We start from the raw sequence: 144,179 nt of genomic DNA, 5'->3' as shown, positions 1-144,179 counted from the left end.
AATTAGGAAGCGCCCCAGATTTTTATGTTCCGGATTACGGTATACAAATCCCCAAGCCTTGGCCATTTTCACTTTATAATAAAATCATTAGCGACATGCTCGCAAAAAAGACATGTTTTACAGTAAATCAGTACCTTGGATGTTGGTCACAATAGAAATACACAACAGCAAGTAGAAGTAATTTTCTGGGTTCAAACATCTTTGAATTGCCACAGTTGATTGAAGCTAGTTTGTCGTAAGACAATCTAAACCAAGCTTACGTTCCCTGTTGGTGGGTAAATTATCCAGTGTTTCAATAGAATACCTGGAGGTAAAAAAATACAAGAAACATTAAAAAGTGAACATGTGTCGAATAGATATTGTTTCACTAATTAGGTCAATCATAAATACTATTACTCACAACAATTAGTTACATATAAAGTATTCTCTTTGAATAAATGTCTGTATTTGTTATGTAGGGCCTGATTTGATGGATGTCACTGTAAAATATACGTATAGTTATACTTTTTAAATAACATATTTAGTGTTCTTTCATTACATTACTGTTATGAAAGAAATCAAGCGGTCGAAATAATAGATTCAGAGTCAGCTTGTAATGTATTTATCAAAGAACTACATCAAAGCTGTCAGTGTAATTGACATTAAAGCGCGGTGGTTGTCGCGCAGCGCGTGTTCGAATTTCATGTAAATAAACAATGTATTTTACGCGTGTTGTATACGTCGCTATGAGTCCCATATCGTACAGGACGCTGCACGACGACTACCGCCCTTTAAACTAAACATGATATGTGTACCGATACATGTCTGCGCGACGAAGACTCGAGGAGATGTCGTAGGAGGGACTGTGGTTTAACAAGTTTGAACTTCTAGCAACATGCTGGAAAGTCACTTCTTGGATTTATTCTTTTCGAAATCCCACCCACGACGTTCAATTATTTAAACAATGAACATTTCTGTTATATCACGTGTATTACTCTTTGGGTAATTGGTGAACCTGCACAGGAAATAATATGAAACGGAACTTGCTCATTATCTTCGAAAGCTTTATTTTATTTGATTATGAACTGGATTATCATTCCTCGGGTGTTAGTCACTTTAAAGCGGGAGGTCGTCACCTGCGCATGCGCGGGAATTGAGTCCCAAGCGACGATAACAATGGACGCTAGGAACGCAAAGGCTCATGGGTAAACGCTTGTTTGTGAACAATGACACGCTATGGCCATCTGACGCATGCGCAGGTGACAACTCCCCCGCTTTAACTTTTGAGCAAGTGGGTGATGGTCAATCCCGGCGTCAGTCAGGATACCGTAAGAAACTCTTATATCACTGGAAGGGTTTAAGGCCAGACTTTCATTATCCCTTGTTTCGCGTACCCGCCGAATGAACAGAAGCCGAAAATGAAATAAAAAATAAAATTTTATTTCAGTGTAATTTCTCGCGCCAGCCGACTTGTGATTGCAAAAAATTGCTAAAATTTTATTTTTTTTTCCGCCCGCCGCCTAACAAATCCAAGTTGCATTTTCATGGGATTATCATGATCAAAGTACCGAAGTTTCGCGCAGATCTATACTTTACGCGCGTTGGTTGACAGTGAATCTCGGGTATTGAACTCTCTGCGTGCTGCTTGAGACTACTAGGCGAACATGGCGGCGGCGTGGTTTGTGGTGACACGTCGTGAAACTCTGTCGTCAATAACCGAGAAATCCCTCATTAATGCTGAAAATTGTGCCACAATTGGCAACAATAAAATTTTATTTCATTTCTTCTCTCTGATCAATGATCTCACTTTGAATTCTTTGAGAATCACACAAATCTAATGAAAACAAAGAATTAATTAATTTTTTTTCCGCCCCCCTCAACAAAATTGACTTATAAAAACTCGAGAAACAAGGAATAAAAAAAGTCTGGCCTAATCGGTTTATTTTTTATTTTTGAAATTTTGTTTTCTGACCTGAATTGGAACGAGTTTAAAGCGGGGGAGTCGTCACCTGCGTATCCGTCAGATGGTCGTAGCGTGTCATTGTTTACTAACAACCGTCTACCCATGAGCCTTTGCGTTTTTGGCGTGTGTTGTTATCGTCGCTTGGAATTCAGTTCCCGCGCGTGCGCAGGTGACGACCCTCCCGCTTTAATAAATCAGAGTGGTTTACAAGTGATCTAAGGTGCCACAACCGTGTCGATAATAGAGTCGCCAAATGTTGTTTTGACTTTATTATCTTGAACGTATCTTTGACGAGCTTGTTGCAAATGAATTTTGCTAATCAGTAAACAGTTTTACAGGGTAACTTGTCCCAGTTTCACAGGTGCCGACTGTAAACATTCAGTCACACCTGACTCCCACGGTTTTTGTCTCTTCATAAGCGATGCTGACGTAGCTAGTGTAATCAAAGCGTGCGCATGAAACAAATTCTGTTTCACTATCGAAACTTCAAGAAAAGCCTTCTCATTCCAGTGAAAATACTATCCCCAACGCATTCTTCTTCTGCTTACCCGGTAAATGATTTAAAGCGGGAGGGTCGTCACCTGCGCACGCGCGGGCCCAATCGACGATAACAACACACACTAAAACGCAAATAGACGCTTGTTTGTAAACAATCACACGCTATGGCCACCTGACGCATGCGCAGGTGACGACTCTCCAGCTTTAAGACAATTCACCCTATTCGGTTTCGCATCTAACTGCGAATTGAAAATACTCTACTTCGCCTGTATTCATGACGAAAATATTCTCCTTCGTCCATATTTGTATTCTATCCTTCGCCCAGATTTGTATCGCGTTGATAATAAATCTCCTTCATCCAGATTTATACTGAAAATACTCTCCTACGTCCATAATCGTAGTATGTTCTCCTTCTCCTATAGTTGTATCGCAAAAACTCGAATTATATACAGTGAATATATGCACAGGAAATGTGTATCCTTCCACGATAATTCTACATTCGATCCAGGTCGTCACATTAAATATTTTTTTCACCGAAGTAACCTAGTTCTGCATTTTATCGTCACGCGTTCTATTTAAAACACATTCTTTCGTTCCCTCGCACTCTTTCGTTTTAGTAGCACCAAACAACTATGTTTGAATGGTTATCTCGGCCTCGGGTCAGCCCTATGATAACCTTTGCCCTGGCGGCATTAGTCTGCGTTGCATTACGTCCTGGCTTCTATATTCCTCTGGACTTTCCTGTTAAAGGCATGTTTTAGCACATTGGTTTAGTTAGTACGTGATTCAACATTGCGATGCAACTCATGAAGTTTACATATGGGAACTGTAGTATTAGTGTGGACTACTATTGGATTGGGATGGTATGTCGACTTAACCGTAAAGGGCGGTAGTCGTCGCGCCGCGCATGCACCGTGACAAAATATGGGTCTCACAAAAACAAAGATGGCGATTTTGACTGCAGCTCACGCAAACTAGTACACACTGAGAGGTTACCAAGCTTTAATTAGGTATTTAGTTGGTGTTTGGAAGGTGTCGAAAGGGTCGCTGGCGGTAATTAGTGCAAGTGGCGCCCAGGGCAAAACTGGTGATTTCATTACAAAAACGCATTGGACTGTGGGGAAAATCAATGTTTATCAAGACAAATGTCGCACATGCGCGGCTCGACGACTACCGACCTTTAAGCACGGTACTACTGGAGCAAGGCCGATCGTCATTTCTACCCGTTGCAATTATTTTATTCAAATGCAAGCAGACGTTTTTTAGAAAAAACAAAATTGACAAATAAGGTTTGTTTGTTGTTGTTGTTGTTGTTGTTTTTCGTTTCACCACGTTTGGTAATATTACTACTGTAGCACGCCGTGACTTCGATATCAAATCACATGAAGGATAGGAAACCCTACATCGTGACAAAATCAGGCTAGAAATTGACACCGAGTTACGTGAAAATACGACGATCGCATGGAATGTTAGACGTCGGTGTCAACACTGATAATATATATAGACAAAAACACGTATTTTTTATTTTAAAGCGGGGGAGTCGTCACCTACGCATGCGTCAGGTGGCTATAGCGTGCCATTGTTTACAAACAAGCGTCTACCCATGAACCTTTGCGTTCTTAGCGTCTGCTGTTATCATCGCTTGTGACTCAATACCCGTGCGTGCGCAGGTAACGACCCTCCCGCTTTAAAATGAGGAAGATAATATCTAATAAGAGCAGTTACAAATTTTATTGCAACTTGCCAACCACCGACCGATAATTGGAAGATAAATATTTGATAACCATGGTTACGAGAAAAACAAACATCACACCAGTCTGAAATTACTAACTTGGCAGTTCGCCAAGTCACTCTAGGTGTTGTAAATACAATATTACGCCCATGTCAGAACTGGAATAACGTTGGCAAATCAGAGTTTTGAACATTGGAGTTTTTTAGTAAATTGCAAATACTGTCATCTTACAATCGAAAGCACATTACATAATAATTTTGTAGAAATGTAAAACATTAAAACAGTCAGAATTTAAATAAATCTTGAAAAAAATCGGCACGCCTAAATAGTAGAGACAAAATATTTCAATTATTGGAAAAAATATAAACCAAATTCAACATGGAAAAAAATTAGCATAGTTTTTCTGCCATCATCACCGCAATGTTTCTACTGGTTCACCAATAATAAAACGTACACATGTGAAGTAATTCATTTTTTTAAATTTTGTAAATACGGATACTATGATATTCACGTCTTGTATTATTTAAATTTTATTATTAATATGTACAGATTTCAATCGAAACCTAATTAAACAAATGGTGCCGCCATGTTTAAACGCAATTAAACCAAATATTCGTCAATGGGAAACCCCCCTTTATTCATTTATTTTTATTGATCTTTTACATGTATATATAAAGAAACAAAAATGTCGCCCCCTCCATTCTTGATAAAAAGTCACTGCCCCCTCCCTTTGTGGTTTTGAAAATTATGCTGACCCCCCCCCGAATAATAAATGGTTATTCCCTTATTCAGATATCGACTTATGTTTATCTAACCCCAAATCACGCACAGGTACACCGCCTGTTTGGGAAACACAGGCCCATTTTTATGAATCGCATATTGGTATAACACTTCCAAAAACTTTAAGTTGATCTTACGTACGATAACTGAGTAACTGTCGAGGGTGTTTAAACGCAATTAAACCCCACGTATGTAATGGCGACGCTGATTTTGCGGCTATGGTGACCGCTTGTTTATGTCGACATATGTTTAGGTAACCCCACGTCACGCATGTAACAGACGCATTACCAGAGAAGTACGTTTCACATGGGTATGCTTGAAGGCAATAATTATCAATATTTGTATGATAACAAGAATCTAAACTCACCAATTACGTTAACTGAGGGAAGTAAAACATCGATTGCTGCGCAAGGTACGCCTTTGAGTCTGATTGAGCTGACAGGGTGCTTATGTAAAGAATTTATAGTATTATTTATAATGACTAAGAATGTTTTCATTGTTTCTATAACATTGGCACTTTTATGTATCATATAGTAAATTCAAATAAATATTCATTGTCTACCCTATCAGTTGAGTGTTGTTTACAATTGGCATGTACATTGAACTGATAACACTGTAGTGGTTACCCCAGGGGCTGGAGGTTGTAATGTTCCGCCCGGCCCGGTAGGATAATGTGGTGGAATGTGGATAATTATATAGTGAACCCCACTACGACGTTGTATAGAAAACCCGACTGATTTCCATAGCAGAGTGGTTAATATACAACTCGGACACAGACTACTGTAAAATACTTTATTTTAGCTGGAATTAATTTTTCGTGTGGAATTTATTTTCAATGACTGTTGACGAATTTTTGTGATTTTATTTTTACTGAATCCTTCCTTCAGCGAAAATAGCGAAAATTGTCGATACTTTGAGTTTGAAAACAAACTAAACTCGCTGATTACGTTAACTGTCTGCAAAGCAGGGTGTCATTCGTGACGTGTAACTGGGCTAGCAGGATGCTTATGTAAAGTACTTATGTTTTTACATTGTACTGATAACAATTGCAGCCAAATTGGTAAATTAGTAAATTCCTAGAAAAACCAAAAAAATACCAATCAGTTTCAATATTGTAATGAAAGACACTTTTTTTTAATGTTTTTGTGTCAGGCGACAGTGTCGGACATTGAATGTCATTGTTGTCTCTCCTAACTTCATTCTATTTTGTAAGTGCAAATTGCAAGTGCCAGTGCTGAAACATAATGCATTTTGACACAGAAGTCATTTCCTTCTCTCGCGTTTTGGGGTTGTGAGCTATTTAATTCACTGCAGAAAAACATTTGAATACCATCCATATACGTATTGAACATCCTTTAAAATGTAAAACAGCTTTTAAAAACTAATGACAGCCATTTTCTCGCAACAAAGAGCCAAGACGAATTGATTACTAAATAAATTCCAGTACAAACGTGTTCGGTTCGTAACAGCCGGCAGAGGGCGCAACACCCTACGTGCTCACAGAATGTAACCCGCTGCTCGCCAACCTGTGACGGGATACGGTATATACTGTATATCGTGACGGAAACGGTTAAATTGCGCTTTTGTTTCCTTTGACTGACTTAACACTGACAAATGTTTGCATACCGTGAAATAAAAAAGAGTATTTTGATAATACGGATGACTTAATTTTTGTTTTATTTTATTGAGAAACAGTCAACGGGTGAAAATCCAAGTATAAGCTTGTACAATAAAATATTTCACAAATAAAACAGCATTTAACAAATATTTAAAAAATCACAAATAGCAATTTGAAAATATACTTTCTGAAAAAATGCGACTTTAAATACCGCAAATTACAGTTACCATCAAATCTCTAAGCCATTGTAAGCAATTTCCTTAATAACAACGAACTCGGCGAACTGGGCTTCTTTTGTTTTCAAAATTGTCAAACTTAACCGTCTACTGCATCTAGTTCAGCTCAGATCAGCGGTAGACGTTTTAAAGTAGACGGCCGATAATATTCGTGTGCCGGGGGCAATACATAGAACTTGCCTAATGGCGACGTGCCCCTGAAATGGGTCTCGTTTTTTTTGGATTTTACTCGGTATAAGTATCAGTCTTATTTCTGGTCAAAATAGGTATAAATACCGGTAATATTTATTCGATTTGGTACAAATAACCTGAACATTGTGTTAATAATATGCTCTTGTGTAAGTGACAGAGGTGTTTCTATGGTCAAAATTCATATTTTAATAAATCAACATACAATGCAACTGTTGGCTTACATGTGCTTCTACCGGAGATGCTCTTCTAATAGAGCAAATACGGTAACTGTTTTAATTGGATAAACAGTGATGACAGAAATGGTACTTTGGTATAAATATAGGTATAGATTTTGGCACTATCCAGGTATAAAAATGGTCACACTTTTGGGCGCTCAGGGGCACCTTCCTACCCATCTATGTAAGAGTCAACTGCCTCCTCGGGGGGGGGGTGTACGCACCCTTTTCTTTGCTTCGTTTTGCTGTCAGACAGTTGGAAAATAACCAATTCTAGACAATATTATATTTATTTACCAACTGTTTTTTAGGGTAATGTGAGAGACCCCATGGACAGTGTGTGTAAGCGCCGCTTCCTGGATACCATCAGTTGCCGAAAGAGGGCGTGGTTTGCGACGATGGGATTTCGGGTCATTTAGAGGTCACAGACCTTGGTCAGGTGATGTTGACTTGTGCGCATGCTCAAAGTATAAAATAATAAAATGGCGGAAGCCGTTCGAGTGAAATCCTCTAAACAACGAGCAAAAAAGAAGGTAGGTCAGACAAGTTATGGGTTTTCAATACTCCGCGACTGGCAACTGATTTCAGTGATCGTTAATTCTCTCGTTATTATGTCGAAGTAGTCGACACATGGATTGGACGACAAATATGAAGTGGGCGATGGCGACTCTAAATAATACCAGCTGACGTACTCTTGTCAGCTGTTTTAATTTGTTTACTATTCATTTATTTGAATCTTGATAAATAAATGGCGTTAGCAAACGTCTACATGAACAATGGAAGATTGAAATATTTAGATTTGGTGAGATAATTATTAAATGCCAAATAGTTTATGCTTGACAAGTTGTAGTCAATACGATCTTTACTCGACGTCGCCACAGCGATCTCTTGCGGTGTTATTGAGAGGGGGTTGGGGTGTTACTGAGTGAATCGACCTGTCCAGGGTTTCGGGTTTGGTGACGTCCCTGATGAGGTATGTGCAGCGGTAGTATGCAGTGTAAAGCAGATTCAATATGTATTGTTGGAGCAGGAAATCATGGGGCAACAGGTCAGAAGAAACACAGGTCACCTGTGACAGTGTAAAATTTAGTAGGCTTGTGCGCTTTTCCTTTTTACCTGGGGTGGGAGTTTGTGCTTCAAAAATACTACCTTGGTAGTGGGAATGTGAGGCTTGCTTCCGAGATATTGGCACTGTGACTTTCATATCCTGGTCCGAGAGGTCAGGGGGTCTGGTTTCAATTGAAAACAAAAAATAAAAAAGGATTAGATTGAATGAGGATTCTTCAGATTCATTCATGGTGCTGTTAAGGAAATATTTGTTTGACTAGCCACAGTCCCTCTATCAGAGTGATAGAGGAACTGTGGACTAGCCATTGTCTTACAGTGACTATTATAGTGCTGTGATTCCCACAGTAGCCGCATCTTCAGAGATTTCACATTTGAACATAAGGCAGGCCTTAGGCTTAGTATCTAAATATTAGGCTTGACTAAATTTTGTGTGTGAACACACACCTAGGTCAGTCAGAATAAATTCTGTTGCACGTTTAGCAGACCTAAGTTTTGTATATAAAGTAACAAAATTAAAGCGAGAGGGTCGTCACCTTAGCCCACGACAATAACAGCACACGCTAAAAACGTAAAGGCTCATGGGTAGACGCTTGTTTGTAAACAATGACACGCTATGGCCTTCTGACGCATGCGCAGGAGACAACTCCTCTGCTTTAAAGTATGTCTGTCGCTATACATTGCACATTCATGTCGTGTTAAAATAAATAAACCCAATGCTCACACCTAACCCTAACACTCCAACCTCCCCCAATGTAATTCAATATGCCCCTCCAAATAATTATAATTTGCCCAAAAGAGGTATATACAATTGAAATTGAGGAGGGTACTGGAGGGCAGGATTAGGATTAGAGTTATGGATGAGGGGCCCGTGTAATATATATAACCCATATCATTCAAGACAATTTTGATCTTATTAAATAATTATGATTTTATTATTTACTAGTACCATATTTTCTCTGTTAAATAAATCCTAAAAAAGTGCATAAACATAAAATTGCCTTTATTGTAATAAACATATCTAATATTTATGTAAGTATATGAGCTACTGATGGAACAAATATGGTTATCAATCATTATTATATTATCATTATAATTTTTCATGTTTTGGTTCCATACATGTATTTTCTATCGTTGCTTTCCAAGAACTTGTTGAAATTTTCTACATGCATTTTTTTTTAAATAATGTTTTTGTGCTCGGCGACAGTTCTGGACATTGAATGTCACTGTTGTCTCTCCTGACTTTTTTTTTGTATGTGCAAATTGCAAGTGATAGTGCATTTTTGCCGCAGAAGTCATATTCATGTTTGGGACTACATGACAGGGCTGTGCGGCCATCTCTCTATCAAATGGCAATGTTAATGCGCTATCCTGGCGTCAACCAGGCTCGGTCAAACACAAGCACTTAATTAAGGTTCCCCCAATGTCGCATTCGTTAGTAAATGAATCTCGGCCAGTGTAATTGGCCTGTCCATTGAGTATGTGGCACACTCACCCAGTGTATGTCCCAACCTTTTTTGGTGTTCAGCCTAAGGTAGGATTTGAACTATGGTCTACTGATCATGAGTCTGATGCGACAACCACTATGCTAATAGTGACCGGTAACGCATTAAATATTCACTGTTATTTAATTTCGATATTTTCACTGAAAAGTAATATTCACTAAATTAAATCTACATGAATTTGTAAAATAAGAATAGAACTCAATGTTTTCTTGAGAAATTCTTGAACCTAAAACCCAGTGAATATGCTCAAAATATCAAAATAGCGAAAATAAATGGTTTTACAGAAAATGTTTTTTTGTTTTTGGTGTTAAATCATTTCAATTTGGGATTGTGATTTTTTTTCTTCAAAATTTACTAAATATCTCAAGATGATGAATTAGTAATAATTACATTATGATGTGTTTGAGTATATTTGCTGTTTCTTGTTTTTCTGTTCTTAATTTACAAATTTACTAACACTCAAAAAAATCCAGAAAGCACACAGAATTATTAAGTACCACATTTTGGAATCATATACATGTATTGTTTCAATTTGATATTTCACAAAAATCACAGTGATATTCTGTGTATAAAACAACTCTAGTGTAATTGTTAAAAAGGAAAGAGTGTACCCAGTCCCCTTCTCCCCTAATCCTGACTCTTACGCTTATCCCCAAGCTCCCTAATTCAATTTTATATAACCCCTCTAGATAACTATTATAGGTGTCCTTGGGAGGGGCATATCCAATTAAACTGTGGAAGGTAGGGTTAGTGTTAGGGGTGGGGTACAAAAAGAACTATTTTTGCTAAAATTATCATGTTTTTACCAACTCGTGGAATTTAAATGGGCCTAATTCTTGGGGGCAGACATACAGGCATTTTCATCGCTTGGCAACCATCACATCAAACAAAGGCAAAAAACTAACAGAAAACAGTACTTTGAGATGGTTGTTGAGACTCTCCTGAACAGTGTAACAAGATTACCCCTGCATGTGCAACCTATATAAATTTGGTTATTCAGTATTGCTTCAAATTTGAGTTTGTGTTGTGTTCCACATGGTACACTGGTGCACGTCTTAGCTTTGTGGAACATCTTGTGATGTAGCCTCGCCCCCGAGGATAACAAAATCATAATATTTTCTCCTGTCTTTTATTTTTTTTAGAATAAACATAAAGTAACTGAGGGAACCAGCGATGATTCATTACATTTACCTGAACCTCCGTCTAATATTCCTGGAAATGCGGATCAAGAACGAGTGGAATCCGAAGATGGGGAGAATATCAAGCAGGATTCTGAATTAAAAGAAGATGAAGAAGAGAAAATGGAAACAGGTGTTGAAAAGGAGGAGGGGGAAAATGATGAAAATATAGAAGAGAGGGTTGGTGAAGATGATCCAGGAGGATTAGAACAGGAACAGGGACAAGAGGAGGACGTAAAAACTGAGGTATATGAAGATGAACAATGTACGAAAAGTGACAAGACGGCTGAGATGAAAAGTCTGGAAAATAAACAATCTGAAATACCAGAATTTCCTGTTGAGGGGATCAGTGAGGGACAAGAGCCACCTGTACATGGGGGTAGTGAGGATCAAGGATCACCTGTAGAGGGAGCTAATGAGGGGGAAGAATTTTCTGGAGGTGGACAAGGTGAAATACCTGAATTGCGTCAAGCGGAGGATGAACTTGAACATGCCGAACATGATATTAATGACGTTAAAAGTACACGGGATGATGAAACTACCTTGGAGGTGTTGAATGCAAGTCAGGTATCAAGTGATTTCCAGAGCTGGGATCGGGTAAACGAACGTGGCAAGACGAATAGTATTAAGATACCTGATCAACCAACAGCACCCCCTATTTCGATGCCAGGAACGCTAACAGCAGTACATCAAAATACTACCACATTTGAGACATCACCGATAAAGACATTCCCAGAAGTAGGTAACGAGACCAGCCGTGATATGCGTGAGTGACTCTACCCAGAGATTAGCAGCTTAGCAGAAGATTTGGACAAATTGAAGCCATTTACAGCGGACGAGTTACGGTTGTATTATTACAATCCACAGTTACAAACGTTAGAAGATGAAGTTGACAGGTTTATACAGGTAAGCGAAATATCAAGTAAAGCAATTGCAGTATAAAGGGTTCAAAATCTGATGTAAGCTTAGGCCGGCGTGTTGTTATGATTGATGTGATGGGCTGTTGTTGTTGTCATCAGATATAATCCCAGAAGAGGGTACTATAACACCATTAGAGGAACCTGTTTCCATGTATCTTTACACTCACTAATACAATCCATACATGTTTCAGGATGGCTACCAAGAAAGACACGAGCTGGTATTCCACTACTACAGATCCAGACATAATACCAGTAGAGGGCGCTATAATACCACTAGAGGGCACTTTTTCATATATATCTTTACACCTACTAATACAATCCATTCTTATTTCAGAATAGCTACCAAGAAAGTTATGAGTTTTTTGAGTTGATATTCCACTACTACAGATCCAGACATAATTTAACAGCTATTGAGAAAGATAATAAAACATTACAAAGAGAATATAAACGACAACAAGATAATTTATGGATAATTACAGACCATGTGATCACTGCTCAGGTAAGTCATTACATCTTTCATGTTGAAATTAAGTAGATGTCTGTCTTCAGTAGTATTGTTGTTGTCGTTGTTAACGCCCTGTTGAAAACAAACTGAATTTCTAGATCAGACACAGAGCTAATGGTATTACTGATTGTTGAAATTATATAGGAGTCTGTCCTGAATTCTTAGCTCTGATGCAGAGCTGAATTAGACTGGAGTCTGTCCTCAGTGTTGTTGTTTTTGTTGTTGTTGTCATTGTTAACCGTGTGTTGACAACAAACTTAATTCTCAGTCCTGATATACAACTAATGGTATGACTGATTGCTTGGTGTCAACATTTCATAAATGACACTTCTTTATAAAAAATACTTGAGTGACCTAATAGGCAGTTTCTAGTTTTAACCGTGTTTTTACATTTTAAATACCTGTGTTTGTTTGCTTGTTTGTTTGTTTCTTTATAGGGTTTGTGTGCTGACAGAATGAAAGTCAGCCAATCACACGGTTACAAACTTATAGAATACAATCAGAAGACTGGAAATGATGTCAGTAGAACTCTTAAACACATTCGATCTAACATCCATGACACAATGTCACTGTGCGCCTACACCACTCAGCTATCAAGATTACAGGTGGAGTCCTATATATATGATATGTTTGATAAAAGTCCTGTCTTGAATGAATTAGACTCAGCCGCTCCAGTCACAGGTAATTATTAATCCAGGGAGTCCTATATACATAATATGTTTGATAAAAGTCCTGTCTTGAATGAATTAGACTCAGCCGCTCCGGTCACAGGTAATTATTAACCCAGAGATTCCTATATACATAATATGTTTGATAAAAGTCCTGTCTTGAATGAATTAGACTCAGCCACTCCAGTCACAGGTAATTATTAACCCAGGGACTCCTATATATATGATATGTTTGATAAAAGTCCTGTCTTGAATGAATTAGACTCAGCCGCTCCAGTCACAGGTAATTATTAACCCAGGGAGTCCTATATATATGATATGTTCAATAAAAGTCCTGTCTTGAATGAATTAGACTCAGCCGCTTCAGGCACAGGTAATTATTAACCCAGGGAGTCCTATATACATAATATGTTTGATAAAAGTCCTGTCTTGAATGAATTAGACTCAGCCGCTCCAGTCACAGGTAATTATTAACCCAGGGAGTCCTATATACATAATATGTTTGATAAAAGTCCTGTCTTGAATGAATTAGACTCAGCCACTCCAGGCACAGGTAATTATTAACCCAGGGAGTCCTATATACATAATATGTTCAATAAAAGTCCTGTCTTGAATGAATTAGACTCAGCCGCTTCAGGCACAGGTAATTATTAACCCAGGGAGTCCTATATACATAATATGTTTGATAAAAGTCCTGTCTTGAATGAATTAGACTCAGCCGCTCCAGTCACAGGTAATTATTAACCCAGGGAGTCCTATATACATAATATGTTTGATAAAAGTCCTGTCTTGAATGAATTAGACTCAGCCACTCCAGGCACAGGTAATTATTAACCCAGGGAGTCCTATATACATAATATCAGTGTTCTCCCCAGGCCTCTGAAGCGACACTCGGCCGTGATGCTTGCCCTTTGTCCGTGACGCTTGGTCACTGGCCCGTGATGCTTATTGCTTTGTTTACAAGTGTCAGTCTCGTCTTGCACGAATTTAAAACAATAACATGTATTGATCGAAAGGTAATCCCGCTTTTGTTAGCCATACAAAGACAGTGATAAAAACGGAAGTCTGCAATAAGTTGCGAAGTCTTTCAAGGATGCAGAGCCGGGGTGCAGAGCCTCCAAATCCAAACAAAAATACTAGAGTAGCAATAATTTGCCCAACGGCAACAATGTGACAAAACAAGTCACGGCGTACGTCGGGAAGATCAACCCCGATTTGCTGCACTCCGATTTGTTATCACTCAATCGCCGGTGACATTAATTACTCCAAAATTAAAAAAAAACAAGTGAAATTAAGTCGCATTGGAAAGAAAAGTGTGAATAATTCAACAGCAGACGAGACGGGTTAAGAAAAAACGAACCCTGACCTCTGGAAATACCCCATTCATAGGATGCCTTAGTAGCGAAGAACGCCGCCCTAAGGCGACATAATGCACGTTGCAACCTTGTGACCGATGCATGCTGGGTTACAGGGGGGCTCTGATCGAGGTAACAAAGATGGCGGCGCAGAGTGCATGTTTTTCCGCGATGTTTAAAAACAACATCTCGTTGGCGATTTTGATGTAATGCCTATGATAATAGTCAATGAACCGTTTTAATAAACAATTTGTGTATTTTACACCAAAAAGTCAGATACCGATGATCGCAATAGCAGCAATGAATACCTGTCCAACGCAATGCCGACAGCTGACAATGTTACGGTGATCGTAGCGTTACTCACAAGGTATATAGCAATGAAAAATCGCCGACTATTAGTGCCGAACTGCCATTGTAGAATTTTTTTCTAATTATTGATTTATTTCAACATATTTCGATATCTCGCCGACTTTATAAATTTAACCAAAAGATGTTTTCCCCCGACGTTATATGAACTGACAGTGACATGGGCACTAAAACTTGTACACAATGATGAACCAGTTACATCCATGGATAACATTATATTCACTGACTAGCTATAACACAAGTTTTTCAATTTGTTTTCCTTTTTATGCTGTTCTATTTCAAACTTTATTTGACTTGATACAAAAACATAAAATACAATGCAGTAAAATGATATAAAATTTATCAAATATAAAAATATCTTGTCTTAATTGTATTAGTAGATTGACCAAATTGCTTGGGAAAAACTGATTACTAGTATTATGCAAATATAATTATGCAAATTAGATGTATTGTTATGCAAATTGACCGTGATGCTTGACATGAAGTCTGGGGAGAACACTGAATATGTTCAATAAAAGTCCTGTCTTGAATGAATTAGACTCAGCCGCTTCAGGCACAGGTAATTATTAACCCAGAGAGTCGTATATATATGATATGTTTGATAAAAGTCCTGTCTTGAATGAATTAGACTCAGTCGCTCCAGTCACAGGTAATTATTAACCCAGAGAGTCCTATATACATAATATGTTTGATAAAAGTCCTGTCTTGAATGAATTAGACTCAGTCGCTCCAGTCACAGGTAATTATTAACCCAGGGAGTCCTATATATATGATATGTTTGATAAAAGTCCTGTCTTGAATGAATTAGACTCAGTTGCTCCAGTCACAGGTAATTATTAACCCAGGGAGTCGTATATACATAATATGTTTGAAGAAAGTTCTGTCTTGAATGAATTGGACTCAGCCTCCGGTCAAAGGTAATTATTAACCCAGGGAGTCCTATATACATAATATGTTTGATAAAAGTCCTGTCTTGAATGAATTAGACTCAGCCGCTCCAATCACAGGTAATTATTAACCCAGGGAGTCCCATATACATAATATGTTTGATAAAAGTCCTGTCTTGAATGAATTAGACTCAGTCGCTCCAGTCACAGGTAATTATTAATCCAGGGAGTCCTATGTACATAATATGTTCGATAAAAGTCCTGTCTTAAATGAATTATACTCAGTCACTCCAGTCACAGGTAATTATTAACCCAGGGAGTCCTATATACATAATATGTTTGAAGAAAGTCCTGTCTTAAATGAATTGGACTCAGCCGCTCCGGTCACAGGTAATTATTAACCCAGTGAGTCCTATATACATAATATGTTTGATAAAAGTCCTGTCTTGAATGAATTAGACTCAGCCGCTCCAATCACAGGTAATTATTAACCCAGGGAGTCCTATATACATAATATGTTTGATAAAAGTCCTGTCTTGAATGAATTAGACTCAGTTGCTCCAGTCACAGGTAATTATTAACCCAGGGAGTCGTATATACATAATATGTTTGAAGAAAGTCCTGTCTTGAATGAATTGGACTCAGCCTCTGGTCAAAGGTAATTATTAACCCAGGGAGTCCTATATACATAATATGTTCGATAAAAGTCTTGTCTTAAATGAATTAGACTCAGTCACAGGTAATTATTAACCCAGGGAGTCCTATATACATAATATGTTTGATAAAAGTCCTGTCTTGAATGAATTAGACTCAGCCTCCAGTCACAGGTAATTATTAACCCAGGGAGTCCTATATACATAATATGTTTGATAAAAGTCCTGTCTTGAATGAATTAGACTCAGCCTCCGGTCAAAGGTAATTATTAACCCAGGGAGTCCTATATTCATAATATGTTCGATAAAAGTCCTGTCTTAAATGAATTAGACTCAGTCGCACCAGTCACAGGTAATTATCAACCCAGGGAGTCCTATATACATAATATGTTCAATAAAAGTCCTGTCTTGAATGAATTAGACTCAGCCGCTCCGGTCACAGGTAATTATTAACCCAGGGAGTCCTATATACATAATATGTTCGATAAAAGTCCTGTCTTAAATGAATTAGACTCAGTTGCTCCAGTCACAGGTAATTATTAACCCAGGGAGTCCTATATACATAATATGTTCAATAAAAGTCCTGTCTTGAATGAATTAGACTCAGCCGCTCCGGTCACAGGTAATTATTAACCCAGGGAGTCCTATATACATAATATGTTCGATAAAAGTCCTGTCTTAAATGAATTGGACTCAGCCTCCGGTCACAGGTAATTATTAACCCAGGGAGTCTTATATACATAATATGTTTGATAAAAGTCCTGTCTTGAATGAATTAAACTCAGCCGCTCCAGTCACAGGAAATTATTAACCCAGGGAATCCTATATATACGATATGTTTGATAAAAGTCCTGTCTTGAATGAATTAGACTCAGCCGCTCCGGTCACAGGTAATTATTAACCCAGTGAGTCCTATATACATAATATGTTTGATAAAAGTCCTGTCTTGAATGAATTAGACTCAGTCGCTCCAGTCACAGGTAATTATTAACCCAGGGAGTCCTATATACATAATATGTTTGATAAAAGTCCTGTCTTGAATGAATTAGACTCAGCCGCTCCAATCACAGGTAATTATTAACCCAGGGAGTCCTATATACATAATATGTTTGATAAAAGTCCTGTCTTGAATGAATTAGACTCAGCCGCTCCAGTCACAGGTAATTATTAACCCAGGGAGTCCTATATACATAATATGTTTGAAGAAAGTCCTGTCTTGAATGAATTGGACTCAGCCTCCGGTCAAAGGTAATTATTAACCCAGGGAGTCCTATATACATAATATGTTCGATAAAAGTCCTGTCTTAAATGAATTAGACACAGTCGCTCCAGTCACAGGTAATTATTAACCCAGGGAGTCCTATATACATAATATGTTTGAAGAAAGTCCTGTCTTAAATGAATTGGACTCAGCCTCCGGTCAAAGGTAATTATTAACCCAGGGAGTCTTATATACATAATATGTTTGATAAAAGTCCTGTCTTGAATGAATTAGACTCAGCCGCTCCAGTCACAGGAAATTATTAACCCAGGGAGTCCTATATATACGATATGTTTGATAAAAGTCCTGTCTTGAATGAATTAGACTCAGTCGCTCCAGTCACAGGTAATTATTAACCCAGGGTGTCCTATATACTTAATATGTTTGATAAAAGTCCTGTCTTGAATGAATTAGACTCAGCCTCCAGTCACAGGTAATTATTAACCCAGAGAGTCCTATATACATAATATGTTTGATAAAAGTCCCGTCTTGAATGAATTTGACTCAGCCGCTCCAGTCACAGGTAATTATTAACCAAGGTAGTCCTATATACATAATATGTTTGATAAAAGTTCTGTCTTGAATGAATTAGACTCAGCTGCTCCAGTCACAGGTAATTATTAACCCAGGGAGTCCTATATATATGATATGTTTGATAAAAGTCCTGTCTTGAATGAATTAGACTCAGCTGCTCCAGTCACAGGTAATTATTAACCCAGGGAGTCCTATATACATAATATGTTTGATAAAAGTCCTGTCTTGAATGAATTAGACTCAGCCGCTCCAATCACAGGTAATTATTAACCCAGGGAATCCTATATACATAATATGTTTGATAAAAGTCCTGTCTTGAATGAATTAGACTCAGTTGCTCCAGTCACAGGTAATTATTAACCCAGGGAGTCGTATATACATAATATGTTTGAAGAAAGTCCTGTCTTGAATGAATTGGACTCAGCCTCCGGTCAAAGGTAATTATTAACCCAGGGAGTCCTATATACATAATATGTTCGATAAAAGTCCTGTCTTAAATGAATTAGACACAGTCGCTCCAGTCACAGGTAATTATTAACCCAGGGAGTCCTATATACATAATATGTTTGAAGAAAGTCCTGTCTTAAATGAATTGGACTCAGCCTCCGGTCAAAGGTAATTATTAACCCAGGGAGTCTTATATACATAATATGTTTGATAAAAGTCCTGTCTTGAATGAATTAGACTCAGCCGCTCCAGTCACAGGAAATTATTAACCCAGGGAGTCCTATATATACGATATGTTTGATAAAAGTCCTGTCTTAAATGAATTAGACTCAGTCGCTCCAGTCACAGGTAATTATTAACCCAGGGAGTCCTATATAATTAATATGTTTGATAAAAGTCCTGTCTTGAATGAATTAGACTCAGCCTCCAGTCACAGGTAATTATTAACCCAGGGAGTCCTATATACATAATATGTTTGATAAATGTCCTGTCTTGAATGAATTAGACCCAGCCGCTCCAGTCACAGGTAATTATTAACCCAGGGAGTCCTATATATACGATATGTTTGATAAAAGTCCTGTCTTGAATGAATTAGACTCAGTCGCTCCAGTCACAGGTAATTATTAACCCAGGGAGTCCTATATACATAATATGTTTGAAGAAAGTCCTGTCTTGAATGAATTGGACTCAGCCTCCGGTCACAGGTAATTATTAACCCAGGGAGTCCTATATACATAATATGTTTGATAAAAGTCCTGTCTTGAATGAATTAGACTCAGCCGCTCCAGTCAGAGGTAATTATTAACCCAGGGAGTCCTATATACATAATATGTTTGAAGAAAGTCCTGTCTTGAATGAATTGGACTCAGCCTCCAGTCACAGGTAATTATTAACCCAGGGAGTCCTATATACATAATATGTTTGATAAAAGTCCTGTCTTGAATGAATTAGGCTCAGCCACTCCAGTCACAGGTAATTATTAACCCAGGGAGTCCTATATACATAATATGTTTGATAAAAGTCCTGTCTTGATTGAATTAGACTCAGCCTCTCCGGTCACAGGTAATTATTAACCCAGGGAGTCATATATACATACTATGTTTGATAAAAGTCCTGTCTTGAATGAATTAGACTCAGCCGCTCCAGTCACAGGTAATTATTAACCTAGGGAGTCCTATATATATGATATGTTTGATAAAAGTCCCGTCTTGAATGAATTTGACTCAGCCGCTTCAGTCACAGGTTATTATTAACTCAGGGAGTCTATATACATAATATGTTTGATAAAAGTCCTGTCTTGAATGAATTAGACTTAGCCTCCAGTCACAGGTTATTATTAGCCCATAATATGTTTGATAAAAGTCCTGTCTTGAATGAATTAGACTCAGCCGCTCCAGTCACAGGTAATTATTAACCCAGGTAGTCCTATATACATAATATGTTTGATAAAAGTCCTGTCTTGAATGAATTAGACTCAGCCGCTCCAGTCAGAGGTAATTATTAACCCAGGGAGTCCTATATACATAATATGTTCAATAAAAGTCCTGTCTTGAATGAATTAGACTCAGACGCTTCAGGCACAGGTAATTATTAACCCAGAGAGTCCTATATATATGATATGTTTGATAAAAGTCCTGTCTTGAATGAATTAGACTCAGTCGCTCCAGTAACAGGTAATTATTAACCCAGAGAGTCCTATATACATAATATGTTTGATAAAAGTCCTGTCTTGAATGAATTAGACTCAGTCGCTCCAGTCACAGGTAATTATTAACCCAGGGAGTCCTATATACATAATATGTTTGATAAAAGTCCTGTCTTGAATGAATTAGACTCAGCCGCTCTGCTCACAGGTAATTATTAACCCAGGGAGTCCTATATACATAATATGTTTCATAAAAGTCCTGTCTTGAATGAATTAGACTCAGTCGCTCCAGTCACAGGTAATTATTAACCCAGGGAGTCCTATATATACGATATGTTTGATAAAAGTCCTGTCTTGAATGAATTAGACTCAGTTGCTCCAGTCACAGGTAATTATTAACCCAGGGAGTCCTATATACATAATATGTTTGATAAAAGTCCTGTCTTGAATGAATTAGACTCAGCCGCTCCAATCACAGGTAATTATTAACCCAGGGAGTCCTATATACATAATATGTTTGATAAAAGTCCTGTCTTGAATAAATTAGACTCAGTTGCTCCAGTCACAGGTAATTATTAACCCAGGGAGTCCTATATACATAATATGTTTGAAGAAAGTCCTGTCTTGAATGAATTAGACTCAGCCGCTCCAGTCACAGGTAATTATTAACCTAGGGTGTCCTATATATATGATATGTTTGATAAAAGTCCCGTCTTGAATAAATTTGACTCAGCCGCTTCAGTCACAGGTTCTTATTAACTCAGGGAGTCTATATACATAATATGTTTGATAAAAGTCCTGTCTTGAATGAATTAGACTCAGCCGCTCCAGTCACAGGTTATTATTAACCCAGGGAGTAGTATATATATGATATGTTTGATAAAAGTCCTGTCTTGAATGAATTAGACTCAGCCTCCAGTCACAGGTGATTATTAACCCAGAGAGTCCTATATACATAATATGTTTGAAGAAAGTCCTGTCTTGAATGAATTGGACTCAGCCTCCAGTCACAGGTAATTATTAACCCAGGGAGTCCTATATACATAATATGTTTGATAAAAGTCCTGTCTTGAATGAATTAGGCTCAGCCGCTCCAGTCACAGGTAATTATTAACCCAGGGAGTCCTATATACATAATATGTTTGATAAAAGTCCAGTCTTGAATGAATTAGACTCAGCCTCTCCGATCACAGGTAATTATTAACCCAGGGAGTCATATATACATAATATGTTTGATAAAAGTCCTGTCTTGAATGAATTAGACTCAGCCGCTCCAGTCACAGGTAATTATTAACCTAGGGAGTCCTATATATATGATATGTTTGATAAAAGTCCTGTCTTGAATGAATTAGACTCAGTCGCTCCAGTAACAGGTAATTATTAACCCAGAGAGTCCTATATACATAATATGTTTGATAAAAGTCCTGTCTTGAATGAATTAGACTCAGCCGCTCTGCTCACAGGTAATTATTAACCCAGGGAGTCCTATATACATAATATGTTTCATAAAAGTCCTGTCTTGAATGAATTAGACTCAGTCGCTCCAGTCACAGGTAATTATTAACCCAGGGAGTCCTATATATACGATATGTTTGATAAAATCCTGTCTTGAATGAATTAGACTCAGTTGCTCCAGTCACAGGTAATTATTAACCCAGGGAGTCCTATATACATAATATGTTTGATAAAAGTCCTGTCTTGAATGAATTAGACTCAGCCGCTCCAATCACAGGTAATTATTAACCCAGGGAGTCCTATATACATAATATGTTTGATAAAAGTCCTGTCTTGAATGAATTAGACTCAGCCGCTCTGCTCACAGGTAATTATTAACTCAGGGAGTCCTATATACATAATATGTTTCATAAAAGTCCTGTCTTGAATGAATTAGACTCAGTCGCTCCAGTCACAGGTAATTATTAACCCAGGGAGTCCTATATACATAATATGTTTGATAAAAGTCCTGTCTTGAATGAATTAGACTCAGCCGCTCCAATCACAGGTAATTATTAACCCAGGGAGTCCTATATACATAATATGTTTGATAAAAGTCCTGTCTTGAATAAATTAGACTCAGTTGCTCCAGTCACAGGTAATTATTAACCCAGGGAGTCCTATATACATAATATGTTTGAAGAAAGTCCTGTCTTGAATGAATTAGACTCAGCCGCTCCAGTCACAGGTAATTATTAACCTAGGGAGTCCTATATATATGATATGTTTGATAAAAGTCCCGTCTTGAATGAATTTGACTCAGCCGCTTCAGTCACAGGTTATTATTAACTCAGGGAGTCTATATACATAATATGTTTGATAAAAGTCCTGTCTTGAATGAATTAGACTCAGCTGCTCCAGTCACAGGTAATTATTAACCAAGGTAGTCCTATATACATAATATGTTTGATAAAAGTTCTGTCTTGAATGAATTAGACTCAGCCGCTCCAGTCACAGGTAATTATTAACCCAGGGAGTCCTATATATATGATATGTTTGATAAAAGTCCTGTCTTGAATGAATTAGACTCAGCCGCTCCAGTCACAGGTAATTATTAACCCAGGGAGTCCTATATACATAATATGTTTGATAAAAGTCCTGTCTTGAATGAATTAGACTCAGCCGCTCCAGTCACAGGTAATTATTAACCAAGGTAGTCCTATATACATAATATGTTTGATAAAAGTTCTGTCTTGAATGAATTAGACTCAGCTGCTCCAGTCACAGGTAATTATTAACCCAGGGAGTCCTATATATATGATATGTTTGATAAAAGTCCTGTCTTGAATGAATTAGACTCAGCCGCTCCAGTCACAGGTAATTATTAACCCAGGGAGTCCTATATACATAATATGTTTGATAAAAGTCCTGTCTTGAATAAATTAGACTCAGTCGCTCCAGTCACAGGTAATTATTAACCCACGGAGTCCTATATATATGATATGTTTGATAAAAGTCCTGTATTGAATGAATTAGACTCAGCCGCTCCAGTCACAGGTAATTATTAACCCAGGGAGTCCTATATATACGATATGTTTGATAAAAGTCCTGTCTTGAATGAATTAGACTCAGTCGCTCCAGTCACAGGTAATTATTAACCCAGGGAGTCCTATATACATAATATGTTTGATAAAAGTCCTGTCTTGAATGAATTAGACTCAGCCGCTCCAATCACAGGTAATTATTAACCCAGGGAGTCCTATATACATAATATGTTTGATAAAAGTCCTGTCTTGAATAAATTAGACTCAGTTGCTCCAGTCACAGGTAATTATTAACCCAGGGAGTCCTATATACATAATATGTTTGAAGAAAGTCCTGTCTTGAATGAATTAGACTCAGCCGCTCCAGTCACAGGTAATTATTAACCTAGGGAGTCCTATATATATGATATGTTTGATAAAAGTCCCGTCTTGAATGAACTTGACTCAGCCGCTTCAGTCACAGGTTATTATTAACTCAGGGAGTCTATATACATAATATGTTTGATAAAAGTCCTGTCTTGAATGAATTAGACTCAGCCGCTCCAGTCACAGGTAATTATTAACCCAGGGAGTCCTATATATATGATATGTTTGATAAAAGTCCTGTCTTGAATGAATTAGACTCAGCCTCCAGTCACAGGTAATTATTAACCCAGGGAGTCCTATATACATAATATGTTTGAAGAAAGTCCTGTCTTGAATGAATTGGACTCAGCCGCTCCAGTCACAGGTAATTATTAACCCAGGGAGTCCTATATACATAATATGTTTGATAAAAGTCCTGTCTTGAATGAATTAGGCTCAGCCGCTCCAGTCACAGGTAATTATTAACCCAGGGAGTCCTATATACATAATATGTTTGATAAAAGTCCTGTCTTGAATGAATTAGACTCAGCCGCTCCAGTCACAGGTAATTATTAACCCAGGGAGTCCTATATACATAATATGTTTGATAAAAGTCCCGTCTTGAATGAATTAGACTCAGCCGCTCCAGTCACAGGTAATTATTAACCCAGGGAGTCCTATATACATAATATGTTTGATAAAAGTCCTGTCTTGAATGAATTAGACTCAGCCGCTCCTGTCACAGGTAATTATTAACCTAGGGAGTCTTATATATATGATATGTTTGATAAAAGTCCCGTCTTGAATGAATTTGACTCAGCCGCTTCAGTCACAGGTTATTATTAACTCAGGGAGTCTATATACATAATATGTTTGATAAAAGTCCTGTCTTGAATGAATTAGACTCAGCCGCTCCTGTCACAGGTAATTATTAACCTAGGGAGTCTTATATATATGATATGTTTGATAAAAGTCCCGTCTTGAATGAATTTGACTCAGCCGCTTCAGTCACAGGTTATTATTAACTCAGGGAGTCTATATACATAATATGTTTGATAAAAGACCTGTCTTGAATGAATTAGACTCAGCCTCCAGTCACAGGTTATTATTAACCCAGGGAGTCCTATATACATAATATGTTTGATAAAAGTCCTGTCTTGAATGAATTAGACTCAGCCGCTCCGGTCACAGGTAATTATTAACCCAGTGAGTCCTATATACATAATATGTTTGATAAAAGTCCTGTCTTGAATGAATTAGACTCAGCCGCTCCAGTCACAGGTAATTATTAACCCAGGGAGTCCTATATACATAATATGTTTGATAAAAGTCCTGTCTTGAATGAATTAGACTCAGCCGCTGCAATCACAGGTAATTATTAACCTAGGGAGTCCAATATATATGATATGTTTGATAAAAGTCCTGTTTTGAATGAATTAGACTTAGCCTCCAGTCACAGGTTATTATTAGCCCATAATATGTTTGATAAAAGTCCTGTCTTGAATGAATTAGACTCAGCCGCTCCAGTCACAGGTAATTATTAACCCAAGGAGTCCAATATACATAATATGTTTGATAAAAGTCCTGTCTTGAATGAATTAGACTCAGCCGCTCCAATCACAGGTGATTTTTAACCTAGGGAGTCCTATATATATGATATGTTTGATAAAAGTCCTGTCTTGAATGAATTAGACTCAGCCTCCAGTCACAGGTTATTATTAACCCAGGGAGTCCTATATACATAATATGTTTGATAAAAGTCCTGCCTTGAATGAATTTGACTCAGCCGCTCCAGTCACAGGAAATTATTAACCCAGGGAGTCCTATATATACGATATGTTTGATAAAAGTCCTGTCTTGAATGAATTAGACCCAGTCGCTCCAGTCACAGGTAATTATTAACCCAGGGAGTCCTATATACATAATATGTTTGATAAAAGTCCTGTCTTGAATGAATTATACTCAGCTGCTCCAATCACAGGTAATTATTAACCTAGGGAGTCCTATATATATGATATGTTTGATAAAAGTCCTGTCTTGAATAAATTAGACTCAGCCGCTCCGGTCACAGGTAATTATTAACCCAGGGAGTCCTATATACATAATATGTTTGATAAAAGTCCTGTCTTGAATGAATTAGACTCAGCCGCTCCAGTCACAGGTTATTATTAATCCAGGGAGTCCTATATACATAATATGTTTGATAAAAGTCCAGTCTTGAATGAATTAGACTCAGCCGCTCCGGTCACAGGTAATTATTAACCCAGGGAGTCCTATATACATAATATGTTCGATAAAAGTCCTGTCTTAAATGAATTAGACTCAGTTGCTCCAGTCACAGGTAATTATTAACCCAGGGAGTCCTATATACATAATATGTTCAATAAAAGTCCTGTCTTGAATGAATTAGACTCAGCCGCTCCGGTCACAGGTAATTATTAACCCAGGGAGTCCTATATACATAATATGTTCGTAAAAAGTCCTGTCTTAAATGAATTGGACTCAGCCTCCGGTCACAGGTAATTATTAACCCAGGGAGTCTTATATACATAATATGTTTGATAAAAGTCCTGTCTTGAATGAATTAAACTCAGCCGCTCCAGTCACAGGAAATTATTAACCCAGGGAATCCTATATATACGATATGTTTGATAAAAGTCCTGTCTTGAATGAATTAGACTCAGCCGCTCCGGTCACAGGTAATTATTAACCCAGTGAGTCCTATATACATAATATGTTTGATAAAAGTCCTGTCTTGAATGAATTAGACTCAGTCGCTCCAGTCACAGGTAATTATTAACCCAGGGAGTCCTATATACATAATATGTTTGATAAAAGTCCTGTCTTGAATGAATTAGACTCAGCCGCTCCAATCACAGGTAATTATTAACCCAGGGAGTCCTATATACATAATATGTTTGATAAAAGTTCTGTCTTGAATGAATTAGACTCAGTTGCTCCAGTCACAGGTAATTATTAACCCAGGGAGTCGTATATACATAGTATGGTTGAAGAAAGTCCTGTCTTGAATGAATTGGACTCAGCCTCCGGTCAAAGGTAATTATTAACCCAGGGAGTCCTATATACATAATATGTTCGATAAAAGTCCTGTCTTAAATGAATTAGACACAGTCGCTCCAGTCACAGGTAATTATTAACCCAGGGAGTCCTATATACATAATATGTTTGAAGATAGTCCTGTCTTAAATGAATTGGACTCAGCCTCCGGTCACAGGTAATTATTAACCCAGGGAGTCTTATATACATAATATGTTTGATAAAAGTCCTGTCTTGAATGAATTAGACTCATCTGCTCCAGTCACAGGAAATTATTAACCCAGGGAGTCCTATATATACGATATATATGTTTGATAAAAGTCCTGTCTTGAATGAATTAGACTCAGTCGCTCCAGTCACAGGTAATTATTAACCCAGGGAGTCCTATATACATAATATGTTTGATAAAAGTCCTGTCTTGAATGAATTAGACTCAGCCTCCAGTCACAGGTAATTATTAACCCAGGGAGTCCTATATACATAATATGTTTGATAAATGTCCTGTCTTGAATGAATTAGACCCAGCCGCTCCAGTCACAGGTAATTATTAACCCAGGGAGTCCTATATATACGATATGTTTGATAAAAGTCCTGTCTTGAATGAATTAGACTCAGTCGCTCCAGTCACAGGTAATTATTAACCCAGGGAGTCCTATATACATAATATGTTTGATAAATGTCCTGTCTTGAATGAATTAGACCCAGCCGCTCCAGTCACAGGTAATTATTAACCCAGGGAGTCCTATATATACGATATGTTTGATAAAAGTCCTGTCTTGAATGAATTAGACCCAGTTGCTCCAGTCACAGGTAATTATTAACCCAGGGAGTCCTATATACATAATATGTTTGATAAAAGTTCTGTCTTGAATGAATTAGACTCAGTTGCTCCAGTCACAGGTAATTATTAACCCAGGGAGTCGTATATACATAGTATGGTTGAAGAAAGTCCTGTCTTGAATGAATTGGACTCAGCCTCCGGTCAAAGGTAATTATTAACCCAGGGAGTCCTATATACATAATATGTTCGATAAAAGTCCTGTCTTAAATGAATTAGACACAGTCGCTCCAGTCACAGGTAATTATTAACCCAGGGAGTCCTATATACATAATATGTTTGAAGATAGTCCTGTCTTAAATGAATTGGACTCAGCCTCCGGTCACAGGTAATTATTAACCCAGGGAGTCTTATATACATAATATGTTTGATAAAAGTCCTGTCTTGAATGAATTAGACTCATCTGCTCCAGTCACAGGAAATTATTAACCCAGGGAGTCCTATATATACGATATATATGTTTGATAAAAGTCCTGTCTTGAATGAATTAGACTCAGCCGCTCCAGTCACAGGTAATTATTAACCCAAGGAGTCCAATATACATAATATGTTTGATAAAAGTCCTGTCTTGAATGAATTAGACTCAGCCGCTCCAATCACAGGTGATTTTTAACCTAGGGAGTCCTATATATATGATATGTTTGATAAAAGTCCTGTCTTGAATGAATTAGACTCAGCCTCCAGTCACAGGTTATTATTAACCCAGGGAGTCCTATATACATAATATGTTTGATAAAAGTCCTGCCTTGAATGAATTTGACTCAGCCGCTCCAGTCACAGGAAATTATTAACCCAGGGAGTCCTATATATACGATATGTTTGATAAAAGTCCTGTCTTGAATGAATTAGACCCAGTCGCTCCAGTCACAGGTAATTATTAACCCAGGGAGTCCTATATACATAATATGTTTGATAAAAGTCCTGTCTTGAATGAATTATACTCAGCTGCTCCAATCACAGGTAATTATTAACCTAGGGAGTCCTATATATATGATATGTTTGATAAAAGTCCTGTCTTGAATAAATTAGACTCAGCCGCTCCGGTCACAGGTAATTATTAACCCAGGGAGTCCTATATACATAATATGTTTGATAAAAGTCCTGTCTTGAATGAATTAGACTCAGCCGCTCCAGTCACAGGTTATTATTAATCCAGGGAGTCCTATATACATAATATGTTTGATAAAAGTCCAGTCTTGAATGAATTAGACTCAGCCGCTCCGGTCACAGGTAATTATTAACCCAGGGAGTCCTATATACATAATATGTTCGATAAAAGTCCTGTCTTAAATGAATTAGACTCAGTTGCTCCAGTCACAGGTAATTATTAACCCAGGGAGTCCTATATACATAATATGTTCAATAAAAGTCCTGTCTTGAATGAATTAGACTCAGCCGCTCCGGTCACAGGTAATTATTAACCCAGGGAGTCCTATATACATAATATGTTCGTAAAAAGTCCTGTCTTAAATGAATTGGACTCAGCCTCCGGTCACAGGTAATTATTAACCCAGGGAGTCTTATATACATAATATGTTTGATAAAAGTCCTGTCTTGAATGAATTAAACTCAGCCGCTCCAGTCACAGGAAATTATTAACCCAGGGAATCCTATATATACGATATGTTTGATAAAAGTCCTGTCTTGAATGAATTAGACTCAGCCGCTCCGGTCACAGGTAATTATTAACCCAGTGAGTCCTATATACATAATATGTTTGATAAAAGTCCTGTCTTGAATGAATTAGACTCAGTCGCTCCAGTCACAGGTAATTATTAACCCAGGGAGTCCTATATACATAATATGTTTGATAAAAGTCCTGTCTTGAATGAATTAGACTCAGCCGCTCCAATCACAGGTAATTATTAACCCAGGGAGTCCTATATACATAATATGTTTGATAAAAGTTCTGTCTTGAATGAATTAGACTCAGTTGCTCCAGTCACAGGTAATTATTAACCCAGGGAGTCGTATATACATAGTATGGTTGAAGAAAGTCCTGTCTTGAATGAATTGGACTCAGCCTCCGGTCAAAGGTAATTATTAACCCAGGGAGTCCTATATACATAATATGTTCGATAAAAGTCCTGTCTTAAATGAATTAGACACAGTCGCTCCAGTCACAGGTAATTATTAACCCAGGGAGTCCTATATACATAATATGTTTGAAGATAGTCCTGTCTTAAATGAATTGGACTCAGCCTCCGGTCACAGGTAATTATTAACCCAGGGAGTCTTATATACATAATATGTTTGATAAAAGTCCTGTCTTGAATGAATTAGACTCATCTGCTCCAGTCACAGGAAATTATTAACCCAGGGAGTCCTATATATACGATATATATGTTTGATAAAAGTCCTGTCTTGAATGAATTAGACTCAGTCGCTCCAGTCACAGGTAATTATTAACCCAGGGAGTCCTATATACATAATATGTTTGATAAAAGTCCTGTCTTGAATGAATTAGACTCAGCCTCCAGTCACAGGTAATTATTAACCCAGGGAGTCCTATATACATAATATGTTTGATAAATGTCCTGTCTTGAATGAATTAGACCCAGCCGCTCCAGTCACAGGTAATTATTAACCCAGGGAGTCCTATATATACGATATGTTTGATAAAAGTCCTGTCTTGAATGAATTAGACTCAGTCGCTCCAGTCACAGGTAATTATTAACCCAGGGAGTCCTATATACATAATATGTTTGATAAATGTCCTGTCTTGAATGAATTAGACCCAGCCGCTCCAGTCACAGGTAATTATTAACCCAGGGAGTCCTATATATACGATATGTTTGATAAAAGTCCTGTCTTGAATGAATTAGACCCAGTCGCTCCAGTCACAGGTAATTATTAACCCAGGGAGTCCTATATACATAATATGTTTGATAAAAGTCCTGTCTTGAATGAATTAGACTCAGCCTCCAGTCACAGGTTATTATTAACCCAGGGAGTCCTATATACATAATATGTTTGATAAAAGTCCTGTCTTGAATGAATTAGACTCAGCCGCTCCAGTCACAGGTAATTATTAACCCAGGGAGTCCTATATATATGATATGTTTGATAAAAGTCCTGTCTTGAATGAATAAGACTCAGCCGCTCTAGTCACAGGTAATTATTAACCCAGTGAGTCCTATATACATAATATGTTTGATAAAAGTCCTGTCTTGAATGAATTAGACTCAGCCGCTCCAGTCACAGGTAATTATTAACCCAGGGAGTCCTATATACATAATATGTTTGATAAAAGTCCTGTCTTGAATGAATTAGACTCAGTCGCTCCAATCACAGGTAATTATTAACCCAGGGAGTCCTATATGCATAATATGTTTGATAAAAGTCCTGTCTTGAATGAATTAGTCTCAGCCGCGCTGGTCACAGGTAATTATTAACCCAGGGAGTCCTATATATATGATATGTTTGATAAAAGTCCTGTCTTGAATGAATTAGACTCAGCCGCTCCAGTCACAGGTAATTATTAACCCAGGGTTAATTATATACATAATATGTTTGATAAAAGTCCTGTCTTGAATGAATTAGACTCAGCCGCTCCAGTCACAGGTTATTATTAATCCAGGGAGTCCTATATACATAATATGTTTGATAAAAGTCCAGTCTTGAATGAATTAGACTCAGCCGCTCCGGTCACAGGTAATTATTAACCCAGGGAGTCCTATATACATAATATGTTCGATAAAAGTCCTGTCTTAAATGAATTAGACTCAGTTGCTCCAGTCACAGGTAATTATTAACCCAGGGAGTCCTATATACATAATGTGTTCAATAAAAGTCCTGTCTTGAATGAATTAGACTCAGCCGCTCCGGTCACAGGTAATTATTAACCCAGGGAGTCCTATATACATAATATGTTCGTAAAAAGTCCTGTCTTAAATGAATTAAACTCAGCCGCTCCAGTCACAGGTAATTATTAACCCAGGGAGTCCTATATACATAATATGTTTGATAAAAGTCCTGTCTTGAATGAATTAGACCCAGCCGCTCCAGTCACAGGTAATTATTAACCCAGGGAGTCCTATATATACGATATGTTTGATAAAAGTCCTGTCTTGAATGAATTAGACCCAGTTGCTCCAGTCACAGGTAATTATTAACCCAGGGAGTCCTATATACATAATATGTTTGATAAAAGTTCTGTCTTGAATGAATTAGACTCAGTTGCTCCAGTCACAGGTAATTATTAACCCAGGGAGTCGTATATACATAGTATGGTTGAAGAAAGTCCTGTCTTGAATGAATTGGACTCAGCCTCCGGTCAAAGGTAATTATTAACCCAGGGAGTCCTATATACATAATATGTTCGATAAAAGTCCTGTCTTAAATGAATTAGACACAGTCGCTCCAGTCACAGGTAATTATTAACCCAGGGAGTCCTATATACATAATATGTTTGAAGATAGTCCTGTCTTAAATGAATTGGACTCAGCCTCCGGTCACAGGTAATTATTAACCCAGGGAGTCTTATATACATAATATGTTTGATAAAAGTCCTGTCTTGAATGAATTAGACTCATCTGCTCCAGTCACAGGAAATTATTAACCCAGGGAGTCCTATATATACGATATATATGTTTGATAAAAGTCCTGTCTTGAATGAATTAGACTCAGTCGCTCCAGTCACAGGTAATTATTAACCCAGGGAGTCCTATATACATAATATGTTTGATAAAAGTCCTGTCTTGAATGAATTAGACTCAGCCTCCAGTCACAGGTAATTATTAACCCAGGGAGTCCTATATACATAATATGTTTGATAAATGTCCTGTCTTGAATGAATTAGACCCAGCCGCTCCAGTCACAGGTAATTATTAACCCAGGGAGTCCTATATATACGATATGTTTGATAAAAGTCCTGTCTTGAATGAATTAGACTCAGTCGCTCCAGTCACAGGTAATTATTAACCCAGGGAGTCCTATATACATAATATGTTTGATAAATGTCCTGTCTTGAATGAATTAGACCCAGCCGCTCCAGTCACAGGTAATTATTAACCCAGGGAGTCCTATATATACGATATGTTTGATAAAAGTCCTGTCTTGAATGAATTAGACCCAGTCGCTCCAGTCACAGGTAATTATTAACCCAGGGAGTCCTATATACATAATATGTTTGATAAAAGTCCTGTCTTGAATGAATTAGACTCAGCCTCCAGTCACAGGTTATTATTAACCCAGGGAGTCCTATATACATAATATGTTTGATAAAAGTCCTGTCTTGAATGAATTAGACTCAGCCGCTCCAGTCACAGGTAATTATTAACCCAGGGAGTCCTATATATATGATATGTTTGATAAAAGTCCTGTCTTGAATGAATAAGACTCAGCCGCTCTAGTCACAGGTAATTATTAACCCAGTGAGTCCTATATACATAATATGTTTGATAAAAGTCCTGTCTTGAATGAATTAGACTCAGCCGCTCCAGTCACAGGTAATTATTAACCCAGGGAGTCCTATATACATAATATGTTTGATAAAAGTCCTGTCTTGAATGAATTAGACTCAGTCGCTCCAATCACAGGTAATTATTAACCCAGGGAGTCCTATATGCATAATATGTTTGATAAAAGTCCTGTCTTGAATGAATTAGTCTCAGCCGCGCTGGTCACAGGTAATTATTAACCCAGGGAGTCCTATATATATGATATGTTTGATAAAAGTCCTGTCTTGAATGAATTAGACTCAGCCGCTCCAGTCACAGGTAATTATTAACCCAGGGTTAATTATATACATAATATGTTTGATAAAAGTCCTGTCTTGAATGAATTAGACTCAGCCGCTCCAGTCACAGGTTATTATTAATCCAGGGAGTCCTATATACATAATATGTTTGATAAAAGTCCAGTCTTGAATGAATTAGACTCAGCCGCTCCGGTCACAGGTAATTATTAACCCAGGGAGTCCTATATACATAATATGTTCGATAAAAGTCCTGTCTTAAATGAATTAGACTCAGTTGCTCCAGTCACAGGTAATTATTAACCCAGGGAGTCCTATATACATAATGTGTTCAATAAAAGTCCTGTCTTGAATGAATTAGACTCAGCCGCTCCGGTCACAGGTAATTATTAACCCAGGGAGTCCTATATACATAATATGTTCGTAAAAAGTCCTGTCTTAAATGAATTAAACTCAGCCGCTCCAGTCACAGGTAATTATTAACCCAGGGAGTCCTATATACATAATATGTTTGATAAAAGTCCTGTCTTGAATGAATTAGACCCAGCCGCTCCAGTCACAGGTAATTATTAACCCAGGGAGTCCTATATATACGATATGTTTGATAAAAGTCCTGTCTTGAATGAATTAGACCCAGTTGCTCCAGTCACAGGTAATTATTAACCCAGGGAGTCCTATATACATAATATGTTTGATAAAAGTTCTGTCTTGAATGAATTAGACTCAGTTGCTCCAGTCACAGGTAATTATTAACCCAGGGAGTCGTATATACATAGTATGGTTGAAGAAAGTCCTGTCTTGAATGAATTGGACTCAGCCTCCGGTCAAAGGTAATTATTAACCCAGGGAGTCCTATATACATAATATGTTCGATAAAAGTCCTGTCTTAAATGAATTAGACACAGTCGCTCCAGTCACAGGTAATTATTAACCCAGGGAGTCCTATATACATAATATGTTTGAAGATAGTCCTGTCTTAAATGAATTGGACTCAGCCTCCGGTCACAGGTAATTATTAACCCAGGGAGTCTTATATACATAATATGTTTGATAAAAGTCCTGTCTTGAATGAATTAGACTCATCTGCTCCAGTCACAGGAAATTATTAACCCAGGGAGTCCTATATATACGATATATATGTTTGATAAAAGTCCTGTCTTGAATGAATTAGACTCAGTCGCTCCAGTCACAGGTAATTATTAACCCAGGGAGTCCTATATACATAATATGTTTGATAAAAGTCCTGTCTTGAATGAATTAGACTCAGCCTCCAGTCACAGGTAATTATTAACCCAGGGAGTCCTATATACATAATATGTTTGATAAATGTCCTGTCTTGAATGAATTAGACCCAGCCGCTCCAGTCACAGGTAATTATTAACCCAGGGAGTCCTATATATACGATATGTTTGATAAAAGTCCTGTCTTGAATGAATTAGACTCAGTCGCTCCAGTCACAGGTAATTATTAACCCAGGGAGTCCTATATACATAATATGTTTGATAAATGTCCTGTCTTGAATGAATTAGACCCAGCCGCTCCAGTCACAGGTAATTATTAACCCAGGGAGTCCTATATATACGATATGTTTGATAAAAGTCCTGTCTTGAATGAATTAGACCCAGTCGCTCCAGTCACAGGTAATTATTAACCCAGGGAGTCCTATATACATAATATGTTTGATAAAAGTCCTGTCTTGAATGAATTAGACTCAGCCTCCAGTCACAGGTTATTATTAACCCAGGGAGTCCTATATACATAATATGTTTGATAAAAGTCCTGTCTTGAATGAATTAGACTCAGCCGCTCCAGTCACAGGTAATTATTAACCCAGGGAGTCCTATATATATGATATGTTTGATAAAAGTCCTGTCTTGAATGAATAAGACTCAGCCGCTCTAGTCACAGGTAATTATTAACCCAGTGAGTCCTATATACATAATATGTTTGATAAAAGTCCTGTCTTGAATGAATTAGACTCAGCCGCTCCAGTCACAGGTAATTATTAACCCAGGGAGTCCTATATACATAATATGTTTGATAAAAGTCCTGTCTTGAATGAATTAGACTCAGTCGCTCCAATCACAGGTAATTATTAACCCAGGGAGTCCTATATGCATAATATGTTTGATAAAAGTCCTGTCTTGAATGAATTAGTCTCAGCCGCGCTGGTCACAGGTAATTATTAACCCAGGGAGTCCTATATATATGATATGTTTGATAAAAGTCCTGTCTTGAATGAATTAGACTCAGCCGCTCCAGTCACAGGTAATTATTAACCCAGGGTTAATTATATACATAATATGTTTGATAAAAGTCCTGTCTTGAATGAATTAGACTCAGCCGCTCCAGTCACAGGTTATTATTAATCCAGGGAGTCCTATATACATAATATGTTTGATAAAAGTCCAGTCTTGAATGAATTAGACTCAGCCGCTCCGGTCACAGGTAATTATTAACCCAGGGAGTCCTATATACATAATATGTTCGATAAAAGTCCTGTCTTAAATGAATTAGACTCAGTTGCTCCAGTCACAGGTAATTATTAACCCAGGGAGTCCTATATACATAATGTGTTCAATAAAAGTCCTGTCTTGAATGAATTAGACTCAGCCGCTCCGGTCACAGGTAATTATTAACCCAGGGAGTCCTATATACATAATATGTTCGTAAAAAGTCCTGTCTTAAATGAATTAAACTCAGCCGCTCCAGTCACAGGTAATTATTAACCCAGGGAGTCCTATATACATAATATGTTTGATAAAAGTCCTGTCTTGAATGAATTAGACTCAGCCTCCAGTCACAGGTAATTATTAACCCAGGGAGTCCTATATACATAATATGTTTGATAAATGTCCTGTCTTGAATGAATTAGACCCAGCCGCTCCAGTCACAGGTAATTATTAACCCAGGGAGTCCTATATATACGATATGTTTGATAAAAGTCCTGTCTTGAATGAATTAGACTCAGTCGCTCCAGTCACAGGTAATTATTAACCCAGGGAGTCCTATATACATAATATGTTTGATAAATGTCCTGTCTTGAATGAATTAGACCCAGCCGCTCCAGTCACAGGTAATTATTAACCCAGGGAGTCCTATATATACGATATGTTTGATAAAAGTCCTGTCTTGAATGAATTAGACCCAGTCGCTCCAGTCACAGGTAATTATTAACCCAGGGAGTCCTATATACATAATATGTTTGATAAAAGTCCTGTCTTGAATGAATTAGACTCAGCCTCCAGTCACAGGTTATTATTAACCCAGGGAGTCCTATATACATAATATGTTTGATAAAAGTCCTGTCTTGAATGAATTAGACTCAGCCGCTCCAGTCACAGGTAATTATTAACCCAGGGAGTCCTATATATATGATATGTTTGATAAAAGTCCTGTCTTGAATGAATAAGACTCAGCCGCTCTAGTCACAGGTAATTATTAACCCAGTGAGTCCTATATACATAATATGTTTGATAAAAGTCCTGTCTTGAATGAATTAGACTCAGCCGCTCCAGTCACAGGTAATTATTAACCCAGGGAGTCCTATATACATAATATGTTTGATAAAAGTCCTGTCTTGAATGAATTAGACTCAGTCGCTCCAATCACAGGTAATTATTAACCCAGGGAGTCCTATATGCATAATATGTTTGATAAAAGTCCTGTCTTGAATGAATTAGTCTCAGCCGCGCTGGTCACAGGTAATTATTAACCCAGGGAGTCCTATATATATGATATGTTTGATAAAAGTCCTGTCTTGAATGAATTAGACTCAGCCGCTCCAGTCACAGGTAATTATTAACCCAGGGTTAATTATATACATAATATGTTTGATAAAAGTCCTGTCTTGAATGAATTAGACTCAGCCGCTCCAGTCACAGGTTATTATTAATCCAGGGAGTCCTATATACATAATATGTTTGATAAAAGTCCAGTCTTGAATGAATTAGACTCAGCCGCTCCGGTCACAGGTAATTATTAACCCAGGGAGTCCTATATACATAATATGTTCGATAAAAGTCCTGTCTTAAATGAATTAGACTCAGTTGCTCCAGTCACAGGTAATTATTAACCCAGGGAGTCCTATATACATAATGTGTTCAATAAAAGTCCTGTCTTGAATGAATTAGACTCAGCCGCTCCGGTCACAGGTAATTATTAACCCAGGGAGTCCTATATACATAATATGTTCGTAAAAAGTCCTGTCTTAAATGAATTAAACTCAGCCGCTCCAGTCACAGGTAATTATTAACCCAGGGAGTCCTATATACATAATATGTTTGATAAAAGTCCTGTCTTGAATGAATTAGACTCAGCCGCTCCAATCACAGGTAATTATTAACCCAGGGAGTCCTATATACATAATATGTTTGATAAAAGTCCTGTCTTGAATGAATTAGACTCAGTTGCTCCAGTCACAGGTAATTATTAACCCAGGGAGTCGTATATACATAATATGTTTGAAGAAAGTCCTGTCTTGAATGAATTGGACTCAGCCTCCGGTCAAAGGTAATTAATAACCCAGGGAGTCCTATATACATAATATGTTCGATAAAAGTCCTGTCTTAAATGAATTAGACACAGTCGCTCCAGTCACAGGTAATTATTAACCCAGGGAGTCCTATATACATAATATGTTTGAAGATAGTCCTGTCTTAAATGAATTGGACTCAGCCTCCAGTCACAGGAAATTATTAACCCAGGGAGTCCTATATATACGATATGTTTGATAAAAGTCCTGTCTTGAATGAATTAGACTCAGTCGCTCCAGTCACAGGTAATTATTAACCCAGGGAGTCCTATATACATAATATGTTTGATAAAAGTCCTGTCTTGAATGAATTAGACTCAGCCTCCAGTCACAGGTAATTATTAACCCAGGGAGTCCTATATACATAATATGTTTGATAAATGTCCTGTCTTGAATGAATTAGACCCAGCCGCTCCAGTCACAGGTAATTATTAACCCAGGGAGTCCTATATATACGATATGTTTGATAAAAGTCCTGTCTTGAATGAATTAGACTCAGTCGCTCCAGTCACAGGTAATTATTAACCCAGGGAGTCCTATATACATAATATGTTTGAAGAAAGTCCTGTCTTGAATGAATTGGACTCAGCCTCCGGTCACAGGTAATTATTAACCCAGGGAGTCCTATATACATAATATGTTTGATAAAAGTCCTGTCTTGAATGAATTAGACTCAGCCGCTCCAGTCAGAGGTAATTATTAACCCAGGGAGTCCTATATACATAATATGTTTGATAAAAGTCCTGTCTTGAATGAATTAGACTCAGCCGCTCCAGTCACAGGAAATTATTAACCCAGGGAGTCCTATATATACGATATGTTTGATAAAAGTCCTGTCTTGAATGAATTAGACTCAGCCTCCAGTCACAGGTAATTATTAACCCAGGGAGTCCTATATACATAATATGTTTGATAAAGGTCCTGTCTTGAATGAATTAGACCCAGCCGCTCCAGTCACAGGTAATTATTAACCCAGGGAGTCCTATATATACGATATGTTTGATAAAAGTCCTGTCTTGAATGAATTAGACTCAGTCGCTCCAGTCACAGGTAATTATTAACCCAGGGAGTCCTATATACATAATATGTTTGAAGAAAGTCCTGTCTTGAATGAATTGGACTCAGCCTCCGGTCACAGGCAATTATTAACCCAGGGAGTCCTATATACATAATATGTTTGATAAAAGTCCTGTCTTGAATGAATTAGACTCAGCCGCTCCAGTCAGAGGTAATTATTAAATTAGTAAACCACTTGTTTGATTTTCTTCTCTAGACGAATAGTCTTGAAACGAGATTTACTATACCATGCAAGTTGGCATGGATTCTAATCAGAGTTTTGAACAAATTTCATCATAATTGCCTTATCATAGAATTAGTCGTTGGGAGAAATCTATAGAAATTACGGCTGTCTTTATACGCAGTAATCTGTAATATTAAAATTCCGTTTACCTTCATGCGTTTGATGGCTATGATTATCAATGTTTGTATGATAATAAAAATCTTAACTCACCAATTGCATTAACTGTTGGCAAACCTGGTAATACGACTCTGCGTCTGTAATTGCTTCACACAGGGTGTCGACGAGTGTGAATGAGCTAGTAGGGTGCTTGTCTAAAGTATTTATAGTTTACGTATTGTTTAAACAGTTAAATAAACATTATGACATTCCACGGGTCTATATGGGTTTCAACACTTCTAAAACCGTTTTTGCTAGAATGATAGATCTCTGAGATTCAATGTCAATATTAAATGTATATTATGTGTCAAACATAGCGCCAATATACACATAAGCCCTCGTAATTCACTTGTATCAACTCACTCCGCTGATTGGAACCAAAATGATGTTCGTAAGCTTACAACAACCTACTATTTAATACGAATACAAAACAAATATTTAGTAAATATGATGCTAAACACCATGTGTTCATAAATGTCCTAACAAGCTTAGGATTATATCGTCAGATATCTCACAGTTATCTTATTTTCGCTTTGTTGGACTCACTGTTCGGGTTTACAACCTACGAATAATGTTGCCTTTATTATTGACAAGAAAGTTAAAATTTATGGATATTGTATTCCACTTTGTCAGGTTTCGCTTTCAGTACATTTTGAACACTGATTTTTTTTAAAACTAATGAAAATGTCTGCTTACAATTCAACGTTTCTTTGTGTTTAGTGCTAATCTGTTTTGTTCAGTTGTTTTGTATCAGCTATCATGTGATTGGTTAATCAATGAACTGCTCTGTGATTTACTCCGGTTCATTTGGGCATTGTGGACAAAAAAATTTAACCCATCGTATTACCTTCAATTCTGCCAAAAGACATGGCATGACAACATAACCTTAAAATGCTGTACTCTCGGAGCAGGATTTATGAACGTTTTTAACTCTGGCAACTAATTGTCCAAAATGCGAAAATAAATATTCTGGACATGTTTCTGGATAACTGCACATAGTTACATACAAACACCAATGACTTTTTTTTCATTTATTTGTTTTTAAATTGTCGATTTCTAGTTTTTTACTAAAAAACTTAGATTTAATCTATGCATAGAGCAACATATTTTAGTGACATGTACGTCGAGTCGCGTGAATATGCGCCCACCACAGTGTCTGGTTAAACGTCGGAGTCAAAACTCTTGAAACATATAGATAATAAACTCGAGATTTCTTTCTTAAAACAACGATAGTACAGAAAAATGAGACAATATTTATAATCATGATTACTATAAACAAACTTCACACGAGTCTGATATATCCAACTTGACAGTTTGCCAAGTAGTCATGTGTGCTTATAATAAATATTACATTCAATTTAATAGTAGTTCAACAGGTCAGGGTTGCATGCTTATAAATCAAAATTTATATGATATAGTTTAGACTAATTACGGAACACTCCAAAAGAAATAGTCGCCATTTTGAACACTGATTTTTTTCTTAAACTTATGAAGGGGATTTGGACGATCTAAATTCTCAAGTTAGGCCTTTAAAAGTTTTTTATGTTTAGTGCTCATCTGTTTTGTTAAGCTGTTGGGTATGAGCTCTCATGTGATCGGTTAATCAATGAACTGCTCTGTGATTTACTTCGTTTTATTTGGGCATTGTGGACAAAAACTATGTTTTTTTTTTTCCATCGTATTACCTTCAATTCTGCCAAAAGACATGGCATTACAACATAACCTTGAAATGCTGTACTCTCGGAGCAGGATTTATCAACGTTTTTATTTCTGGCAACTAATTGTCCAAAATGCGAAAATAAATATTCTGGACATGTTTCTGGATAACTGCACATAGTTACATACAAACACCAATGACTTTTTTTTCATTTATTTGTTTTTAAATTGTCGATTTCTAGTTTTTTACTAAAAAACTTAGATTTAATCTATGCATAGAGTAACATATTTTAGTGACATGTACGTCGAGTCGCGTGAATATGCGCCCACCACAGTGTCTGGTTAAACGTCGGAGTCAAAACTCTTGAAACATATAGATAATAAACTCGAGATTTCTTTCTTAAAACAACGATAGTACAGAAAAATGAGACAATATTTATAATCATGATTACTATAAACAAACTTCACACGAGTCTGATATATCCAACTTGACAGTTTGCCAAGTAGTCATGTGTGCTTATAATAAATATTACATTCAATTTAATAGTAGTTCAACAGGTCAGGGTTGCATGCTTATAAATCAAAATTTATATGATATAGTTTAGACTAATTACGGAACACTCCAAAAGAAATAGTCGCCATTTTGAACACTGATTTTTTTCTTAAACTTATGAAGGGGATTTGGACGATCTAAATTCTCAAGTTAGGCCTTTAAAAGTTTTTTATGTTTAGTGCTCATCTGTTTTGTTAAGCTGTTGGGTATGAGCTCTCATGTGATCGGTTAATCAATGAACTGCTCTGTGATTTACTTCGTTTTATTTGGGCATTGTGGACAAAAACTATGTTTGTTTTTTTTCCATCGTATTACCTTCAATTCTGCCAAAAGACATGGCATTACAACATAACCTTGAAATGCTGTACTCTCGGAGCAGGATTTATCAACGTTTTTATTTCTGGCAACTAATTGTCCAAAATGCGAAAATAAATATTCTGGACATGTTTCTAGATAACTGCACATAATTACATACAAACACCAATGACTTTTTTTTCATTTGTTTGTTTTTAAATTGTCGGTTTCTGGGTTTTTTACTAAAAAACTTAGACTTGATCTATGCATAGAGCAACATATTTTAATGACATTTACGTCGAGTCGCGTGAATATACGCCCACCACAGTGTCTGGTTAAACGTCGGTGTCAAAACTCTTGAGACATATAGATAATAAACACGAGATTTCCTTCTTAAAACAACGATAGTACATGAAATTAAGACAATATTTTATAACCATAGTTGCTATAAACAAACTTCGCACGAGTCTGATATATCCAACTTGACAGTTTGCCAAGTAGTCATGTGTGCTAAAAATAAATATTACATTCAATTTAATAGTAGTTCAACATGTCAGGGTTGCATGCTTATAAATCAAAAGTTATATGATATAGTTTAGACTATATACGCGAACACTCCAAAGGAAATAGCTATTTTGAACACTGATTTTTTTCTTAAACTTAGGAAGGGGATTTGGACGATCTAAATCCTCGAGTTAGGCCTTTAAAAGTTTCCTTGTGTTTAGTGCTAATCTCTTTTGTTAGGTTGTTGTATATGAGTTCTATGGGCTCTTTGCGAACTGTTATGAAACACAGGTCGAATAGCTAAAACCGAGAAAACAGCAGAAACTTAACTTTGAAGTACTCCTAAACATCTAAATGTGAATATGTTGCATATGTAGGAGTAATCTTGTTACACTACTCAGCGGGGTGTCAACAACCAACCCAAAATACCGTTTTCTGAGAATTTATTGGCCTTTGATTTCACCATGATGGCTGCCAGGTGGTGAAAATGACTGATCCGAGAATAAATGTCGCTGCACACAGTGGAAGCTGTGTTGGATTTGATGTCGAGGCAGTACAAATACGATATCCATACATCATGCAACTTCCTGATATTCAGAACAAAGCTATTCAAACTACTTTTTGCCGAGTCTGATATGTTCATTTTTTGTCGCACTGGAAATAGAAAATCATTATGTTATTATGCTTTACCGGTTGTGTAACCATCCAGCATGGTATTAGTGTTGTCACCCCTGTTGAGTATTATAGAATAGTAGGTGTAATACCTAAAAGCTCATGATGTCACTACAACATATATCGAAATGAAATCCAGAAATGAAGCCGAAGACATCAGAAATGCAAAGCACCAAGCGCTTTATGGTAGTCATTGTAACAAAGCTTTCTATTGGTCGATAAACTTTCTATCGCGCAACCACGTGACATACACGATTATGAATAGAATTACCGCACAGAGAGTGGAATGTCAGAACGGAACAACACCGTGCAGGCGGACAATGATTCTCATCGGAGTTGTTATGCGTTATCATAGAAGCAGTCATTAGGGAAATCTATAGAAATTATGGTTGTCTGTCATGTTAAAATTCGTTTTACATTGATGTGCTCGATGGCTATGATTATCAAATTTTTTTGCATATGTATTCAATATCAATGTTAAATGTATATTATTATGTGTCAAACATAGCGCCAATATACACGTAAATTCACATATATCAACTCTCTCAGCTGATTGAAACCAAAATGATGTTCGTAAACAACAAAACAACTATTTAATACCAATACAAAACCAATATTTAGTAAATATGATGCTAAACACCGTGTGTTCATAAATGTCCTAACAAGTTTCGTGTTATGTCGTCAGATATCTCACAATTAACTTATTTTTGCTTTGTTGGTCTTATTGCTTGGTTTTACTGCCCACGAAAAATGTTGCCTTCTATATTGATAGTAACTACGATTCATAGATAACGTGTTCCACTTTGCCATGTTATTCATGATGTCATATGCTACACGCTATAATGTGTTATCAATGAAGCTGTCAAACTTTTATAGACATTGAACTTTATTCGCTGTGACAGATGAATTCTGTCAAGCACACCAAAAGCTTGAAAGCCTGAAATGTGAACCGTCAGATGTGGATATAGAAATAGCTGGTGGATCGGATGTGCCTCATTATGGATTTATTCATATTAATTTGATGTTTCTTGGACAACAATATCTTCATGTGGCTACATTTGTTGTTTCTGTGTCTGAGTATCGCAAGAATGCTAATAGGAACAAATGTGATTCATTGAAGTCAGAATGCATTGAGGGCTGTGTATGGTAAATGTTATGATCGCGTTGTACGTATCTACTCAAAGGTATGGTACAACACATATCAGACTTTACAGAAAACTGAGCTTGGAGGTAAGACTGGTTGTATTGGGCCAGTTAGAAGTGTTGATCGTGGTCGTATATAAATACCTCCAAGGCAAGAAACCCACGGGTTGTGCAGAGTACCAAGAGGCTCAAAGGGGAAGTTGTATACTGCGCTGGTAAAGAACCCTATAGATAGTCAGTTACCCCCATGGACTAGTGTTTGGTCATTAGGTAATGTATATAGCGGTTTGATTAAAGTTAAAATGAATAACCTAAATCAGCGACCAGTGACCATCCTGCCAGGAGTCCATGTTACAGATCTACATGCTATCAGTATGGTTCAGAACTTTCCAGGCACCCCAGAAGAATCTGAGTTGATTGATTTTACCGAAAGTGGTAGTGCAGTGAAATGGAAAGATGCAAACCGTGATTCAAGTCATGAATATGATAGATCACATAGGCATGTTAAGTCAGCTGCTTGTCGTAGTTCAAATAACACAGAAGCCATTCTACCTGACGTTGACTTGAGTCAGTCAGCAGTGAGTAATGGGGATGAGTTGGACCAGCTAAAGGAGTTACTGAGAAAGAACAATGATGTGTTCTCACAGCATGCCCTTGATTATGGTAAAACCTCAACAATCCAACATGAGATTCCATTTGTTGATGACCACCCATTCCATCTACCTCCTAGACGGATACCACCATCTCAATATCTTGAAGTGAAGAAGCATCTGGAAGACGTGCAGTCTGCTGGCATTATCAGTCCACGTAAAAGTAAATATGCCTCTCTGATAGTGATTGTACGAAAAAAGGATGGAACACCTCGAATTTGTATTGATTATAGGCAGCTGAATCGTCCCACAATACGAGATACACTTCCACTCCTTTGCATTGACGATGCATTAGAATTTCTTTGACAAGGACAATATTTTTCAACACTTGACCTTAGTGCTGGCTATTGACAGGTGGAAATAGCTGAGAAAAAAAAACTAATGGAAAGACAGCATTTACCACACCAATAGGTTTGTTTGAGGCGAATAGAATGCTCTTTGGCCTTCAAAATGATCCAGTTACATTTGAACGAATTATGATGTCATGCATTACTTTGTTGATCTAGTTTGATGACATTATCATTTTTTCAAGAACATTTGAGGATCATGTAGATAGGTTACAATCAGTTACATAAACATGGGTTGAAACTTAAACCTCAGAAGTGCCACCTGCTGCAAGAGAGAGTGTGCACTCGTATGGTGTATCAACCAACCCAGAGAAGACAAAGTCAGGTCTCGGAAGACACCGGCAGACAGAAGGGAAGTGATTCAGTTCCTTGGGTTGGCAGTGTAATATAGGAGTTTGTCAAGGGATATTCAAAGTTGGTAGCACCTTTGTTTTGGTTGACTTCAGGAGATCCATGGTGGAAGAAGAAAGGTAGTAAACAGCCGAAGAGTAACCCAACTGCTTTTGAATGTTCTGAAGAATGTAATAGTAGCTTCTGACAAATCAAGGATTGACTACTGCCCCAGTGCTTGGTTACCCCGACTTTAGTAAACCCTTCATTTACAGGTTGACGCATCAGGAGAAGGTTTGGGGCATTACTAGCACAAGTGAATGAGGGGAGAGAGAGAGTAATAGCTTATGCCAGCAAAGGACTGGCACCCGCTGAAACCAGGTATCTAGCCCATAAACTGGAATTTCTATGTCTAAAATGGGCAGTCACAGATCAGGGATCACCTATATGGCAAAACATTCATTGTTTTGATAGACAATAACCCACTCGTCTATGTTCAGACAACTACAAAGTTAGATGCAGCAGGGCAGTGATGTGTGCCACAGCTTGCATTATTTGACTTTAGCATCAAATACAGACCTGGCAAAATAACGTAAATGCCAACGGACTTTCGCAAAGGCCGCAGATATGACAAGAAAGCTAAGGCTATACCATTCAATACAGGAGGCCGTGTGAAAGCTAAACTAAAACAAACTGGCAAGCATAAGCTTTGTGACAAATGGAAATCTTAACAATATTTAATAGTCAAACAACTAGAACCAGACTCATCTGTATATGTTGTACGGTCAGAAACTAGTTGCAAGTAGCCAACCGTACATCGTAATATGCTTAAGATTTGTACCTGCTAATCTAGATGTTCCACATAAACAACAAAAGAAGACAACCTGCCAAGAACCAACTCATAGACATAGATGATCTGAGAGATGAACCTAATAGAGATGTTGTTGAATTTTCTGTTAGCCAGACATTACTAATATCCATTCAAACAGATATAACTCCAAACATCTATGTAATAGCAACTGCATCAACACTGAACAATGTCATTCAACATCAACCAAGCTCAACTGTACGAGTTGAGCCACCAATTCTCACAGGTAGCCCAATTGCTTCAACAGAAAACCATCATGCTCACCAGAATCTGTACACATTCCAAGAGAAGTATCAACTAACTCAACTCAAGATCTTTCACCTACACCAGCAAGTAATACATCATGCCAGAACTCTGAATCAACCCCAGAACGAATTCAACGTTATCCACAGCGAGTTAGACGACCACCTGCGAGATTTGCAGACTACTTAATGCCAATGTTCACAAATCAAAGAAAGAAGCTAGAGTGAAAAGTGTTTAGCAATAAAATTAGTTAAACGCTGAGAACGTTGTTTTGACAAACAGAGGGAGGATGTGACGAGCTGTTTGGGACACCCCTTTAATTTTATTCATTATTATTTATACAATACCAAAAGGAATGAGCGTACCGCAACAGGCCCGAATAATTCCCTGTACACTCATATAGAATAGAGTAGTCTGCTTTATTTTCGCTTTTATTGATTTGCATCTGTAATTCAGCCTTTCAGTATTTGTATAGCATGTTTTAAGGAATTGATTTGACGAGATGATAATTATTTTTGTTCAGTTTCTATCATTTAAGCGCTATTCTTAGAAGTCATGATGCTATTGCCGCTACATGCTACACGTTGTACTGTGTTATCAATGAAGTTAACTTTATTCGCTTCATGATAATCGCTTTTTATGTTGTTTCGATCATCTTCTCAGTACAAGTTATATTCGATTCAATGTCACTTATTACTCTACTCGGGATAAACTTTCGCTATAGTGCAGTTACTCTGTGAAGGTTATTGTCTGAAATCGTGGGCCGACGTTACCAGTGGTTGTTATGACAACGCATTATCTATGCTTATTTTTGCTTTTGTTTTTATTTCATGTAAACCACCCTACTCGATGGCTTGAAGCTCAGTCGATAAAAGTTATACGTAAGCCCAATTTGAATCTAGAATCTATTATTTTTGTTGACACTTCAACTTTATGTCGGAAATCCGTGTCACAATTGTTTCTACTTTCACTCAGACTTTCCATTAATTGCATTAGTATTAGTATAGTAAATCCGCATATCAACAGTTATTTTGTTTCAAAATAATTTGAGACTTTGAAAAATCGCCACTAAAATAATTTATCAAAATTCAAGAGAAGTCACAAAAGTGCATTGCCAGTTTTAAATTATTAATAAATGTCTATAAATATTTTAACTGTGTATCCAGCAACAATTTGTACGTTATTTCCTCGGAACATTGTACATTATAGGCCTGCACCAAAAGAATGAAACTGCATTTCAAAACTATAAACAGGTTCCAAATGGAAACTATTTTATGCAATGATTCATAACTGTGATATCTTCGCGATTCCATTTTCTTATGTGTAAATCCATCAGCGTGACAGGAAAACCTAGAAATGAACACATTTATATTTTACTATTAGATTATATGTTTATAAAAAAAACTCTTTCTTGTCAATCACTCTTGGCTGTTGTTGATGGTAGGTGTGTGGTAAACAGTTGAGGTTAAAAAAAATAGGACATTCATGCAATTCTCAATGTACAGTTCCCATTTTTCACCCAACTTTTTGTTATTGATCTACGATGGGCGAGTTATTTCCACTTCACTATTCCTCTGATATTAACATACACCAAGTAACCCTCCAATATTACTAAAACATACAGGGGTACAACAGATTACTAGTATTATTCATTTTATTCAGCTTTCGTAAATTGAAAGACCATAAGACCATGAGAGGAATTGGCAATTATGGAATTGGATTACGTCATATGGCAATGTTTCTAAGCAACAAACATTTGAGTACGTATCTGGTAATATACATTGTATTATATTATATTAGAAACGCGACTAGGGGTTAAGATAAGTTAAAATAGACTCACCCGTAGTAGTCTCCAAAAACGAGAAAAAATCAATGAGACTATAAATATGACTGTGGCCGTTACTGGGACTGCGACTACGGCTGTGACTATGATCGCCACTATGTTGCTGTCTGAGGAATAAGCAATAAAATAACTAAATACACAATATAGTAATTTTTCCATTTTTTCTGAATTAATTTGACAAAAATGTTATATTTGTAATATGTGAGACGTAACAGCTAAACTTTCAAAACACTTTCTAGAGAACTTGTCAATACCAAGAAATACATGTATTTGCTCTCCCATTGAAAATAAAAAACACACTTTATCTGCTAAAATGTACCAATCTGCTCAGACCCGGGGTGCACAATAATAAAAGCAACCAAATGTTTGATGATGCAATACACATTGAGATGCATAATTGTTCGAGTTACGAACATCGAGTTATGAAAACGTCGAGTTGCAAAAATGACCACGCCCATATTTCAGAAACCACGCCCACTATTGGGAACCCACGCCCAAATTGTAACTCGAACTTTTATTTAACAGTTAACCGAACTTTGAGTTACGAGAAAATTATGTTTTTATTTTTGTTAAACTTTACTATAGTGACTCGAACTTTAAATAACAGTTAAACCGACCTTTAGGTTACGGGCAACATCGATTTTTTTGTTTTGTTCAAAGTTTAAATTTAGTAACACGAATTTTAATTATCAGTTCACCTAACTTTTCACACTAAATATACAACATTAAACAAAACAGCAAATCTAAGTTGCTCGTAACTCGAAGTTCTGCTAATTAAAGTTCGAGGTACTAAATGTGGACGTTCAACAAAAACAAAAAGATATGTGCCCGTAATTCAAAGTTCCATTTTATAAATGTTTAGGACTAATAACGTTCAAATCAGTCCTGTATTTCAATAAGATAAATATGTTTCTGTATACGACGAATGCCACAAACTGTAACAATTTGTTTATGGTAAAAGGTTATAAATATTTCACTAAACAAAATAACAAATATCTTAAAAAAAACTAAGTAGAAGAAAGTTTTTAAATCAAATCATGTTGTTTTTCTATGTTACGTAATTACTATTTGACTTCTTCAATATTATGAATGAATGAATGAATGAATGAACGAATGGATGAATGAACGGATGGATGAATGAATGAATGAATGAATGAATGAATGAATGAACGAATGAACATATGTTGCTTTGAGAATTTAAATACCTGTCACATAGCCACTGAGTAGAAACACATTTGGCTTTAGAGCAAATACTCAATAAATATCATGGTTTTATTCAACAACAATACCCTACTTATATTCTAGTAGATTTTTTATAGTTTTGTTTATGGCAATATTTGTTATCTTAAAAACAATTTCCGTTGTCTAGTGGAAGGTCTAAATGCATATTGACTATTGCTACCATAACCTGACTTGACATATTGACTTGCCTGTAGCATCGAGCACAGCTGTGTAAGTATCAATAACAAATGTGGCAATACGTGGTGATACTAAATCAGAAATGGATGCAACTATTAGATCTTGTATTTCCTTAAGGAGAGGCACGTCTTCATCTATCACTGAAATAGACAACATATAATCAGATAAATCTGTATATTGATCATAGATATACTTAATCGCGTTCACATTGCTCGTGTTTACACGAGACATTGTAGTGGGAGACATCTTGTAAATGTCACCCATGCTTGCGGAGATATACCATCCAGACTGCGGCAAATGCGGAATATTTGCAGTTACCTTCATCACCATACTACAGGCCTGGATGCACATACTTTCTAGGTGCTTTGACATGCATTCATTCATTTAATACCATGATTTTGCAACTCTCCTTCAAACGAATCACAATTATTAGAGATATCTGTCAAGGTCTAGAAATGAATGTTTTATAAACAAAAATAATTCGCATTGAAGTTGTGCCTTGGGTCTTTCCCAGAAGAAACAGGTGACTATATGCATTATAACGAAAAAACTCTAGGCGTACTTATCGATCTGTTAACATACTGTTGTTGTCATGCATTTATTCTAACAATGCTATTCCAAAAACAAATAAGTGAAGGTTTTAATGCATATACTGACTGTTTCTACAAAACACATAAACAATACACATAAACTCGACATTCTCGTCATGGTGAACTTGGATTATTGACTTACCTGTAGCATTCAACACCTTGGTGCAAACAGCCTTTGTACATGTGGCAATGAGTGTTGATATGTAGTTTGAAACAGCTGTAACTAGTTGATCCTTTATTTCCTTAGTGTTAGACACGTCTTGATCTGTTATTGACATAGAAAACATATTATCAGATAAAGATGCATGTTGATCGTAGCCCTCTAGTGATATGCCTAATCACGTTCACATAGCCCGTGTTTACACAATTCGAATTGAGTCGGTACCCTGGGTATTTCCCTGGAAAAAAGGTGGTTGTATGCATTGTCATGATTTATATTTGTTCATGTATTTCGGTAAGGCCGTTTTTCGCAGCTAAAGCGACTTCCAATGGTGACCCCTGGATAATCCACACCTGCTCGCAACTTGTCATGATCAGGTTCATTCGTATGTTAGGGAATTAGTGATTGGAACAACTGGCTGATATAATGGTTGACTATGGAAGCTGGTTAAGTCAACAAGACGCCGATAAGTATGAGAGTTATGTCCCAACATCCGGGGCAATTAATCTGACATTATGGCGTGTTGAGTACTTTGCGTGATTGGCTATATGTGTGAAGGCCACGTCTTAGAGTCTTTTAACTTCTCTGTAATTGGTTAACAGTTGGAATGTGAATAAAAACCGATCTCAGTTAGTTGTGGCAAGCTCTCGACGAGAAGAGAGTCTTGAAGTGACCGTGGGAGAGTAACAGCGCGGCTGAAACCAAATGTGACACGATTCGATTCTCTGTGTGTCTTTGTTCGATAGAAAGGTGGAGAATTAAGCTCTGAGTGTACTTATCGAAGTGTTAACACACTGTTGTTGTCATGTATTTATATACAAGTGGCAAATTTCAATGAATACTGACTGAACTACTGTTTCTACTTAACAAAATACATAAACTCGACATTCTCATCATAATGAGCTTGACTTACTTGTAACATTGGACACTATAGTACAAACATCATTAGAACATGTGACAATGAGTGTGGATACTGAATCTGAAACAGCTGTAACTAGTTGATCCTTTATTTCCTTAGTGAGATACACGTCTTCTTCTGCCACTGAAATAGAAAACATATTATCTTGTGTTATATTTAAGGATGAGACCCTGGTTCGTGGGAGCTTATATTCAAGCCTGTGTTTCACAGTGAAGATTGCATTTGACTACGTGCATGTTATATATTTTAGATAGCTCTGTGTGTAAATTGGGTGAAAATGTTTTTTTTTCTCAAACTAGTGAAATGCATGCGTGTTTCTCTCCAAAATTGGTCTTTTGAGTTTTTTAGCTCAAAACAGACGTACGGAAAATATACTGAAGTTGCAGACATCCTGTCTATTGTTATGACCTGACTATGTCCGGATTGTACAGCGCGAGCCTTTGTTTCTTGAAATTGATATCAAAATTTCTTAATTTATGAATAAATTAACGTTTGTTTTTATTCTACTCTGGATTTCTGTCGTATTAGTAAGTTCATCGAATAATGCGGTATGAACAGTTATTGGTATGCTAGATGAAATCTTCTGTGAAAACATTGAACCGGTCCATTGATCCGGCGTCTGTCGAACCTCTATTAAAGTATTGCATGAAGTGCCAAAATGAAAGGCTGCAACATTTGAAAATATGCAAAACAAAATGTCCAAAAATATGCCACATACCTGGCTCTCATCCTTAATCGCGTTCACATTGCCCGTGTTTACACATGAAACTGCAGTAAGTATAATCTTGTAAATGTTGCTCGAACATGCCGAGGTATACCATCACAAACATGGGAAAATGTAGGACTTTTGCATTACCACATTACTGAACTGAGTGCATATACCTAATAATTGCTTTGACATGCACTTATTTTAAATTAAATAACTAATATTCATTCCAATACTATTTTTCCTCCAATCAAATCGCATTAGATATTAGAGATACATGCCAAGGTGTGAAATGAATTATGTATCAAAATATAATTCGCATTGAGTTGCTACCCTGGGTATTTCCCTGAAAAAAGTGATTGCATGCATTATAACGAAAAAGCTCTAAGTGTACTTATCAAAGTATTAACATACTGTTGTTGTCATGCATTTAATCTAACAATGTTATTCCAAGAATAAATAAATGGCAGGTTTAAATGCATACTGACTGAACTACTGTTTCTACCTTAACAAATCACGTAAACTCGACATTCCCGTCATGGTGAACTTGATCTATTGACTTACCTGTAACATTGAACACCTTGGTGCAAACACCATTAACACATGTGGCAATGAGTGCTGATACTGAATCTGATATAGCTTCAACTAGTTGATTTACTTTTTCTTTCACTGACATGGGAAACATGGGAAACATATTATCAGATAAATCTGCATATTAATCATAGTCCTTTAGTGATATATTTAATTGCGTTCGAATTGTGTGTATTTACACGAGACACTGTGAGTAGAATACTGTACACCCAAACGTTCCGAGGTATACCATCGCGAACTGGGGAAAATGTGGGGTTTTTGCAGGTACCTTTATCACCACATTACTAGTCAAAACTGAACACATATACTTACTATAATGCTTTAGCATGCACTTATTTTAAATTAAATAACTAATACTCAATTTCAATACCGCTGTTTTTCTTCCAATCGAATTCATAATTATTAAAAGTTACTGTAAAAGGATTAATTATTCACTGAGTTTTAATTTCGCTTATTTCGCTGACTGGAAAATGCGCTGTCAAATTTAGCATAGAACACATTATCTAAATGACAAAACCGTGAATTTTAAAACCCACTGAATATACCTGAAATTGTAAATCAGCGAAGGGAAAATTATTCATTTTACAGTATATACCTGCCAAGGTGTAGGGATGAATTTTGTATCTTAATATAATCCATATTGAGTCGATATTGAAGGTTTTACCAGGAAAACAACCTTACTGTATGGATTATACTGAAACAATGTACGTTTACTACCAAGTATTACGACAATGTGTGTAATGGTTCCAAATAATAAAGGTACCAAAAATCTCCAAAATAATAATTTCCAATTCTTGTTCTTTCATCAGAAGCTGGGAAGTTCAAAGTAAAGTACCTTTATATTTATCTTCGGGCAAGCATTCACTTTTAATACAAGGCCTTTCAGTCACCTTCGTGTCACGTTGTGCCTTAAAACGAAATTAAAGTTTGTTATTCGAAGAATTATGCCTCAAAAGTTCAACTAACTTAACTGAAAAATATCAACCATATTTTAAAATGTTATATTTAATAAAAATGTGTTTTCCAAACACCTGACTGCTTTTTGTCGATGAACGATCTTGATCAGAATATTCCCAACTTTGAACTCAATAAGCACACACAGTTTCTGACACTATGGTGAAAAACCTAAAGGTACACCAAAATTAATTTTGATTGGTCGTTATCCCTAAAATAACCCTTCCTGAGAATTTAACAAATCAACAAGTTAGCGAACAAAAGTTGAAATTATTTTGCAAAATTTCTGTTTTAATGCATGGCAACTGATCTCAGATCTCTCCCAAAATCTACACGACTTGCCAATACCTCAATAGCAACCCCTCCAAAACGGTTAATCCTGTTGACAGACAGACAAACATAATAACCAATGCCTTCAATAACATAACTATCCCGGTGAAAGCAATAATACGATCTCAGTTTAGTTTAGTACAAACAATAATAACAAATTTGATGATCAATTTACGAGACGGGTATTATGACAAGTCTATAAATGAATGATGTGTTTTAGTGCACTTAGTAAATTAATGAAAGCGTCTACTTGTTTCTCAAGAATCAAATTATGGAATTCCGTCTCAGTCATTTTCCCCACCTCTTCTATTTTGCCAGCAAGATGTTCATATTGGCCATCCCTTGAACAGTCATCAGCTGTCACAGTAATCCAATCCCCTCCTCCATCACCTAGAAATATACGCATCAAGCAAAAGAATAGAATAAATAGAAAAATAAAAACAACGTACAACAGTCGAATTTAAAACGAAGTAGCACAACTCATTTGAGTTAAGGCTTCAAAATACATACATTTCTGGTAATAAAGTGGGGTATAAAGAGAATACCTGGAAGACTTGAAGGAGATTGTATTTCCTCTGCAATGCATAATCTAGACAAACGCGTAAAAAACAAGAGTCAAAAAAATTGTTTATAAATAACTAGTCAATAAAGAGCAAGCATATAAATAATTATTACTTTTTAACAGACGTCAGTGAAACTACTGCGCATCAGCAGACTTACATTATACTTTGAAATAAAACCAAAAAATAAATTATATAATTAGGTACAACAAGGATGTTTGCAAACTAAATTACATTTCTAATTTTAGTACCCGGTAGTGGTAATTGATCAAAAAATAAGCTCTGCGGCACATTAACGGTCATCTTATGTTTATTAAAATTACTTTTTTTTATCACACCTTTGTGTAATGTACTTCAGCACATTTTTTTAGCAATAGCACTTCACCTAAAACAGCGTTGTTACCATGGTCACAGTAATGAGATCATGAGATCCAATACAGTTATGTTATTGACAATTTACGGTAAAAGAAAAAAGGTAACATTTATGAAATTTGCCATATATGCACATCGAGTGGCGTGTTTCCATGAAAAGTTTTAATACACGACCTCTTTCAATGTATGCTCTGCTTTCAGTCCAGAAATAACAATCAATCTCATTGATTCTTAAATTTATTATTTACTGTATAAGGCCAATATACCTTTCTCAGTATTTGCGCCCTCTATCAATAAGGCAATTCCGTGACCTCAAAATGACGTAGTAATGTAGTTCAATGCGTCAATTGCATTTGGTTATGGAGTCGTTCATCATTGAAAATGCAGAAACATTTCCAATAAGAAATACCGGCTTTGTGAACGAGCTCTATTTTATATAATTACGTCATAGATGTTACTGACCACTAGAGGGCGCTGCTAGTAGGTGTTATCACAATTGTTTTTGTTTTTTTAAATTGGTTCGTGACCTCAATTTCTGTTAACAAATGACGTTAGACTGAAGATCATCCCCAATGCTACAATTATGTGCATATATAAAAAGACCTCCGTAAAACTGTATTGATTAACCCTAATCAGAATTAAAAATATGAAACGTTTATAAAAAAAATATCTGGTTTGTGACCTCGATTTTCTTGTTTCACGTATAGCAATACGCAATATATTCACAAAATATCAGTAGTTTATGAAATCTTTCATGAAACTATATTGATTAAACTTAATGTTCGTGATTCAAAATTCGGTTTCGAATTTGTTTTTTTAATGTGTAAATTTCTGTAGAAAAAATGATTGCCTGTTTCGATGAGCTATGGAACATTGTGCAGGGTGAAACTAAAATGATACTAATTACCTTAAAAAACTACTGTAAAACATCTTGAGAAAGCGACATGCAATTTTAGCGAATTGTGGTAAAATGACGTAATAGCGAAATGTTAATTTAGCGAATCTCTCTTGTCATTGTTGATTTCCTGTTTTCACAATATTTGACAGTCGCGTGCCAAAACAAATGGGCAGTTATCACCTCCATAAAAACAAAGAAAAACTGGCAAATGTAATTAGGAAGCGCCCCAGATTTTTATGTTCCGGATTACGGTATACAAATCCCCAAGCCTTGGCCATTTTCACTTTATAATAAAATCATTAGCGACATGCTCGCAAAAAAGACATGTTTTACAGTAAATCAGTACCTTGGATGTTGGTCACAATAGAAATACACAACAGCAAGTAGAAGTAATTTTCTGGGTTCAAACATCTTTGAATTGCCACAGTTGATTGAAGCTAGTTTGTCGTAAGACAATCTAAACCAAGCTTACGTTCCCTGTTGGTGGGTAAATTATCCAGTGTTTCAATAGAATACCTGGAGGTAAAAAAATACAAGAAACATTAAAAAGTGAACATGTGTCGAATAGATATTGTTTCACTAATTAGGTCAATCATAAATACTATTACTCACAACAATTAGTTACATATAAAGTATTCTCTTTGAATAAATGTCTGTATTTGTTATGTAGGGCCTGATTTGATGGATGTCACTGAAAAATATACGTATAGTTATACTTTTTAAATAACATATTTAGTGTTCTTTCATTACATTACTGTTATGAAAGAAATCAAGCGGTCGAAATAATAGATTCAGAGTCAGCTTGTAATGTATTTATCAAAGAACTACATCAAAGCTGTCAGTGTAATTGACATTAAAGCGCGGTGGTTGTCGCGCAGCGCGTGTTCGAATTTCATGTAAATAAACAATGTATTTTACGCGTGTTGTATACGTCGCTATGAGTCCCATATCGTACAGGACGCTGCACGACGACTACCGCCCTTTAAACTAAACATGATATGTGTACCGATACATGTCTGCGCGACGAAGACTCGAGGAGATGTCGTAGGAGGGACTGTGGTTTAACAAGTTTGAACTTCTAGCAACATGCTGGAAAGTCACTTCTTGGATTTATTCTTTTCGAAATCCCACCCACGACGTTCAATTATTTAAACAATGAACATTTCTGTTATATCACGTGTATTACTCTTTGGGTAATTGGTGAACCTGCACAGGAAATAATATGAAACGGAACTTGCTCATTATCTTCGAAAGCTTTATTTTATTTGATTATGAACTGGATTATCATTCCTCGGGTGTTAGTCACTTTAAAGCGGGAGGTCGTCACCTGCGCATGCGCGGGAATTGAGTCCCAAGCGACGATAACAATGGACGCTAGGAACGCAAAGGCTCATGGGTAAACGCTTGTTTGTGAACAATGACACGCTATGGCCATCTGACGCATGCGCAGGTGACAACTCCCCCGCTTTAACTTTTGAGCAAGTGGGTGATGGTCAATCCCGGCGTCAGTCAGGATACCGTAAGAAACTCTTATATCACTGGAAGGGTTTAAGGCCAGACTTTCATTATCCCTTGTTTCGCGTACCCGCCGAATGAACAGAAGCCGAAAATGAAATAAAAAATAAAATTTTATTTCAGTGTAATTTCTCGCGCCAGCCGACTTGTGATTGCAAAAAATTGCTAAAATTTTATTTTTTTTTCCGCCCGCCGCCTAACAAATCCAAGTTGCATTTTCATGGGATTATCATGATCAAAGTACCGAAGTTTCGCGCAGATCTATACTTTACGCGCGTTGGTTGACAGTGAATCTCGGGTATTGAACTCTCTGCGTGCTGCTTGAGACTACTAGGCGAACATGGCGGCGGCGTGGTTTGTGGTGACACGTCGTGAAACTCTGTCGTCAATAACCGAGAAATCCCTCATTAATGCTGAAAATTGTGCCACAATTGGCAACAATAAAATTTTATTTCATTTCTTCTCTCTGATCAATGATCTCACTTTGAATTCTTTGAGAATCACACAAATCTAATGAAAACAAAGAATTAATTAATTTTTTTTCCGCCCCCCTCAACAAAATTGACTTATAAAAACTCGAGAAACAAGGAATAAAAAAAGTCTGGCCTAATCGGTTTATTTTTTATTTTTGAAATTTTGTTTTCTGACCTGAATTGGAACGAGTTTAAAGCGGGGGAGTCGTCACCTGCGTATCCGTCAGATGGTCGTAGCGTGTCATTGTTTACTAACAACCGTCTACCCATGAGCCTTTGCGTTTTTGGCGTGTGTTGTTATCGTCGCTTGGAATTCAGTTCCCGCGCGTGCGCAGGTGACGACCCTCCCGCTTTAATAAATCAGAGTGGTTTACAAGTGATCTAAGGTGCCACAACCGTGTCGATAATAGAGTCGCCAAATGTTGTTTTGACTTTATTATCTTGAACGTATCTTTGACGAGCTTGTTGCAAATGAATTTTGCTAATCAGTAAACAGTTTTACAGGGTAACTTGTCCCAGTTTCACAGGTGCCGACTGTAAACATTCAGTCACACCTGACTCCCACGGTTTTTGTCTCTTCATAAGCGATGCTGACGTAGCTAGTGTAATCAAAGCGTGCGCATGAAACAAATTCTGTTTCACTATCGAAACTTCAAGAAAAGCCTTCTCATTCCAGTGAAAATACTATCCCCAACGCATTCTTCTTCTGCTTACCCGGTAAATGATTTAAAGCGGGAGGGTCGTCACCTGCGCACGCGCGGGCCCAATCGACGATAACAACACACACTAAAACGCAAATAGACGCTTGTTTGTAAACAATCACACGCTATGGCCACCTGACGCATGCGCAGGTGACGACTCTCCAGCTTTAAGACAATTCACCCTATTCGGTTTCGCATCTAACTGCGAATTGAAAATACTCTACTTCGCCTGTATTCATGACGAAAATATTCTCCTTCGTCCATATTTGTATTCTATCCTTCGCCCAGATTTGTATCGCGTTGATAATAAATCTCCTTCATCCAGATTTATACTGAAAATACTCTCCTACGTCCATAATCGTAGTATGTTCTCCTTCTCCTATAGTTGTATCGCAAAAACTCGAATTATATACAGTGAATATATGCACAGGAAATGTGTATCCTTCCACGATAATTCTACATTCGATCCAGGTCTTCACATTAAATATTTTTTTCACCGAAGTAACCTAGTTCTGCATTTTATCGTCACGCGTTCTATTTAAAACACATTCTTTCGTTCCCTCGCACTCTTTCGTTTTAGTAGCACCAAACAACTATGTTTGAATGGTTATCTCGGCCTCGGGTCAGCCCTATGATAACCTTTGCCCTGGCGGCATTAGTCTGCGTTGCATTACGTCCTGGCTTCTATATTCCTCTGGACTTTCCTGTTAAAGGCATGTTTTAGCACATTGTTTTAGTTAGTACGTGATTCAACATTGCGATGCAACTCATGAAGTTTACATATGGGAACTGTAGTATTAGTGTGGACTACTATTGGATTGGGATGGTATGTCGACTTAACCGTAAAGGGCGGTAGTCGTCGCGCCGCGCATGCACCGTGACAAAATATGGGTCTCATAAAAACAAAGATGGCGATTTTGACTGCAGCTCACGCAAACTAGTACACACTGAGAGGTTACCAAGCTTTAATTAGGTATTTAGTTGGTGTTTGGAAGGTGTCGAAAGGGTCGCTGGCGGTAATTAGTGCAAGTGGCGCCCAGGGCAAAACTCGTGATTTCATTACAAAAGCGCATTGGACTGTGGGGAAAATCAATGTTTATCAAGACAAATGTCGCACATTCGCGGCTCGACGACTACCGACCTTTAAGCACGGTACTACCGGAGCAAGGCCGATCGTCATTTCTACCCGTTGCAATTATTTTATTCAAATGCAAGCAGACGTTTTTTTAGAAAAAACAAAATTGACAAATAAGGTTTGTTTGTTGTTGTTGTTGTTGTTGTTGTTGTTGTTGTTGTTTTTCGTTTCACCACGTTTGGTAATATTACTACTGTAGCACGCCGTGACTTCGATATCAAATCACATGAAGGATAGGAAACCCTACATCGTGACAAAATCAGGCTAGAAATTGACACCGAGTTACGTGAAAATACGACGATCGCATGGAATGTTAGACGTCGGTGTCAACACTGATAATATATATAGACAAAAACACGTATTGTTTTATTTTAAAGCGGGGGAGTCGTCACCTACGCATGCGTCAGGTGGCTATAGCGTGCCATTGTTTACAAACAAGCGTCTACCCATGAACCTTTGCGTTCTTAGCGTCTGCTGTTATCATCGCTTGGGACTCAATACCCGTGCGTGCGCAGGTAACGACCCTCCCGCTTTAAAATGGGGAAGATAATATCTAATAAGAGCAGTTACAAATTTTATTGCAACTTGCCAACCACCGACCGATAATTGGAAGATAAATATTTGATAACCATGGTTACGAGAAAAACAAACATCACACCAGTCTGAAATTACTAACTTGGCAGTTCGCCAAGTCACTCTAGGTGTTGTAAATACAATATTACGCCCATGTCAGAACTGGAATAACGTTGGCAAATCAGAGTTTTGAACATTGGAGTTTTTTAGTAAATTGCAAATACTGTCATCTTACAAGCGAAAGCACATTACATACTAATTTTGTAGAAATGTAAAACATTAAAACAGTCAGAATTTAAATAAATCTTGGAAAAAATCGGCACGCCTAAATAGTAGAGACAAAATATTTCAATTATTGGAAAAAATATAAATCAAATTCAACATGGAAAAAAATTAGCATAGTTTTTCTGCCATCATCACCACAAGGATTCTACTGGTTCACCAATAATAAAACGTACACATGTGAAGTAATTCATTTTTTTAAATTTTGTAAATACGGATACTATGATATTCACGTCTTGTATTATTTAAATTTTATTATTAATATGTACAGATTTCAATCGAAACCTAATTAAACAAATGGTGCCGCCATGTTTAAACGCAATTAAACCAAATATTCGTCAATGGGAAACCCCCCTTTATTCATTTATTTTTATTGATCTTTTACATGTATATATAAAGAAACAAAAATGTCGCCCCTCCATTCTTGGTAAAAAGTCACTGCCACCTCCCTTTGTGGTTTTGAAAATTATGCTGACCCCCCCCCCCCGGAATAATAAATGGTCATTCTCTTATTCAGATATCGACTTATGTTTATCTAACCCCAAATCACGCACAGGTACACCGCCTGTTTGGGAAACACAGGCCCATTTTTATGAATCGCATATTGGTATAACACTTCCAAAAACTTTAAGTTGATCATACGTACGATAACTGAGTAACTGTCGAGGGTGTTTGAACGCAATTAAACCCCACGTATGTAATGGCGACGCTGATTTTGCGGCTATGGTGACCGCTTGTTTATGTCGACATATGTTTAGGTAACCCCACGTCACGCATGTAACAGACGCATTACCAGAGAAGTACGTTTCACATGGGTATGCTTGAAGGCAATAATTATCAATATTTGTATGATAACAAGAATCTAAACTCACCAATTACGTTAACTGAGGGAAGTAAAACATCGATTGCTGCGCAAGGTACGCCTTTGAGTCTGATTGAGTTGACAGGGTGCTTATGTAAAGAATTTATAGTATTATTTATAATAACCACCGTCCGTGTTGAGGGACGGTGTAATAACTAAGAATGTTGACATTGTTTCTATAACAACGGCACTTTTATCGATTATATAGTAAATTCAAATAAATATTCATTGTCTACCCTATCAGTTGAGTGTTGTTTACAATTGGCATGTACATTGAACTGATAACACTGTAGTGGTTACCCCAGGGGCTGGAGGTTGTAATGTTCCGCCCGGCCCGGTAGGATAATAATGTACCGCCCGGCCCGGTAGGATAATGTACCGCCCGGCCCGGTAGGATAATGTACCGCCCGGCCCGGTAGGATAATGTGGTGGAATGTGGATAATTATATAGTGAACCCCACTACGACGTTGTAAGGAAAACCCGACTGATTTCCATAGCAGAGTGGTTAATATACAACTCGGACACAGACTACTGTAAAATACTTTATTTTAGCTGGAATTAATTTTTCGTGTGGAATTTATTTTCAAAGGTTGTTGACGAATTTTTGTGATTTTATTTTTACTGAATCATTCCTTCAGCGAAAATAGCGAAAATTATCAATACTTTGAGTTTGAAAACAAACTAAACTCGCTGATTACGTTAACTGTCTGCAAAGCAGGGTGTCATTCGTGACGTGTAACTGGGCTAGCGGGATGCTTATGTAAAGTACTTATGTTTTTACATTGTACTGATAACAATTGCAGCCAAATTGGTAAATTAGTTAATTCCTAGAAAAACCAAAAAAATACCAATCAGTTTCAATATTGTAATGAAAGACACTTTTTTTTAATGTTTTTGTGTCAGGCGACAGTGTCGGACATTGAATGTCATTGTTGTCTCTCCTAACTTCATTCTATTTTGTAAGTGCAAATTGCAAGTGCCAGTGCTGAAACATAATGCATTTTGCCACAGAAGTCATTTCCTTCTCTCGCGTTTTGGGGTTGTGAGCTATTTAATTCACTGCAGAAAAACATTTGAATACCATCCATATACGTATTGAACATCCTTTAAAATGCAAAACAGCTTTTAAAAACATATGACAGCCATTTTCTCGCGACAAAGAGCCAAGACATATTGATTACTAAATAAATTCCAGTACAAACGTGTTCGGTTCGTAACAGCCGGCAGAGGGCGCAACACCCTACGTGCTCACAGAATGTAACCCGCTGCTCGCCAACCTGTGACGGGATACGGTATATACTGTATATCGTGACGGAAACGGTTAAATTGCGCTTTTGTTTCCTTTGACTGACTTAACACTGACAAATGTTTGCATACCGTGAAATAAAAAAGAGTATTTTGATAATACGGATGACTTAATTTTTTTTTTATTTTATTGAGAAACAGTCAACGGGTGAAAATCCAAGTATAAGCTTGTACAATAAAATATTTCACAAATAAAACAGCATTTAACAAATATTTAAAAAATCACAAATAGCAATTTGAAAATATACTTTCTGAAAAATGCGACTTTAAATACTGCAAATTACAGTTACCATCAAATCTCTAAGCCATTGTAAGCAATTTCCTTAATAACAACGAACTCGGCGAACTGGGCTTCTTTTGTTTTTAAAATTGTCAAACTTAACCGTCTACTGCATCTAGTTCAGCTCAGATCAGCGGTAGACGTTTTAAAGTAGAGGGCCGATAATATTCGTGTGCCGGGGGCAATACATAGAACTTGCCTAATGGCGACGTGCCCCTGAAATGGGTCTCGTTTTTTTGGATTTTACTCGGTATAAGTATCAGTCTTATTTCTGGTCAAAATAGGTATAAATACCGGTAATATTTATTCGATTTGGTACAAATAACCTGAACATTGTGTTAATAATATGCTCTTGTGTAAGTGGCAGAGGTGTTTCTATGGTCAAAATTCATATTTTAATAAATCAACATACAATGCAACTGTTGGCTTACATGTGCTTCTACCGGAGATGCTCTTCTAATAGAGCAAATACGGTAACTGTTTTAATTGGATAAACAGTGATGACAGAAATGGTACTTTGGTATAAATATAGGTATAGATTTTGGCACTATCCAGGTATAAAAATGGTCACACTTTTGGGCGCTCAGGGGCACCTTCCTACCCATCTATGTAAGAGTCAACTGCCTCCTCGGGGGGTGTGTGTGTGTGTGTGTGTGTGTGTACGCACCCTTTTCTTTGCTTCGTTTTGCTGTCAGACAGTTTGAAAATAACCAATTCTAGACAATTTTATATTTATTTACCAACTGTTTTTTAGGGTAATGTGAGAGACCCCATGTACAGTGTGTGTAAGCGCCGCTTCCTGGATACCATCAGTTGCCGAAAGAGGGCGTGGTTTGCGTCGATGGGATTTCGGGTCATTTAGAGGTCACAAACCTTGGTCAGGTGATGTTGACTTGTGCGCATGCTCAAAGTATAAAATAATAAAATGGCGGAAGCCGTTCGAGTGAAATCCTCTAAACAACGAGCAAAAAAGAAGGTAGGTCAGACAAGTCTGGGGTTTTCAATACTCCGCGACTGGCAATTGATTTCAGTGATCGTTAATTCTCTCGTTATTATGTCGAAGTACTCGACACATGGATTGGACGACAAATATGAAGTGGGTGATGGCGACTCGAAATAATACCAGCTGACGTACTCTTGTCAGCTGTTTTAATTTGTTTACTATTTATTTATTTGAATCTTGATAAATAAATGGCGTTAGCAAACGTCTACATGAACAATGGAAGATTGAAATATTTAGATTTGGTGAGATAATTATTAAATGCCAAATAGTTTATGCTTGACAAGTTGTAGTCAATACAATCTTTACTCGACGTCGCCACAGCGATCTCTTGCGGTGTTATTGAGAGGGGGTTGGGGTGTTACTGAGTGAATCGACGTGTCCAGGGTTTCGGGTTTGGTGACGTCCCTGATGAGGTATGTGCAGCGGGAGTATGCAGTGTAAAGCAGATTCAATATGTATTGTTGGAGCAGGAAATCATGGGGAAACAGGTCAGAAGAAACACAGGTCACCTGTGACAGTGTAAAATTTACTGGGCTTGTGCGCTTTTCCTCTTTACCTTGGGTGGTCTGGGGGTTGTGCTTCAAAAATACTACCTTAGTGAGGGTAATGGTGAGGCTTGCTTTTGAGATATTGGCACTGTGACCTACATATCCTGGTCAGGGGGTCTGGTTTCAATTTAAAACAAAAAATAAAAATGAAATTAGATTCAACAAAGAGTCTTTAGAATCATCCATGGTGCTGATAAGAAATTATTTGTTTGACTAGTCATTGTTTTATAGTGACAAATGTCACTATTATTATTACTTTCTGTGTGTTTTTTTGTAGTTATTAGACCTTTTAAATTTGTAGTTATTTTTAGTTGCTTTATTTTACACTATTTTTTTCCTCACTGTATCCACAGCAGATTACAGTTGCGTAATAAACTATTATTATTAATATATTACTATTCTAGTGCTGTGATTCCCACAGTAGCCATCTTAGGAGATTTCACATTTGAAAATAAGGCAGGCCTTAGGCTTAGTATCTAAATTTTAGGCTTGACTAAATTTTATGTGTGAACACACACCTAGGTCAGTCTGAATAAATTCTGTTTCACATTTAGTTTAGTATATAAAGTAACAAAAGCGAGAGGGTCGTCACCGGCGCACGCGCGGGAATTGAGTCCCAAGCGACGATAACAGGCTCATGGGTAGACGCTTGTTAGTAAACAATGACACGCTATGGCCATCTGACGCATGCGCAGGTGACGACTCCCTTGCTTTAATGTATGACTGTCGCTATACATTGCACATTTATGTCATCCTAAAATAAATAAACCCAACGCTCACCCCTAACCCTAACACTCCAGCCTCCCCCAATGTAATTCAATATGCCCCTCCAAATAATTATAATTTGCCAAAAGAAGGGTATATACAATTAAAATTGAGGAGGGTACTGGAGGGCAGGATTAGAATTACTGTGAAATACTTTATTTTCGCTGGAATTAATTTTCGCTGAAAAGGCTTTTTGGGCATTTTGTATGGAATTTATTTTCACTGATTTTTGATGAGTTTAATGTAAAATATAGGAAAAAAAGTTTATTCGCTGGATTTTATTTTCACGGAATCATCCCTTCAGCGAAAATAGCAAAAATAAATTCCAAGCGAAAATAAAGTATTCTACAGTAGAAGTTTTGAGTGAAGGGGCCCTAAAGAACTCATACATACGCATGTAATATATAGAACCCATATCATTCAGGACAATTTTGATCTTATTAAATAATTATGATTTTATTTATTTACTAGTATCACATTTTCTCTGTTACAAATAAATCCTAAAAAAAGTGCATAAACCTAAAATTGCCTTTATTGTAATAAACATATCTAATATTTATGTAAGTATATGAGCTACTGATAGAACAAATATGGTTATCAATCATTATTATATTATCATTATAATTTTTCAGGTTTTGGTTCCATACATGTATTTTCTATCGTTGCTTTCTATCGTTAAATAATGTTTTTGTGCTCGGCGACAGTTCTGGACATTGAATGTCACTGTTGTCTCTCCTGACTTTTTTTTTTGTATGCGCAAATTGCAAGTGATGTTGCATTTTTGCCACAGTAGTCATTTCATGTTTGGGACTACATGACAGAGCTGTGCGGCCATCTCTCTATCAAATGGCAATTTAATGCGCTATCCTGGCGTCAACCAGGCTCGGTCGAACACAAGCACTTGCAGACCTTAATTAAGGTTCCCCCAAAGTCGCATTCGTTAGTGAATGAATCTCGACCAGTGGAATTGGCCTTCCCATTGAGTCGGTAGCACACTCACCCAGGGTAGGGGTCGACCCTTCTGATGTTCAGCCTAAGGTAGGATTTTACTTGGGTTTACTTATCATGAGTCTGATGCGACAACCACTATGCTAATAGTGACCGGTAACGCATTAAATATTCACTGTTATTTAATTTCGCTATTTTCACTGAAAAGTAAAATTCACTAAATTAAATCTACATAAACTTGTAAAATAACAATAGAACTCAATGTTTTCTTGAGAAATTCTTGAACCTAAAACCCAGTGAATATGCTCAAAATATCAAAATAGCGGTTTTACAGAAAATGTTTTTTTGTTTTTGGTGTTAAATCATTTCAATTTGGGATTGTGATTTTTTTTTCTTCAAAATTTACTAAATATCTCAAGATGATGAATTAGTAATAATTACATTATGATGTGTTTGAGTATATTTGTTGTTTCTTGTTTTTCTGTTCTTAATTTACAAATTTACACACTCAAAAAAATCCAGAAAGCACACAGAATTATTAAGTACCACATTTTGGAATCATGTACATGTATTATTTCAATTTGATATTTCACAAAAATCACAGTGATATTCTGTGTATAAAACAACTCTAGTGAAATTGTAAAAAAAGAAAAGACTGTACCTGGTACCCTCCTCCCCTAATCCTGACTCTTACGCTTATCCCCAAGCTCCCTAATTCAATTTTATATACCCCCACTAGATAACTATTATAGGTGTCCTTGGGAGGGGCATATCCAATTAAACTGTCGAGGGTAGGGTTAGTGTTAGGGGTGGGGTACAAAAAGAACTATTTTTGCTAAAATTATCATGTTTTTACCAACTCGTGGAATTTAAATGGGCCTAATTCTTGGGGGCAGACATACAGGCATTTTCATCGCCTGGCAACCATCACATCAAACAAAGGCAGAAAACTAACAGAAAACAGTACTTTGAGATGGTTGTTGAGACTCTCCTGAACAGTGTAACAAGATTACCCCTGCATGTGCAACCTATATAAATTTGGTTATTCAGTATTGCTTCAAAGTTGAGTTTGTGTTGTTTTCTTGAATTTTCACCGGCTCTTCGACTGGTGTTCCACATGGTACACTGGTGCACGTCTTAGCTTTGTGGAACGTCTTGTGATGTAGCCTCGCCCCCGAGGATAACAAAATCATAATATTTTCTCCTGTCTTTTATTTTTTTTAGAATAAACATAAAGTAACTGAGGGAACCAGCGATGATTCATTACATTTACCTGAACCTCCGTCTAATATTCCTGGAAATGCGGATCAAGAACGAGTGGAATCCGAAGATGGGGAGAATATCAAGCAGGATTCTGAATTAAAAGAAGATGAAGAAGTGAAGATGGAAACAGGTGTTGAAAAGGAGGAGGGGGAAAATGATGAAAATATAGAAGAGAGGGTTGGTGAAGATGATCCAGGAGGATTAGAACAGGAACAGGAACAAGAGGAGAACATAAAAACTGAGGTAGATGAAGATGAACAATGTACGAAAAGTGACGAGGCGGCTGAGATGAAAAGTCTGGAAAATAAACAATCTGAAATACCAGAATTTCCTGTTGAGGGGATCAGTGAGGGACAAGAGCCGTCTGTACATGGGGGTAGTGAGGATCAAGGATCACCTGTGGAGGGAGCTAATGAGGGGGAAGAATTTTCTGGAGGTGGACAAGGTGAAATACCTGAATTGCGTCAAGCGGAGGATGAACTTGAACATGCCGAACATGATATTAATGACGTTAAAAGTACACGGGATGATGAAACTATCTTGGAGGCGTTGAATGCAAGTCAGATATCAAGTGATTTCCAGAGCTGGGATCGGGTAAACGAACGTGGCGAGACGAATAGTATGATACCTGATCAACCAACAGCGCCCCCTATTTCGATGCCAGCAACGCTAACAGCAGTACATCAAAATACTACCACAGTTGAGACATCACCGATAAAGACATTCCCAGAAGTTGGTAACGAGACCAGCCGTGATATCCGTGAGCGACTCTACCCAGAGATTAGCAGCTTAGCAGAAGATTTGGACAAATTGAAGCCATTTACAGCGGACGAGTTACGGTTGTATTATTACAATCCACAGTTACAAACGTTAGAAGATGAAGTTGACAGGTTTATACAGGTAAGCGAAATATCAAGTAAAGCAATTGCAGTATAAAGGGTTCAAAATCTGATGTAAGCTTAGGCTGGCGTGTTGTTATGATTGATGTGATGGGCTGTTGTTGTTGTCATCAGATATAATCCCAGTAGAGGGTACTATAACACCATTAGAGGGACCTGTTTCCATGTATCTTTACACTCACTAATACAATCCATACATGTTTCAGGATGGCTACCAAGAAAGACACGAGCTGGTATTCCACTACTACAGATCCAGACATAATACCAGTAGAGGGCGCTGTAACATCACTAGAGGGCACTGTTTTCATATAAATTTACACACACTAATACAATCTATGCTTATTTCAGGATAGCTACCAAGAAAGACATGAGTTTTATGAGTTGGTATTCCACTACTACAGATCCAGACATAATACCAGTAGAGGGCGCTTTAACACCACCAGAAGGCACTGTTTCCTATATTTTTACACTCACTAATGCAATCTATTCTTATTTCAGGATAGCTACCAAGAAAGACATGAGTTTTATGAGTTGGTATTCCACTACTACAGATCCAGACATAATTTAACAGCGATTGAGAAAGATAATAAAACATTACAAAGAGAATATAAACGACAACAAGATAATTTATGGATAATTACAAACCATGTGATCACTGCTCAGGTGGGTCATTACATCTTTCATATTGAAATTAAGCTGGTGTCTGTCTTCAGTGGTATTGTTGTTGTCGTTGTTAACCCTGTGTTGAAAACAAACTGAATTTCTAAATCAGACACAGAGCTAATGATAGCAAACTCAATCCTTAGCTCAAATGCAGAGCTGAATTAGACTGGAGTCTGTCTTAGTATTGTTGTTGTCATTGTTTACTGTGTGTTTACTACAAACTGAATTTCTAGCTCTAACACAAACTAGTTAGATGGGAGTCTAGTTTCTAGTTTTAACCGTGTTTTTATATTTTAAATACCTGTGTTTGTTTTTTTGTTGTTTATAGGGTTTGTGTGCTGACAGAATGAAAGTCAGCCAATCACACGGTTACAAACTTATAGAATACAATCAGAAGACTGGAAATGATGTCAGTAGAACTCTTAAACACATTCGATCTAACATCCATGACACAATGTCACTGTGCGCCTACACCACTCAGCTATCAAGATTACAGGTGGAGTCCTATATATACGATATGTTTAATAAAAGTCCTGTCTTGAATGAATTAGACTCAGCCGCTCCAGTCACAGGTAATTATTAACCCAGGGAGTCCTATATATACGATATGTTTGATAAAAGTCCTGTCTTGAATGAATTAGACTCAGCCGCTCCAGTCACAGGTAATTATTAACCCAGGGAGTCCTATATACATAATATGTTTGATAAAAAGTCACGTCTTGAATGAATTACACTCAGCCGCTCCAGTCACAGGTAATTATTAACCCAGGGAGTCCTATATACATAATATGTTTGATAAAAAGTCACGTCTTGAATGAATTACACTCAGCCGCTCCAGTCACAGGTAATTATTAACCCAGGGAGTCCTATATATATGATATGTTTGATAAAAGTCCTGTCTTGAATGAATTAGACTCAGCCGCTCCAGTCACAGGTAATTATTAACCCAGGGAGTCCTATATATATGATATGTTTGATAAAAGTCCTGTCTTGAATGAATTAAACTCAGCCGCTCCAGTCACAGGTAATTATTAACCCAGGGAGACCTATATATACGATATGTTTGATAAAAGTCCTGTCTTGAATGAATTAGACTCAGCCGCTCCAGTCACAGGTAATTATTAACCCAGGGAGACCTATATATATGATATGTTTGATAAAAGTCCTGTCTTGAATGAATTACACTCCGCCGCTCCAGTCACGGGTAATTATTAACCCAGGGAGTCCTATGTACATGATATGTTTGATAAAAGTCACGCCTTGAATGAATTAGACTCAGCCGCTCTAGTCACAGGTAATTATTAACCCAGGGAGTTCTATATATATGATATGTTTGATAAAAGTCCTGTCTTGAATGAATTAGACTCAGCCGCTCCGGTCACAGGTAATTATTAACCCAGGGAGTCCTATATACATGATATGTTTGATAAAAGTCACGTCTTGAATGAATTAGACTCAGCCGCTCCAGTCACAGGTAATTATTAACCCAGGGAGTTCTATATACATGATATGTTTGATAAAAGTCACGTCTTGAATGAATTACACTCAGCCGCTCCAATCACAGGTAATTATTAACCCAGGGAGTCCTATATACATGATATGTTTGATAAAAGTCACGTCTTGAATGAATTTCACTCAGCCGCTCCAGTCACAGGTAATTATTAACCCAGGGAGTCCTATATACATGATATGTTTGATAAAATCCTGTCTTGAATGAATTAGACTCAGTCGCTCCAGTCACAGGTAATTATTAACCCAAGGAGTCCTATATACATAATATGTTTGATAAAAGTCCTGTCTTGAATGAATTACACTCCGCCGCTCCAGTCACAGGTAATTATTAACCCAGGGAGTCCTATATATACGATATGTTTGATAAAAGTCCTGTCTTGAATGAATTAGACTCAGCCGCTCCAGTCACAGGTAATTATTAACCCAGGGAGTCCTATATACATAATATGTTTGATAAAAGTCCTGTCTTGAATGAATTAGACTCAGCCGCTCCAGTCACAGGTAATTATTAACCCAGGGAGTCCTATATACATAATATGTTTGATAAAAGTCCTGTCTTGAATGAATTAGACTCAGCCGCTCCAGTCACAGGTAATTATTAACCCAGGGAGTCCTATATACATGATATGTTTGATAAAAGTCACGCCTTGAATGAATTAGACTCAGTCGCTCCTGTCACAGGTAATTATTAACCCAGGGAGTTCTATATATACGATATGTTTGATAAAAGTCCTGTCTTGAATGAATTAAACTCAGCCGCTCCAGTCACAGGTAATTATTAACCCAGGAAGTCCTATGTACATGATATGTTTGATAAAAGTCACGCCTTGAATGAATTAGACTCAGCCGCTCTAGTCACAGGTAATTATTAACCCAGGGAGTTCTATATATATGATATGTTTGATAAAAGTCCTGTCTTGAATGAATTAAACTCAGCCGCTCCAGTCACAGGTAATTATTAACCCAGGGAGTCCTATATACATAATATGTTTGATAAAAGTCCTGTCTTGAATGAATTAGACTCAGCCGCTCCAGTCACAGGTAATTATTAACCCAGGGAGTCCTATATACATATTAAGTTTGATAAAAGTTCTGTCTTGAATAAATTAGACTCAGCCGCTCCTGTCACAGGTGATTTTTTAAAGGAAAAGTCAAGGCAAACAACATAATGCTCCCAGGTTAAAGAGCTCCACAAATGTTGCAAAATGTTTTTTTTCATATCACTTTTATTTCTATAGATAATCACATTTTCTTCAGTATTATGTAGTCCGCCATCTTGATTTTCCAGCAAAGGATTGTGGGTAAAGTGTGTCATCATATCGACTGTCCATCAACCACTTTGTTTGGTTGTGTATTTGTTTGTCATCTAGAATATACTAGAATCTCTCAAAAACATAGTCTTCAAGGATAGACAACTGCAGATCAAATCAATATTGATGTTTTGAACAGCCTTCCCATGTCACCCATTTATGCCTTTAGAGGGCGCAATTCATAAAAAAATGGTGTATGGCTGAATAATTCACCCTGTATAAATATGGATGGGGTTATTGCACAGTTGAATGCTGCGGAGTACAATACTGTAGAATACTTATTTTCTCTTGGAATTATTTTTTGCTATTTTCGCTGAAGGAAGGATTCAGTGAAAATAAAATCCAGCGGATATACCTTTTTTTTTTATATTTTACATTCAACTCATCAAAAATCAGTGAAAATCAAATCCCCACAAAAGACCTAAAAAGTCTTTTCAGCAAAAATTAATTCCAACTAAAATCAATTATTTTACAGTACTAGTTGTCTAATAACACTAATAACACCTTTCACAAAACAGGGGTTTTTCTAGAAAAAACTGCAAGAGGGAGCACTACAATTCAGCAGCGCCACCAAGTGGGGAAGATAGGGTTCTCCCTACCAGGGTGTGAAGTTTTTGTTAATTCTAGGTTAAAATAGAGCATTCTATGGGATCCTTGGGGCCAAAATTACTATCAGACAGGTCACAGTTGAAGACTGTGGCCACATGTGATCCCTAGTCATTCAGAATTTTATGTTTGCCAGAGGATCTGCTCTCCAGGGTAAGGGGAAGCATGGCCATGGCATGAGGGCGCTGCACCCCTGTGTTTAAAAAAATCCCTGACAAAATAAAGCCACATCATTTTTTTTCAAAAATTTTATTCATTTTTACAAAAATTAACAAAGAAATTATAATTTTTATTTTATTTTGCAGCACATTTGTCACCTGAAATAGATCCTGTTGCTACACAAGATTTACAGCATTTAAAGCAGTGTATCAGTGTTTTATTTGCATTTTATAGAAGGCCACTGAAAGACGAAGAGTTTATAAAGTATTTACAATTATGGTTAGAGAGAATGGTAAGATAAAATGATTAAAATGCTTTCTTACCTTCCATTTTACCTGTATTGTGCATATTAATCAGCTCATTTGCATAACGCATTGTATCATACTATTATATGGTTAGAAGGACTGGTAAGATAAAATGCTTTCTTACTGTCCATTTTACCTGTATTGTGCATTTTAATTAGCTCATTTGCATAACGCAGTGTATCATACTATTATATGGTTAGAGAGAATGGTAAGATAAAATGATTTCTTACTGTCCATTTTACCTGTATTGTGCATATTAATTAGATCATTTACATAATTCATTGTACCAGCCCATTATGATTAGAGACAATGATAAGATAAAATGATTAAAATGCTTTTTTACTCCATTTTACCTATAATGTGCATATTAATCAGCTCATTTGCATAACGCAGTGTATCATACTATTATATGGTTAGAGAGAATGGTAAGATAAAATGATTTCTTACTGTCCATTTTACCTGTATTGTGCATATTAATTAGATCATTTACATAATTCATTGTACCAGCCCATTATGGTTAGAGAGAATGGTAAGATAAAGTGATTAAAAAGCTTTTTTACTTTTCGTTTTACCTGTATTGTGCATATTAATTAGCTCATTTGCATAACGCATTGTATCATACTATTATATGGTTAGAGGGAATGGTAAGATAAAATGCTTTCTTACTGTCCATTTTACCTGTATTGTGCATATTAATTAGCTCATTTACTTAATTCATTGTACCATCCCATTATTGTTAGAAGAAATGGTAAGATAAAATGATAAAAATGCTTTGTTTACTTCATTTTACCTGTATTGTGCATATTAATCTGCTCATTTGCATAAATCATTATATCATATTATATGGTTAGAGGGAATGGTAAGATAAAATGCTTTCTTACTGTCCATTTTACCTGTATTGTGCATATTAATTAGCTCATTTACTTAATTCATTGTACCATCCCATTATTGTTAGAAGAAATGGTAAGATAAAATGATCAAAATGCTTTTTTTACTTCATTTTACCTGTATTGTGCATATTAATCAGCTTATTTGCATAACGAATTATATCATACTATTATATGGTTAGAGGGAATGGTAAGATAAAATGCTTTCTTACTGTCCATTTTACCTGTATTGTGCATTTTAATTAGATCATTTACATAATTCATTGTACCATCCCATTATTGTTGGAGGGAATGGTAAGATAAAATGATTAAAATGCTTTTTTACTTTTCGTTTTACCTGTATTGTGCATATTAATTAGCTCATTTACATAATTCATTGTACCATCCCATTATTGTTAGAGGGAATGGTAAAATAAAATGATTAAAATGCTTTTTTATTCTCCATTTTACCTGTATTATGTAAATTAATTAGATCATTTACATAATTTATTGTACCATCCCATTATTGTTAGAGGGAATGGTAAAATAAAATGATTAAAATGCTTTTTTATTCTCCATTTTACCTGTATTATGCATATTAATTACCTCATTTGCATAACTCATGGTATCATATTATAGTTACAGGTAACAGATTAAATTATCTCCTGTCTTTCTTACCTTTGTTGTGCATAATAATTATTTGCATAACTCTTTGTATCATTCATTATGGTAGAAAAATCTTTAAAATATTACTTATTTTGACTATATAAATTACGCAAGCACGTAGACAACTAATAGAAAAAATACAGCACCAGTAAGATACTTTTATTTAGCTAATTTGTATAATTAATTGAATGTTCATAATCAGGATTAAAGAGAATTGTAAAAAACAAATCGAATGATGATATTAATCATTACAATTATAATATTTTTAACAAATCACTTTGGAACTTTAAAATGAAAGTAAATATCTGCAGAGAGTGTGTTACAGAGTGTGTTACCATTTTTGTTTGTCTTTCCAGGTTGCAGCATTGTTGAGAGTCGCTTGTCTCAATGATCACTTATTTCTAATGAATCACGTTATACGATGTCCGGCCGGGATCTCCAAGTGGGTTACATCTTTTATACAGCCTGTTCTTCCATCTTCACTGATTGGTGCCACTCGTGGTCGATGTGATTGGGGAGGACCGTTGTTTGATCACTTCATTGCTATGCTGACTTGTGTGATGTTACCAGTAAAGTAAGTATTTCTTTTTCACCACCAGACTTTCTCATCCAAATTTATCTTTTTAGCTCCGCTGTCGACTTTGTCGAGCGGAGCTCAGTGTTCTCCCCAAAGCGTTTTAGCGTAGCGGGGCCGCTACTCCATTATTTACGCCGCTACTCCGAGAGATTGCCCGCTACTCTGTGGCATTTCCTGTTACTCTTTCTTTTAGCTTGTTAATACACGTGCGAATCTGTTAGTCAGCGTCATCAGCGTCCGGTACTGTGAGCCAAATCAGGTGTGAATGGAAACATGTCAGTGCTTACGCAAAGACAATGGACTAATACAGCTTCGTACTTCGACAATAAACACTTTCGCCCTATTTAATTGGGGTAATAGCGAGTATTTTCTCAGTAGCATATTTGGCTGGAAGAAGCAACGATGTCAGACAGCAGAAATATTACGTTGTGGTTCCGCGTAGAACGCCCTGCTGGGCCCCTGGTTGCTGTGTCACATATGTGGAAAATTCAACTTAAAAACATCCAGAAATAGTTCTTTGGTATGGAATTCTATGCCATGTATAAATATTACGAAATATGCTATCGATAAACACGCACACTCGGAGATGCACAAGAAGGCCATGTCATTTAATAGAAGTGGGAAGCAAAGAAAATCACGGCGTTCTCAAAAGCTGCAGATCACTGGGCTTCCATGAAAGTCCGAAGAATCAACATTACATAGAAATCACACAGCAGCAGATTCATTTAATCTTCTACATAAATTTGTTAAAAAATAAAGACACATTTTCATCCATGCAAGCCTGTCATTATTGTTTTCTTTATCTTCAGACAAATGCTAATGATATGTAAATTATATGCAAATTAGCCGCCACTCTGATACATTTTTCTGGGGAGAACACTGGGAGCTTATCATATGAGTGACTGTCCGTCGTCGTCCGTGTCAATGTTTTATATTTTCGACTTCTTCTTGAAAACTACTTGATACTTGGTGTGTAGTACCTGGGGTAGACCTCTTTTAGATTTGTTCATTTCATGATGATATCTTAAATTCCCTAATTTTGGTGAATATTGTTGTCATTTTTGGTAAAAAGTGATATTTTCAACTTCTTGTTACAAACCAAAAGTCCAATTGCTTTGATATTACATATATAGGTACTACATGTGGACCTCTCTCAGATTTGTTAATTTTGTGATGATATCCTCAATTTTCTAATTTTGGTGAATATTTTTGGTAAAAAGTGAGATTTTTGACTTCTTGTTAAAAACTGCCAGTCCGATTGCTTTGATATTACATATATAGGTACTACATGTGAACCACTCTCAGATTTGGTCATTTCGTGATGATATCTTCAATTATCTAATTTTGATGAATATTTATGTCATTTTTGGTAAAAAGTGATATTTTTGAATTCTTGTTGAAAACAGCAAGTCCGATTGCTATACATACTATACATATTGTTCATTTTCTAATGATATCTTCAGTTCTTTAATTGAAATGTGCCTTGCCAACAGCGGAGCTATCTCAGCCGAGAGGCTGCTTGTTTCTATATTTTTCAATATTTCTGAAAATAACCCCTAATTTTGAAGCCAACAGCCAAAATTTGAGTCAATTTTCAGTTCTTCCTCAAAAATTCATATATTTTTGTCTCAATCTTCTACCTGTATTGTGCATATTAATTAGATCATTTACATAATTCATTGTACCAGCCCATTATGGTTAGAGACAATGATAAGATACAATGATTAAAATGCTTTTTTACTCCATTTTACCTATAATGTGCATATTAATCAGCTCATTTGCATAACGCAGTGTATCATACTATTTTGTAATGAAAAGGTTAACACTGTGCTATAATTACATTTATATTGAGTCGCTTCAGGCCATGGCACGTCAAATCACTGTGTCCTGCATACAACCCAATATCTCAGTAAGTTTACGAGTTTGGTGCCCTGCCTCAGCAAATCCATGTATGTTAGATGCCGTTAAACCCTATGAGTTGTTTTCCACAGAATTGAGCTCACTCACACACATTCAACCAAGTATTTTTATAGATTTGTTAATTTTTTATAATATTTTCAAATGTTCACAATCATTTGAAATCAGGCAATGATTTTAGTGACCATTCACAGCATTCAATAAATGGATAATTAATAACACACAGTACTGTAGAATACATTATTTCCACTTGGAATTTATTTTCGCTGAAGGGATGCTTCAGTGAAAATAAAATCCAGCGAGTACACTTTTTTTTCTATATTTCACATTCAACGCAAATAAAATCCATACAAAACACCCAAAAAAGCCTTTTTAGCGAAAATTAATTCCAGCTAAAATAAATTATTCTACAGTAACTTTCTGTCCAAAGCATGATATGCCTTGATTGTGCATGGTGATTTGACTGAATACTACGGCAAATAAGTTGGAAATTATTCAATTCCACTTTATAGCATAACAACACACATTAAAAAGTGCAGGATGGCAAACATAGAAAAGTTGAAAATTTATTAAAACTTGAGAAGGCTAAGAAAGTAGGATTCTACGTGTCAGGTCACGTGTGTGATGTACAATGCACATTATTGTGGAAAATATTACATAACATTTTCAGTGAGAGGCCATCAGAAAGGGACTTTTGACATTTAGCCCAGGGTCCCGATAATGTTTTCAACTTGTACAATACTCTCTCTCTTTCATTTGATGGTGCTCTTTGAAGACTTAGTAGGCTCAACCCTGTGACCATCTTTCTTTACTTGCAAGTGATTTAATGTACAATGTCAATATAATATATACTATACTATGTTTTCAGTGTTCACATTTCGGCGATCACAGACAAAATATTGATATTTGCTGCTTTACTATTGCACTATCTTTCATGGATCACAATGTCAATTCTATTGTCATGTTTCTTGTTACAGAGGACGAGAAGATTTTTTATCTAAGATGAAAGTAAACCTGACCCCGGAACCAGATAGCAGCCAAGGATTCAACTGGACTTTAGTTGATGAAGATGGCGAGGAGGTGAGCACCCCTAAAAACAAAATAAAATAATGTAACTAGTCTGACTACTGTAAAATACTTAATTGTTGCTATTTTTGCTGAAGGAATAATTCAGTGAAAATAAAATCCATCGACTATACCCTTTTTCCTATATTTTACATTCAACTCGTCAAAAATCAGTGAAAATAAATTCCATACAAAACGCCCAGCGAAAATTGCAGCGAAAATAAAATATTTAACAGTAAGTGCTTTTTTAAGTTTTTTGGTGATGGCAGGGACAGATGAAAGGAGGGGAAGTCAAAAATAATCTTTTAAAGATTAATACATGAAAGTTAGCAATAGTGATGGAGGTAAGACTAAAAATCTAGCCCCTCCCCCCCCCTCCCTCCCTCTCCTGTTAATATCATGTACCTGTGCTGAGTTTGAACTTTGGATTTGAGAGGGCGCTCATCAAGGCGAAAATTTATAAAATGGTCTTAGAATATAAGATTAATATAGGGAATATTAAGGCAAACAAGGCAAACTTGTATGCATTTTGCATTTTGCCGTGATGCCTTCTTGAAGTTCAAGTTCTGCCATTGAGATGAAGACAATCACACCACACCTACCAATGCTTTGATTATTTAAACATTTTTGGCTGTGAAAATTTCATTCAGGTAACCCCTGGCAACTATCGCATAATTTTTTCTCTGGAGCATCGTTAAATCATCAAATTGTGAAAGTTCTTTGAGGCAAAAAATTAAACTGTCGTCAGTAATTTGAATTTCAGGCAGCATTCACAAAATATTGTAGATGTATTATTATTCACTGGGTTTTTATTTCGCTATTTTCGCTGATAAGTAAAATCCGCTAAATTAAATCTACATGAACATGTGAAACAACAATAAAACTCGTTGTTTCCTTGACAAATTCATAAAATTAAAACACAGTAAATATGCTTAAAACATCAAAATAGTGGAATTAAATGTCAGTGAAAATAAATGGTTTTACAGTAGTTCCATTTATAGTCTGCTCTTTTCCACATGAAATATTGCAAAAATTTCAAAATTTTTGATCAAAAGCTAGAAGCAATATCACATTTTGTGTGTTTTGTCCAAAATTAAGATTGAATTGGTTGAAAATTACAGAAAATGTGAACAAATCTACCCAAATTTAAGCGTGAAAAAAAAATACGCTCAAATAGTTAATGTGAGCATCACAGTGACACCAAATTTAACTACATTTTTTTCCGTCTGTAAACACAATAATTTTGTTTAAACATTTATTTCCTCTAACCATAGATACGTTGTAAAGAGTTATGCAAATGAGCTAATTAATATGCGCAATACAGGTAAATGATTGTTGTTTCTTACACAGGATGACGACCCCGTAAATAGTTGGATGTTTTTGATGGAAAATGATTTAGTGTCACTGTTATCTCAGTTTCATTTTGGTGCTATGTTTAAACAAGTCTTACTTATAGACGACACAGGTATGTACACAGCTGTTCTCTCTGTAACCCTGAGTACAGTCCTGTAGGTTGGCCTCTTTCCTCTGATCATTCGCCCCCCACACTCCTGAGACGTCGCATAGACCGATGATTCGACACTATTGTGAAGGAATGTATAGGGTTGAATTAAGATGCATTCAGCTTTGCAGTTAAAAAATAAGCAGGTCGCTACGTCTAACTATTCTAAATACCCTAACTGGAAGCGAAATTACATAAGATTTCCCACTAGGGTTGATCAATCGGCATTTTCCAACGTCAATCGAAAATATACGCCGCCATCTTGTTCTTGATGTATTTATTAACAAAACGTTGTTCCGTTCCGTAAAACTAGCTTTCACCAACGTTCCAGTACTGTAGGTTCATTTTTCGACCACAAAAATGTATTTGTGATCGCTAGATGTTTTAGCTGGATACAATCATGAAAACTGCAGAACGGTTCTCTGCCATAAATTTGTAGGAGGGTGTCGAATCATCGGTCTGTGTGACTTCTCAGGACTGTGGGGGCCGAATGATCAGCGGAAGGAGGCCAATCTACAGGACTTGCTCAGGGCTATCCTCTCTGTAACATCTTTCTGTTCTAAAATACCATGTATAAAAGGTGTATACAAATTCAAACTGTAATTTACCATTGTCATGTAAATGTCTTGATTGAATGATCTATGAAGACTGTTTTGTCAACTAGGGTTGGTTGTATCCACTGACTCCTCCACCAACCCGGCACAAAATAACAACAAGCTCCTTCATATTTTGCCTCATTTTGAACATTTTGTAATTAATAGAAACAATAATTCATATTCTACCCATAATGTTTGGCAGTTTTTGAAATAATTTCATCTAGAAATAATTGCATCTATATATATAGTGCACTCAATATATTGTAGTATATATTGAGATATATACTGAGGTATATATTGTAGTATATTTTGAGGTATATATTGTAGTATATATTGAGGTATATATGGTAGTATATATTGAGGTATATATGGTAGTATATATTGAGGTATATATTGTAGTATATATTGAGATATCTATTTAGGTATATATTGTAGTATGTATTGAGGTATATATTGTAGTATATATTGTAGTATATATTGAGGTCTATATTGTAGTATATATTGAGGTCTATATTGAGGTATATATTGAGATATCTATTTAGGTATATATTGTAGTATATATTGAGGTATATATTGTAGTATATATTGAGGTATATATTGTAGTTTATATTGAGGTCTATATTGTAGTATATATTGAGGTCTATATTGAGGTATATATTGTAGTATATTGAGGTATAGAGGTATATATTGAGATATATACTGAGGTATATATTTTAGTATGTATTGAGGTATATATTGTAGTATATGTTGTAGTATATATTGAGGTATATATTGTAGTATATATTGAGGTATATATTGTAGTATATATTGAGGTATATATTGTAGTATATATTGCAGTATATATTGAGTTAAAAAAGTCTTTTCTAGATATACAGTGACTTATATTACACATCAACAGTTCGCATTAATCTCAATAACATACTGGTACAATAGGAAATACATCATTACTGAAAACTACTCCCTCTAACTACTTTTTTTTTACTTTGTTTTTATAGCTGAAACCCCGTATGATATTCATCGGGTCACCAGTCATCACATTATGAGATTGTTTTCATTTGCAACAACCTTGGTTCATCAGTTGGGACAGGGACTGAAAACATTCAATAGAAATAGATATAGACAGTTTGTAAAAAGAATTGGCCGACTTATAAGGTGAGTTCATCACACACAAATCACATGCGAGGCAGATGAAAATCACATGCGAGTCAGATGAAAATCACATGTGAGTCAGATGAAAATCACATGCGAAACAGGTGCAAATCACATGCTTGGCAGATGCAAATCACATGTGAAACAGGTGCAAATCACATGCGTGGCAGATGCAAATCACATGCGAGTCAGGTGAAAATCACATGCTTGGCAGATGCAAATCACATGCGTGGCAGATGCAAATCACATGCGAGTCAGGTGAAAATCACATGCTAGGCAGATGCAAATCACATGCTAGGCAGATGCAAATCACATGTGAAACAGGTGCAAATCACATGTGTGGCAGATGCAAATCACATGCGAGTCAGGTGAAAATCACATGCTTGGCAGATGCAAATCACATGTGAAACAGGTGCAAATCACATGCGTGGCAGATGCAAATCACATGCGAGTCAGGTGAAAATCACATGCTTGGCAGATGCAAATCACATGTGAAACAGGTGCAAATCACATGCGTGGCAGATGCAAATCACATGCGAGTCAGGTGAAAATCACATGCTTGGCAGATGCAAATCACATGTGAAACAGGTGCAAATCACATGCGTGGCAGATGCAAATCACATGCGAGTCAGGTGAAAATCACATGCTAGGCAGATGCAAATCACATGTGAAACATGCAAATCGCATGCGTGGCAGATGCAAATCACATGCTAGGCAGATGCAAATCACATGTGAAACAGGTGCAAATCACATGCGTGGCAGATGCAAATCACATGCGAGTCAGGTGAAAATCACATGCTTGGCAGATGCAAATCACATGTGAAACAGGTGCAAATCACATGCGTGGCAGATGCAAATCACATGCGAGTCAGGTGAAAATCACATGCTAGGCAGATGCAAATCACATGTGAAACATGCAAATCGCATGCGTGGCAGATGCAAATCACATGTGAAACAGGTGCAAATCACATGCGTGGCAGATGCAAATCACATGCGAGTCAGGTGAAAATCACATACAAATCACATCACATTATAACTCATTTGAATAATCAGCTTGACTTATACACTTAGCTGATTATTCAAATGAACTCATTATTATGCATATTTTATAATGCTATAAATTGTTGTCAAGCACATTTGATAGAAGATGAGAATCATTATTATGCTTAGTTTTTTAGCTTCGCTTATCATATGAGTGATTGTCCGTTGTCATCCGTGTCAATGTTTTACTTTTTTGATTTCTTCTTATAAACCACAAGCCTGAATGCTTTGATACTTGGTGAATATGTACCTTGGGTAGACCTCTCTCAGATTTGTTCATTTCATGATGATATTTTCAATTCTCTAATTTTGGTGAATATTTTCGTCATTTTTGGTAAAAAGTGATATTTTCGACTTCTTGTTAAAAACCGCAAGTCCAATTGCTTTGATAAGACATATATAGGTGCTACATGTGGACCTCTCCCAGATTTGTTCATTTTGTAATGATATCTTTAATTCTCTAATTTTGGTGAATATTTTTGTCATATTTGGTAAAAAGTGATATTTTCGACGTTGAAAACCGCAAGTCCAATTGATTTGATATTGCATATATAGGTACTACATGTGGACCTCTCTCAGATTTGTTCATTTTGTAATGATATCTTTAGTTCTCTAATTTTGGTGAATATTTTTGTCATTTTTGGTAAAAGGTGATATTTTCGACTTCTTGTTAAAAACCTCAAGTCCAATTGCTTTGATAATACTAGGTACTACATGTGGTTCTAACTCAGATTTGTTCATTTTGTATTGATATCTTCAATTCTCTAATTTTGGTGAATATTTTGGTCATTTTTGGTAAAAAGTTATATTTTTGACTTCTTGTTGAAAACCGCAAGTCCAATTGCTTTGATATTACATATATAGGTACTACATGTGGGCCTCTCTCAGATTTGTTCATTTCATGATGATATCTTCAATTCTTTAATTTTGATGAATATTTTTGTATTTTTTGGTAAAAAGTGATATTTACAACTTCTTGTTGAAAACCGCAAGTCCGATTGCTTTGATATTACATATATTGGTACTACATGTGGACCTCTCTCAGATTTGTTCATTTCGTGATGATATCTTCAAGTCTCTAATTTTGGTGAATATTTTTGTAATTTTTGGTAAAAAGCAATATTTTCCACTTCTTGTTGAAAACCGCAAGTCTGATTGCTTTGATACTATACATATTGTTCATTTTCTAATGATGTCTTCTGTTCTTTAATCGAAATGTGCTAACAGCGGAGCTATCTCAGCCGAGAGGCTGCTTGTTCATATTCAAAAACAGTCCAAATGTTGCGAAGGACTAGATTTTGACAGATTATTCAAATGAGCTCATTATTATGTATATATTTTTTTCTATTTTAGACACACTGTGCAATATGTTGCTGAGCATTGGTTGAATTACAAGAAATATCGAGTTGAGACATGTCATGAGAAACCTGACACTATTCCGCAATCGGATCCATACAATAAACAGCATTCCCTTCAGAGATTACAAGTGGAATTTGACCATTTTTTTCTCCGAGCCGTGCAATGGATATTATCAGCACACAGGTGACACCATACTTCATGTTGATATACTATTTTCTTGATTAATCTTTTGAGCACCATTGTCAACTTTAGTCAGCTTCATGATCAGTTTATTTTGGCACAGACTACCAAATAAGGCAATATTACTGGCACAGACTACCAAATAAGGCAATATTACTGACACAGACTACCAAATAAGGCAATATTACTGACACAGTCTATGTCAGTAATATTCCCTTATTTGGTAGTTTATAAGGCAATATTACTGAAACAGACTACCAAATAAGGCAATATTACTGACACAGTCTATGTCAGTAATATTCCCTTATTTGGTAGTTTATAAGGCAATATTACTGAAACAGACTACCAAATAAGGCAATATTACTGACACAGTCTATGTCAGTAATATTCCCTTATTTGGTAGTTTATAAGGCAATATTACTGAAACAGACTACCAAATAAGGCAATATTACTGACACAGTCTATGTCAGTAATATTCCCTTATTTGGTAGTTTATAAGGCAATATTACTGAAACAGACTACCAAATAAGGCAATATTACTGACAGTCTATGTCAGTAATATTCCCTTATTTGGTAGTTTATAAGGCAATATTACTGAAACAGACTACCAAATAAGGCAATATTACTGACACAGTCTGTCAGTAATATTGCCTTATTTGGTAGTCTATATTAGTAATATTACCTTATTTGGTAGTCTGTGCCAGTAATATTGCCTTATTTGGTAGTCTATGTCAGTAATATTGCCTTATTTGGTAGTCTATGTTAGTAACATTGCCTTATTTGGTAGTCTATGTCTAAACATCATTATTTTTTTCTGTAAAAATTTTGATGAAAAATATTTTGCATTTTTATTTATTTATTTTTTATAATTCAATTTTGATGTAATATACATAATTTAACACTGCTGATGAGTCCTGATAACAATTTTTATAAAAAATTGAAAAAAAAAATCTTTTTATGAAAGGTGACAAAGGATGACCTAACTCATTGAGCGCCACTTTCTTCTTTCGGCACCATCTACAAAATAATTTTTTACATTTTTGTTAAAATTGTTGTCAAACCTTTCGATCAAAAACTGAAAGTAACTGTCATTATAGTCTAAATTGATGATGGAATTTATTGAAAATTTTACAAAATGTAAAAATATTTGCACTGAATTTTGGGCAGGATATCTGACATTCAAAGAGTTAACCAAATGGCAACTTATATTAAATTGCATAGCTAATGAGCTGATTTGCATAATTATAGTTAGTCGTGTTGTTGTTGTTGTTGTTGTGAGACAAGATTCACTTTTCTGCAGAGCTCCCCCACCAGTCATTCAAACATGTGGCTGTTGCCAAACACTAATACTGTAGAATACTTTATTTTCGCTTGGAATTTATTTTCGCTATTTTCGCTGAAGGGATGATTCCGTGAAAAATAAAATCCAGCGAATATACTTTTTTTCCTATATTTCACATTAAACTCATCAAAAATCAGTGAAAATAAATTCCATACAAAACGCCCAAAAAAGCCTTTTCAGCGAAAATTAATTCCAGCGAAAATAAAGTATTCCACAGTAATATTTTTATATGCTAGGCTTAGGTAAAACAAACTGTGGGAAAGAGTCAGTCATCATTTTTGGCATAGCAAAAACGTTGTTCAAAATGAATTTAGAACTGATAAAAATGTGAACTCCATCTTACATGGTTGGATGAGCAATGATATTCAAACACTCAATTGTAGAAAGGTGAATATTGTCATACACACTATTGTAAACCAAATGTTCAATTGTGGAAAGGTGAAAATTGTCATACATTGTAAATCAAATTTAGCAATGATAAAATCTAATCCCACTTCTAATATCATTAACCCTGTGAATGCCAAATTACTTCTATTAAACTTCACAAAATAAATCACATTTTATTTTTTGATGCTCCAAAATTAACTAAAAACAAAAATAAAAATACATAAAAATGTGTGAAATATTCCATCAAATGTTGGCGTTCAAAGGGTTGATGTCTGCATTACTACTTGTATGATCCTAATTTATTTCCATAATCTTTTTTTCCTTTTTACCTATCATAAATGATTCCAATTTCTTCATAGAAGGTATGTTCTAAGGTTAATTTCCTTCTTCAAATCCATCTCTCACCCTGTGGTATGGTGCCCTCTATAGTTAATTCCGTCCTCTGGTGTCTGAAAATAATTTTTCTCTTGTTTCTGAATGAATATTTTCAAAATACAATTTCATCACTGCTGTGAAATATCATCATACCCAAATAATATCAAAATGAATTTTACAAATCTAAATACGCAAAATAACTTTGACAAAACACTCAATCCATGAAACAAACAACTGACTTAATTTAGATTTTTTTCTGAATCAATATAAACTGTATCAGTTTCCACAGACCATTATAGTTAATTAAATTTGTTTTATTTTTTTTTTTTTAAATATATTTTTGTGCCAGGCGACAGTTCTGGACATTGAATGTCACCGTTGTCTCTCCTGACTTTTTTTTTTGTATATGCAAATTGCAAGTGCTAGTGCTGACACATAGTTAAATTTGTTTCATGTTATCACTCATTTGTATATACTGTAAAGGGGGTAAATATTCAGTGGTTTTTAATTTAGCTTATTTCGCTGACTGGAAAATGTGCTAAATTAAAACCCAGTGAATATGTAAAATTTAGCATTGAACACAATATCTAAATAGCGAAACCGTGAATTTAAAACCCACTGAATATGCCTGAAATGGTAAATCAGTGAAATTTAAACCCAGTGAAAATTAGTCATTTTACAGTAATATATATACACCGTCAAATGTGGGGTCAACCTGCGTTCTGTTTATAATTATTAACTCAGAGTTCAGACTTATTTACATCTTATGCATTTTGGGTTTCCACAAGAGGGCGTTGTTTTAACCCAAGACCTTGTTTTCATGTGTACCATCTCTGGGTTCAATATGAAATCAAACCCTCTGACTCTAAGCTGAATTAACCTGCGTTGAATGTACGAAGGTCAGGGCTGGATATCAACCTGTAATATTTCAGATTTAGCGAAAACAAGATAGTTTTTAACTTATTTTTTTGTTTTTAGCTTGTTTTTAGCCTGACGAGTCGTGTGAGTTGCGCCCTCCGTGGTGCTCCGAACCTAACGGCCGGTGAGGGTGCTACTATGCCTACATGTCAGGCTAGTTTTTGGAGTGATGTGTCACATATTTGCAAAGTGTACATGAATACAACTTTAACTTCTCAGTAAATGTTTCCTTCTGTCATTACTGTACATATGTTCATAATTCTGTAAGGTTAACTGTGATTTGTTTCTATGGTTGAGTAGACTTGGTGCTTGGCAGTTCATGACAGATATCCCATATGGCAGTGTATCATGTCGTATGATGTGGCGTTTACTATGGATGTTGCATGATGGGAGTCTATCAGAAGAATACAAGGATGAGGATGTTGATGTGACTCAACAGGAATATTTGACAATGGTCAGAGGTATGTATACATTGCTTATTCTTAGTAATTATGTAGTATTGCCATATTTGGTAGTCTATGTCAGTAATATTGCCATATTTGGTAGTCTATGTCAGTAATATTGCCATATTTGGTCGTTTATGTCAGTAATATTGCCATATTTGGTAGTCTATGTCAGTAATATTGCCTTATTTGGTCGTACATGTATACATGTCTGTCAGTCTGTAATATTGCCATATTTGGTCGTCTATGTCAGTCTATAATATTGTTTTAATTTTTACTTGTTTCTTGTCTTTAGATATTGATAACAGACTTGCCTTTGAAGAGAAGTTGGTATCCATGCCAACCTCGGAAGTCATCTATCTTCTGACTAGCTTTGCTAATATGGCAAAGTTAAGACCATGTGAAGAAAAAGCATTCATAGAAACTATTACACTGGAAGTATATGAGGTAATTTTTATATACCAACATAACTGTCACATGTTACCAACATAACTGTCCCATGTTATCAACATGACTGTCACATGGTACCTGCATGACTGTCACATGTTACCAACATGACTGGCACATGTTACCAACATGACTGTCACATGTTACCTGTATGTGCACATGATGAATATCATATAGTAAACATTCTGAAAATTAAAGCTAGCTTTTTTTATTATCACTAAAATTCACAAAATTTGTTTATTTATTCACCTTAAACTACAAACAAAATTTTGTATATTAATTCATTCTAGTTGGCGTATGTCAGTTCTCATACCAGGGACTTCTGCTGCAAGGTTGGACGGGAATTACTGTCTTCCATTGGACACACCCATCCGTTTATCATGTCTACGTTACTACACAAGGTAAAACACAGCTTGGATGCGGTTGGCATGGTAATTATGGGTCTTAGCTTTATCTTCCTCTTTCTTGATACATCGATGCACCACTGAACATGGAAAAAGGTGTAGGGGCATGCAATAGAAATCCCATTAGATCACTAATTTAGTTTGCACATTCCTATTGATATTAAAAACACATTATATGCACATGCAACTATGGCACACATCAAAACATGGTGTATCACATTTCCTTATCAGACGCAGTTTTCAACCTTTTTTAAAAATTATTAGGCACTACCATCATAACTGCACATATTGCATATATTCTTTAAAGTTATTATTCTTCTGTAATGATAACAATGGTCACAGTCTTGTCAAGACCATTTCTTGTCTTTAACAATGATTAGCTCAAGAAAGTATATGGTATTTTGGTATTGGCAAGTATTGTGGCAGCCAATTTGCAAACTGCTTAGATTTTGACTGAATAGTTGGCTTTCAAATCTTGCTGGTGCTGACATGTGGTAGCGTCCACTCTGGGCAAATCTATATTGCATTAGGGGACATAGAATGTTTAGCCTGGTACATGTCTAGATTCCCCTGAATGATTTGCTTTGTTAAACGAGGCGTGATAATGTATAAGTAGTTTCCCTGTTCCGTCTGAGAATGGCCACAGTCAACTGGCGTACAAGTGATAATATACGATGATAAATGCGATTAACTCACTGATATTTACTATATGGGGGTAGTCATCTTGAACACTGCTTGAAACTAAATAAAGAAACAAGTTGAGAAACAGTTTCCTATCAGGCATAAAACAACTAACTTTCACATCCAAACTATCCGTTAGGGTAACTTTAAGCCAACCACTAAAAAAAATTTGACCTCATTTGTCGTTTTTGCCTGGATGAACACCTCATTACATGAGGAACATAGAGCACTTTTCCTGGTATATTCGAAAACGAAATCAAAATCAAACTGTCGCTGATTAGCTCCTTAAGTATGACGATCGTCTCTTACTGTTATATAGATTTGCCCAGAGTGGGCGTGACCACAAGAAAGCACCAGCGAGATTTGAAACCCAACTGTTTAGTCAAAACCAAAGCGGTTAGCAAATTCGCTAGCGAGTTTGCAAGTTGGCTGCCCCAATACTTGTGGGACTTGCTGTATGCTTCCTTCGAAATGCACACTGTCATTTTAGCTACCACTAAAGCTGGTTGTCATGGAAATGTTATTATTGGGTGGGAGTCACATGCATGTGTGCAGATTTGACACAATCCCTTCACCTTTTTAGCTCCGCTGTCGACTTTGTCGATATTTTCGACTTCTTGTTAAAAACCACAATCATTTATGGTGAAAAATGATATTTTTGAATTCTTGTTGAAAACAGCAAGTCCCATTGCATTGATACTATGCATATTGTTCATTTTCTAATGATGTCTTCAGTTCTTTAATCGAAATGTGCATTGCTAACAGCGGAGCTATCTCAGCCGAGAGGCTGCTTGTTATAGTTAGGAATCACATCATTAATTGATCACCTTCACTGAGCACCATCACACTTAGTGAATAGATTCCCTCTTTTGGGAAAAAGCTTTATTCTATTTAACATATCTCCTTCTGAAAGCCTCCACAGAATGTGAACAAAATGTGTCAGCAGGCAATTTGATAGGTTACTGTAAAATGACTAATTTTCACTGGGTTTAAATTTCACTGATTTACCATTTCAGGCATATTCAGTGGGTTTTAAGTTCACAGTTTCGTCATTTAGATAATGTGTTCTATAAATTAGCGCATTTTCCAGTCAGCGAAATAAGTAAAATTAAAACCCTGTGAATAATTACCCCCTTTACAGTACCACATTATGATGTCATTTGTTTACATATTTGCAACTTGTGCTAGAGTGACAAAATATGTCTGTATGTTTATGATATTAGCAAAGACAATTACACCAAGCATAACTTAACCTTTGCACCACCAGTATTTCTCGCCCAATTTGCCTGCACTTTTTTCTTATATTCTTTTAATATTTCTGGAAATGAACCCCAATTTTGTAGCTAACAGAACAAATTTGAGTCTATTTTTTTCTCAAAAAAGTTGGATATTTTTGTCCTAATCTTCTAAAAGAAATTGCGGACTATAAATGGGACTATTTTGTGAATTTGTGATGAAAAGATTAACATTTAGCTGACTTAAAACTAGCTTAGCATACTTCACATACATGTATCTATACTGTGCAGAGTAAACTGCTAAAAGATATGTTTCATATTAGTAACGTAGGTACAAAATAGATTGGAATTATTGATGACACAATGATACACACTTTAAAAAAATTTAAAATTTTTATGACAAGTCAAAGCCAGCTGAAAGCCAGTATGGAAGTTAAAGGGGCACCTTCCAGTTAAGCCTAATCTCACAACAAATTTACTTTCTGGATTAAAAATAACAATGGATAACAAAAGATAGATTAACATTGTAAACAACATAAACAATAGTGTCCCATGATTCTTTGGTGCAATCCCTGGGATTGAGTGGTACCCCTTTAATTTACACCCCTGGACTGTACCGCATGTAAACCATGAGAACCATCTTTACTTTGATCAGATCAGATCAGATCAGATCAGATCAGATCAGATCAGATCAGATCAGATCAGATCAGATCAGATCAGATCAGATCAGATCAGATCAGATCAGATCAGATCAGATCAGATCACTATGAATGCACATGTGTGAACATGTAAACAAGTACGTAATCCTGTAGCTACAAAAGTCAATTGTGTGTACTCATTTTACTCACTACCAACAGATGAGCTTGTACCTATTCCAAGAGCTCCCAGTACATGTATGGAAACCCACGGATGATGACATGGTATTGATCAGAGAGTGGTTACTGGATCATGCATTGACCACACCACAGAGTCAGCTAGCTAGACTGGTGTTAACTAAAATGAACTGGGGATTCACACACAATGTAAGTTTACATGCACAGTCTACTTGATTATTACATGGCACATGTGTGACGGTCACATGATTACTGCATGAGTATCACATGATAGCAGCCTGATATTTCCACTTGGGTATCACATGGTGTATGTGTGATAGTCACATGATTACTGCATGAGTATCACATGGCATGTGTGTGATAGTCACATGATTACTGCATGAGTATAACATTTTGTATGTCTGACAGTCACATGATTACTGCATGACTGCCACATGATTGCCATGTGACACTACAAAACAATTATTGGGAGCTATGCATGTGAATGCATGGTATTGTTACTTGATAATATATTATGGCATTTGTGAACAGAATGAAAAAAAAAAACAATATTTGATAAAATTAACATATACTTTACTCCTCCCACTTAGGACCCAGAGTGCTCTGCTCCAAAAATCAAGCATTTCAGAGGAGTGGAGACTTACCCAAGCATCCCCCCCTTGAAAAAGTGTACAAATAACAATTTTAGTTCACTATGTGATAGATTGAGTCGAATATTACATGTTTTTTTGGGAAAATAAAATTGCAAACTTAGTTGCATCATCATTGATTTCAACTCTTTTACATTGAAGAAACAGAAATGGTCACAACAAATATGCATATTTTATGACAATATTAATTACATACCAAGAAATTATGAGATAAAAATTATCAGTTGGAAAAATAAGATAATTTTATTGATTTTTATGCAGAATATCTTTTCTTTTCTAACACCATTTATGCTTTGTACACAGGAGGATGCCTTGTACCTGGATCTGTCCTTACATAGAAGTATTGCTATACTGATAGTTGAAGTATATGCTAAGTTTATAACAGAGAAAGGACAAAGTAATCTTATCAATGACACCTGGCAACATGTATGTACATTTCATAGATTTGGTTAATCCATTGTTCCCTATTTCCAATCTCTAATATAACCTTATACGGTAATCCATAGTCCTCTATAGCCGACCTAATCCATTGTCCTCTATAGCCTTCTCCAATTACACTGAAGGAGTGTTTCAGTGAAAATAAAATCCAGCGAATATACTATTTTTCCTATATTTTACATTCAACTCAGCAATCCATTGTCTTCTATAGTCGGTCTCCTATTACACCTTATATGGTAATCTATTGTTCTCTATAGCCTGTCTCCAATTACACCTTATATGGTAATCCATAGTCCTCTATAGCCTGTCTCCAATTACACCTTATATGGTAATCCATAGTCCTCTGTAGCCTGTCTCCAATTACACCTTATATGGTAATCCATAGTCCTCTATAGCCTGTCTCCAATTACACCTTATATGGTAATCCATAGTCCTCTATAGCCTGTCTCCAATTACACCTTATATGGTAATCTATAGTCCTCTATAGCCTGTCTCCAATTACACCTTATATGGTAATCCATAGTCCTCTGTAGCCTGTCTCCAATTACACCTTATATGGTAATCTATTGTTCTCTATAGACTGTCTTAAATTTCACACTATATGGTAATCTATTGTTCTCTATAGCCTGTCTCCAATTACACCTTATATGGTAATCTATAGTCCTCTATAGACTGTCTCGAATTTCACAATATATGGTAATCTATTGTCCTCTATAGACTGTCTCGAATTTCACAATATATGGTAATCTATTGTCCTCTGTAGCCTGTCTCCAATTACACCTTATATGGTAATCTATAGTCCTCTATAGACTGTCTTGAATTTCACAATACTGTGAAATACTTTATTTTTGCTATTTTCGCTGAAGGAGTGTTTCAGTGAAAATAAAATCCAGCGAATATACTTTTTTTCCTATATTTTACATTCAACTCAGTAAAAATCACTGAAAATAAATTCCACACAAAATACCAAAAAAGTATTTTCTGCGAAAATTAATTCCAGTGAAAATAAATTCTTTCACAGTATATAGTAATCCATTGTGCTCTATAGCCAGTACTCAATTTCACCTTATAGGGTATTCTATTGTTTTTTATAGCCAAACTACAATACCTCTGTAGACATTTGTGGTAGATGAATACTAATTAGAACAGTTTGCATGCCTAGAAACAGCTTAAAAGGAAAGACGCAATTTGGCACAATCACACTAGTAAATAAGCAGTATCCGTCTATATTCTGTGTGATTTTCAGAGCGTTCTGTGTCTTGCATAACATGAAAAAAACTGTATATTGATTTCCGTATATGCCGGAAACATCTATGAAAAACCACAAGTTACATATATAGAAATAAAATCGTAATATTTTGATTTATTTGCTGTAAAATCAACCAACTTTTAGTAGTAATGAATTATTCATGTATTTAAGTGAGGACGTAAAGCAACCAATCGCGTCATGCCTGAGTTTCACCTTCATATATTGCATAGGCAAACTGCAAACAGTATGTTTTATGCATATGTATCTAATTCTTGTTTGTAGTTGACTTATTTAAGCAGTCTGGCACCGGGAATGAGAGGTGGACTGACACAAGAACAGCAGCTATCATACTGGGCTTGGGAGATGGTGTTGAAACTGAGACTACATAAACTAGAACAACCACATTTACCCATGGAAACACACGACTATGGTAGCCATGAGTGGAGTAAAGATATACCAGACATGACCTCTGACCCTAATCTTCATCCAATCCAAAAAGGAGTGAAGGCCCTGGGACCATTGGCTTGTTATGTTGCTATCACTATGACTAAAGTTGGTCACAGGTGAGCTACAATTTTTAAAATTGGGTCACCACTGGTTTTGTGAAAAATTCGAAATACAACAATTTTTTATTCTCCAAAATTTGAAGTAAAAAACAGCAGAAATGAAAAAAAAGTGTATCGCTAAATCAGACCAAAGAAAATCTTTCTTTTTTCATCCTTACCACAAACCATTTATACATTGTCATGTTCTGTCATTGTTCTCGTTGTTGTCGCTGTTAACTCAAAGTTGTTTGTTTGTAGTGTTGATTTGTTTCTGGCAGATGGTATAAATTATCATGTGAATCTTGTTTCCACCGGTTACCACAAAGCATCTATACATGTACTATCTGTTATTGTACCGATGTTTATACAGACACCGCAATATCTCTTGGAGAACGAAAAGTAAGTAAAATTGAGATCTTTCATTTATGACGTTTTACCACATAACTCGCCGAAGTCAACTTACGTTACCTTTTACAAAATGAAACCCTCATCTTATCCTGTTATGAAGTGAATAGATAACTTCAACACTTATGTTTCTGTGTTACTGTACATAATTGTATTCTTTTAAGAGTCCAGTAGAAAATCCACAAGAACTTCATCTACAAGTAACTTTACCTAGTTGCAACATCATACTGGTTTATTGGCTTGACGTAGGTCATGCAAAGTCAATGTGCAATGATTAATATTAACAATTTAACATTAAGGTAGAGATACAGTTTAAATATATGAATCATGCTTTTCATACTCCACAGTTGTCATAGTAAACGGAATTAAGGAAGAGATACAGTTTACTTGACAGGTATTTTAATTAGTTAATTAGGAAACCAAGATGACCTCCTTTGTCCACAAAACTATATATTTTCGGAAAGCTTATTGTATATTTTTTTAAATTTGGTAAGTATTTTTTTTTATGGACACTGTAGTTTGAAATATGCACAAAAATGGTTTTTTTTTTGTCAAAAGTGATTTAAAAAAAAATTAGCTTCTAAACCATGCCTCTGTTTTCTTTCAAAATTGGTTTACGGGTACATCTGTTTACTATGAAGAAAGTCATCTTGAAAACTGTTTACCAGTTGTCAATTTTGCAGGGCAGCAGCTCAAATTTCACTACTTCAAGTTTATGCATAAATTAGCACCCAGGCTAGTTGTCTGTACGATTGTTGTAACACTGTTCAACCAAAAACAATGCCCCGACGGCGTTTTGAAGATAAACACATTGTCAATCATTTGTGAAAATTTCAAAACAAAAGGTCAAAGCATCTAGAAGTTTTTGTTTTTTTAAAGTTCTGGGATGTGCACTAAAAAGAAGCTGAGATAATTGCTAATTTGCGTATTTTATAGTTAAGAAAAAATATATGTTGATTTACATTGCCATTGGATTTAACAGAGTTGCACTAATGATATTAATTTCAATGTTTCACAGAATACAGATGTTCATACAATGCCATAAAAAATTTAAAAAAGTGAAATTTGTCCAAATTTGCAAAATAAACTGCATCTCTACAAATATAGGTGATTACTATTAAACTAATTATTTTTAACTTGTATATATGGTTAATCTGTATGCATAGATTACCTTACCCAGTCTATACTACCCTTTATATTGCATCTTCCAATCTTATGCTGTGATCTGCCCCATATATCTTATGATATCTCCAACCTATGCTATGAATTAACCCACCCTCACATATACAGGGCAAGCCATGTGTAGTCTAACCACTGTTTTCTTTTTGCACTGGTAGATTTGAACGGATCATACAGTGTATTGTTCATGCTGACAGATCAGTGTATGGTTTCACCGGTAAGCTCATTATGCAACAAGTATTTCCTGGCGACATCACAAAAATGTTCTGTTCGATGATTATGGTAAGTGAAATGGAACCAGAAATATTTTAAATTGTTTTTTTAGCTCCACTGTCAGCTTTGTTGTGCAGAGCTTATCTTACGAGTGATTGTTCATTGTCCATCTCAACTTTTTATTTTTTCGACTTCTTCTTGAAAACTACAATTGTTATTGCTTTGATACTTGGTGTATATGTACCGTGGGTAGACCTCTCTTAGATTTGTTCATTTGGTAATGATATCTTCAATTCTCAAATTTTTTTGTAATTTTTGGTAAAAAATGATTTTTTGTAATTCTTGTTGAAAACAGCAAGTCTGATTGTTTTGATCCTATACATATTGTTCATTTTCTAATGATGTCTTCAGTTCTTTAATTGAAATGTGCGTTGCTAACAGCGGAGCTATCTCAGGTGAGAGGCTGCTTGTTAAGTTATTGTTTTAACCATATATGGTTATGTTTTAAGTTATACATGTAGTTTCAACCATATATGGTAATGTTATTAGTTATCGCTATAGCCATATATTATGTGGTCATTAATATTGCCATATATGGTCATGTGATAGACTGGTTCCGGATATACAGTCAGTTCAAGTTTTCTCTTTCATTTGTAATTATTGGGTTTGCAACATCTGTAAAAACAAAACCAACAAATCAGTAACAACATTTCTTGTTTTCCTCACAGCACCAACTTCAGTGTGCCGGTACACCGGGTGGTATAAGTCGAAATGATGTCTTAGAATTCTGGTTTCGTGCGTTGGCGTCTGTGGAGTACTGGACACAAGACAGAGATGTACAGTATTTGTTGGATTGCTTGACGAGAGCGGCTTTCATGTACAAAGGATCTGAAAACTTAATACTAGAGATTCTGTTCTCAATGTACAAGGTGATAATCTATTTACCACCAGAATTTCACCCCAAACTTTTCTGCAATTTTCTTTTATATTCTTCAATATTTCTAGAACCCTAATTTTTGTGCCAACAGACAAAATTGGAGTCAATTTTCAGTTATAATTCAAACAATTCTGCTAATTTTGTCCCAATCTGAAGGAGAGTGTAAAACTATAAATGGGACTATTTTTTGAGTACTAGAGGTGAAAAGGTTGAAAAAAATAATTTCATGTGAAACAGGCTTTGTTTTTCCCAATTATCTCCTGCAACACTACATGTATGTACCGTTAACTGGCTGAAACCAGTTCAGATTACACACTACTCTGAATCTATAAAAGGAATACATTTGTCTAAATATGGTCAAAAAGTGCCGGGTGATATAGAAAATTATTGCACGGCTCAGTCATTGAGTTTCTCATAGCATTACAAGGCCTGGCGATAAAAGGTTCATGATATTATTCTTTATGGACTGGATTTTGCGGCCCGAAGTTGCGAGTGTGCGTGAACTGTACGACCGAGGCCAGCAAAAGCTGTATCCAGACCATGAAGAATTTATCAAACACCTTAGAGTTGTATGAACAGCTTGACTTCAAACACACAACGTAATTTAGAATGACGCATTTTATTTTGATTTGATTTTGGCTGGGCCGGGCGTAATACGCGAAATTATTGCTGTGATGTGAGGGCACTCTTCTCATAGCGTTACAAGGCCTGGCAATACAAGGTTCATGATAATATTTTTTGTGGACTGGATTTTGCGGCTGAGGTTGCGTAATGTAAGCTATACGACCGAGGTATCCAGACCATAAAGTTTTTATCATACACCTTATAAGTATTTGAACATCGTGACTTCAAATGTAATTTAGAATGACGCATTTTGTTTTGATTTGATTTTGGCTGGGTCGGGTGTAATTCTCGAGGGACGGACATGCAAACATTTGTCATCGCATGGCAACCATCACGGTGAAAACAAGGGCTGAAAACTCTCTGAAAACGGTACTTCAGGATGGTTGTTGAGACTCCCCTGAACAGTGTAACAAGATTACCCCCGCGTGTGTAACATATATAAATTTGATTGTTCAGGATTACTTCAAAGTTGAGTTCCTGTTGTTTTCTCGAATTTTCACCGGCTCTTTGTTCGGCGTTCCGTGTTCCTCAGCAGCGCACACAGAGCCCATAGAAATACGTAGTACAGTGGTGCGCATCTTAGCAACGTAGAACGTCCGTGACGTAGCTCCGCCCCCGAGGATACGAGAAATCATTGTTCTAGCATAATAAATCATGTGTGTTTTTTTTGCAGTCTTTACTTGGCGCTAACAAAGAGCAGAGTGTGTTGTCATCTTTAGTGTCTTGGATAAGCAGCAGTATGCCTTCGTTGATGGAAAAACCAAGTCAGGAATTCTCCTGGTTAGCGTACGCTGTGCTGTCAATTGAGTCGAGGTACGAGGAGGATTCGCAAATGAGAAACGTGGTATATCAGTTATTAAGTAGAGACAGCAAACTAACACCGGATGCTGCTTTGAAGGTAAGAAAAGGGAAAAGTCAGCGTTACTTTGTTGGTTATGATTGGCGGATGTACAATGGTGGTGCACACATCTCATGGCTGTAAGTGTCATAGTCGATATGACGTGTCTTGTAAGACATGGGTTCCGTACAATGTGTACAGTACAGTCTGAGAATAACTTAACATTTAGCTAGCTGGCTTAAAACTATCTTAGCTTGCTTTCAAAACTGTCACATATATAAATTGTGCAGCATAATCTACCTAAATATTTCTGATCTAAGTAACATAGCTAAATACTACAAAGAATATGTTGAAATTATTGATGAAAATGATACTCACTTTAAAAACTATAATTTTTCATGAGACGACAAAGCCAGCGGATAGCGTTAAAACACACCCAGACTGTAATGTATAAAATTCATGTGAAACACATGTTACTCAGCATGCGCACCACAAAAACAAAAATGTGGTTAGCTTTTGTGATTTTCAATTGTTCAATCTACACAGCGCCCTCTGTTGACAAATTGATTAAACCTCTAAAATTTATGCAACATTAAGGTAGAAGCCTAGTCATAATTTCTGACAAAATTGGTCATAAATCACATGACAATGTTTATTATTTATTAGCTAATGTTCCATGGTACAATTAAATAGCATTATTTTGTGTGTTTTACAGTTCCGGTTTTTTTAGAAACGTGTCCTAATATTTCTTGAAAATTGCTATTTTTAGAACAATTCCATAGAACACAATGCTAAAGAAAAATTGCATTTGCACTTTTTAAAACCCAGATTTTTTAAATAATTCAGAACAACAAAAAGTACTTCACCATTAACAATATATGATTTTTTCAGCCTATGTCACCAGGTTAGATTTTGAGATATTGCATAATATCTCTGCCATAGGAACCTGTGGTAAAAGTGTTATAAACGTGTCAAAATGGCGACTTTCCACTAAAATACAACCATCAATTTCTCGAAAAAAAGGCTGGTGACCCCAACTTCTTTTAAGTCAATATCCTTATATTGCCTTGGAGTACAATTTATTGCAAAATAAATAAATTCTGGTTTTTTTAATTTCTGAGTAGGCTTCTACGTTAAATATTTTATCCAAAAACAAGCATCATTATTGAAACAAAACAAAAGTTGACCAGTACATTTTTTGTTTTCAGAGGGATGCCCTTTTTACAGACTGCTTTTAATATTTTTTTGTTTACATTTATAGAAAGCTTGTTCTAAGTTGAAGCTTCCATACAGTCCAGTAGCTGGTAGACTATCTGTATATAGGTGGGCGTATCAAGCTTTAGAAACTGACATGGACCATCCATTACTACCAGCGATATGGCAACAGTTCTTTATGGTGTACTTACAAAGAATTGTGTCTGAACCAGGGTAAAGTACTTTGACCTAGTAACCAGCATGCACATTGTCATAGCAACACATCTGTGCCTACGTGTAGCAACACACCTGTAATACTTGTTTTGAATCAAGTGGTAACATTTAATGTAGCCTGTCAACTACCAAACCCCCTAACTCATCTATTAATTTTATGCAGCCTAGCAACTACCAAACCCCCTAACTCATCTATTTATATTATGCAGCCTAGCAACTACCAAACCCCCTAACTCATCTTTTGATTTTATGCAGCCTAGCAACTACCAAACCCCCTAACTCATCTTTTGATTTTATGCAGCCTAGCAACTACCAAACCCCCTAACTCATCTATTGATTTTATATAGCCTAGCAACTACCAAACCTCCTAACTCATCTATTTATATTATGCAGCCTAGCAACTACCAAACCCCCTAACTCATCTCTTGATTTTATATAGCCTAGCAACTACCAAACCCCCTAACTCGTCTATTGATTTTATGCAGCCTAGCAACTACCAAACCCCCTAACTCATCTTTTGATTTTATGCAGCCTAGCAACTACCAAACCTCCTAACTCATCTATTTATATTATGCAGCCTAGCAACTACCAAACCCTCTAACTCATCTTTTGATTTTATGCAGCCTAGCAACTACCAAACCCCCTAACTCATCTATTGATTTTATATAGCTGAGCCACTGCCAAACCCCCTAACTTATCTCTTGATTTTATGCAGCCTAGCAACTACCAAACTCCCTAACTCATCTATTGATTATATGTAGCCTAGCAACTACCAAACCCCCTAACTCATCTATTGAGTTTATCCAGCCTAGCAACTACCAAACTCCCTAACTCATCTATTGATTCTATGTAGCTGAGCCACTGCCAAACCCCCTAACTCATCTATTGATTTTATATAGCCTAGTTTTATTTTTTTATTTCAGTTTACCACAAAGAGGAAGCATCGGGTTAAGGTTCTTTGAGAGTTTAGCAAACTCTACACTCTTGAAGAGATGCAAGAAGCGACTAGTTTGCACAGCTGATTATCACCACAATGCAAGTAAAAAGGCTGGTTCTTCCTCCCATCATGCATCTACACCAGATTCTGATTCAGATACCAACTCCCAGCATGCATCTGATGGAGGTTCCACGAATGGGAGAGAGACACCTCCATTGGAGCAGTTGAAATACCAGACATCTGTTGAATACCATCAATGCTTAGTTAAGTAAGTAAGATTGTGTCTCGCTGAGATCGCAAAATTCCCATTTATTGTGCAATTATTGATCAATGTTTTATGCAAATGTTTTTATGTTCGAGTTCGTGTTTATAGTTACTTATACATGTTTCTCTGATTGCGATCTGGCCTTTAGTCGCTGAGTTATAAGCATTACAAGTTCAGAAACAAACACAAATCTTGCCAGATTGACCATTTTAAAAGTCGGGCCCATTGCGAACGTAGGAGAAGTAATTTCAACGATCACGCGCTATACACGCAAAAATACACGTCCGATCGAAAGCATGTTTCACGTGTTAGTCTTGTTAGTTGGTCTTGTACACAACGTTCATCCAGTTTTTTAATAAACAGAGTAGTCCAGCATTTTGACTGACTTCGTACACTGAGATTGTCTTGCTGTGTGTTAATAAGGGAAAGGACCTGTGCTGGGCTTTATCCGTCCACAATTGATTTTATTTAGCCCACAATACATTGCTGGCTGATATTTCATCTGTATCTCATCATGAAGTAAAAATAAACAAATCGCAATAAACACGGATGTTTAATTCAGTGAAAGTAATATGTTACATAAACAGACTTGTACATGGCTAAAAAATAGTTATGCAGTAAATGAGGATTTGTCAGACACCAGCTTCTGGCTAGCCCATGGTGAGGTTGGGAGGTTTTGTTTTTATCAAAATTGTTGATTTCATCCAATGAGTCACCATATCTGAGTGTGCGGCGGTTTAATACTGTAAATGCATTAATTATTGGCTAGTTCTTATCTTTGTTGTTTGCATTGGTAAGTAAAATTAAATCCATGTGAAAATGTAAATTAACAATAGAATTCATTGTTTCCTTTCAAAGTTCATGAACTTAAAACATGAAATGGCTCAAATCATGAAAATTAAATGTCAGTTTCACTGATAACTTTGTCAATGGACTATTGGCAAGGTTTTCATAGTTTCACTATGTTTTATATCATTAGATTGTATCAGACATTTATACTGTGGTTAGATGAACCAAGATTACATGAAGCGAGTTTGTACTTACCGGCTTTACCACCGCAATATGACGCAGATAAACTACTTAGAATATTCCACAGTCAACAGGTAGGTGTCAACTACTGTAAATTACTTTATTTTCGCTATTTTCGCTGAAGGGATAATTTAGTGAAAATAAAATCCAGCGAATATACATTTTTTTCCTATATTTTACACTTAAATCATTAAGAATCAGTAAAAATAAATTCCATACAAAACACCCAAAAGTCTTTTCAGCGAAAATTAATTCCAGCAAAAATAAATTATTTTACAGTATATAGACAATTTTACTCGTATTTCAAATATCTAGGTTTCAATTATCTCAAAGTTGTGCAGAATGTTACATATCATTCGTATCAGTGAAGGCTTTCAGTAGGCAATGTTTTAACCTTTTCAACATTAGAATTTCTCGGCCAAATATTTCTACATTTTTTTCTTATATTCTTCAATATTTCTGGAAATGAACCCTAATTTTGGAGCCAATAGACAAAATTTGAATCAATTTTCAGTTTCACTCAAAAAATTTGGCTATTTTTTGTCCCAATATTCTGAGGGAAAGTGCAGACTATAAACAAGACTATTTTGTGAATTTGTGATGAAAAGAGGGAACTGATGGTGAAAAGGTTATACCTAGAATACTGGTAACACCTGTTGATTTACTATGACACATTATTTTTTAGAACTTGTACGAAATTGACCGACTGGCAGTCATTTTGTACCTTGCAAAATTTATTTATGATAATATCTTGCTTATAAATTTGTACTCTCTGAGTTTGTTTTAACTTGATAAAGTTATATTCGCAAATAAAAAAAAATATTGAAAAAAAAAAATAAAAAAAAAAAAAAAAAAAAAAAAAAAACTTGGTAAAGTGACAGTATTGCTTCATAATAATGCAAGTGAAGTTTGCCACTATATCTAATCCAACAATAGTGACTGACATTTATTTTTTCATTTTCTTCATAAAAACAAAATATTTTACATATCTTAAGTTGAGGGCAGTATTTCTTTCTTGTTTCTGTAGGAGATATGGACTGAATTTCTGGATAAGGACAGAGTTGAGTTTGAGGTGATACAGTTAGTGAGTTCCTGGGTGAAAGAGTGCAAAGTGATACACTGCAGTGATCAAAATAGACGACATTCTCTACTCACTGATTACAGTACTCAATCAAGTAAGTTTATTTTTGTATATTTCAAGATCAAGAACTCAATAATTGCAGTTAAAAAGTTTAAATAAATCAACAATGTATGGACGAGCCCCCAGATGTCACACGCAACGTAATATTACCGTAATTGGTATAGTACAGGTGTGATGGTTCAAATACCAAAATGGCAACAGTAACAGAAAGACTTCCCTGGCGGCGATGATAAAATACGAACACGGAGCCAACAGATGAGGTTTCAACCGGTACTGGTATTATTATACTCTGCAAACATCAAGTACAATAACGCGGTAAAACTCCAAACCTCCAATAACTAGATACTTAAACTCCAATACAATTCAACGAGATCTCCGATCTGATCTCAGTGCTGAACAACTCCCCTATATATACCCACACTGTCTATAAATAGACCATTACATCAGCATACATAATGAGTCTGGAACTTACTACCAATTTCTAGAATGTTCCATTACCTTCTGTTGCCTCCTACAGTGTTCTATTACCTATTCAACCAGTTTCTAAACAAAATCTAGAATATTCCACCCAGACACAGTACGGTTCTAGAACATTCTCAGTGACACGGAAGTGGTACATAAGTCGTATGCGACAATGAAGAAGGAGACCTGCAAGTTATGATGCTCAGAAATGTTGTCAAGTGATTTGAAAGAGTATACCCTGTGACTTGTGCAATGGTACAGGGGTTCGCATGTTTGCCTTGCAGCAGTGTGTTTCTAGGTTTAATTCCCAAAGGTGATTGTTCATGCAGCAGTAAAATCCAAGTACAGTTTGCCACGCCTTCAAAACATACTGTGGAATACTTTATTTTCGCTGGAATTTATTTTCGCTGAAAAGGCTTTTTGGGCGTTTTGCTTGGAATTTATTTTCACTGATGTTTGATGAGATTAATGTATAATATAGGAAAAAATGTATATTCACCGGATTTTATTTTCACGGAATCATCCCTTCAGCGAAAATAGCGAAAATAAAGTATTCTACAGTATTAGATTTAGGAGTCTGGCTTAATACACACATGCACTTGCAACTAGTACCTAACCCCAAAATTCAGGTGAAATAGTGAATTTGATATCCAGAATTGCACATCTGGCACAAAAGTATTAAAATAAATAAATAGAGCACATCCCACTTCCACCATGTCTGAGTCTGAGTAGTACTTACAGCAAGCATTAAAATAAACTAAGCTTAAAAAATGCTATTTTCCAATATGACATATTTCTTGAAACATTGCTTGCTATGTTTGCCTTCAATCATTGAAAATTAGCATATCAAAAGTTCCACCATATTTGATTGAAGGGGGGGGGGGGGTTGAAATGAAATTGTATGTTTGTGATCAAAAAATAATTCACTATGTTCAAGTCTAGAATAATTGTAGGATTTTAAAAATCATCATTTTAGGCCAGGAAAAAAAAATTCTCTGTTTCTCGTTTCATGGAAATTTCAAAATGAATACTGAGCTAAAATGGGGGGAATTTGAGACAAGTGCGAGTACAAGTGCATTTTGGAATGCTTTAGAAGGAAAAAAACGACCGAGGCACATAGTTCAAAATGATGCACACGGAAACAAGAAATAGCGATATTTTTCTCAGCCTTAGTGTCTCAATTTGCACAAATTTGGTTTCTTTTTTAATGTGAAGCCATATATCTCTTTTGAAAATAGTTTCATTCACTCACTGTGTTTAAACCAGAGTTGTTTTACTGCATTATTTGGTTACGTGCTGTCTCTCAATTAGTTACGAAAGATGTCTTCCTGCGATGTCTTGGCAAAGACATATAGGTCTATCAACCAGACAATATATAATGCTGCGGCAGATGAATGTGGGACCCACCACGAAGAAGTTAACCGTCCACAGAGCACTATCTACAACATAATTCATAATTATCGGCAAACATGACTCGTACACAGATTTAATTTGAATATAGATGACACTACCAAAACAATATTCAGCCATATCCACAACTCTAATTTCTTTTCAACATAACGTGTAGTTTAGTGGGTAAAATAAAGTATTGGAATTTCCTTCGTTTCATTTTTACCAGCCAGCACCCTTTATGAAATTTACTGTGTCCAGGAACATTGATTTGTCGTGATTGAAAGTGCCAAAGATTGTTCCGAGTAATAATGCAATGTTGCAAGCGAACTGAGTATATATGATCACCTTCTGTATCGGTAATAAGAATTGGAAAGTGCATAAGAATCTGTGTATGGTAATTATTGAATCCCATTACCATGGTTACACAATGGTTCTTTCCTTTTTCAGTTGAATCTCGAATTCTTCACCGCTTGAAGCAGTACGAGCCATCAAAACCACCCCCGTCTATAGTACCTTTGAAATCACCAGTACCTGCGATATCTGACGACTTACTGAATAACAGTAATAGAATGGTAGCCACATTGGAAAATGATATCAGGTCATTAGTTGAATACGCAAGGTAATGTACATGTACCGACTGTAAAATACTTTATTTTAGCTGGAATTAATTTCGCTTAAAAGATTTTTTAAGTTGTTTAGTATGAAATTTATTTTCACTTTCAAGTTGAATATAAAATTTAGGGGAAAAAAATTAAATTCGCTGGATTTTATTATTTATTTTTATTCATTGAAAATAACAAGAATAAATTCTGAGCCAAAATAAAACTATTTTACAGTATTCTGTTGGGCTGAAGCATTGATGTGGCTTAAATTAGAAAAATAAAATGTGGGAATTCTCAAACAAAAGTTGTATCAAGTAAATCAATTTCGGATTGAGCTGAGCACATAGTTCAGTTTATAATTCCCAAACTAGTTCAGTGCTATATTTATTTTCAGCCAATTTAGGAAGCAACAAGGGGAAAATGAGGTAAAATTGATCTGTGATTTAGACATTTTAAAAAATTCAAACAAACATGCTATTATTACAACAAATATATCATTTAAAGCTTAGATATAGGTGAATACGGTAGTGCATATGCCGTACCAATGTATATCTAAGCTTTCAGAAGTTATATTGGTTGTTATAGTAGCATGCTTAATATTGTCTAAATCACAGATCAATTTTTAACTCATTTCCCCCCCCCCCCTTGTTGCTTGCTTAATGAGAATAATTTAGTAAAGTTGTAGGTACCGGTAATTCTTGTTTCAAAAGTATATTAGCCAAGATCTTCCTTAAATTCATTGATGCTGGTTGAGAAAGATGATCTGAGGGTTATATCATTTCATATATACCTGTCAACAAGCCTATATTCTAATAAAAACCTTATGTTGTTCATTATTGTAGGATATTCAGTGTGAGAGAAGCCAATCACATCGCAATAGATTGTAATTATATTGAGGTGTTGCCAGATTTATATTACAATAAACCAGTTGAAGTAAGTCTTAAAATGTTTTCATATTTCTGTGTAAACCTTCGATTTTTGGACCTAACATTATATCCAATATATAAAGAGTTAATTATTGTCTACTTCCTGCATGATATTGAATCAAGTTTGCTTGTTGACTGATTGAATGACTATGTGACTGCACATATATGCAATGCATTGTGGGAGATATCTAAATTTTACACTACTGAGCACGTTACTGCACATATATGCAATGCATTGTGGGAGATATCTAAATTTTACACTACTGAGCATGTTACTGCACATATATGCAATGCATTATGGGAGATAAATTCCATTTGTATATAATGGGAACTATGATCACACTGTATGTTTTTTCACAATATTAAGATTCGTTTTATAAATATGTGACTTTTTCATCCTATGTCACTAATAAAAATTTTGAGATATGAAAAAAAAAAATCTCATCACCATCCGGCCATGCTGCAGTTCACAAGTTTATAACTTACTTGTGTTGCAATTGTTGATTATTACACAGTATTGATTATAATGACGTACAAAAATAAATTTGTTAAATTGTTATGAAATGCAAGTAAAATTCAACTTAGTTACGCCTTAAGCAAACGATTTTGGTCACATTTAAATGCTTAATGCCATAAGATTACATTCATTTGTGTTCTGTATGTGTCGTTACTTAGTTTATATTTGGCCAAAAACTTCCACACTTGACTGAAATCATTTCATATTTTTAATACATATTACATCTACAGATTTATATATGAATTCAGGTAAGGTTTTAATAGTTTCGCTATGTTTTAGTTAAATTTACAGGTACCGTGTAAGAGCGCTTACAAGTTGAGTCACAAGTGTTCGGGACCGGCTTTCTTGGTTCTCAGGGTGAGTGTCTGCTGGAATAATCAAATGATATGATTTTGCAAAGGATTGTGGGATATAAAATTGAACTGTAGAGGGCAATTTTTTAATTTGATTCGGAGGGAATATGGCAGTGAACGGAAATCTAATTTTTAAAAAAAAACACTAATGCATTGCATGAAAACAAGAATGAATGAGTTTATTTCAACATAAGGCTCTATGGAAAAAATGTGAGCCCCCCCCCCCCTCCTCAAAAACGCCCTCTACAGTTCAATTTTCTATCCCACAATCCTTTACAAAATCCAATATGGAGTTAACACAATTCTTCCCTATCCTCGGGGGCGGAGCTACGTCACAAGACGTTCCACGTTGCTACGACGCGCACCACTGTACATGCATTTCTATGGGCTCTGTGCGCGCTGCTGTGGAACGCCGGTCGAGCCGGTGAAAATTCGAGAAAACAACACAAACTCAACTTTGAAGTAATCCCGAACAGCCAAATTTATATATGTTACACACGTAGAGCTAATCTTGTTACACTGTTCAGAAGAGTCTCAACAATCATCCCAAAGTACCGTTTTCAGCGAGTTTTTGGCCTTTGTTTACACCACCGCGGGTTGCCAGGCGGTGAAAATGCCCGGATGTCCGCCCCCGAGGATATGGGTCTTGTCTTTTCAAGTGCCCAACCCCAGGTGAAATTTGCAAACATGAAATGTGGTTTATGTGCCAAAACACACTGTATGTGTGGTTAGAATTTGAACAAAAATTGAGACAATGGTAACTTTAAAGCGGGGGAGTTGTCACCTGCGTATGTGTCAGATGGCCATGGCGTGTCATTGTTTACAAACAAGCATCTACCCATGAGCCTTTGCATTTTTAGCATGTTTTGTTATTGTCGCTTGGACTACACTACCGCCTATGCGCAGGTGATGACCCTCCCGCTTTAAATTGCTGGAAATATGTGTGACCTAGCATATGAATACAAGTTTAACTATTGTTATACTTTTATGAATTCTTCTTAACAGTTTCGGGAAATGACAAAGAATTCTATCACAGCCAGAAAATTGGACGCCAACAGAGAGGAGTATGAACAGGTATTACAAGAATCGATGTCACCCCCACCGATTGCTGTTTGCACAGCTGCTGTCCATATAGAAAATGCTATCACGTAAGTCATGTCCAGTGCTTGGTTTTGAAATTTGCAACTCCTGTTGTACAAATCACAAAATAGGGGCTTATGTTGTGCTAATGCCCGTCTGTCTATCTATATGTATGTCTGTCTGTATGACAATGCATAGGTATATTTTCATGCTTCAAAGACGTGTCCCTTTTTTTCAGTGCCCTTATAAAGTGCATAAGAGAGAAACCATTGGAAGAGAGAGAGAAACTGCCAGCTTTTGAATCTGGTGCCAGATTGTTTTATCAGCTCATAGCAGAAAGTGATGACGATATCAGACATTATCCACCAACCAAACAGTTCTTTTCATCTTGTTTAGAGATATTAGGACAGGTAAGGTTATTCATTCACTGTGGACTACATGGTACTGTTCTGGACTGTGTGGCACAAGTATTGTGCCAAACTATGCATCTGTGTGTGTCATTGTGCTGGACTGAGATTCAGTGCTAGACTGTGCGTAATGTGTTATGATATTTATAAACAACAATCTCTACAAATTGGAACCTTAGTGCATGATGCAATTTATGATAGATTACCACTAATTTTCCACAACTACTTCCCGCAGATCGAACATAATTATAACACAAGACAAAACTACAAATGTAATCTTTCTCTCCCCAAAGTTAAGAAAAAATGTGGACAATTTTCTAACACAATTCCGACTCATATTAGATTTATACAGTCAAGAAACATATTCAAAAAAGAATACAAAAAATATCTTTTGTATACTTAGTGAACTTGGTGTTTTCTTGTACATAAAATGTATATACATGTACATATTTTTTTTCGCTATTTCTTTGACTAGCCCTAATACTTAATTATTATGAGTATTTATTTAAGAAGCTGGAAAGGGACTAGATTAGCAGTCACATGACGGCTATTTTCCAATCCTATTCTCACTTATGTTCTTGCATTGTATTTAGTTTTTGATTGTATTATTGTATTGGTTATAATAAGGAGAATAAACTTATTTATTATTATTTATTTAATGCACTTCTGTGCGGCACTGCACTGAGCTGTGATGCAGTGCTGGACTTTGCCACAATGTGTTACAGAACTTTCCAAGTACTGCGCTAAACTTTAGCACCACTGTGCGGCACTGCACTGCACTGTGTGACACTGCATGTGCTGAATTGCATGGAACTATGCTGGAAAATTGATCACTTCCATTGTTTCTATGGAATTTTACAATAAAATAACAGGGACTATGTCATCATCTCATGACTGATTACATTCACCTTGAGTAAATACAACCCATGAGATACATGTACAGTCCTATTTCTATGGAATCTTACAATAAAATAACAGGGACTATGTCATTATCTCATGACTGATTGCATTAACCTTGAGTAAATACACCCCATGAGATACATGTACACTTGATTTTTCTATGGAATCTTACAATAAAATAACAGGGACTATGTCATCATCTCATGACTGATTACATTCACCTTGAGTAAATACACTCCATGAAAAACATGTACACACCCTATTTCTATGGAATCTTACAATAAAATAACAGGGACTATGTCATCATCTCATGACTGATTCCATTCATTATGAGTAAATACACCCCATGAGATACATGTACACACACACTTCTATGGAATCTTACAATAAAATAACAGGGACTATGTCATCATCTCATGACTAATTACATTCACCTTGAGTAAATACACTCCATGAAAAACATGTACACACCCTATTTCTATGGAATCTTACAATAAAATAACAGGGACTATGTCATCATCTCATGACTGATTCCATTCATTATGAGTAAATACACCCCATGAGATACATGTACACACACACTTCTATGGAATCTTACAATAAAATAACAGGGACTATGTCATCATCTCATGACTAATTACATTCACCTTGAGTAAATACACTCCATGAAAAACATGTACACACCCTATTTCTATGGAATCTTACAATAAAATAACAGGGACTATGTCATCATCTCATGACTGATTACATTCACCTTGAGTAAATACACTCCATGAAAAACATGTACACACCCTATTTCTATGGAATCTTACAATAAAATAACAGGGACTATGTCATCATCTCATGACTGATTCCATTCATTATGAGTAAATACACCCCATGAGATACATGTACACACACACTTCTATGGAATCTTACAATAAAATAACAGGGACTATGTCATCATCTCATGACTAATTACATTCACCTTGAGTAAATACATCCCATGAGATGCATGTACACACACACTTCTATGGAATTTTACAATAAAATAACAGGGACTATGTCATCATCTCATGACCAATACATTCGTCATGAGTAAATACACTCCATGGAAAACATGTATACACCTATTTCTATGTAATCTTGCAATAAAATAACAGGAACTATGTCATCATCTCATGACTGATAATACAAATTGTACACAACTAATGTAATTTTCTAATAAAATAACAGGGACTATGTCATCTCATGATTTGTTGTATTCTAATTTCTTTACAGGAATTCATCTTAGATACCGTCGACCAATCACAACCATTACTGTCAGCCATGTTGGATAAACCGGTTCTAGCTGGACTTCTTGCTCCAAACTTCAACCCAAACAATTGCATTGAGGAGTTTGTAGATATGTACAAACAAGTAACAAAGCTACCCCATGAGAAAAGCGATCTGGCATTCATGTTGTTAACAAAGGTGAGAATTTACATATTTTTAATTTTTTTTTTCTGTTAATGTGTGACTATATGAATGCAATTGAGCAGCAATAATCAGACACACAGGCCAAAGTAAATTCATTATTATAATCAATATTATGATTTTGATGATGTTTTTTTCTCCGATTCATTTTGGCGATCAATGGAGGCTTTCAGCAGGAGATGTGTTATTTAAAGCGCGAGAGTCGTCACCTGCGCGCGCGGGAATTGAGTCCCAAGCGACGATAACAAAACAAAGCCTCATGACGCTTGTTTGTAAACAATGTCACGCTATGGTCATCTGACGCATGCGCTTTAATAAATTTTGATAATTAAAGAATGTATTGGTAATGGGCGTTAGATGCATAATGGCTGCCAATATCACGTTGTATTCTAATTTTCCTTGTCATTGCATCTAATGTTCCAATTACCATGGTTACAGACAACATTAGATGTGTTGAGGGGGAATCTGACAAAAACAAGACACTCACTTTCAATGAGATTTCGGCTGTCAGGATTTTTTTAAACAAGGGAACAGAGGCTCAGCACCTTCATGCCATGGTCATGCACCCCCTTATCTTGGGAAGCAGATCTTCTGGCAACCATAAAATACTGATTGACCAGGGATCACATGTGGGCACACTCTTCAACTGTAACCTGTCTGATAGTAATTTTGGCCCCAAGGAAGCCATAGAATGCTCCATTTTAACTTAGAATTATCAAAAACTCCACACCCTGGTAGGGAGTACCTTATCTCCCCCACTTGGTGGCGCCCCTGAATTGCAGTGCTCCCTCTTGTAGTTTTTTTCTATAAAAACCCCTGGCAGTCATTTGCATACAAGGTCTACAGAAATTTAACTGTATTGCTGTTATATGGTTTAAAACCAACACAATATCTGTGCATTCCACCTCTACAAATAATTATATAAAAATTGTCATGGAAGATGTTGTTGCAAATTGAGTCATAGATGTTTTCATTTTCCAGTTTTGTGTAGCTAAGTAATTCAGAACTTTTTATCAAAACTTGTATCAAAGCAATGCCACATTCTGTCTGTTTGCTTCAAAACTTTTTTATCAAAAATTGTTTCAAACCAATGCCACATTCTGTCTGTCTGCTTCAAAACTTTTATCAAAAATTGTTTCAAACCAATGCCACATTCTGTCTGTTTGCTTCAAAACTTTTTTATCAAAAATTGTTTCAAACCAATGCCACATTCTGTCTGTTTGCTTCAAAACTTTTTTATCAAAAATTGTTTCAAACCAATGCCACATTCTGTCTGTTTGCTTCAAAACTTTTTTATCAAAAATTGTTTCAAACCAATGCCACATTCTGTCTGTCTGCTTCAAAACTTTTATCAAATTTTTTTTCAAACCAATGCCACATTCTGTCTGTTTGCTTCAAAACTTTTTTATCAAAAATTGTTTCAAACCAATGCCACATTCTGTCTGTCTGCTTCAAAACTTTTATCAAATTTTTTTTCAAACCAATGCCACTTTCTGTCTGTCTGCTTCAAATTTTTTTCATTTTCCAGTTTTGTGTAGCTAAGTATTTCAAAACTTTTTTATCATAAATTGTTTCAAAGCAATGCCACGTTCTGTCTGTCTGCTTCCAAATCTTTTCATTTTCCAGTTTTGTGTAGCTAAGTAATTCAGAACTTTTTATCAAAACTTGTATCAAAGCAATGCCACATTCTGTCTGTCTGCTTCAAAAATTTTTCATTTTCTAGTTTTGTGTAGCTATGTAATTCAAAACTTTTTATCAAAAATTTTTTCAAAGCAATGCCACATTCTGTCTGTCTCTTCCAAATCTTTTTGCAATTTGCATGGAAAGAATACATGTAATTGCAAAAATAGTTAAATAGAAACATTTTATTCAAAACTTTTTATTAAAACTTGTAGTTAAGCAATGTCTGTCTGCTTCCAAATTAATATTTAAATTACAGAAAATAATAAAAAATCTGAAAAAGTAGAAGTATAAAGAAAAACATAACTTTTTTTATTTTTTGCAGTTTGATGTAGCTAGGTGGTTGAAAGAATACAAGCCTATCCTGTCGCTACGGTCACAGCTGACTGATATCATTGGACTAGCTCTCTGTCTGTGTGGCCAGGAACCTGAATTACAAATACAAATGTTATTTGAAATGTACAGAAGTCACCTTAAGTTACTGTTAATGAATCAGTTTCCAGATCACTATGGTGATGTGCTCAGACTGCTTCTATTAGGTGAGTTTCATTATATCTACTTTCTGCAGTAATATTGTACTGCCATGTATCTGATGAGGAATTCTTCTACTGCCTAGCAACATTGCTAGTAATATCACATTGTGTATTCTAGAACCTATGCAAAGCATAGATTTACAATTCCACTAATGCCTGGGTACAATGCTAGTACTGTAAATAGGTTAATTATTCACTGGGTTTTATTTTCGCTCATTCCGCTGACTGGGAAATGCGCTAAATTAAACTAAATGTGAAATTAAGCATAGAACACATTGTCTAAATGGCAAAGCCGTGAATTTAAAACCCATTGAATATTCCTGAAATGCTAAATCAGTGAAATTTTATCTCAGTGAAAATTAACCATTTTACAGTAATATCTCATTGTTTATTCTATAATCTAGGCAGTGTTCCACTCACTATACACTGCTCCACTAATGCCTAGCTACAATGCTAGTAATATCTCATTGTATATTCTAGAATCTATGCAGTGTTCCACTCACTATACACTGCTCCACTAATGCCTAGCTACAATGCTAGTAATATCTCATTGTATATTCTAGAATCTATGCAGTGTTCCACTCACTATACACTGCTCCACTAATGCCTAGCTACAATGCTAGTAATATCTCATTGTATATTCTAGAATCTATGCAGTGTTCCACTCACTATACACTGCTCCACTAATGCCTAGCTACAATGCTAGTAATATCTCATTGTATATTCTAGAATCTATGCAGTGTTCCACTAACTATACACTGCTCCACTAATGCCTAGCTACAATGCTAGTAATATCTCATTGTATAATCTAGAATCTATGCAGTGTTCCACTCACTATACACTGCTCCACTAATGCCTAGCTACAATGCTAGTAATATCTCATTGTATATTCTAGAATCTATGCAGTGTTCCACTAACTATACACTGCTCCACTAATGCCTAGCTACAATGCTAGTAATATCTCATTGTATATTCTAGAATCTATGCAGTGTTCCACTCACTATACACTGCTCCACTAATGCCTAGCTACAATGCTAGTAATATCTCATTGTATATTCTAGAATCTATGCAGTGTTCCACTCACTATACACTGCTCCACTAATGCCTAGCTACAATGCTAGTAATATCACATTGTGTATTCTAGAATCTATGCAGTGTTCCACTAACTATACACTGCTCCACTAATGCCTAGCTACAATGCTAGTAATATCACATTGTGTATTCTAGAATCTATGCAGTGTACAACTCGCTATACACTATTTCTCTATTGCCTAGATACAATGCTAGTAATATCTCTGTGTATTCAAGAATCTATGCAGTGTATATATTATTCTACTAATGCCTAAGTACAATGTAATTTACTCATTGTTGACAACTTTTGACTACTATGGCCTAGTGTCAATGCTCATTGTTGTCTGATTTTAATTATTGGCCCACCTAGTAGTGACTTTGATAATATCTCATTGCAGTCCGATTTTGACCACTATGCACCACATTTGTTTAATTACTTAAGAAATCTCAAAATTTATAGGTTATTATTTTAGCATTTGCTTCAAAACTGATATTTTACACCTCAATATTTTAAATGTCCCTTGCTTGCTGCCTTACCAGACCCCATGATGTTCAGTGTGTTCATCTCCCCCTGCAACATTTCCACAAGGCAAGGCTACAATGGTTTCCCTATGTTTTAAACAATTTTCTCGTTTTTCAGGATCTGAGAAAGGAACTATGAGTTGTGATTGTTGGACAGACTTCTTAGAATCCTTGGGTTGTACGTATAACAGACAGGAAGGTGCTGATAGTGACCAACAAAGACTACAATCACTGCTACACACACAGTCGCTGCTTACAAGAGAGCAGGTAATGTCACCACATCCTCGCGTAATAATATGACAGAACCCCACACCCTCCCCGTGGCTTTCGTTGCGTATGGAAGTTATTTTCACGAGTGATGCGGTGTATCCTGCGGCTGTACTTTCACGAGCGAAGCGAGTGAAAGTACAGCAGAATACACCGCATCTCGAGTGAAAATAACCTCCATACGCAACGAAAGCCACGGGGAGGGTGTGGGGTTCTGTTATTATTACATATGTTCCATACTTGATTATTTTGTATTAAAGAAAGAACGTGCAAACCGGGATGGAATTTAGGTCGGGGAACCCCATTGCCCATTAATATGTTCCAATATAAGTGTTACGCCCTAGCAGCGCGTGTCAGTGTAGAACGCGCCCGGAGAACGCGTGTCACTGTTTGTTTGAAATTAAAATAATCAGACGTCTAATCTGAGTCACCGTCCGAATAAATAACTCGTTGACGTTTTAATAGTTGGGACCACAGCAGAACCAGAACTTGAACTGGACAACTATGATACACAGTTTATGTTGAAGTTAAAAGTTCCGCCACAGAATTGTGCATTGGCAAACATGCCGTGCAACTGCGGTACTCCACTGACTGGATGACTTTCGTCGACAGTGGTTGTCGCTGAGCTGCACGCTACAACTTCGTGTGTGATGTTGCTTGCTGGTCGTGGATTGACTGAGTCTTGATTACCGGTTAAAATGTTGCTCTTTTGGCGTTGGTATTTTTTATTTGGAACTGAGTAACGCTGCAACGCCGCCAGCAGAAACCTGGTATCTCGATGCTGATGGTTGCGGCTGCATAGTAATCGCTGATTTTACTGCTGGTGGATCTTCTGAGAGCCCTTCAAGGTTTATAAAACTCAGTTTCCAGGTGGTCAACATACAATAAGTTCTCCCAATCATAGTATTCGATGTGATGTATACCTGACATGCCAAAAATGTTGTTGAACGATTTGAACTGGATAAAAATAGCAGACAAAAATGTGTTTACAAAATAAAAATAGTTCGGTAGCCAATGAAAATACCATGTTCATTTGCATATCGACCGTAAAAAGACCGAAAACATTATTGCATGGGTGATATGCAAATTAGTTTGGGCCAAAATAAGTGACTGCCTAAAAGTACCATTACTGTTGTTCAAATTTCATGTCACTCGGCAAGTATATTCATGTACCCCAAGGGGAAAATATCATACTTCTAAATATTGTTTATTTCGAAAAACTACTTCTGAAGGGACTACTTTGTTTGCTCTCAGACCTCATTTGCATATGGGTTGTGGAAATACCGATTTTGATTTCAGGGACGAATCAAAATAAACTGCAGTACATATGTAATAATTTAATTTAATTTCAGATTAATAAATTAATCACTAGTAGTCAATTTGTAATAGTCAGTGGCCTGCTCGAGAATTTGTTAAATTACATGCTTGAATTTTTTTGCCTGCCACTGTCTCACTCAGTATTGTAAGAATGATTAGGTCACTATTAAAGTTAGGGTTCAACCATTTGAAATATGGGGGGTGGAAGAATGTGACCAGTGCAATTTTTTTTCCTGGCATGAATTTTTTTTTTCTCTCTGTGTTCAGCTCACAATTTTTTTTAAACAAATTTGCCAACCACCCCACCCCACCCCCATGATTAAAATTGGTTGACTCCTTACAGAGTATTCAAGGTTCTGTCTGTAGGGAATACATTATTCACATTTATCCATGAAAGTGCATTTTGAGCATAAAATTTAAAATTGATATTGGGAATTTAATATTTATTGATATTCCTCATTTTGCTTTACAGATAAAGGAGACAATTGAATGGTTGACAAATTATTTCAAAAAACTACGAGTGTCCACGGCAGAGCTTGCCAGGTTTGGATTATATTCAAAATGGCGGCCGTATATCAAACCGCTGTCAAACTTTTTTGGGTTTTTATCACAGACGTATATTGTAAAGGAGGCTGAGAGAGTGATCTCAGTTGGAATGGGCATTGAACAAGGTGAGTTGCTTTACCTACTGCCCTCTAATGGTGAGGAGCTTTAGTTAATGACAGATAATTCTTTGTGTTGTTTTTCGCTAGTTTATGGCGTCCCTTGTGAATGACAATAGGACGCAGGTAACTAGTAATCGCCATATTGTTCCACTGGTTCGGGATTCCAACTCAAAGTCACATGACTAAATGACATAATTTGAAAACATGCCAATTTTGTTTTCTGTAAACTACTCTGTATTACTGCAATAACACCATGTCCATTTAGTCTATCTACTTAGACCTCATATTTGAGATCGTTCTGGCAATTGTTGCTGTTCGTGCAATGTCTGGTAACCAAGGGAAATAGAACAACTCTTGTGGCTTGGTGTGCCATGACACTTGAAGCGGGAACTACCGTTAAAATCCTATTATAAACCGCGGTTTATATTACAATGTATCAAATAAAAAATTTGGATCAACGGCTCAAATTCGGGGTGCGGTTTCTATTACGTACATATTGCAATCACTAAATGGGCGTGGTCATTTTTTCCCACATCACTTGCACAAAACAAACAATACACCGTACATCTTTTGAATATAAGGGTAACTCCAATTTAGAAGTCAGGGAAGAGTGATAAGCGTCACGTCACAAAAAGACTGTTCACATGAAAAAAAAATACTCAGTATTTTTAGTGTAATATGCATTTATTTTTGTAATTTTCTTCGTAATGGAAAGTATATTCTGACAGGAGTTTCAAATAAAAACAAGCACTAAAAAAGTACGGTACCGTAGGTACGGTAACACAATCCGGCCATGCTTCGGCTCACAAGTGAATAACTTACTTGTTTTCGAAGTGTTGAAATTGTTGATTATTACTCAGTAGTGATTATAATAACGCACGAAAAATAAATTCGTTGAATTGTTATCAAATGCAAGTAAAATTCAACTTAGTTTCACCGTAAGCGAATTATTTCGGTCACATGTAAACGATCGATGCAATAAGACATCCGCCATGTAGTTTGAATGCACACGAGACGTTACTTGACCAAATAGGTCAAGTCGCTAATTAACCAATCAAAATGCTGGATGGTGCCCACATGATCAAATTACCTTGGTTCATTTAAATATGTTAATGAAAGGTCACCGACTTCATGGTGAACGAAACCCGGAAGAGATTTACCGATAATGTCGTGCGATTTTTTGGCTTTGATTTCCATGGAAAAACGACATGACTTTTTTTTAAATTAAGAAATTAGTTGTTTTTGAAAGATAAACTGAGCATTGAAAAAAGCATTTAACAGTTTTTCGATGATAACAGCTCATTGTCGAAAACTTGCGACACGTGGACATATTCATAAGGAGTATTGACAAAAGTTGTCACAAGACAAAAGCAGTTTCACTGCGTGTTTGACATCCTAACACGACTGAACAATAAATAGGTATGAATATTTTTAGGCATGTTGTCGAAACAAAGAATAGGATTAGGAACAATGCCGTTTTGGAACAGCTGGTTGAAACAAAGTCAGTCACGGTCTTGTTGAATTGGGGGTGCGGTTAGTAATAGGTACTTTTCATGTTTTCAATTTTTGTTGAAAACTCTTTAACACTGAAGCCGAAATCGGGGGTGCGGTTACTATTAGGTATGTGGTTTATAATAGGATTTTAACGGTAGCCAATGTGTTGCTTATGAATACATTGCCCTCTAGTGATGATTTATGCTGAATTGTGGGATTTCATGTAGCGAAAAAATAGGAATGTGAAAATGCAGATCTTCAGTGATGTGAGACCTATAGACTGCCCACTTGTCTGGAGGATCATCAGATAATGGCGAATTATGCTTTGTGTCACCCTCTAGTGGTCTAGTGATGAGTTTTGTTAAATTTTGGGATTTCATTTTGAAAACTGCCAATCTTACAGCAATGTGAAACCCACTGACGTATTTATTCTGGTTTCAGTTGTTGAACAGTTATGGAAACTGATAAGCGATCTGTTTACACCTTGGATTGTTACCATGGAAACACTGGCAGCAACTGGTCGTCAGTTAGTGGCCCCTTGGATTGAGAGTGACAGCTCATCAGCAATTGATATGGTGGCGCTGTTTACTGAGTCGATACAGTGTCTTCAAGTACAGTTCCAAGGTAATTATGACACTATATTGACCTGTACTAAGGTCAATATCAAGAATAATTTTTTTTGAGTTGATACAGTGTCTTCAAGTACAGTTCCAAGGTAATTATCACACAATATTGGCTTCTACTAAGGTCAACCAAAATCCAGAATTTTTTTTTGAGTTGATTCATTTTCTTAAATTACAGTTCGAAGGTAATTATCACACAATATTGGCCTCTACTAAGGTCAATATCAAAAATTATTTTTTTTGAGTTGATTCATTTTCTTAAATTACCGTTCCAAGGTAATTATCACACTATATTGACCTCTACTAAGGTCAATATCAAAAATTATTTTTTGAGTCAATTCAATGTCTTCAAGTACAGTTCCAAGGTAATTATCACACAATATTGACCTCTACTAAGGTCAATATCAAGAATTATTTTTTTTGAGTTGATTCAGTGTCTTAAATTACTGTTCCAAGGTAATTATCACACAATATTGGCCTCTACTAAGGTCAATATCGTGAATTTTTTTTTGAGTTGATTCATTTTCTTAAATTACAGTTCCAAGGTAATTATCACACAATATTGACCTCTACTAAGGTCAATATCAAAAATTATATTTTTTAGTCGACTCAGTGCCATCAAGTACAGTTCAAAAGTAATTATTTATTTATTTGTTTGTTTATTTATCTGTTTTTGATTTACAGATGTTCTTCCGCACTATAGCCATGATGCACTAAGTCTGTTCTGGCCTTACTATGTCAATGTGTTATCTCACAAGGGTATAGTAGAACACGTACTACGTGTATGCCATGCCAGGTTTGTGGCTTTACCCTGGAATAGTTTCTATCCAAGACTGGATGCTGTGGAACTCATGTTGAAGGTAATTAGCATATGAACTTGGTGATTGGTTAGTTTGAATACCAACTTGTCTGTGAATGGTCAGTTTTAGATCACCTATCTTTCTGATTGGTTAGTTTCAAATTACCTATACCTGTGATGCAATCAGTTTCAAAAGGTGTGCTTATTGATTGGTTGGTTTTATGTCTCTGATCTATGTGATTGGTCAATTATAAATCTCTGATCTCTGTGATTGGTCAGTTTCTGAACACCTGGCCTTATGATTGGTAGGTTCTAAAGCTGTCCTTTACTTGTTTTTTTTCACTAGGCATTTTCTACTCTATTTCTTCAGTTATTGTCACTAGCCTCTAATTAGTCAGTTTCATGTCATTCATTACAGAGTCAGATTCATTTCATTCATCTTGCCTTTGTGATTGGCCAGTCTCTAGTAACCTTTTAATGTGATTGGCCAGTCTCTAGTAACCTTTTAATGTGATTGGCTAATACACAAATCATACACAATTATGATTGGATATTGAAGAATAAGAAATGTGCATGTCTATGGTTGATTTGAATAAATGCTGTGACTGCTGATAGTCCACCCACTTACAATAAAAATTCTAAAAAATTAAAATAATAAATAATAAAAACGATAAAAATTCACGATAAAATATTTATCAGTCAAACTATATATTTTCTTATAGCTTCAAGATGGAAGTCCTACAAGTTGTTTTATCTTCCTGGGTAGTATGTTTTCTCAGATGAATTGGGTTGAAATCACTCAGCATTACATGAGGAACGTATCGCCTGATATAGCGACCAAATTACACGTCTGTTTGTTGCTTTTACTCATCATGTTTTCAAGAGAAAAGACGATCATTACGACTGTAAGTATATAATGTGCTATCTAGTTATGGGTAATGTAGTTGGTGATGTATCCAGACCTACGAGCGATATATTTGGAATAGGTGATTTTCCGTTCAACTGCGAGATCTCGCGAGTTGCATGAAAGACGTGCATCAAACGTCTGCCACAAAAAATGAACGATTAGATTTTGAACTTGAATTTCTTTATTTCGTAGCTCACATCGACCGGCCGATCTTCGACAGAGGAATATTGCTTTTGAATACCCTCACTTAATCGAAATTGTCTATCATCAAATGTGTACAGCACATTATTAAGCATGGAAATGCCCCCAATATATTTTCGCGTTTGTTGAATCCCACACGATGTTTGACACCACCATGATGCTATGACCTTTGTTTGTCCTGTTTTTACGTTCGATTTCACGCATAACGCGTGATTCTTGCAGTGAACGGAAAATGGTCTATTCATACAATATCACATTGAAACAGTACAGTCATGCAAAACTTATTCAAAATTTCTTTTATTTAGAGTAAATTGCACCACCAACGATGAACGTGTTCCCGATTATTAATGTTACACACAAACGCTTTCCTTCGTTTACATTAGACACTGAAAATCCCATCAAACTTTAGTTGTTAAACTTGAGTCGTTGACGGTATGTGTCATCCATGAACTTTGTAAGAGCCTGCAGTGTTACAAACATATTAATTAAGCCCAGGAAAAAAAATTCTCTGTTTCTCGTTTCATAGAAATTTTAAAATGAGGCGACGAGGTGATTTTTTTTTTTTTTTTGAATACTGAGCTAAAACAGGGGAAATTTTAGACAAGTGTGAGTACAAGCGCATTTTGGAATGCTTTCGAAGGAAAAAATGCCCGAGGCGCATAGTTCAAAATGATGCGCGCGAAAACGAGAAACAGAGATATTTTTTTCTCAGCAAGATATCACAAATCATCCATATGTCTTTTGTCATAATTATGTCACCTTTGATCGAATGCATGTTTTCCAGGCGTACCCAAAAAATCTAAACGATATCAAATACACAGTCTCTGTGAATAAATGGACTCCTCTGATGAGGATGGAAGAACTGTAGTATAGTCACTGCTACAAAATGTGCAGACTGAATAAATTCACAAAAATCACAAAATAAAAACATTTTACATTATTTCCAAGTTTTTCGTAAATCATGTATGGTATTTCTACAGAACACGGCTATGCAGGCATTAATCAAGAAATCAGAATCCTTCCAATGGGCGTACATAGACAGTTCGTCATATGAGAACGTCGTACAGTGGTTACTCAGTAATACGGATCCAGATACGATACTATCACAAAGACGATGTATGGAAGATAAAGGTCTGAGGTAAGATAATATATGGAAAACTTACGATGACCAATCAAATATCAATAGAATGCTAGCAGCTAATCAAACTTACAAATTATGACGATCATATTTCAACCATATGATTTAATTTTTTACAATTATGTATACTAGTTTATTTTCACTGACACTATTTTAATTTTCGAGCAATTTCACTGGGATTTAATTTCACAAACTTGTCTGCATGGGAAACAGTAAAATTGTTATTCTACATGTTTATAAGTGAATTTAATTTAATTTTAGTTATCGACTAAAATAGTGAAATTAAAAATCAGCGATTAATTAATGCATTTACAGTATCAACTGATCACATTTTCACTAAAGGCCAACAAATTAAATTTTTGTCAATGACCTACTAATCAAATTTCCGTCACTGACCTTCTAATCAAATTTCCTTCAATGACTTACTAATCAATTTTCATCAATGATCTACTAATCAAACTTTCACCAATGACCTTCTAATCAAATTTCCGTCAATGACCTACTGGTCAAACTTCCTTCAATGACTTACTAATCAATTTTCATCAATGATCTACTAATCAAACTTTCGCCAATGACCTACTAATCAAATTTCCGTCAATGACATACTACCGGTAATCAAATTTCCGCCAATGACCGACTAATCAAATGTTCGCCAATGACCTGCTAGTCAAACTTCCATCAATGACCTACTAATCAAACTTCCGCCAATGACCTACTAATCAAACTACTGTCAATGACCTACTAATCAAATTTTCCATCAGTGACCTACTAATCAAACTTCCATCAATGGCCTACTAATCAAACTTCCATCAATGACCTACTTATCAAACTTCCGTCAATGACCTACTAATCAAATTTCCATCAGTGAACTACTAATCAAATTTTCATCAATGATCTATTAATCAAATGTCCGTCAATGACCTGGTCGAACTTCCATCAATGACCCACTAATCAAATTTCAGTCAATGACCTACTAATCTAATTTCTGCCAATGACCCACTAATCAAACTTCCGTCAATGGCCTACTAAATCAAACTTCCATCAATGACCTACTAATCAAACTTCCATCAATGACCTACTAATCAAACTTCCATCAATGACCTACTAATCAAACTTCCATCAATGACCTACTAATCAAACTTCCATCAATGTCTTACTAATCAAACTTCCATCAATGACCTACTAATCAAACTTCCATCAATGTCTTACTAATCAAATTTTCATCAATGACCTATTAATCAAATGTCTGTCAATGACCTGGTCGAACCTCCATCAATGACCCACTAATCAAATTTCTGCCAATGACCTACTAATCTAATTTCTGTCAATGACCTACTAATCAAACTTCTGTCAATGACCTACTAATCAAACTTCCATCAATGACCTACTAATCAAACTTCCATCAATGACCTACTAATCAAACTCCCATCAATGTCCTACTAATCAAACTTACGTCAATGAACTACTAATCAAATTTCCATCAGTGACCTACTAATCAAATTTTCACTAATGACCTATTAATCAAATGTCCGTCAATGACCTGGTCGAACTTCCATCAATGACCCACTAATCAAACTTCCATCAATGTCCTACTAATCAAACTTCCATCAATGACTTACTAATCAAACTTCCGTCAGTGATTTACTAATCAATGACCTTCCATTTCGATTTTCACTAGTGAGCTACCTATCATATTTGCATTAACCTGCTATTTGAATTCCACCAACATCCTACAAATTGTGCATGCAAATTCTCCAAATGGTTTACTAATCAAATTTTCTCCAACTGTTAGCCTAGCACTTACATTTTTCTGTTTTTTATCACAGACTTGTATATTGTAAACAACAGGCCTGGCAATCAATTTTTCTACCAAATTCCCACCAGCAACTTATCATTAAAATATTCAAATCCTTACAAAAATACCTAATAATGGAATCTTTATCCAGTTGAATTTCTGTCTTGTATTAATTCTTACTAATCGTGCACATTTCAGCCAAGTATACTGATGCGCATGGATTTTATGTGATGCAACATGTATTCTATCATGCAATGTGCTACTTCAATGTTGTACAATTCATTCCCAGTGTGCCTTCCAAGCTGATATGATGCGCCACTGATGTGCAGTGATTTGCTGTGATGCAACATTTATTCTATCTACAGAGCTGGTAGTTTCATGCATACCTGATGTAATGCAGTCTCCTACTTTTCCCAGTAGCTCATTTAATGTTGTACAACTCATCCCCAGTGTGCCCTCTTAGCTGATATGATGCGCCACTGATGTGTAGTGATTTGCTGTGATGCAACATTTATTCTATCTACAGAGCTAGTAGTTTCATGCATACCTGATGTAATGCAGTCTCCTACTTTTCCCAGTAGCTCATTTAATGTTGTACAACTCATCCCCAGTGTGCCCTCTAAGCTGATATGATGCGCCACAATTTGCTGTGATGCAACTAGTTGTGATTATTCACTGATGCAAGAGAAAATCATATATGGATACAATCATCTTGAAAAACATCTTACAATAGTTATGGAATTTGTAATTTGGTAAAATGAAATAAACAAAATAAGTGTAAAAACTAAGAAAATTAGGGGTCACAACATTTTTGTTTGTTCCTCAAGTCACTCGTATTTTTTTTTTTTTTTGAAGACTGACCTCCCAAACAGTCAACAAGCTGACTCAACTTGATTTTGGGGATTCAATTTTGACTCAATATTCCCACAAGAGGGCACACTGCTCATTGCACTGTTGTTTTGATATTGAATAAAGAAATACAACTTCAAAATTGCATTTGGTTTGAATAGCCTTATTGCCAATGTCTTCACTTCATGTTAAATGCACTTGATGTTAACAGTACACTGCTATGCACCGTAGTTGCTTCTCTTCATCCATCTAGCAATATCTGTAATTTTATTGTTTTATTTGTCAAATTAGTAAAATGTTAATTAGTGTCTGACTCTGTATTTAAAAATGTTTGAAAATGTTACCATTTATCCTATGTTCTGTCTCATCCCTATAATTCTCATTGATATCCAATGATGGTTTGTCATCACATACTTTGTTTTACTGTTTCCTAAACGCTATAATTCTCATTGATATCCAATGATGGTTTGTCATCACATACTTTGTTTTACTGTTTCCTAAACGCTATAATTCTCATTGATATCCAATGATGGTTTGTCATCACATACTTTGTTTTACTGTTTCCTAAACGCTATAATTCTCATTGATATCCAATGATGGTTTGTCATCACATACTTTGTTTTACTGTTTCCTAAACGCTATAATTCTCATTTATGTCAAATGATGGTTTGTCATCACATACTCTGTAATGTTCTTGTTTTACTGTTTCCTAAACGCTATAATTCTTTTTATTTTATCTTCCCATGTACTGTTAATGTGTGAAGTTTAATCCTCAATAAATATGGTCGTAGGTGAGATTTATGTTTTAAAAGTAGATAGCATGGGGTTTTGGGGCATGGTGTTCAGGTGTCAGGCACGGCGGTGGAGTGTCTGAGGCACTGCGGTGGGGTGTCAGGGCACAGCGTTGGTGTGCCGAGCACAGCATTGGGGTGTCGGGGCACGGTGATAGGGTATCAGATCATAGCGCGAGAGACAAAGCCAACTGGCGTCCAAGTGATACTAAATATGAGAGCAGCCATCTCGAGTATGATTTGAAACAAAATAAGAGAAAAGTTGAGAAATGTTTTTTTTCAGATTCCTACAAATTAGAAAAAATATCAAACTTTACCAGCCAGACTATTAGTTGGATAACTTTAAGCAAAATTTGGCTGAATTCAACATTTTTGTGTGAAAAAATCTCTTTACACCTCATTACATAAAAAACTTTCTTGGGGTTTTTGTAACTAAAATTATCATTCAACATAAGAAGCAAATCAGCGACAGTCTTACAGTTGATCGATCATATAGTAAATTATAATGGTAAATTAATCACATTAATTTCACTTGTACACCAGGTGACTGTGGCAGGAGGGTTTCGATACAAGGTGTTGTTGCACATTATACATTATATATTGTTTAATTTCTTGATACAAAGTTTGTAAGTCAGGAAGTTAGAACTTGACAGCGAGTCAAAGTGACATTTTCAAGATTTTGTCGAATACCAAAAAAAATTAACAATTTGGGAATTTCTAATGTAGGAAATAATCACAACATTTTGGATCACAAGGGTGTTCACTATATTCTGTATTGATGGTTATTTTTCGGGGATTCTTCACTTCTCTGGTAAGGTTTTCCACCTTTCTCACTACAACATAAAATTTGCATGCATCATAACTAATTTCCTCTCTGAACGATCATACTGCATATTTCTGATTTATTATTTAACTTGCTGATTTCATACTACATGTGTAGATAGTGACATTGCTTGTAGGTCTTAACGCAGATCAATTATTATTGCAGAAAATGAATATATTTTGTTAAATAGTTTATTTATTTATTTGGTCTGAGTACTTCATCAAATTCACCATCTTGTTCATCCTTGTTTATAGCAAGTTATGCTGTACTCAGTGAAATAATAAGTCATTGGATACATGTCTGGGTTTTTTTTGTAGAAAAAAACAGTAAGAGGGAGCACTACAATTAGGGGAGATATGGTTCTTCCTACCAGGGTGTGGAGATTTTGATAATTCTAAGTTAAAATGGAGCATTCTATGGATACCTTGGGGCCAAAATTACTATCAGACAGGTCACAGTTGAAGACTGTGGCCACATGTGATCTCTGGTCAATCAGAATTTTATGGTTGCCAGAGGATCTGCTCCCCAGGGTAAGGGGGCTCATGACCATGAGGGTGTTGCGCCCCTGTTCCCTTGTTTAAACAAATCTCTGCGTGTAACTATTATGTCATGATGCAGCGGTAAATCATAATAAATGAGTTGCATCTTGTTGCAGGGCATGTCTGAGTCTGGCTTGTCTGTACTGTGGGGTTCAATGTTGGTTTGAATGGGTGTGAACCTTGCTTAAAGAAGGCATCCAATGACCACAATATTGTATACATCCTAATAATACTGTAGAATACTTTATTTTCGCTTGGAATTTATTTTCACTATTTTCGCTGAAGGGAAGATTCCGTGAAAATAAAATCCAGCGAATATACATTTTTTCCTATATTTTACATTAATCTCAACAAAAATCAGTGAAAATAAATTCCAAGCAAAACGCCCCAAATACCTTTTCAGCGAAAATTAATTCCAGCGAAAATAAAGTATTCCACAGTACTGTAGAAATCATTTCCTCAGAGAGCCAGTGAAAAATATTTTGAAAATTGTAAATTTGTTTTGCAAAAATAAATAAATTCTTGCTAAAATGATGTGTTCTACAGATTCTCACATTTGATACTACACCAGTTAAGTATGTAGAATCCAAATATATTCATATTCAAATTTGGTATGGAAATCAGAATCTAATTAGATATGCAAATTAGGATGTAACCGTAATAAAATTTGGTATGCAAATCAAGATTTAATCATATTCTAATTTGGTAAGCAAATCTGAATTTAATTGCAATCAAATTTGGTATAATCGAAATATGATTATAAAAGTATATGCAAATTAGAAAACAATTTACATATTTGTATGCAAATTATGATCTAATCTACATACTAATTGAGTTGGCAAATTATTTATTCATATCAAATGGAGTATTTAAATGGTCAACTATATTCAAATTTGCAAATCGAATTGTGTATGCAAAGGAATAGTCATCGCTTTCATAGACTGTTATGTATAACCTTTTATGGTCATATGAAGAATATGTATGTCCTTTTATGGTCATATGAAGAATATGTATGTCCTTTTATGGTCATATGAAGAATATGTATGTCTTTTTATGGTCATATGAAATATATGTACTGGATATATCCTTTTAAGGTCATATCAAAGATATGAATGCCCTTTTATGGTCATATCAAAGATATGAATGCCTTTTTATGGTCATATCAAAGATATGAATGCCCTTTTATGGTCATATCAAAGATATGAATGCACTTTTATGGTCGTATGAAAGATATGAATGCCCTTTTATGGTCATATCAAAGATATGAATGCCTTTTATGGTCAAATCAAAGATATGAATGCCCTTTTATGGTCATATTAAAGATATGAATGCCCATTTATGGTCATATCAAAGATATGAATGCCCATTTATGGTCATATCAAAGATATGAATGCCCTTTTATGGTCATATCAAAGATATGAATGCCCTTTTATGGTCATATCAAAGATATGAATGCCCTTTTATGGTCATATCAAAGATACGAATGCCCTTTTATGGTCATATCAAAGATACGAATGCCCTTTTATGGTCATATCAAATATATGAATGCCCTTTTATGGTCATATCAAAGATATGAATGCCCTTTTATGGTCAAATCAAAGATATGAATGCCCTTTTATGGTCATATCAAAGATATGAATGCCCTTTTATGGTCAAATCAAAGATACGAATGCCCTTTTATGGTCATATCAAAGATATGAATGGCCTTTTATGGTCATATCAAAGATATGAATGCCTTTTATGGTCATATCAAAGATATGAATGCCCTTTTATGGTCATATCAAATATATGAATGCCCTTTTATGGTCATATCAAGGATATGAATGCCCTTTTATGGTCAAATCAAAGATATGAATGCCCTTTTATGGTCATTAAAAGGATATATATGCCCTTTTATGGACTTCTATTTATGCTGTATTGATTTGTTCATTGTAGTTTACTAAGAGCAGCTGCTGGCTTTGCTCAGAATGTTCCTGTGAATCCAGACACTCCGGTTAAACGATGTTCCTACATACGATGTGTGGTTCAGATGATTTGTAAATGTTCTCATCAAAAAGAAATTAAAGTTGAAAGTTTTACGACAGCAATTGATGACATGATGCAGGATATTGAATCTGTGGCTTCAGTTGGTAAGTGAAATGACCATATATGGATGAATGAATGAATAGTGTGACCATAAATGGATGAACAGTGGCCATATGTGGATGAACAGTAACCATATATGGATGAATAGTGTGACCATATATGGATGAATGAATGAATAATGTGACCATATATGGATGAATGAATGACTAGTGTGACCATATATGGATGGATGAATGAATAGTGTGACCATATATGGATGAATGAATGAATAGTGTGACCATATGAATGAATGAATGAATAGTGTGACCATATATGGATGAACAGTAACTATATATGGATAAATGAATGAATAGTGTGACCATATATGGATAAATGAATGAATAGTGTGACCATATATGGATGAATGAATGAATAGTGTGACCATATATGGATGAACAGTGACCATATATGGATGAACAGTAACCATATATGGATGAATGAATGAAGTGTGACCATATATGGATGAATGAATGAATAGTTTGACCATATATGGATGGATGAATGAATAAATATCGTGACCATATATGGATGAATAAATAGTATGACCATATATGGATGAACAGTGACCATATATGGATGGATGAATGAATGAATAGTGTGACCATATATGGATGAATGAATGAATAGTGTGACTATATATGGATGAATGAATAAATATTGTGAATATATATGGATGAATAATTAGTATGACCATATATGGATGAATGAATGAATAGTATGACCATATATGGATGAACAGTGACCATATATGGATGGATGAATGAATGAATAGTATGACCATATATGGATGAACAGTGACCATATATGGATGGATGAATGAATGAATAGTATGACCATATATGGATGGATGAATGAATGAATAGTATGACCATATATGGATGAACAGTGACCATATATGAATGAATGAATAAATAGTATGACCATATATGGATGAACAGTGACCATATATGGATGGATGAATGAATAGTGTGACCATATATGGATGAATGAATGAATAAATATTGTGAATATATATGGATGAATAATTAGTATGACCATATATGGATGGATGAATGAATGAATAGTATGACCATATATGGATGAACAGTGACCATATATGGATGGATGAATGAATGAATAGTATGACCATATATGGATGGATGAATGAATGAATGAATAGTATGACCATATATGGATGAATGAATGAATAGTATGACCATATATGGATGAACAGTGACCATATATGGATGGATGGATGAATGAATGAATAGTATGACCATATATGGATGAACAGTGACCATATATGGATGAACAGTGACCATATATGGATGGATGAATGAATGAATGAATAGTATGACCATATATGGATGAACAGTGACCATATATGGATGGATGAATGAATGAATAGTATGACCATATATGGATGGATGAATGAATGAATAGTATGACCATATATGGATGGATGAATGAATGAATGAATAGTATGACCATATATGGATGAATGAATGAATAGTATGACCATATATGGATGAACAGTGACCATATATGGATGGATGGATGAATGAATGAATAGTATGACCATATATGGATGAACAGTGACCATATATGGATGAACAGTGACCATATATGGATGGATGAATGAATGAATGAATAGTATGACCATATATGGATGAACAGTGACCATATATGGATGGATGAATGAATGAATAGTATGACCATATATGGATGGATGAATGAATGAATAGTATGACCATATATGGATGAACAGTGACCATATATGAATGAATAAATAGTATGACCATATATGGATGAACAGTGACCATATTATGGATGGATGAATGAATAGTGTGACCATATATGGATGAATGAATAAATATTGTGAATATATATGGATGAATAATTAGTATGACCATATATGGATGAACAGTGACCATATATGGATGGATGAACGAATGAATAGTATGACCATATATGGATGAACAGTTACCATATATGGATGGATGAATGAATAGTATAACCATATATATAATCACATAACAATCTCCAGGCTTACATACTCAGTAGCTAACCAATCAGGAAGTCAGCTTGCAATGTTGCTGTATTGGTGTTCGAAACAATATGGTGGTGACAGTAATAAGAAAAGAAAATCCCTCAACTGTCTGTATTGTGGATAACAGGAACATAGCAAGATTAAATGAGAGATATTTAACTTTGATCAATTGGAAAAAAAGCACTGAAATACATTCGTGAAATGGTAACTTTGTATGTGCAATCATTCTCTGCTTTCAAGTCGTCCTCTGCCTCACTTCTTGCGGTACCACAGTACAGTTTGCGACATCTAGCGACAGATTTTGCTATTGCTGCACCAAGATTAATGTCATTTGAACTGAATTCAGTGTACTGATATTAACTTTTTCACCACCAGTTCCCTCTGCATTTTACCTTCAGAGGATTGGGACAAAAATAGCCAGATTTTTGGAGTCAAATCTGAAAATTGACTCAAATTTTGTCTGTTGGCTCCAAAATTAAGGTTCATTCCCAGAAATATTGAAGAGTATAAGAAAAAAGTGCATCAAAATGTGGGCGAGAAAGTCTGGCGATAAAAATGTTAAAAGTGTTCAAACTTTGAATTGTACGTTTTCGTCTTTTTTGTGAATGAACAATTTTATGCACTTTTTATCATTATGTATTGTAATACTGTAGAATACTTTATTTTCGCTTGGAATTCATTTTCGAAATTTTCGCTGAAAAATTTAATTTTATTTCAGCATAATTTCTCCCGCCCGCCGACTTGTAAGCGCAAAAAATGCTAAAAAATATTATTTTTATCTTCATTTGTTTACCGCCCGCCGCATAACAAATCCAAGTTGCATTTTCGTGGGAATATCATGATCAAAGTACTGAAGTCTCACGCAGATGAGAAACAAGGTTATACATGAAATAAAATTTTATTTCATTTCTTCTCTCTGATCAATGATCTCACTTACAATTTTTTGAGAATCACACAAATCTAATGGGAAAAAAGAATTATTTTTTTATTTATTTGTTCACCCCCCTCGAAAAAATTGCCTTATAAAAACTCGCAAAACAAGGAATAAAAAAAGTCTGGCCTCAGTGAAAATCAGTGAAAATAAATTCCACACAAAACACCCAAAAAGTCTTTTCAGCGAAAATTAATTCCAGCTAAAATAAAGTATTCTACAGCAAGCACACTATGAATAATCAAATTATTAATTATTGTTTTCACTTCCAGCCGTTGATACGCAAGCAATGACGTCAGAACTGATTGATTTGCTGACTGAAGTTCTCAATCTGCTGAATAACTGTGCATCAGCGGGTAGAGGGATAGAAGTGGTGGAAAAGTCGCTAGTGAGGTGGATAGAACGCAGTCCTTGTAGTGTCTTAATCTTACCGTTAATAACAGCAGCATGTAGAACATTGGCTTCATTAACGCATATGGTTCTTATAGTGGAGACGTGTATGGATTCCTATTTCAACTCAGGTATGGGTATTTTTATGTGACATCACTTTCATTCCTGACATCACTTCCTTTTTTCTGACTTCACTTCCTTTTCCAACATCACTTCCATTTCTGACATCACTTCCATTTTTGACATCACTTCCTTTTCTGACATCACTTCCTTTTCTAACATCACTTCCTTTTCTGACATCACTTCCTTTTCTAACATCACTTCCTTTTTTGACATCACTTTCTTTTCTGACATCACTTTCTTTTCTGACAACACTTCCTTTTCTGACATCACTTCCTTTTCTAACATCTCTTCCTTTTCTGACTTCACTTCCTTTTCTAACATCACTTCCATTTCTGACATCACTTCCTTTTCTGACATCACTTCCTTTTCTGAGATCACTTCCTTTTCTAACATCTCTTCCTTTTCTGACTTCACTTTCTTTTCTAACATCACTTCCATTTCTGAGATCACTTCATTTCTGACATCACTTTCATTTCTGACATCCCTTCCATTTCTGACATCACGTCCTTTTCTGACATCACGTCCTTTTCTGACATCACGTCCTTTTCTGACATCACGTCCTTTTCTGACATCACATCCTTTTCTGACATCACGTCCTTTTCTGACATCACGTCCTTTTCTGACATCACTTCTTTTTCTGACATCACTACCTTTTCTGACATCACTTCCATTTCTGACATCACTTCCTTTTCTCACATCACTTCCATTTCTGACATCACTTCCATTTCTGACATCACGTCCTTTTCTGACATCACTTCCTTTTCTAACATCACTTCCATTTCTGACATCACTTCCATTTCCGACATCACTTCCATTTCTGACATCACTTCCATTTCCGACATCACTTCCTTTTCTGACATCACTTCCATTTCTGACATCACTTCCATTTCTGACATCACTTCCATTTCAGACATCACTTCCTTTTCCGACATCACTTCCTTTTCCGACATCACTTCCTTTTCCGACATCACTTTCTTTTCCGACATCACTTTCATTTCTGACATCACTTTTTTTTCTGACATCACTTCCATTTCCGACATCACTTCCTTTTCCGACATCACTTTCATTTCTGACATCACTTCCTTTTCTCACATCACTTCCTTTTCTCACATCACTTCCATTTCTGAGATCTTTCCCTTTTCTGACATCACTTCCTTTTCTGACATTACTTCCTATTCTGACATCCCTCCCATCTTTGATATCACTTTTTTTTCTGACATCACCTCCTTTTCTGACATTTTTGTTCTTCCCTGACACCACTTCCATTTCAGACATTTCTTCTTTTTTATTGACATCGCTTCCTTTTCTGAGATCTGTCTTTTCAGACATCACTTGGTTTTATTGACATCACTTGCATCTCTGACATCACTTCTTTTTTTTGACAATATTTCCTTTTTTGGTTATATTCCCCCTTCTTAGGGAATATAAACAAAACATATAGTATTCAATCTGCCTCAATTTGCCTTAAAAAACCTACATTAAAAAAAATGCATTAACAAATCCCATTCTCATCAAAATAATTATAAACATGGATTTTGTGCACCTCTATTAGACCCTCTATTAGATGATGGTTTCTGATCAGCATTCACTCATTTTGTTTTCTGGTTCCTGCTAAAATAGTGCAAAAATGAAAGAAAAAACGCAAAATTGTTTAGCCTTAGAGTTGAATTACCAATTGAGAGAATATAATTTGTTTATTGTTGAAAAAGTTATTTGAAAAGGTATGCTATAGAATTTTAGGTATTATACAGTTATAGAAGCCTTCAACACGTGTGAACCATTTTTTAGCTCTACTGTTGACTTTGTCGAGCGGAGCTTATCATATGTGTCATTGTCTATCATCTGTCTGAACTTTTTTGACTTCTTCTTGAAAATTACAAGTCTGAATGCTTTGATACTTGGTGTATATGTACCTTGGGTAGACCTCTTTTACATTTGTTCATTTTGTGATGATATCTCTAATTCTCTAATGATGAATATTTTGGTCATTTTTGGTAAAAAGTGATATTTTCGACTTCTTATTAAAACCACAAGTCTGATTGCTTTGATATTATACATACCGCTATAGGTACCTCATGTGGACCTCTCTCAGATTTGCTCATTTCATGATGATATCTTCTGTTGTTCAATTGAAATGTGCATTGCTAACAGCGGAGCTATCTCAGCCAAGAGGCTGATTCTTACTTTATGTTATTTCATAATTTTCTCATTGTATTCTATTTAAGGTATGGATCTGAGTCAGTTTGGTGGATGGAGTCATGTGACTGATAAATTACAAGTACCGGAGTTGACTCATGATGAATTTTTGGATGAATGCATGAAACAAGGCACCTACCTCACGTTATATGCATACATCTTGCAACGATTGCCATTATGTCAAAGTCTGAATGATGAATTGAATATATTGACAAAGATTGTGGACTGGACTACTGCTGCTAAACCATGGTGAGTCATTCTGAAGAACACCCTCTAGTGACTATGCACTGCCCTCTGGTGTTGAAAATGCTAACGTTCGGTATTTATTTCCTCCAGTGACGTGAATGAAGCGAAACTTTTACTGTGGTGGTCTAAAGCGATTGAACTGTGTTTACGACAAGTAGATTACGGTGCTCCGCATCAGTATGTGATACGTACGATTAATAATCTGGCGCCAGCGTTGCATGTCTTGGGAGAAGACAAAACATCAGCTGGTTTATTGGGAGCTATCGGCTTAGGAAGACGATCTAGCCTCTCTCTAAGGTATGCTAATTAGTAATTACTATGTTAATTAATTATTACTGTAAAAAATTTTATTTCTGCATGGAATTTATTTTTGCTATTTTCACATAAGGGATGATTCAGTGAAAATAAATTCCAGCGAATATACCTTTTTTTTTATATTTTACATTCAACTCCTCAAAAATCAGTGAAAATAAATTCCATACAAAACACCCAAAAAGACTTTTCAGCAAACATTAATTCCAGCTAAAAAAAAGTATTTTACTGTAATGCCATGTTCTCACAACAAATATTTCTGAATAAAATCAGCTTTTCCTGTTTTGCCAACCATTCGACGGTTGCAGTTTTGGATCAATATAGAGTTCAAAGTTCAAATCCTATCTAGAGTTGAACACCAGAAAGGAATTTATTCTAGAGACTGTACTACGTACTCAATATGGGAGGTCACATCCACTTACTGAGATCATTCACCAACGAATGTGACTTTTTGGAGAACTTTGATTGAAGACGATGGTCGTCACACAGCATGTAAACAAACCATTATTAGCTCTGCTGTCGACCAAGTCGAGCAGAGCTTATAGTATTACTGATTGTCCGTCTTCGTCGTCATCAACTTTACATTTTCAACTTCTTCTAAAAAAACCACAAACTGTATAGCTGTGAAACTTTCTAGGAAGGTACCTTGGGTGGTTCTCTCTCAGATTTGTTCATTTCATGTTGATATGTTCAATTGTCTTATTTATAGCGAATATTTTTGTCATTTTTGATCAAAAATGCTATTTTCGACTTCTTCTTGAAAACCGCTAGCCCAACTGCTTTGATACTTGGTATGTTGGTACCTTAGGTAAACCTCTCTCAGATTTGTTCATTTCGTGATGATATCTTCATTTCTCCAATTTCATGAATATTTTTGTCATTATCAGTAAAAAATTATATTTTTGACTTCTCCTTGAAAACTGCTTGTCCAATTTCTTTGCTTCGTCATTGCTTTCAGAGCATGCATCACAAACAGCGGAGCTATATCAGCCGACAGGCTGCTAGTATATTACATGTGTTACATTGCTCATATCAAACAAGATGCGGTGAGATGATGACCACCCTTTTAATAAGGTCCACATACTGAATATGATTTATATGGTAAAAAGATAACACTTATCATTTTCACATAAAAAAAAAAATAAAAAAATTTTTACTTTGTCAAAATTTCGTGATTTTTACTGACATGGGAAATTTTCAAAAATTTGTTTTGTGCAAAATTAAAACGTTTCACATCACATCACAAGTATTGAGTGTGCACAAGAAAAAGGCTCATAACATGAACATAAATTCTTATTTTTTGTAAATTAAATTTTTCCTCCAGGTTTCGTCTATTTTGTCGAAGTATGGTTGCATTTCTTCTCGCTCAGACACCGGGAGACGTCTTCCTACGAATGCAGTCGCATGCTCCTGCTGCTATTAGTAAACACCAGAGGGCGCCATTACCCAACGCACCAAATGTACAACCTACTGTGAAAGCGCAACAAGCTTTAGCAAACTTAGAATCCCTGCAGACCAATAAACAGTACAGCTCTCTTAGAGAAACGGGTTATTATGCGAGTGCGTTTATTTCCGATCCAGCGAATTCACTACGAGAAGCTAATAAGTTGATGTCAGCACTCGCATCTCGTTTATTTCCGGAGAAGAACTATCTGGCAATTATCAAGGTGTAATTACTATTATGGTTTTTTTTTCGTGGCATTCACCATTTGAATTTCAAGGTCAACATTCTGAAGATTGCTGTCAAGCAGAGCTGTTCATATTGCTGATTGTCGTCCACAACTTTACATTTTTTACTTCTTCTTAAAAACTTTCAGCTCACTACTAAAGTACCCTGAGTCTCTCTCAGATTTATTCATTTGTGGCAATACCTTCGATTTTGGGAATTTTAGTGAATATTTTTGTAATTTTTCATTAAAAAATGTTATTTTGCTAGCCCAACTGCTTTGATATTTTTTATGTAAAAACCTTGGGTGGACCTCGGTCAGTTTTGTTCATTTTGTGACAATACCTTCAATTCTATTTTGAGTATATTTCTGTCATTTTTGGTAAAAAATTATTTTCTTGAAAATTGCTTGCCATGTTATTCCAATGGAATTTATTGACTGATTGATTTGACAACGGAGCTTATATCAGCCAACAAACTTCTAAATTTGTAACTGGGCGTTAATTTTCTAACTGACATCAGCTCTATTCTTTTATCTTGCATCATTTCTTAAACATACCTGGACAAAAATTTGTTTAAAGCTGGTATTATATTCTTCTTTTGTTCCCTCAGTAATTTGAAAAAAAAACTTACAGCAAGACATAATGGGAGTCTTTGTGATTACTCTGTCTGTTCCTCTGTCTGTTTGTTTGTTTGTGAAGCTTTACATAAGTGACTGCTACTTCAATGAGTCTCAAATTGGCAGAACTTGAATATTATGGCATTCAACTTTCCCATCACTGTCACTTCAAAATGGAGATAACATTTTTAGTCCCCGTTCGGACGCTGTCTTCAAACAGGGACTTATGTTTTGACCTTTGTGCTTCCGTGCGTGCGTTCATACCTGTATGTTGGAAATGCCTGGACCAATCACAATCAAACTTCACACATACATCATACATGATATTATACATACGCACATCAATTTGTTTCACGATCTGATTCAAGATGGCCGAATGGCGGCCATTTTTGTGCTAAAAAGTCATCAAAATCAAGCATTTCTCGGCTGTTTACAGATGGATTTTGTTCAAATTTAGTATATTCGCTGAACATTATAGGACCTTGATGCACATCATTTTGTTTTTCAGATAGGATTCAAAATGTTAAACAATCATCAAAAAAATATTCCTGACATGGTTATATTCCAGTTATATTACTATAAATAAAACTATATATCTTAAATTCGATAACTAACAGGGACTGTGCCATGCATGGCTTGTTGTTTGTGTTTATATTTTGGTTTTCATAACTCATGATAGAAGTGTTTACAAAGCAAACCGAGCAGATATCAACATTAAAAATACTTTTACAAATTTTGTGTGGATTCGTGACAAGAGAAATAAATCTTTTTGTGCAATACAGTTTAGACATATTTGTGAAGAATTCTGAACAAAGATTTTGCCGTTCTCTGGAGTAATTACCTCTATTGAGGAATCAAAGTTGTGCTGCACAGTTACTGTAAATTAAAATGTGACCATTTAAAATGAAATGAATCTGAAATCTCACTCGAGGTATCGTATCATGTTATATTGTGCATGAAATTAAGCAAACGTAGACAACGTGAACAACAAGAACAAAAACAATTTCAACCCTATCTGTGTGACTTTGTGGTGACATTTTTTGAATAATTTGTTGTGAATTTCATGCCTGAACAAGGATTTTGAGAAATTATTCATCCCAGCAGTTATGAATAATCAATCGCTATTTTATTTTTTGTTCATAATTTTTTTTGAATCAGAAGTCTGCATGAATAATTATTCTGACGGTGTAATGTTTTAGTTATTGAAAAATATGAAATTTTTGCTGCAAACAAAATTATATGTTACATTTGTGTCTCTATACTATCTAACATTTTATTTTTGATGCTACTGTAAAATACTTTATTTTCGCTGGAATTAATTTTCGTTGAAAAGTTGTTTTGCCTGTTTTGTATGGAATTTATTTTCACCGATTTTTGATGAGTTGTATGTTAAATATAAAAAAAAAAAAAGTATATCACTGGATTTTATTTTCGCAGAATCATCCCTGCAGTGAAAATAAATTCCAAGTGGAAATAAAGTATTTTACAGTACTGTAGAATACTTTATTTTCGCTTGGAATTAATTTTCGCTATTTTCGCTGAAGGAATGATTCAGTGAAAATAAAATCCAGCGAATATACCTTTTTTCCTATATTTTACATTAAACCCATCAAAAATCAGTGAAAATAAATTCTATACAAAACACCCAAAAAGTCTTTTCAGCGAAAATAAATTCCAGCGAAAATAAAGTATTTCACAGTATTCATTTTTGTGATAATATAAAGACGTTTAAGATGATTTTACAAAAAAAGTCCTAGCATCTACAAAATGAATCTTCAATACAAATTGCTGCCAAGATCTCATTGAAAGAGCTAAGGGAATTGTTTAAACCCCCCCCCCCCCCAATATTTTTCCATTTTCTACCTTGTTTTTTATGTACCATACCTTTATTTTCATTATAATCTTATTAAGCCTTATGGATTAAGAAGATATATGTAGAAATTATACCTTTGGAGTAAGATGCATTGTTGAATGTAATACCTTTCAAGATTAATAAGGTTCATGTTATAATATGTCAAAACATGTCTACATATAAAATGGGCATGGTGGTGGTTGTGCAGTATGTGTTCACATTTTGTGTATGTTAAAAATGCCTTGCAATGGATGATTAATAAGGTATATATATTAACATGAAATAGCTTTAAAATGAGGTACATGTTAAAATGTTTGCCTTTCAAGATTAATTAGGTATATGTTAAAATGTAATTTCTTTCAAGATTGATAAGGTGTATATTAACATATAATACTTTTTGAGATTTATAAGGTATGTGTTAAAATGTAATTTTCTTCATGATCAATAAGGTGTAGGTTAACATGTAATACCATTCAAGATTAATAAGGTATAGCATATAATAAAATGTAATACCTTAAAAGCTTAATCAGGTATGTTTTAAAATAATTTCATCAAGATTAACAAGGTACTGTAGAATACTTTATTTTCGTTTGGAATTTATTTTTGCTATTTTCGCTGAAGGGATGATTCCGTGAAAATAAAATCCAGCGAATATACTTTTTTTCCTATATTTCACATTAAACTCATCAAAAATCAGTGAAAATAAATTCCATACAAAACGCCCAAAAAGCCTTTTCAGCGAAAATTAATTCCAGCGAAAATAAAGTATTCCACAGTATATATCAAAATATGGTAATGGCTTTTTAATATTAATAAGGTATATGTTAAAATGTGATGCCTTTCAGGATTAAGAAGGTAATGTTGAAAAAACGCTACATTTGGAGGATTGACTGAATACTTGTATTCATTGTGTATTTATTGTTAATTGTTACGGTCTGTGCTGTGATGTCACAAAAGTCATTGTCACAATCAATAAGAAATTGAAAAGTACATTTTTTTTTCAAGCTCTTAAGAATATGTCACCAATTTTGTATATCTGACTATTTAATTGTACATATGAATTAAACTGAATTTTGGAAATAACTTTTCTGTCATTGAATGTGTGGGAAAATTTTTTTGATATATATTGTTAGCCATCTGTTCTGGATGTTGCCGTTCTCATCGTTAAAATTATTTTTCATTCTTGTACCGGTAGTAAACTTGAAGGTTCAGAAAGGGAGGATCTGTAGTCATCTTGGCTGCTGCCATCGTCCTCGAAAATGTTTTTACAGTCCCTCAATAACTGTGATGTTTTATTCGATTCTTATAAGCACGGAGGTATAAAAAAAGTAAAATCTGTTGTCATTGTGGCTGTCATCGTCGTCATGGAATACATTGTTTCCAATTATTTCTAAATTTCTCCGGCATGTTTTGACTAATGTTTTTAGTTGGTACAAAGACAATGCATCATGGGATTCATACGCAAAATATTTTGTTTTGCGATCTGACGATTGGACGTTCGGTCAACAGGGAGGTGCCACACTTGAGGGGTATGTTTATTACCTTCCCTTATTCTAGGCATGTGTGACCAAGTTTCAGTCTACTTAAAAGAAACTGATGTCACCAATGACTTCTGCTAATGTCATGGCCATCTCGAGTGTCTTATTCCATCTCGTAGTGCCTTCCTCTCTTTCGGTGGTCGCCAAAGTCCACCGGATCCCTATCCATCAGAGCCTTAGGTAGCCACTCTGTTCCTATACACCATACAGCGCCGAACCATCTTAGAAAAAAAAACAACAGTGGATGATGAGTTTTCTTCCTGAAGGCCGAATTTTGAACTCATGGGAATCATCGCACTTCCAGGGTCAAATTTGCATTTATTTGTTCGGGTGTAGCCAATGTGTTATGACCAGGTTTAAAGCGTGTGTTGATAAACATTGATTTTTCCAGAATCCAATGCTTTCTTCTAATTGAAATCACAAGTATGAGATTTAACCTGGGCACGACTTGCACTAATGACTACCGGTGACTCCTTCAATACCTTCAAATTGCCTAAAAAATACATGATTGAAACTTGGTAACGCCTCAGTTTGTACTCGTTGATCTGCGCAACAGTCAAAGTCGCCATCTTTGTTTATAATATGAGACCCATATATCTCGTGAATGCGTGGCACGACGACTACCGCTCTTCAATAATCTCTAGATGGAAGAATCATTGGTGAGAAAACTGTGGCTGTTAATCTTGAATGTAACTGGTGGCAAGATTCCCTATAGTTTTATAATTTCAAGTGTAATAATTATTTCAAATGATTGATGGCCACATATATTGCGATACAGGTATGCAGTTTTTCTACATTTTAATAAAATATTCCATTTTATCTTTACTGTAAACAAATTTGTTTTTTACTGACATTTAATTTTACTGTGTTTTAATTTCACAAATTTGTCAAGAAGGTTCATTGTTATTTTACAAGTTCAAGTAGATTTAATTTAGCGGATATTACTTTTCAGCGAAATTTAACCCAGCGAATAATTAATGCATTTACAGTATTGTATCCATGGCAATGATTTGTCGTGCGAGGTGCACCTATAAACCTTGTTTGAGTCTGGAACTGTTAAGGTCAAGCTGGATTTCGATAAAATCATGTGGGGATTTCTGTTCAATAGAGAAAACAACATAATTTGTTACAGTTGGCGTTGAGGGCGTTTTCCAAATTTACACGGCTTAGGGAAATTAAAAAAAAACATGACAGATTGGGGCTTTTGCAGAAGTTTGAGTTTATTGTGAAAATAATGTTCTCCTGTAAGTAGTAACAGTGAGGTGGTAAAGGAGGCCCTCTATCACGAATGCCTTGTATTGTGTGTGTTCCCTAAGAATTTAGTTATCTGTTGGTTGACATAGCTGCTTTTAAAATAGTCAAATTAAAGGGTGGCGATCGTCGCGCTGCGCATGTGCGACGTTTGTATTGATAAACATTGATTTTCCCACAATCAATTGCGCTCTTCTAATGGAGATCACAAGTATGTGACCTGGGCACGACAAGCACTAATTACTGTCAGTGACTCCTTCGATAAAAATTGAAGCTTAGTAACGTCTTAGTTAGTACTTGGTGATCTGCGCAACAGTCAAAGTCACCATCATTGTTTATATGAGACCCATGTATCTCGCGCATGCGTAGAGCGACGACTACCGCCCTTTAAATAAACGTTTAGCATTAAAAAGATGAGTGACGACTCTTCGAAATTTGTGTAAATGAATGCGTCTAAATTATGAATAAATTTGCCAACTCCGGGAGGAAAGTAGAAAAACCGTGAAAATATGTTTTCTTTCGCTTAGTTCCCGCTAGATTTTTTCAGAATGTTGTGGTTTGTAATTTTTATACTCTCAGCGCAACAAGAGTTGAGCTGAGCTCCATGTTTATAAATATTTATAATTTTTTTAATTCTATTGGCCGATTGAATAACATAGAAACGTTTTGAAATGACGTCGTTTGCGTGCAACTGCGCTCGTTGATTAGCCGACTGGATTCATTTAAATATATTACAAGATTTACAAAGATGAAGAGAATGCCTTTGTGGCGCTGAGAATTCTGTTCCCTGTAAAATTTTCCCATTTCAAATTATTCTCCTTACAGACTTGTTTTCACAATGTATACAACTCTCTCGTGGGTTATGTGTCAACCCAGTATTCCCTGCAGATTAAATGGAAATATGAGAATGTATTGCTTAGTGTATAGCCTAAGACGTTTTGCAGTGCGTGGCGAAGGAAGGTAAAAGCGGGGGAGTCGTCACCTGCGCATGCGTCAGATGGCCATAGCGTGTCATTGTTTACAAACAAGAGTCTACCCATGAGTCTTTGCGTTTTTAGCGTGTGTTGTTATCGTCACTTGGGACTCAATTCCCGCGCGTGCGCAGGTGACACTCCCGCTTTAATTATTGCGTTTGTAAAAAAAAAAAAAAAAGTACCTGAATGCACGCGAGTCGCTCTGTGACGTGTGTTTTTGCGTTTGTCACCTCTACGTCTTGTTGCTGTATTTGTCGGCTTGCGTGTGTCACGCGATCAGTAAGTTTTATACCTGTGTGTGTGCTAGGGGGTAGGGCATCATAAAAACTGGATGGGGGGATGGCAGAAAAACTACAAAATATTTCGTTCCTCCTTAAATTTGCTATAAGGCTTCAAACTGAGTGAGATATTTTTTGTAAGATTTAGGCGCGCAGATTGTTACCCGTTATTCATCGCTGTAGAATGTGTTGTTTTTTTTTCCACAATATTTTCATGTGTATTTTTTTTTTCAATTCTACCCCTCCCGAGTTTATAATGGTCAACCCCTAAAAATGTTTGTATCCCGGATTTACATCAGGATAGTTGAATTCTTTCAACCAAGATTAGGAGGGTCAGATTACGTACTGCATGTTACACGAATAGACATTCTGGGTGAGTCCCATGGCCAAGTTCATATACTAGTATACTGAATTATCAACGGGTTTGAAGAAAAACTGAATAAATGAGCGCACATCATAAGTGTACGAGGTAAACTCAGAGACTTAGGTTTGTTTTTAAAGGTCGGTGGTCGTTGCACAGTGCGTTGTGTACGTCGCCATGAGTCCCATATCTAACAGAACGCGGCTCTATGACCACCGCCCTTTAGTAGCAGTTTTTCCTCAGACCTCCTCACATGATCCCTTCTCAAGTTCGAATTACATTCGCATTATTTATTGAGTATCAAAAGAAACATAAAATTAAAATGGTGGCTTAGTCAAAATTTAGACTAATATCTCATGCCTGTCTGAATATATTCAATATTAAAATATGTCATTATTAGGTCAATTACATCTGCGCTATATGCTCCCTTGTTAGCCTGACATGTTGGCGTCAGTAGCGCCCTCGCCGGCCGAACGGTGTCAGACCTCACTAACTGATACTGA

At 35.9% G+C, this 144,179-nt stretch overlaps 2 protein-coding genes and 2 long non-coding RNA genes across 4 annotated transcripts; 3 read left to right on the top strand and 1 right to left on the bottom strand.

Moving 5' to 3' along the window:
- The first annotated feature begins 7,609 nt into the window (after positions 1-7,609).
- Positions 7,610-12,343, top strand: LOC102807007 (uncharacterized). Its single transcript, XM_085494241.1, has 3 exons — positions 7,610-7,746; positions 10,926-11,867; positions 12,221-12,343. Exons 1-2 carry the CDS (start codon positions 7,696-7,698, stop codon positions 11,733-11,735), a joined length of 861 nt encoding a protein of 286 aa, XP_085350367.1. The 5' UTR covers positions 7,610-7,695; the 3' UTR covers positions 11,736-11,867; positions 12,221-12,343.
- Positions 12,344-47,173: 34,830 nt separating this feature from the next.
- Positions 47,174-48,302, bottom strand: LOC146730086 (uncharacterized). Its single transcript, XR_014927856.1, has 2 exons — positions 48,209-48,302; positions 47,174-47,718 (listed from the first exon to the last, which is right to left on the bottom strand). It is a non-coding gene; the product is annotated as an uncharacterized LOC146730086 (long non-coding RNA).
- Positions 48,303-63,599: 15,297 nt separating this feature from the next.
- LOC102806592 (ectopic P granules protein 5 homolog) lies at positions 63,600-138,206 on the top strand. Its single transcript, XM_085494537.1, has 42 exons — positions 63,600-63,813; positions 67,326-68,264; positions 68,762-68,926; positions 69,255-69,498; positions 72,660-72,805; positions 74,707-74,924; positions 77,822-77,924; positions 79,260-79,374; positions 81,002-81,158; positions 83,550-83,738; positions 87,058-87,218; positions 87,496-87,647; positions 87,938-88,078; positions 90,825-90,989; positions 91,754-91,876; positions 93,420-93,700; positions 93,941-94,081; positions 95,425-95,548; positions 96,208-96,408; positions 97,714-97,938; positions 99,140-99,306; positions 100,230-100,511; positions 101,488-101,611; positions 102,565-102,712; positions 104,980-105,151; positions 105,977-106,067; positions 106,857-106,934; positions 107,936-108,078; positions 108,249-108,420; positions 110,578-110,769; positions 112,778-112,991; positions 114,697-114,845; positions 116,635-116,833; positions 118,763-118,945; positions 119,629-119,804; positions 120,466-120,648; positions 121,832-121,989; positions 128,722-128,915; positions 132,143-132,391; positions 134,609-134,828; positions 134,916-135,122; positions 136,462-138,206. Exons 1-42 carry the CDS (start codon positions 63,763-63,765, stop codon positions 136,808-136,810), a joined length of 8,091 nt encoding a protein of 2,696 aa, XP_085350663.1. The 5' UTR covers positions 63,600-63,762; the 3' UTR covers positions 136,811-138,206.
- A 632-nt stretch (positions 138,207-138,838) lies between these two features.
- Positions 138,839-140,357, top strand: LOC146730085 (uncharacterized). The gene is made up of 2 exons (XR_014927928.1): positions 138,839-139,537; positions 140,092-140,357. It is a non-coding gene; the product is annotated as an uncharacterized LOC146730085 (long non-coding RNA).
- Positions 140,358-144,179: the final 3,822 nt, after the last annotated feature.

Source organism: Saccoglossus kowalevskii, chromosome 20, assembly GCF_978046115.1.
Source record: "Saccoglossus kowalevskii chromosome 20, keSacKowa6.1, whole genome shotgun sequence".
Classification (NCBI taxonomy): domain Eukaryota; kingdom Metazoa; phylum Hemichordata; class Enteropneusta; family Harrimaniidae; genus Saccoglossus; species Saccoglossus kowalevskii.
This window is presented reverse-complemented; position numbering and strand designations above follow the sequence as displayed.

Coding starts and splice junctions, on each gene's coding strand:
- LOC102807007 (XM_085494241.1), top strand. CDS start 7,696: ATGGCGGAAGCCGTTCGAGTGAAATCCTCTAAACAACGAGCAAAAAAG. Junction 7,747..10,925: donor AACAACGAGCAAAAAAGAAG/GTAGGTCAGACA, acceptor TATTTTTTTTAG/AATAAACATAAAGTAACTGA.
- LOC102806592 (XM_085494537.1), top strand. CDS start 63,763: ATGGCGGAAGCCGTTCGAGTGAAATCCTCTAAACAACGAGCAAAAAAG. Junction 69,499..72,659: donor CTCAGCCGCTCCAGTCACAG/GTAATTATTAAC, acceptor TTTATTTTGCAG/CACATTTGTCACCTGAAATA. Junction 94,082..95,424: donor TATCTCTTGGAGAACGAAAA/GTAAGTAAAATT, acceptor TTGCACTGGTAG/ATTTGAACGGATCATACAGT.